This window comes from Filicampus tigris, chromosome 2 (genome assembly GCF_054856515.1).
Source record: "Filicampus tigris isolate MCC_2025a chromosome 2, RoL_Ftig_1.0, whole genome shotgun sequence".
NCBI lineage: Eukaryota > Metazoa > Chordata > Actinopteri > Syngnathiformes > Syngnathidae > Filicampus > Filicampus tigris.
Window position 1 is genome coordinate 15,551,013 of NC_141218.1, and position 121,519 is coordinate 15,672,531.

Here is a 121,519-nt window from a genome sequence, read left to right on the forward strand (position 1 = left end):
CTCTCCAATTCGATGTATATCTTGATAGATTTTAAAGTAGAACGATTGGGTTCAGGATTGGTTTTAACTCACATTAAGCACTTTGAGTTGCATTTTTTTTTGTACACTGAAATGTGCTACATAAATGGTTTGATTAATCATAAGGAAAACACGCAAACTTCACATTGGAAGGACGGAGCCAAGATTGAAATCCAGAAGATCTTGACTGATCTTGGCAAATGTACACTTTGCACACAATAAAGAGTCGAAAGTGGGATATATTCATCCTTTTGGTCACTTTATTAAATGTTATATTAAATACTTAACAAGAGAATAGCAGATTAGGTCATCATGGCAAATTGTGGTGTATTTTCTAACATAAAAACATTCTTAAGAGGGCAAAAAACGGTCTACACGTATATGAAATACACCTTGTGCAAACACAGGAGCCATGGAGAGACAACCGGCTTCTCTCGCCCCACAAACCCCCTCGTCAACGGCAATGCCAGTTTGGAGCAGAACGTGTCAAAGAACAAGCAGCACGTTGTCCGAAAAAGAGCCGCCAGGTGAAACTGAGGCGTCACAAAGCCAGCCTGAAGACACGCGCGCACACGCTCACTCACACACACGCAAACTTCCAAACTAGACTGGAGGGTCAGCTGGACCGGTTGTGCTTTGTGAGAGCCAGTCAGTCACCAGGCCACTGGGGGCATTGACCAACATGTGGAACATAAAATGACGAGGACGCACAGTGCTATGCTAGACATCACGCTAACAGTGAGAATGACAATGCAAAAAAAAAAAAAAAAATCAAATAAAAAATAAACAAATACAAAAAAAAAAAAAAAAATGGTCACAGGGACCAGCAGGCAGTTTTGAACAACACAAGCATTCCAATACCAGCTGTGTTAAGAGAAACATTTAAAGCCCAATAGGGAAAAAAGTTGGTTTTTCAGGCTCGTGTAAGGCCGCCACCATTTTTTTTTTTTTTTTTTTTTTAAACAGACACCATTTCATTTGATTGGTGGAGGAATCTACTGGTTGTCACCAACCACACTGGTCCCATTGGGGTTTTAAAAGTGTACCGGTATAAAAACGGTGTTTAAACATCAATGAAACCCTCTTTTAAGTGGGGGAAACAGTGCAACGCTTTCAAGCGCTGCCAAACAAACTATAACAGACTTGACTTTAAATACATGAAAATGAAGATATAGAACTTGAATAACATTAAGGCGGTATATACACTTTGTATTTCTGACGAGTTTCCCAAATAGACCCCTTCCAAACAGTCATTTTTACTTCGGGTTTAGCCGGAATCGCAACTCCAGCGGATAGCGGTCGAGCCTCCACCTTTGTCTCGGGCTCTCGTCTGACCCATAAAGATAGAGCGGCGCGGCTTGGGCTGGGCCCACTCGGTACCAGAGAGCTGGTGTGACCTACAGGCCCTTTGAGGGCCCGGGATTCTTGCCCATGGCGGCGTGGGGGTTCATTCCGTGCAGCTGCTGGTAAAGGCCCAGCAGGTCCATTTGGCTGAGCCGGTTTCCTCCCAGCATGCCGTTCTGCAGGGCCATGTTCAGGAGGCTGGTCTGGTTGGCCATGGCCAGCTGCTGCTCTTGGACCTTCCTGTTGTTTACCACCTTCTGGACGTACATCATCAGCTGACAAGAGAATAATATCAATATTAGTGATGGGGATTGAATAAATATGGGTAGTTTTGGAAAATGTGTATTTTTTCTGTCATGTGTCAACATTGCTTTTAGGTCACAGAAAAGCACTCACGATACCAATACTAAATATTCAAGTGTGACAGTCAGGTGCACCACCACATTTGAGCCCATTTTCTCAACAACCTTGCATTTTGCAAATCTGTAAATGCAATTTTCAGCTGTTTTGTTGTTCTTTTTAAAGCCAGTGGTCTGCAGTAAGGTTATTATAGTTAACAAAAAATAATGGAATTAACTCAAATCTTTTGTGGACTGATGTTGATTCCGATATTTGGCAGAAAACTGTTGCGTTGTCCTTTAGTATTTGTTCAACTTTACACCAGAGAAAAAAAATTGTAAATATCACTCAATTTTTAACATTTGTTTGAATGTAATTATCTTTGTGTTTAATGCGGGGGGGGGGGGGGAGACAAAAAAAAAGGTAAAAATCGGCCGATTTAAAAAGGGTTAATATTGGCCGATTAATCGGTCTGGCCCTTATGTGCGTTACTAAAACGGCATCAGTACGATGTTGTCAAAATGACACCATGGAAGCGGGACATCTTACCGTCTGCTGCATGGTGAGCGTTTCTCTGTAAACAGCTTCTCTGCGTTTGGCCTCCATTTCCACAGTGGCCATTCGGCCCATAGCCAAAGACTGGACCTGGTTCTCATGAAGAGTGGGGTTCTCTTGCCACTGTGGACGATGGAGAGGACAATTTACAGGTTGAGGTCAAAAACCATCCCCAACGTCAAAGTGCGGGTATCTAAAGCAAATGGAAAAAATGTCGGCACTTACAATTCGAGCGATAGTATCTTCTATTGAGTCTCGCTGTAAATTCTTCAATGCATTTGTTGCCTCCATGACCTTCAGTCGCCCTTGGTTGATAAGCTCCTGTCCGCAAACGAAGACGGAGGAACAGTTGAAACAAGGCCTTTATCTCATTAGCATCACGAGCAGTAGAGCAACCCCCCCCAGCCGCAGGACCGCTTCGAGTGTTGCATATCTGGGATTGTGCAAATAACATGGACTGAAATGATTAATGTCATCGAGCATTGTTTATAGCGACAAAACCACAGAGGATTATTGAGCTCTGAAGTTATTATGAGCTCATTCGGTTGTTACAGCCCACGAGATTTACTGTATCATCCACTCGCTGCACTTCCAGCAACAAGTCATTTAATTCACTGCACATTGTTGAAGTGTAACCGCTACGTGCCACAGAACATGAGGCAGTCGGCGGGTGCTTTTTTTTTTCTCTCTCTCTCTCTCTCTCTCTCTCTCTCTCTCTCGGAAACAACGCAAGATATCCTGAAAGTGATAGCTTGGACATTTGAACTATCAGAAAACATATTAATAAAATGGTATTATATAAAATCCACAACATTTACAACTGCCCCCTTGTCATTTGGTGTCATAGTTACACTTCTGATTGGCTGAAATGGCCCGACAAGAAGAAACTGTAGCGCAGCGGTTGCTGTGGCATGAAGCTAACAGCCCAAAAATGACTTTCGATGTCGGAGCAGTTTCTATATGGACAGTGTATAACAATCTAAATTCAAGATTCAATCATTCTATGAACACATTACCTCTAAAAACACGTTCACTTTCTAGTATCACCTTACACAATTAATACGGCACTCTTAAGCGTAGAACTCTTCCTTATTATTCACCATCATTATTATAAATTAAAAAAACAAAAAAAAAAAAAAAACATTTTTCAGACAACCATGGCAGGTTATTTAACCAATGAAAGTAGCAAATCAAACAGTATTTGAAGCCAGACAACCGGGATCAGACAGGATCGGACTAACAACTTTACAAACTGCAAGATACATTTCAGCCCATTTGTGTCAAACCTTTTCAGAATTATTTGTCACCCGGTAACGTTTGTAGCTCTTAGAAACATTCTTTGGTGGTTAAATTAACGGCCACAGTTGTCTGAAACAAATACCGTATAAAAACGTAATGGGTAAATATTGGACATAACCTCTCACGACATACCAAGAGAAACTGTGTCCAAACTTTTGACTGGTAGTGTACACAAGGACTGAGAGATTTCGAAAAAGAATCTTAAAATAATATTGCGATTTAATATGCTATCATAAAATACAAATATACTAATAAAGCCTACTTTTGTATCCTCCTTGTGTATATCCGAGCCATATATTCATGTCTGCTACTTTGTGAAAAACAAAAACTTACATTCAAACAATGTTAACATCGAAAGCATCAGATGATATATTTTGGTAGTTCATAGACGCTAGCATGTCCCCCCCCCCCCCCCCGTCTGTGACCACCGTGGCACAACGGCTCATAGCTGAAATATTACGGAGTTGATTTGTATGACTAAGAATCACAAAGTGCAGCATCCCCAACGGTTAATTGGTTTGGGAAGGCCTGGTCTAAAGGCTCAGCGCCGTGATTTCCGACAATCTTGCACGCGAGTACGCAAGTGTTTCCATGAAAACCACCAAATAATTGAACTGTTTTGATTCCACCTTCATGTAACAGGGACTACAAGAATCCTCACATGGGTGGAAGGAACTCCATGTGCCAAAGAGTTCACTTTAAGGAGGTGTTTGGAAGGAGACATGCGAGCTATACTGTGTTGATCACGTCATCAATGAGTGATCGTATCGCCCAGGAACTTTAGTTGTATATCGCACTATGATGGAAATAATTGAAACCAGCCTAAATATTTTTACCCATCTGCTCCGCTCACTGATCTTCGCCGCTACTTTAGTCAGATGTGCCAGCACGTATAAATATCCGCTGGCCCAGACATGAGACATTACGATGTGACAGGGGGGGTAGGGGGGGGGGGGGGGTTTGGGGCGGCCGAGGCGGGCTCGCCGGCTGCATGACTGTTGTCACAATTAGCGGCGGCGACTGAGGAATGTGGTGCGACATGCCGTGGGGAGAAAGGAGGAGGCCGGTGAGTGGGAGGCAGGAGTGGGGCATGTGGAGCTCATTACTTACCTCCAGCTGCTGGTTGGTCATGGTGGCCAAAGCCGCCATGTTGTAGTGGGAGAATATGGAGGAGGCGCCCATTTGGGGCTGTGCCTGGTAATTGGTCCTCATGGTCAGACCCTGAGAGAGCAAAGACGGCACGGTCCGTAACAAAAAAAAAAATAAAAAAAAATGGAGTGACACTGGTTCGCTTCAATATGACGGATGACTATTATCCTCTCTTTATTACTTGCGTGAAAAAAAAATTGACAACGTAAGTGTGTGTGAGGCATACAGTCGTGCTTCAGTGAAGGCCAGCAGGATACCAATGTCTGTGTGTAATTGAAACTCTGCTGCAGATGGTTTTCTTGCGCCCTGTAATCTGGCCATCCGGGGTGTGTGTGTGTGTGTGTGTTGGGGGTGGGAGGTTGAGTTGCGAGGGTTGTTATGGACCTGGTCAGAGACAGGTGTGCAAGCCTAAACACTACTAAACCATGCACACACACACACACACACACACACATGTCCATGCTTGCTGGGGCAACATTTTACATGACACAAACCTCCGAAAGCTTCAAACTAGCTTTGGGCATCAGATCACTTTCTCACGGTTTGATCTATTTTTTTTTTTCTTAGCTGCGCAGATGTAGGTTGTCTTAATGTCAGCTGTTTCTCCGATGAGAAAACTGTTAAAGGTCCTGTGAAGTGAATTGAGAGATTGGTTTCTAAAAACATTACACTCGAGCTGATCAAATAATTGATTTCAAATCGACATTGCAATGTAGAAGAATGCAATTTTCTTTTTTTAAATCACAAACGCTACATTTTGGGGGGATTAAAAAAAAAAAAATCGACTTCATTTCAGTCAGTCATTTAATTTATTGTTACCGTTGTTCTTCTTATTATTGTTGTTAATTTAGTTTTTGTTTGATGTTTACGCCCATAATTTGCACGACACACCACAAAGATGCAGAAGCGACTGAAAGACCGCCACTGGACCTCAGTGCCACCGTTTCCCCTGCGAGTTGGAAAACCCTGTGTTCTCCCGACAAGCTCAGGGAAAAGCCGCTTACGGCACACGGGGGGGGCAGAGGAGGGAGAGTGTGTTGGAAAAATAATCATTAGAGTGAATTAGAATCTAGGATTACATGAGGAGAGGGGAGACCTACTCCCGCTCGCTTGCACGATCAACCCTTCGCACACACACACATCTTCCAAATAAACACACTAATTGCCCTTTGATTCGACCTACAAAAAGACGGGACGGGGAGGAACAGGGGAGGAGGTGCAAGGACCGGCCACAGAAGGATAACGTGAACACGAGACAAGCCTCTTGTGGATGGACGCGGGCGTTGGCGCGTCATTTCGGAAAAGGCTTGAAAACATTCAGCTAAGGTGTCCCCCAACATGGCACTAAATTCAACCAAACGCTACTCATGCGTGCCGCATTCATTCCTTTCTGTGTGATGGGAGAACGACCGAAGATGTTAGGCTGCCTTCAATAGCGCGCCGGTGACTTGTACCAACTGCAGCTGATTGGAAATACATAGACCCTTGACAAATCCATAAGACAAGGCTACTTTGGACGACAGGTGAATGTTCTTAAACATATGATGCAGTGCACGTCACACCTTACCTTCTTCTCTGCTTCGTATTCAGCCCAGGCTGCTTTGCGATCCTCCTCGCTCAGGGCCTCCTCCTCCTTGTGGTCCAACAGGGAGTCGTGCTCATGATAGCACACAATCTGGTCCTTGTGGGTCTGCAGCAGCTCAGCCAGGAAGAGGTCCTACAGCGGCAAGTGTCAAAGGGGAGGACTTTGAAGTCATCATTACGTGCGCTGAGCACCCCAGTAATTAAAGGTCCAGTCGCTAGAAAGTTATGGATGATGCTATTCTACTCCAGTTCTGGAGATGGAGGTATCAACTGAGTGAGCCTTGGACCTATTTGGATCTACACGGGAATTTTTATGATCATCCATATCCATAGATACAAACGCAGGCAAAAAAAACAATCTCCTGCTTCGTGTTTTACGGAAGTAAACAATGTGATTTGTTGGCAGAGGTTAAAGGACTTCAGTTTCCATGACAACACTATTATTTAGCACAATACTTGAGTCAAATTAGGCAAGCAGCGCCAGACTCCTCTCCGACAAACATGGTCCAAATTACTCTTTGCTTTGCCGTGGCTTAGCTTTACATTAAAGTGGAATTTTGGAAAGTGGAGACGTCATACGACGGCTGCATCATTAACCTCCTTAGCCAGTTCACACAGGGGTTCCATCATGACCACCCCCCCCCCCATCCTCCCCATTGTCCAGCTACCTCTAAACTCTGACAATGAGTGTGAAGTCTGCAAAGCAAATTAATCATAGATGTCACTGGCGCAACGCAAGCGGGAATACAAAACAGACACACAGTAGGATGAAAGGAGACAGTGATTGCAAATCTGTACAGAATAAGGGAGAAAATAAACAGTGGGCCAGAGACGGTGAAACTGGATCTCTCAAATTAAGAGATGTAAGACAAGCAGACAAGCTTGTATACACACAGAATTCACGTGGTAAAACTACTCGGGCCACCAACCCGGGCAGACGAAGGCCTTGCCGGAGTAGCTAGCTTGAACGAGCGGCGTTTTTCGACATTTTCAAGGTAAATGGTCACCAGTGCTGGAGTTCAAATGACAATACAGATGCTCACCCTGGAACCAAGTGCACGCTGGTATTTCCCCTCCAGCGCCGGCTCTAGGGTGGTCCGGTCCGTCTCTTTCGCGCAAATGTGACCCGCTACTAATGATGGTCAGTAACCTGAGCCGGCCTACTGGCATTCTGATGGACCTGCATGGTAAAGCCTATCGCTTTACTGCAGGAGAGTTGGAAAAGTGAGAGCCGCTGGGTGTGCAGATGCTCGGACCGAAATGATGTAAGTGAACCCACTCAATGAGCATATGGGGCGTATGAGTGGGTACTTCTACGGGGTGGAACCTGGGATGGAGTTGTGGCGTCTGAAAATGTATATTTAAGGTTTGAGGTGACGGTCCAGAGAAATCTTCATATCTTAACCCATTAAAGCCCGAAGCCCCTCGTGAGACATGTCTCTAAAACCTACGGTCGTCTTTGGGGTCACCCTTGAAAAGCTGACATTTTCGCCACCTACAAAATCATATTTCAGCCCCTGTAGCGGATAGAAACAAAATTCCAAAAGAATTTGAGAGCTTAGACGAGTGGCTTTCACACAGGCATGAGTTTAGTGATATTTATGTTTCAATTGAAGATGCAAGTGAAGCACTATTTTTAATAAAAAAAATTTTAAAAAACGAGTAGTTGATTACCATGCTGTGTTGTCTTACAAAGACGTGGAAATCGTAAAATCGTGAAATCTTAACCGTGCATCACGTTTGGATGGTTTCACGGCTTTAAAGTCCGCGAGCGTGTCGTCGATATCACTGCCGTGACTTATCACTGCCGCGATCGACTGTGTGCCACCATTACTCCTCGAAAACATTCCGGATATGCTCTGACAACTCACGACACCGTCGCATGTGTATTGTGATGCATTTCATTGGCCAAGAGTGAGAGACTGAGAATTGGACTAAAAAAAGAAAATGACGTATACGCTCTCCCGGCTTTAAAGGCAAAAACACACAACAGCGCTCCCAGATTTAGTGGTAGAAAGGCGGTTATGCGCTCCTGTCCTTAATGGGTTAAATAAAACCCCAAACAAGACAGATACCGACCATAAAATTCATCAGCGTGTGCAACCTTTTAAAGAATCGAAGCTTTGTTTATATGCATGCTACGAAAATGTCTTACACGCCAGCATTGAAATGATGTAAAGCAGTTTTCGAACGCAGCGGCCTGCGCATGGAGAGATGAAAGATGAAGTGGACATAAACGAGCCTCATTTGGACTTTACTGGCAGAGGGCATCCATGCGTACTTTACCAATAGACTGCAATTAAACACCTGTCGGCATGAATAGCTTTAGATTCCAGGAAGGCAAGATTGCTGGCTTTGTTATGAGATACCTTCTGAAGTTGAGAACAAGTACCTTATTTCCAGCAGCTAAACTGTTATTCATTGCGATTTTAAGCTAGTCACTTCAGTGACATGTACTTTGACTGCCATGACAATAAACCTCATATAACATGCCATTTTCTACCTATCTATAACGGGTAGATGAAAAGTAAAGCACTTGGAACACACAAACAAAGTTGCAGACTACATACAGTACATCGTCTAAACCGGAACAAATAATTGAACCTACATCTCAAACACCACACAAAAACCAGCGTCGTGCACGGTCAGTATATTTCACGAGACGTCAGTATACAAGGTCTCCGTCGTGGCCGCTCACTATAATATCACTTAAGCATGCTGAAGTCTCCATCAATAAAAGAATGTACACCGCTGTGCTGTGTGCTGACAACTCCAACACATCATTTAAATTTCCACCATTTTCTTTTGGAAAGTCGTAATAAATCAAATGTCGATTGCCATCCCCAAATGAATTGTTTGACCTTTTCCACTATAGTTTAAGAGAGTTTGATGCGGCGGCTTTAAACGCGCAGGTGTGTTCGCAACAGGGGGTCGAAGGCAAGATCCCAAAAGCAGGAATGCAAGAGGCAGAGATATTTGTAATAGCTAAACACAGCCAGTCAAAACTCCCGCACCCACAGCTGCATACGAGTTAAACACACACGCACAACGCTAGCAGACAGTGCTAAACAAGTTTCTCGGCAGAAACGCACTTAAAACTTGGAGCTGTGCCTGACAGGAGGAGGCCAAGACCGCCCTGAGGACTACACGATCTGCACCACAAACGCATGCCAAAGTTGTTTTTGTGGCAATGAGGCAATTAAAAAGAGAAAATCACCTGCTCGACAAACCTTTAATTATAATCTATATTGGGGACACAATTCAGGAGACGCAAAGAAATATCAGTCAACACAAATGTAGCCCATCTTTTAAAACGCTAATAGATCTGGGGCCAATTCATAAAGCTTGAACTTGATGCGGTTTTATGGAAGCTTGGCTCACTCAGCTCTCCACGGACTTTTCTGCACACCATTTTGACCTTGGAGGAAAATACCATGACGTTTTTTTGTTATGGCTATGGTGCTCCAATGTTTAAGACAGCTGCGCGTACCAATGTCTGCGTTTTTGGATACCTTTGGTTATCTGGGGTTGTATTTCACGTTTTTCACATTGGAAGCAATTGAGCTATCACAACCTAAGGTGAAACAACTCTTAACAAAGATTGATGATGGAAATACTTTAGCGTGATCTCTGCAGACTTTTGGCGGTGCTAGCGCTGGCTTCCCTGTAGAGACAATCTGGAATAAGTAGAGTTTCGCATTTGGCTACCTGCAGTCAGCCACGGTGCGATTCGACCCAACCAGGCTTTGAGAGAAATGCTCGTCGCAAATTTCATCTACAACCTACCTGCATACTGCAACTTTCTCATCGATGGGCACGATGACTTGCGATTACGTGACATCGTTAAGCGCGTTTTTCAAAGCACGGCAGAAAGTCAAAGGTGGGGCACAATACAATCCTGACGCCAACTTGTTGGTACAATTAATATTGATTAATTGTGGCTTCAGCCATATTGCACCGAGCAGCCAGGACGGCGCTGAGTCACAAGTTTCATTCTTGTTAGTATGTTGTCCTCACACTCGCCCTCTTCGACATTAACAACAGTACCCAGAAAGCACAAAAGGTAAAACACACTTGTGGCGCTGATCCTTTTACACTCATTAATCCATCGATTGCCAAACAATGTGCCGTGAGAGATTATCAGGTGTGCCGCGGAAAATTATCCAATGGATATTGTACACATTGGAAACCAGCGGAGCTGTATAAAGTGTGTGTACAGCAAGCTGGGCTGGCTGACCGTTCTGCAAGTGGATGCTTGCTCCATGTTAGAGCGTGATGAGCAGGAAATAGGATGTGTCTGGAAGGCTGGGTGGGAAGTCAAACCCTCATGTCTGGGACCCACAACCTTCTTTGTCATTAAGGGGAAGCACGCCTGCCTCTTTTGTCTTCAATTAGTTTCTCTGAAGAGCACATAGACATCTTTAAAAGAAGGGTTTAAATAATGACCCTTCATCAGGCAGGGGGAGTCCAAGGGGAGGATAAGAAAAACAACTTTACTGGGCTCGCTTTGAACATGCAGCGGTAGAGAGGTGAGTCAGCATAACAGATGGCTGCGAAGATCATGGCGACAAGATGGCGTAGCTTAATGAAGAATGGGGCACATAATAGACGAGGCTCGGGGAAGTGAGAGCTAAAGACATAAGATCAGATGAGCAAATTGATGAAAAGGGCAACAGTCAGAGCGATCGGCGAGCACATTATTTGTAATAAAGTGTTGACGTCGCTCGAGTTTGCAGAGTGAAGATTCTAATGCCGTGACTTGACTTACTCCCCTGTCTGTGCAGAAGGCAGTTGGCTGAAAGCAAAGAGTCTTTCTGACTCATCTTCACATGAATCCAGACAGAATTCCTTCCATCTAACTCCCAGCTCTGTTGCCATCATCATCATCATCATCATCATCATCATCATCATCAGCAGCAGCAAGTTGCCCCAAACCGGCAGCTTGTCAATGACTTCAACGTCGGCCTGAATAATGTGTAAAATAAATGCTGATATTTTACTACATGTCATACACGTCTAAAGGAACGTGGCTCACCAAACACATCCGTACGATTCAAAACTTCAAACGTGACTGACTCTACAGTTGGAAGCTACAAGGGTTTGGAGACGCAATTTCAATTTCATGGTGAGTTGATTCGGGGTTCCTACCTGTCCATTAAACCATCGAGGGAACAGTGAAAGGTGATTTGGACTGTGTACTGTAAATGGACGACAGATGGCTCGGTGTAAAGGTTTGCAGAAGCGGTGTTTATTTTATCCGCCCTGTTTACAGATTTCTGCGAAGAAACCTTGGTCAAACCCAAACTAAGAGCATCTTAACACAACAACAAAGGTGAATCAACTCTGTGGACTAAAAAAGGGGGTGAAGGCAAGAGGAGAAATTAAGAGATCAACAACAAAGTAAATAATGGCAAGGAATGAGGAAAAAAGTGCAGGTTTATAGCAGCATCGCAAGGAGGAGACTATTTAGTAAATAGCAGTAAACAGATGCGTGCAGCTGCGCTATGCTGGATGGCTCATGTGAGTGCAGTGTGTTCTCATTAAAACCCAGGGGGCCTAAATAACAACGTAAAAGTGGGTGGGTGGGGGAACAATTCACAAAAGAATGCTGATTCACTTCTAAAAAAAAGGTCACAAAAATAATCATAGCTAGCAGAGTGAGCGTTGGAGAATTCCTGTGAGGGCAGTGCAACATCGCTGTGGAACCACAAACTTTGCTCAACCCATCAAATGTGACCAATTCTATAATAGTAGTCACACTTTTCAACCTACTAGAATTTGTCACATTGGAGTACAACCTGACAGGGCACATATTATAAACACAATAACTCCCTCTCACATTCATACTAGGGTGAATGATTAATTGCATTTGAAATACAATCTCTGATTTGAGATTTGTGTCGTCGATGACTTCGACTTAACCCGTCTTCAAAGTTTGAGCACACACGCAGAGACGATAGTGCGAACCAAAAGACAGACGAAAAGATGTTTAATATTGAGACGCCGCAGAGTGGAAATGCCCGATGCCGCTTAATATGATGCCATAAATAGGCATTATCTTACTTTTCCTATCGGGTGGCGTGTGTGATGTTATTAACTGGAGATGGGTTAAGCTTTAATTTTATGCATGTATGTTTTATTTGACCATCCATGTGTTGAGTGAAGTGAGTGAGTGATTTAAGAAGTGCAGTCCACATTTACCCGTACATATCACGTTTCATGAAACGAAGTGGCATGTAGGAAGTGGGAGAGCTACTGGATTATTGTTTATCGGGCTATACAAGAAGTTGAGTGATTAAGAACTGCAGCCTACGTTTACATTATGTTTCATGAAACAAAGTTATATGAGGGAAGTGGCAAAACTACAGGAAGTCCTCAAATTACGACGTATCGATTTTATGACACCGGTGCCTTTTCCGCCATTTTGTCCCGAGCGCCATAGTGACTACGTTTATATGCAGTTAATATTCGGGTTAAGGTCAAAATTCCGATTTCTGAAACATTTGGATTAACCCGTTTACATGAATGAAATAACCCACTGTGCACGGCGACAAGTTGCGAATCGCAACACATATCGCAATTGCAATTTCCGGGGAGGGAAAAAATAATAATAATAAAATCGCAATTAGATTATATTCCATAATCGTTCAGACCTAATTCACACCTATCATTTATTGAATTGATAATATAGAATGAACATAAATAAGATAAAGCATGAATAAATAGCTGGCCTACAGAGGAGCACTGAAAACACTGATAATGTATTACTCATGACTCTAAAGGATTGTTGGGTACTTAATAAAAAAAACTCCATAAAAGCCTAATTACACATCCGAGTTAGTGTAGATTTAATATATTAGTAGACTGGTCTGGCACACGAGCACAAGTGTGAAGTATAGGATTGGTATATCATTGATTTACCTTGGGGAGCATCGGTGTGGCTTTCTTGCTCTTCTTCTCTGATGGATCGTCCAGCATATCGGGCTCAAAAGTGTAGAGCTCCGCCAGCTCGTTCATAGTAAAGTGCCTTTCAATCTGCTGCTGGTCCACCACTCGGTATGACAAAGACTGTTTGGTAACCTGCCGGTCATAAATTTTTTCTTCCATTGTGCCCTGGGAGGAGAATATGAAACGAAAGAACGTGCAATAAATATAACTTGGAGGGTTCCAAAAAGTAAAAATACCGTGCCAGTTTTAACTCAACACTATGACTAAGCAAAGCTCACAGAGGTACAGATTCAATACAACTCCAGCAACAGATAAAGGTTCATTAATTCATGGACATGTGCATTTCTTGTGCTGCATCGGGTCTTTTTTTTTTTATTTCAGCTGCTGGTTACCATGTTTGGCTGGCACAGTTTTAGAATATCTGATTGTTGCTAAAGAGGCAATGACAAAAAAAAGACATCCTGCTAAGATCACCTGTGCCAAGAACCTGTAGACAAAGACCGTCTTCAGCTGGCCAAACCGATACACCCTGAATATACTCTGGATATCATATGAAGGATTCCAGGAGGCGTCAAAGATAATGACTCTGTTGGACGCCACCAGGTTGATGCCAAGGGAGCCAGCTCGTGTGGAAATGAGGAACAAACGACCCCTGGAATGGTTTGGGAAGCGAAAACGACTTACACAAATGATGTCTGAATTGTTTAATAATAGAGATTTAAAACAATAAATCACCTTGTGTTGTTTGGGTCATTAAACTCCTCAGCCCACTTCTTCCTTGTGGTGGCGTTGGTGGAGCCGTCCAGTCGATAGTAGTCAATGTTCCTGAACCACTTGCCCTCACCTTCACAGACACATGAGAGTGAAGAAACCTGCGATTCAATGTCATCATCAAGCTGCTCAAAAGCCTTCAACAACATGTCACTAGCAACTAGGCCGTTTCTTGTCAAAGAGGACCTGGTCTGGGTATGCGCTGATAGACGGTTATGGTGGATGGAGCCCCTCTGTATGTAACCTTCAAGATGGCCACCCCCTCGCTAGCCTTCATAAGCAGCAGTTCTGCATGTTTCCAATTAGAGTACTGTGATCTTTTCATTACAAATTACAAACCCTTGAGCAAACATTTTTGGTGGAATAAAAAGTCAAGGTCTAATCAATTTCAAAATGAAAGTAAAAACAGCTGCCCAAGTTTAATTAGGAGTTGTGACCTTACATTAATGGCGCTATGTTTGTATGAATGCACGCTTGAAGCTAAAACGTGTGGACAAAAATACGTGCTACATGTGGGCTTGCTTCAAGGAATGCATGGAAAATTATGACCCAAAAGGTAATATTAGCATTTTTGGGTATTAGCACAAGAAAAGAAAAAAAAGAGGACTTAATTTTGGAACACCCAATAAACCTCATGAAGCTCAACATAAAACAGTAGCTGGTTTCTCTTATTAAGAAAGGTACGTGGTTAGTTTAACACATCGTGACTAAGAGCAGCATTACAAAGCAAAACATTCAGTCGGAAGCTGATCACGGGCAAATACAGGAGAGGATCATTCAGTCAAGTAATTAACAGCCTCACAACAGAGCCAAATGAGATCTTCTGGAATAAAAGAACATGTTGGATGGAAGTATAAAGCCTACCTTTGTACGGTGAGATCTTGTCTTCATCTGCAGCTCTGCAAGACAGCTCCAGGAAATCCTCAATCAGGTCCAAAGAGATAAGAGACTGACTAAACACCAAGCTGTGGATGGGCACAAAGATTCCTTGGTGTCACTTTACGTTTCAAAACGCTATCCCATTACACTACAAAACAGAAACACAAACAGCACATTCCAGAGATGTGTGTAGATATCCTCAGAGCGCAGACATACTTACACTTTATCTTCCACTTCCTCTGCCATGCGCAGGATCTCAAAGAGGACCATAATTTTTCCAGAGTGATCCATGACTTCAGCATCGGCCTCGGTGACAAACTCCTTGTGCCAGTCAGCAGTTGGGCTCCCTGGTGCCGAGCCGGAGGTTTGAGCTTCTTTGCGACAAAGAAAGACAAATGAGTCCTAAGACTGTACACAAACCTCGCAACAACAATACGCCACCAAATTATGGATGTAATATGGATTAAATTATGTATGCCCTCATTTTATACACATCTGGCCGTGTGTGACCCCTCATTGTTTATCGTCACATTTTGTCCGCATTGGTTGTCAAGCTCAATTAGGTTCAACTAGAACATGCAAAGCTGTTCTCGAGACTCCAAACTTACGCTCCTCTACAGGCTCAGCCCTGTTTCGGCCCTCTCCATTCCTGCCCCGAGAACTGGTGTTCCACTCCTTGATGACTTCCACATCTTCGCTATCAGAGTCATCAGATCCCTTCTTTCTTCCTTTGCCTTTCTTCTTTTTCCTATTAAGGAGGGACAGTGGAAGACACGGGGTCAGCAAGAGTAACAGATGGAAGAAAAGGGGGAGTACAAATGTGCCTCTGGTTTTATAAATATCCAACACGGAGAACTGGAATCTTTACTTTTTTTGCTTTTCTTCCTCAGAACTCAGACTAAGGGACGACTCTTCGGACTCCGAGGCGATGAATTCCTCCATGCTGTCTTCGTCAAAGAAACCCTGAAAGAGAGAAGAGTGACTCAAATGTGTCGTAGTGTACCAAATACAGACAGCAGATGCTTTGAAGCTGCAAACGCGCATTTGTTTTTCAAAAAAGTGGATGATCATCACTCCCATAGTCCCAGTACACCACATAGCAAGGTTTCATTTCATCTTCCCATACCTACCCTGTTTTCTTTACTGATGTAATCCAGCTGAAGGCACCAGGGATGGGTCCAGATTCTGCTGAGCATCTGGAAATCCTGGAAGAGTTTGGTCCCTGCGCGGCCTCGGCCCCCCTCCAAAGCATTCCCCACACCTGCAACAGGAGGGAGAGGGTGAGATGCATGTGAACATGTCAGGCTGAAGGTTCGTCTCTCTTCGCAGAAAATGGTTGCGTAGAACATGTATATGGGTCTAAATTTATGCCTGATACTTGCGTAGCAATCGTCAAAACAAGGTGTACCGTCAGAGGGCATAATTCCCTCTGCACCAACTTTGTGGTGGCAGCACCAACATCAACTATTTTGGGTTACGGAAACAGCACTAATGGAAGAAATATTCGACCCTTCCAGACTGCCTGGTGGTCTGGGGATTGGGGTGGGTGCAAAGACACTACTGTGGAGGTCAGCAGTAAGAGTCACAACATCAGCACTGTACCCTGTGGACAACACTGCTGCTAATGAACCACAGCACATAGCAACAACCACCTCTGACCCTATTAGTCCTTCCTAACTGCCTACCCTCCACCACTTTGTTTTCATTTTTGGTGCAAAAATTCTGATATTCCCCTCAACCACCTCCATGTCTTTCCCTTTCCTGTATGCCCCCACATACCCCGCCCCTAACCCTCCCAGAGCTCTTCATTAGGGAGACGTGGGAAACCGTGCTTAAACCCTGCCAGCGGCTCTCTGCCAGCTGCCACACTTATATGCACACACACACACACTGAGGAAAGTCCACTAAACGACTTAGCAAAGAAGCACAGAAAAGTGAGAGGAGAAAGAACTCTGAAGTTAAAAAAAATAAAAAATAAAATGTCACCCAGTGAAGGTAGCACTTTGAAAGCAAAAAAAAAAATGGAAAAGGATTCAGGCTTGTCAGTATTTATGCACATTACTCGTACAAGTCTCTATATTAATTTATCTGCTTTAGTCTTTTCTTGGAGTGAGCTAAAATGTCATCTTAGCAGGCCCAACAAGTCATGCAAATAAGCCCCAACAGCATCAGTGCGTTGTGAAAATCAAGGGGACAAATTAAATCAAAACATTTCCATGCAGCATGCATCTCACCAGTAAAGTGCTCCAGGTAGTATCTGTAGATTGTACACTGGAGTGGAGTAACTCTGATGGACAACACATATTCGTGCTTGGGTGGCAGGAACTTAGTGAGTGCTGTGTAATCTTTCCTCTGGGAAAGCAAAAAGAAGACTTTTAGCATCAACCATGTGAGTACAGGCGGCAATCAGACGGGCGTGCGTGTTACCTGAACACATCCAGCCAACATCTCATACAAGATGTGAGCCCTCTTCTTCATGATGCGGACATCTTGCATTGTGGAGTCGGCACACTGTCCGTTCTGGATGGGATTGATGAAGCGATTGCGAAACTCTTTAACTGATCCGAGCAAATTCTCCTTAATGAAGTTCACCATGCAGTGGTCTGATAGGGAAACATGGGAGTCAGAAGATTGTCGTTTTGGGATCTAAATTCAACAACTGTCGGCAGGCTTACATTCAATGAGGTTATTTTGAAGAGGCGTTCCAGTCAGCACAACCCTCCTCCTTGTCCTGATGGAGTTCATGGCTTTGGACACAGCCGATGCTTCATTCTTCAAGATGTGACCTTCATCACATATCACCAAGTCGGGACCTGAAGGGAAAGTAAAGTGAAAAACAAAAAGGAAAATCTGGTTGTAAATGGGATCTATATTTCATTTAACTATTCTATACAACAATTTCTTTCATTTAAATGTTGTTGTTTTTTTTGTTTTTTTTAAATCAAACATACAATAAACTTTTTTAGATGAATGTTTTTGCACCAATTCTGAATCTTCCCTATTTTTTCCCCCTTGAATGTTTTAATAATAATCATAATAATACTGTTCAACTAATAATAACATAATAGTAATATATTCAGTAATATTTATGAATTAAAGGTTTTGTTCAGCAGCAGGTGGATTGTTTTTCCCGAAACATCATCGCTATAAACTACAACACATGGTAAAAATACATATTGCGCAAACATTTAAAGTCAAATTTAAAACTAAAAACTGGAAATCTTAAAAACTTGATGCGCTAGGAAAAAAAAGAAAGAAAAAAAAGAAGTAAAAACTATTTTTTTAAATCAGCGTTAAAAAAACATTTAGAGACACATAAAACCATTGCTGAATAACATTTTATATTGACCAGTGTTATGGTTTCCACATTTATACAATCGTTGTATTTGTATGAAAGCACTCACATCGTATATGTGCCGTAATACTGTATGACCATACCTGGGTCTACCAGAGTCTTCTGAAATGCCTCTTTCAGCTTCTTACTCTTGGTGTTCCTTCCCTGTGTCAGATTTCGGTACATCTCGTAGCCAATGATCATAACACCCCCCATATCTTGCCATTGCTGGAGGGCAACCGCTCGCTCCTGTGGCCTCTTTACTGTGGCCAGCTCCGTCACCTGTTGAATACACCACGGATCACCGGTTAATCCTCCAAAATCAAGGTTTGGTGGCGAACAGCTGCCAGAGCAAATTATTACCTCTAAACACTCATCGTCTTTCATTCCCTCTTGCCATTTCTCAAACTCGTTGACCCAATTAAGGACTGTGTTGAGGGGGCAAACCACCAGTGCTGTTGCGAAGTTGAGCTTCTCACAAAGAAGCAAAGTGTGAAGGAATGTCACCACCTACAGGGGGAAAGGCGAACTGCAGTTACCAAGTTCCAATGGCAACTCAATTGTGTAGGACAGTAATCTCCAATCTAGTTTAAAGGTAACATACAAAAGAAGATTAACACCACATTTACCATGAATTTTCCACTTAATGCGATCAACAACTGAAGCCATGCTGGAGCCGTGTAACCTGAGACACTCTGGGCCATATACTATTCACTACTTGTTAACAGATTCTCTCTTCTACTGACCTGAAGTGTTTTTCCCAGACCCATACAGTGGGCAAGGATGCAACCAGAGCCGGGTGACTTCTCAATCTTCTTCACAGATTCACAGCAACAATCCCACATGAACTGCACCCCTGGAAAAAGCGGACAAAGATGAACGGTCTTCTCAAATTATCACATCTTATTATACCTCATATTCTGTGACTATAATCATTTTCATTTGTTTACATTAATTTCATGACTTTTTTCAAGTGCCGCTGTATTTCAGAAGAAGTTAAATTAAAACAATTATCAACAATTAACCCTTGCCTTATTCTTTAGCAAAACAAAAGAAAAAACTGCAGGATGTAATGGCACATGAAAGCCTGACGTGGGCATCAATACATTGAAATGCACAGGCAAACTTTGAGTTTCTTCAGCAGGCCCTCAAGTTGGGTCTAAATGACCTCCACCGCTGATTCTCAAAGTGGGGTACAAATACCATTAGTGCTAAGCGACATGATCACTGCCCAAGTATTGTTCAGTTGTATTTAACTTTAAGTCTACTATGTTACTGCATTTTAATATTGGTCACGATGATGGTACTTGGAGAGCCAAGTACTTTTTAGGTGGAAAAGTTTGGAAACCAATGGTCTAATACGCTCTGCTGGTTACTGCCAAGTAGTGAAATCCATTAGGCCTTAACTTAAAATAAACATTTTAGTTTTTATTTTTCTTGGAAAACGCCTTGCCTATGTTGTTTCTACTGTCTGTTTAGCTCACCATTACAAATTGCAGACAGCACATTAAGCAAGTCACAGTACAAGTATTCGCTAAAATTCCTTGTGATAAACAACATTCATCAGCATTATTTAATACAAACAAAATAAAAAAAAACAGTATAATCGTCTTGTCCTTACCATCAACCTGGTGAGGTTTAAGCTTGGTGACGAGGTTCCTGTGCACCTGCACCTGTGGCTCCTTGGTCTCGTCATTTTCATCTAGAACCAGCTTGGTGGTGATGGGACACGTCACCTGGGAAGACTCTTCCACTACAATTGTCTGAACACAAAAACGGCACTATGTTATTCAACAAAAACATTGGTCAAAAGAAAATATATTTCAAGTGCAACCACACTAGCGTTGTTACGATACCAATATTTTGACTTTGATACTCTATACCTGCATCAAATACCTCAATACTGGCACTGAAATGGTACCGTGGAAAAAATATGAAAACATCAGAATAAAGCAGTGAAATAACAGCTGACAGCTAAACAACTTCATATACGGTAGTGGTGTAACGGTACACGTGGGTGTAGTAATACATTTCGGTATGGCATGTTTGGTTCGGTTCACCTTGCGTACCGTTTTTGATCAGTTTTTATTATTAACACGATCTTACGCACGGACGCTATTGACTGTTGCTCGCGGGAGAGGAGGGAGGCGGCACAAAAGAGAGAGGCAGAAAAGAGCCAGAGCTCGAAGGTCCCCGCGTACACTGCGGTCTCCTGTTTGGGAACATTCTGGCTTTCCTGTTCCCCATCGCCGTTGGGAAAGGTGTGTGGATAAGTCCGAAAGTTGTGTGCCGCCTTTGCTACATGAGATCGGCGGCTACGTTGCAGGTACCACGTCTAACATGTACGGCATCATCCAACTGTGAATGTTTCTTAGACGAGGAAGCAAGCAGTCTTTTTAGCCAAGAACATCAAACTTAAATAGCGAGATTTATCATATTGTAGCGTCTTTCAGGAACACACCGTCTCCCGTAGTTTAATTATCACGTTTTTATACATTCATGAACCTCGAAAACATCACAACTCAGCAACATACAAATCCGACCAGAACACAGATAACCCAATTCGTTACAATATACTGTTGAACATTCAAAGATTTCAATACCTAAAAAAGGTATACGATTTCATAAAGGCTTTTTTAAAGTTACTGTATTTTTTTTATTATAAAAATAGTTTTAATATAGCTAGCAATAGTTTAGTGTATGTATTTTTTTTCATCACAAAAAGTGAAAATATGTACTGCAATGACAACTTGTCTTTAACTTGAATACTGAGATGTGTCATAGGCTATTGCTGCTTAGTGTTTAAAGATTCCAGTGTCTTAATTTACAAAATTAAGAGACCTTTATTGTTAGTGTATTTTTTATTCTAGTGTAATTTCTTAGAATATCACCCGAATGGTTCGCTTTTATTTATTTTTTCTAAAAAATTTACCATTATTTGTGATCTTTTCAAAATAAACATAAAAAAAAAAATAATAATAAGTTTTTTGGTACCGGAAATATACTGAACCGAAGTTATTAAAAAACAAACCGAACTGAAATGTGATTTAGCGTACCGTTACACCCCTACTATACGGACACCAATTAGAATACTTTTTGATTAAATAAAAAATACATTTTGAAAAATGTAAACACTTATGAACAATTGAATATGAAACATTAAACTTCTTGAGAAAAAAATACTGATATTTTTCTATTCTGTCCCCAAGGTAGCAGTATTTGGAAATTTTGGTCATTTTTGACATTTTTACAAAATAAATCCAACATTTTAACAACATGGTTTGGACAAAAGCAGAAAATGATAAACAGTTTATTTCTATTTATGTAGAAAAAAAAGAAAATAGAAATAACCAAAAATAAAAATAAACACCCATTAAACATATTCTATTCAACAAAATACATGAAAAAAAGGTCTAAAATATCTGAAATCTGGGTAATATGATTCTGATAGTATTAACCAAGCCATTACGTGTGCTAAAATTCACGTCATCAAAGGAAAGTGACAATTTCAATACTTGGTTACCTCTCTGAGTTTCTTCCTCAGCTCCTCTCTTTCTGCTATACGTTTCCTCCTATCTTCCTCTTCTTTCAGAGCATCCCGCGTCTCTGTTCGCAGCTTGTCATCCTTGAGTATTTTGCGGATCTTTTTACGCCCTTTTTTTTCGTCACCATCTGGGTCGTCCCCGTCTTCATCTCCGCTCTGTGGAAAGGAACCTTAAATGAAGCTCTCAGATCTTCAGCCCTTCGGGGGGGGAATGGCTACCTTTGATCAGTAGCCTGCAAGCCCCTTGATTAATATGTGCCCTCCGTAATCCTGGTAACACACTCCAGGGATAAGTTAAAATGCATTTTGTGTTTCATGCTTGACTGCACTTGCTAAGGTTCAGAACTACAACTAGTACATTTGTCATTGGTCAACATAAGTGAGTGCATTCCATTTTGATTTATCAGGAAAGAATAACAATTTCTAACATTTGCAAGGTTCACTACTCACCTGTGGTTAAATTCTTCTTTTTTTGTTTTTGTTTAAAAGGTAAGAAAAAAATGTTGGCAACACGCATCGCAGAATTCACCATTTCATCCACAGGTACTTATGAATATGAACAAGGGGTGGGCGATACGGCAAAAATATCATATCACGATTTTTAAAAAATAAAATCACTATCATGATTCTTTTTTTACATAGTTTTTTTAAGACTAATTTGCACATTTCTGACCATGTTCCTCATGTTAAACATAAAACATACTTAAAATGTATATAAAACTGTAAAAGAAAACAAATCATTTTAAGAAAGCTAAGGTTTCTGAACAGGTTTTAATTTGAGTAGTGAAAATTTTTATCAAAATGTGCAGTGAATTTAAACATAAAATGAAACATTGCGTAAACATAAAAATCTTGTAACGCAGGTCTAGTACTTTGAAGAGTCTTTTAAAGCCCTCGTTTTCCACTGTTTCCATCATGTCTTCAGCAAGGTTAATAATAAAGTCACTGCCTCAGTTACTTCTTTACACTGCTTGCTTGTTTTTTCATATGGAGTGCCCTTGTTAAATGACTGTGTTACCGTGGGTTGCGTTAGCTTGGAGCTAGCGGCTGCCTCTGGCTATCGTGTGTCTGATCTCCGTTTGCTTTGGCTGTCGGCGCTGACGTCCGAACCGAGTCTCTGCAAACTTTGCAAATAACTGGTTTGCGCTTTCTCCTCCGAGGAAAAGCCAAACCAAATCGACACTGTGGATGTGGAGTTTCTTTTCGGGACCAACTCTGCTTCGTGGTGACTTTCCGCTATAGCTTCCTGCTATACAAACAAACAGGGAGGCGGGGAGTGTCACGTACGGTGCACTGTGCGTGCTGTGATTGGCTGGTCGGGTATACGCGTCAGCGGCTTTGCGCCACCATAGAGCTAAATTGTATAGAATGTGCCATGTAGACGATCAAACAATCTTTCAGCTTTATGAGATTGTGAACACGTTAAACCGCTTAACGATCTAATATCGTCATATCGCCCACCTCTAATATGAACATAGGTTAATTATTGTTGTAAAACAATATTTGTATATGTACAGCCTGGGGGGCGGCACGGCGACCGGCTCGGCTTCACTATTTTTATTTTTAATAATAATGATAATAATAATGCATCAGACTTATATAGCGTTTTTCTGGACACTCAAAGACACTTTACAATGGATACATGATTCATGTGCTGCACACATTCACACTCTGGTGGTGGTAAACTACGCATGTAGCCACAGCTGCCCTGGGGCAGGCTGATGGCAGCGTGGCTGCCAGTGTGCGCCTACGGCCCCTCCGACCACCACCAAACATTCAAACTCAGCCGTACACCAGTGTGAGTGGCACTGGAGGCAAGATGGGTGAAGTGTCCTGCCCAAGGAAACAACGAGACATGACTCAGACAGAGCGGGATTCGAACAGCCGACCCTTGGATTACAACTGCTCTACCTCCTGAGCCAAAGCATTTCTACATATCTAGAGGTACAACAATTAAAAGATTAAATTGAAAACTAACCGATTAGCAAATTAATCGACAACTATTTTGATATAATCGATAAATCATTTAGCGCCATTGTTTACCTTAAAATTGCCCAAACCCTCTGATTTCAAACTGTCAACAGTAAATGTTATCCAATTTTTGTAGTCCACTTAAATGGCAATGCAGTGTGCAAACCACCAATAACCTGCATTTTTAGCAGTATAGCAAGCCAAAGAAAATGACGATTCTCAAAGACAACTCTTGGCTTTCTAACAATTGCTGCAACTGCTGAGGTGCACTCATTTATGTTGAGCACTGTATATATTTCACCTTCTCATTGCTAGAGGAATCCTGTACTTTGATCCTGCGTCTCTTCTTCTTCTGTTTGTGACCTTTTTGCTTCTCATCATCCTTCCTTTTCGAAGATCTAAAGGTGCACAAGAGAATTAGTTTCTCAGCAAGGCTAAAAGCAAACAGAGAAATAGATTGTCGTGAGCGAACGCTTGGATTTCTCGCCTCGTCTTTCGACGCTTTCCATCGTTGTCCGACTCACTGAGTGCTTCGCTCATCACAGACTCTGCACTGGATTCTGACTTCCTGAAGTCAGAGTCCGCCGAATCATCACTGTCCACTACCAGACAGAAAACAGAAGTTACTCACTGTTCTCACGGAAAGCAAATACCGAGCTCAGGATTATTGACGAGCAACTGGAGTATGAACCTTTCTTCTTTTCTCTCTTCTTCTTGGCCTCCTTTTTAGTATTTTCTGCACTGTCTTCTTTGTCATCATCGGACTCTGCTTCACTGAGGGAGAGCTTGTGACGAAGCAACTTGTGCCGTCGACCACTCTTTTTCACCTCTACATCAGACCCGGAGTCATCTGAATTCTCAACTGCTGAATGAGAACACAATCCGTAACAGAGAAGAAGACATCAAAGACAGAAGTGTGTTCGATTACGTAAATTCACTCTACCTTGCTGTTCTTTGTTGTCATCTTCCTTTTTTACTTTTTGGGAGGGCTTCTTCTTCACGTCCTCAACTTCGTTATCTGAGGAGCTCTCAGTCCCGGAAGAAAAGTTTGACTTAATCTGGGCTAGAAGCATTTTCTTTGCGATTCTTTAAAACAAGGAAAAGAGGAATTATTAATATTTCAGACACATAGGTGCACACACAGAGACACACATCATACATACCGAGAGGATGCCAATTATCAACCCAGTAAAATGAAAAAAAAAAAAAAGATTTTAATTGGAGCTTAATTACTACACATTGGACTCTTGGAGCTGTAATTGAGAAGCTAAATAAGATGAGGAGGTTCATGAAAAAAACCTACTTTGCATAAATCTAGCTTCTAAGTTCATATTTTTCTCTTTCACACACACACACAAAAACAAAAAATGATTGTGTCATAAGAACCAAACTCCGGTTCTATTATGGCACCAACCAAAATGCTTAAAGGCGAAATCAACCCAAACATATTTTTTCCTATGAATATGTTCCCAGCAGGCCCACTAGTTCAAACACGGCATTCTAATTAATATTGCGTTTGTGGAATATGAGTTAAGCAGCAAAATCCGCCCCCATTTTAGCCATCTCAGGGGGCGGCCACTTTGTCACTTCTGTCAACTGAAAAGACATCACAACTGCTCAGGGCTCAAGTAACGACCAATCACGGCTCAGTTTCAGAAAACAGGTAAGCCGTTACAGGTGCAAATGTACTGTCAATGTCAACAATGGATGACATGAAATGCAGTCAAATAGGTCAAGAATGTGGCATGTAATTTAAAAACTTAAAGTGAGTAAGTATGTATACGTACATACAATAACATGTATACATTATGCTTATATTAACAAATAAATGCAGGCATTGATCTCATTATTTCAAAAAAATGTTATTCTTAAAATCAGAATTGGCTAATTATGTGTCCAAAAAGCATAGATGTTATGCAGCTGCATACCTGGCCATGAAAATGATCATAACCTGCTCAATACTGCATTACAGTAGATGTCACACTAATGGCTCTTTAAACCTCTGTGCACATTTTCTACTATTGACGTATAAATAAATTGAAACTGGTTTTCTTAAAGTTTCATTTACATGTAGTCTATAAAATATAAATCATCAAGGAGAGAAAGAAACAGTGTAATATCACTCTCCTTCATGTGTGCAAATGTTCATAAATATCTAAAAATGTTTCAAATGTTATTTTCTTATCGGGCATATCCTAATATTTTGAATAATATTTTAAATTAATAACACATTTAAAAAAAAATTGAAGCTCTTTTGTCAGTTATAAATTTGCTGCTTTCTGATTTTTGTCGCGGTACCATTTCAGTATGGTGGTACTTTATGCAGGTATAGTATCGAAGTCAAAATGTTAGTATCGTGACAACACTACCCACTTGTGTAAACAAAGTATTCTGATTGATATTCCGTTTGTGGAATATGAATCTAGCAGAAAATCCACCCGTCTTATCCATCTCAGCGTCTGTCATTTTGCGGTGAGCCACGATTGGTCGTTACCTGAGCCCTGAGCAACTGTTGCCCTATCCCAATACACACACTACACCTTATGGTCTTCGATGAAGTGTACACTTAGTAGAAGTGCATGTTACTGTATGTTCAAGAGCGCAGGTTACAAGTGTGCAAAAATTGCAGAAATGGGACAGTGAGTGACAGTGCATTTGTGGACTACTATGGTTAACTTCAGCTCATCGTGGAGCACCCACTAAATGGCGTAATACCGTGCAGCCACTTGACGAAAAGTGGACTAACCATCCGCCTCGCTCTGTGAAAGTGAAAAAGTAAATCAAGCTTACTTTATTTGATTTTTTATTTATTTATTTTTTGTCAATGTTGATGCTTTCGGTTGTTAGTATTCTGGCATCAACAGCCAACTCTGGCGACTATCGTCACGATGTGCTGGTACTTGTGTGGGCAGAGCCGAATAACTGATTACATAAACAAATCATTATTTTTCTGTCGCTTATTACTGTTAACTAATAAAATGTCAATTGTAGAATTGTTGTATAAATCCCTCGTGCCTATGATCGAATCACAGCAGTTATGATACACAGTATAGTCGACCCCGCATACTTGTGGTCTGGCACCTGTGCATTTGCAATTTTGGGGGTTTGAGGAAGAGGGAAAAATAAATCTTTTCTTACTGCAATGTAATTAGGAATATGCAACTTTTACACAGTCTCGTGGCAAATATTTTTCATTTCAGTTTCCAAATACAGCTTGCCTGAAGACTATGTATGAAATGAATTTAACGTTTGGGGGACAACACTAGTGGAATATTGTTGTCCTTTATTGTGAGTGTGTCATGTAGCATAGTGCGTATGATGCTGGCACCTGTTCTCGGGATCGTCGTCGTCATCGCCGTCGCGCATTTGAGGGGCTTCTTCTACGACAGGCATTTCATCAGCTTAACAACAATGTACCATCCAGTCAAGAACAAGCGAGTAATTCATTTGTGAATTTGTTTTGTTGAAAACGCTGCGAAGCGCACTTACCTCCCAGCACACCGTCTTCCATCAGAGGGTTGAACGTCTGCCGGTCACTGTCGTCTCCAGAACCCCCGTCAGCCTGCTGCTCTTCCTCATCCTCACTGGAGGACGACTCCAACTTGGAGACCGCTGTTGAGCTCCTTCCTTTGAGCTTCTTCTCATAAGATCTTTTCACAGCCACTACTTTCTTTTCGGGTTTGTCTTCCTCCTTGACTTTATCTTGTTTTGTCACGCGGCTCGAGCGTCTCTTTGCCGTTCTCGTTTTTTCTTGATCAGAGTCGGAAGAGTCAGAAACATTTTGTTTCTTCTTCTTTGATGCCTTCTTGCCTTTACTTTCCATATCTGACTCTGAGTCTTTTGACTTCCTCTTGCGCCTGGATTTTTTTTCTGTATCTGCTGAGGGTTTCTCTTTAAATAAGCGTTTTTTGGGACTCGGGATATCTTTCTCCTCGTCGCTACTGTTGCACTCTGCCACCTTTTCCAGCAATATGTCAGGAACAGTATCTGAGTCTGAGTCTCCTGTATCTTTCTCTGACAAGGAAGTTTTACTCTGCTTATTATCTTTTTTCTTAGTCTTACTCGATTTCTTGGAGGACTCAGACTTGTCACTCTTTTCCTTCTCTGACTCGGGCTCTGATTCGGAGGAGTCCTCAAGACTCTTCTTATCGGCTTGCTTCCTCAGGGGAGTGGTCTTCACTCTACTGGAGTGCCGATTGGGTCGGGGGCTGGCTGGTTCATCTCCTGTATCAGAACCACCATTTTCCTCATTTTGGTCTTTGTTTTTGGACCTGGAGGACTTTGACCTTCTTGTCCTCACAACCGGCACCGGAGTCAGTTTCACAATGAGGTTCTTCACTTTCTGTTGGGGGCGTCCGTTCTGTTTTGCATCCATGTCTGCGGCCGAAGTCGGAGCAGTCTGACCCAACATGTGGGGATCTGCGAGACTTTCCACCATCTGAAAAAGCTCCTCGGGAACTGAAGGAGGAACAGACATAATGTCATGATCAAGTGATATTTCGCCAGGTGACAGCAGCTCACCATCACACGCTTCTGTTTTAACTACATTTTTGGTTAACTCTTCTGTTTGGTTGCCTTTACCAACTGGTTCCTTTTCCAGGTTCCGAGTCTCGGCTTGCTCCTCCTCCGGCTCAACAGGGTGCTTTGCATCATGCTGGTCGGCATGCGCCTCTTGAGGCTTACTGTGCTCCACCGCTGGCTCCTCATCGTGCGCTTCATGCAGATCTTGCCCCGAATCAGAGTCCTCAGTTTCGGCCGCCTGCTCCACCTCATCATCCTTGTTAATCACAACAGGGTGCACCGCATTCCTGCTTTTTTGGACTTGCTGTTGCCCTTTGTCGCCATTCTGTAGTTCCATACTTCGCAACTCTGGCTCCAAGGCCTCCTCCAAAGCGGTGTGGGCTTTTTTCAAATCAGAAAGCACCGCCTTGAATGCTTTCAAATGCCTGTACCTGACAGACTTGTCATCGTGCTCTTCAGCAGCCTGCTGCACAAACTGGATGAATGTATTGTTCAAACCAGTTGTGGTTTCAACCAACTTTTTTGCTTTCTTTAAGAGTTCTTTGGGTATCGGCAGTTTTTTGTAAGAGAATGTTATGGTCCCTGAGCCGTCAGCGTGTTCCTTCCCGTTTACAACTGTTTTGTGCTCTTTGACTTCACTGCTTTTACATGTCTTGCTCTTGCGTTCCTCACCTTTGCTGGATTTGCGCTGCTTGTTTTTCTCTTTGTCAATCTTTGCCATGATGCCGTTACAGTTGGAGATCAATTCCTGGAGGGGTTCGGCCCTGCACACATAGCAGTGCCACTTGGAGTTCTCATCAGTAATGGCTGATAACTCCCTTCTGCCCAGGTTACGAAGGATGCACTTCTTGCAGAAGGCGTTGTTGCAGTAGTCACAGCAAATGAGTTTCCCCCCTTCAGCACACCATCTGGAAAATATCCAATTAGATAATTGTTGATTTACTCTAGTACTGGAACTACAACTACACTAAATGGCTCAGTTACATTGATACGTCTCACCTGCACTGCTCGTCCATTCCATCGGAGTCTCTACTGATGTCATCACTTGTGTAATACTTGTAACATGACTAGAGGAAAGACGAGATCATAGACAAGATTGGCGCATCAGAGCCTGATTGAAATGGTAGCAAAAAGGTATTTATACAACTACGTGAAAAACATTTATTTACCTTGCAAATAAGCACTTTAAGAGCAGGGTGCTGGAACACCGAGTTTCGCTGGAACTGGTTAACTTGCTTTCCACAGGCTGTGCAGTTCATCTTCCTTTGCAGGGTGTCATCTGTGGGCAAAACACTGTTATTTGCTTTTTTGTTTGAAACATTCAAAAAAAAAAACAACAACAACAAAATCAACCTACACAGTAGATTTAAAGTCGAAATTTACCTCAAAATACATTGTATAAAAAACGAAAATACATTAAAATAAAAAGCATAAGATGCTGTTCTTAGCATTACTGCTGAGAGGTGAACGGAGAAGGAGAGGAGGGCAAAAAGGCAAATATACTTCTGGCGCGCAAATACACGATCGAGACACTCTGCGCATGCTCAACCGCAAGGAATGCAGGTCTTTGTAGTACAGGAAGTGCTTGTATGCAGAAGTGCATTGTTTGGCGCGCAACCCACCTCAAATACGCAAGCAGAGGTAAACATGCTGAGAGACGCAGCACAAAATCACACTTTTGGACCGAGGAGGAAACTGGCTGCTTCATTCCTGCAGTGAGTGACTTGAATATCAAGTGTTTCATTGACAGTTGAAAATAACAAGTGGAAATGACATTCTTTGAGTCATGATGCCGTGCGTCGCCGTACGCGATAGGTTATTCAAATGCCGGAGTAACTCCGCTCAATCATGTAAACGGGTTACTCAGAATGTTTCAGAAATCGGAATTTTGACCTTAACTCGAATATTGACTGCATGTAAACGTAGTCACTATGGTGCTGGGGGCAAAATGGCGGAGGAGGCACGGGCGCCGTAAAGTCGAAACGTCGTAGGTTGCGTACGTCGTAATTCGAGGACTTCCTGTATACAAAAATACAAAATATCAACAGGTCTGGATTCAGGAGGCATGGAAGGAAGCTTGACATTCCGACAACGTGTCACTGAGCAACTCTATCTTAAATACTATAGAAATAACAGGCCAATCCCATATGACAAAATATCAGAGCTGGGCACTTGACCCTTTTTTGCCGGTCCGGCCTCCACACTTGACCTGGGCACCGTTCCGGCCGCGATCCCCCGCCCTTATTCATAAAAAAATGTCTTTATTTTCTACACTTCCAGTCCTTCACACTTCCAGGCCTTCAAAATAAAGACATACCAGCAAACCACTACACAGCAGATTTGCTACGGCGTATTCTCGGAAGTAGGGAAGACGCCAGACGAAGTCCATGAACTCCACCTTGATGTGCCAGCGTCATCCTTGAGTGCTGCACGCAGCTTGACTATACTCGTGGACACAAGTTGTTTTGAAACAGCTACGTTCCAAGTCGGGTGGCGTCGCTTCAAAAAGACAGCGACAACAATATCGTGCCTGCTGCAACCATAAAGGGACCGAGATGACTAGAAGATGCATCTAATTGTATTGCGAAAATGATCTGGAAGGGGGAACGTAGGTCAGGAGCTTCTTTACACACGCGTACGTGACATAACACCCACGCCGCTGCCAAACTAGTTGTCGCTCGCGCCGACGCAAAAGTAGAAAGAAGCCTGAAAACAAGCCTTTCACCGAGTAGGCTGAGATGAAATTTGGCCGCCTCGCGAGCACGTCACACACATGAGGGCCAATTAGTGGGCCGGACTAAAATCGACTTCCGGCCATGCTTAGTCCAGTCGTTTTTTAAAATTTGTCAGCTCCGCCAACCACCTTCGCAACAACAATGACCCAACCCAAAACGCAGTCACAACAGTAACTCTTCCCTCAACGGGCACCACCCGGTGCCCTACCCGGCCTGTGAGGTAACTCCTGGTAGAAGTCCCGGAGGAGGGAAAGGTTGAGGATGAGAGATCTTGAGAAACAGGAACGTTCCACGGGGCCAGTCAAAAGGAGGGGTGAGGGGGCTAGAGGAGACTTGCTTCAGGAGAGGGCGGTTGCAAGTCCTGTGCTGCCGGAGCAGGGTCGGATGGCTGCTGCAGGGCTTGCGGAGCGGGATCATGTAGCGGCCGCAGGGCTTGGTGGCAGTCGCAGGTCATGCACCACCGGAACAAGGACTTTGGATGCCGCAGGTCATGCGCTGCTGGAGCAGGAAGGGTTGGCGGCCGCAGGGCGTGTACTGCTGGAGCAGGAACGGGTGGTGGCAAACAATACTCACAGGCATATGCTCTTCCTACGCTGCCAAAAACCAAGTTGTAACTGTGAAACCCGATCGTGATCTTCTTCTACTCCTCAATGTAACAACACGTATCTCAATAAGAGGACCCATACTGCCCCCAAGTGACCACACACACACACAAACAGGGCAATGCATAAGGTATCGAAAGTATCGATACTTCATTCAACGCATCGATACTTGGTATCGGCACAAAAAGTATTGCGATACATCGCAAAATTCTATTTTTTCCCCAGCCTTAAAGGGGAAGTCAATGCAAACATTTTTTTGAAGAATATGTTCTATCCAAGCCCACGAGTTGAAACAGGGCATTCTGATAAATACTGCGTTTGTGGAATAAGTGTTAATCCACTCGCTTAACTCATATTCCACAAATGCTAAATTAATCAGAATGCCATGTTTCAACTAGTGGGCCTGCTGGGAACATACTCTTGAAAAAAATATGTTTGGATTGACTTCCGCTTTAACAAAAATACAAAGCAACAGCAGAGAGCAATGCTGGATGCAGAACGCAAAAATACAAAACTTAACAGTTTCCACCATATGTTTAGACTGTGCATATAAAAAAAAAACACACTTCAATTCCAAATGATTACCTGAAGTTTTCTGTTTGTAATCCACTCTGAACTTCACAGTGCCTTTATTTTCACTCCCTGTAGGCTGCAACACTAAAGTGCCTTGGATCACAAATAGAACAAGATCAGTTTCATCTTAATTGCGAGAACGAAAAAAAACACACGTTCATACCTCTGGATGTGCTGCCTGCATTACTGTCAGAAGTGCCCCCTTCATTGTCACTGTCATCTGATTTTCCAGAGTCATTCTCTCCAGTAACTTTAGCTACACTAGTGGACTTCCTATAATGTGGGAGCACAAAATATTAAGAGTGTGTAAGCAGTATGAGAACACTGTTGCGATCGGAAGGTATTCAAAGTGTTGCTCACCTCTTGTTACGGGAAGAAGAGAGAGTTGTTTCTGTGGAGCTACAAGGCTGCAAACATAAAAGGTCAAGAAAAAAAGGTTAGATTCAACTGGACAATGTTGCACAATTGTAGTCAGTAAGCAAATATGCTACCAAACTCTAGTAGACAACCAAAAGAGCACAATGGAAGAAGACCTACCTCCTCTGTATTTTCTGCCATTTGGTCTTGACTGGATTCGGGAATAGGCAGACTCATTTTACCTGAAGAAACAGATAATGTCTTTAATGGTAGGGTTTTTAAATGTTATTTGACATCTTATATATTTCAGGGAAATGTTGCAGGTGTTAGAATGATGCCTTTTTCAAAACTGAAAATTGCAAGAATGCTTTTCCATGTTTGTTTTTACTTACACCTACAATGTCAAAATGTCTTTCTTCACAGCACGTTTTTTTTTTTTTACAAGGTAGTTAGTCGTTTTGCATTTGACAGAGTCAAAATCCGAACACGCTCCAGGAATGAATTTGAATTACTGAATTTAACAGTGAACTCCTCAACCATACTTCGAAAGCTCAGCAAATCTGGATTTTGTCCTGCTTCGTCCTTCTCTGGGGATGCAAGAGTGGTGTCTTAGACTGATTTGAGTTGTTGCTTTAGCCTTGCAAATTCCAACATCTGCTGGTCTTTCATGTGTTCACTTGAGGACTGGAGAGAATGAAGTATCACAGGCATTTCACCTCGATTTAAGAACGCAGCATTCAGATTGAAGTCCTTTTCCGGGGAAATTGACGGAGATTCAGTTTCTGCTTCACCAAGGATTTCATTCAGAATTTTTACTTGAGGCAAAACATCGGTACTGCAGCTCTCCAACTGTGAAGAAAGTAGCTTTTGACTGTTCCGTTGTTGTCTTCCCCATACTAAAGTAGGAATATTGATATCGATATCGTTGTAGTCATGTTACGATAATAGCAGCAAATCTTGTTTTAATGCCCTAGCTGTTTTCCATTTGTGCAGTTCCAGTACCCTCTGGTGGTTTGTTTATTAGTGCAGTTTAATTTTTTGTGTAGACGTTTCCACGCAGATGCTCATGTTTATTTTATTTGTATTTCATGTTCTACAGAAACCATACACACACCCACACAACCAAATCAAACAGAAGTTAAATAGATTATTACTCCCATGAACAAAACTGTTGTAAAATGTAAATGTTGTAATGTAATGTTGTAACAAATAAAAGCTCCCATATATCAGTCATACCAGGAAATATTTTTCAACATCTGTTGGTCCGCTTCAGTCGAAGACAGCATTGTGAACTACATAGACCATGATACTTTGCACTGCTGAGCTAAGCCAATAGGAGCGTATGACTGGCCAAGCATATTTTTTGTGAATGCTGTCATTTTGTAAAAAAACTGAATATTGTGATGTTTTTTTTTAATTTCTTATACGAGCTCCCTCTTTAAATAAAACAATAACAACAAAAAACAATATTGTGGGCTTTTTATATAGCACCAACCTCTCCACAATATCATGATATTTGGATATCAAGACATCCCTACTGGAAATAGCTACTAAAGGGACCTTTGCATATCTTGAACCAGCAGGAATCCCTTGCCTTGTTTGGCTCGAATTAATCAACCAACCATAACTTGTTGAATTCTTTACCAATTTTGACATGGGATTTGTTTGTTAGAAACATCAGACATGCAGTTATGATACCATGTGTACAATTTTATATTTGGGGCTTTCATAACATATTACATTAATATTTACAGTCAAGTGCTTCTGAGGTATGAAGACACCATAGATACAGGGTCTTACACAACTTCAAGGTCTCGACTGTTCGTTGGTAATACAAATAGTCATTGAGGTTGTTCATTTTTCCCCAAATGAGAAATTAGCTAAATTCTCGCTAAGGGATTGAATTTATACCATGATATGAATTGTATACCATATCACTCAGCCCTCAGTCTTCATTTGAGGCAAAAATATGAAAAACAATTTACATATGACCTTACATTTCTGTACAATGAGCATAATAATTGCATGTATATCATATGTATGACACCAAGTAGTAGTTCTTGCTTGAGCGAACAGGTTTAAAAACCTTGAAAAAGGTCTGCCTCCCTCACACAGCCTCCTTAGTGCAAGTAGAACATGTCGTACAAGTAGAACATGTCGGGGTGCACACTGAATGTCCACTTGTGAAGTAAATATTCGCTCTACTAATTTTCACTCTTTTACTGATAAATGGGCAGAAGTTTGTCAGCAACAATTTCTTTTTTTAATCTGCAAATAGGATTGGTCGCACAGGCGCGTATAATTTAAATACTATAACTAATAACATTTTATAGCACTGTCTCAATTTTGAACAGCGAAATGCCATCATTTAGATGCAGTCTACCGAACGAACAAAGTAGGACAGATTTTGTTCCACTCCCAATTTGCAGCCATTGCAATTTGAAAACTGCATTTCACTACATAACGATGTCGATCTGAATTCGACTGTCCAGTCCGAGAGTGAAGGTCCCTGCATGTGCTCCTTTCTTCTCATTTCCGCCTTGACATGTTTACAAAACACACCAACTCTTGTCAGCGACACTCATACCAGCTCGCATTTACAGCAGCAGTAACCACCGCCACCGCCGTGCAAGCAGAGCTGGTTCTTTTTACCCTCCATCCCCATGTTGCCCTGGCAACCTTGCACTTCCCTCCCCCCTCCCAGTGGTGCATGCCAGCCCCAATGCATGGGCATGCACCGAAAAATGCAATGCTCGGGGCCTTGCTTCCCACTGACAATACTCCGGAACCGGAGTGCTAATGGCTGGCTGGCACTGCTGGTTACCTAGCAGCTACTACATTTAACCATTTTTTACGCTAAACAGACCGCGTCCACTTTACAAAGTCAGTTTAGAATATTGCGACGAAACCCGGCGACCATTCTGAGACACGCACGAGAAGAATGGAACTTGCAATTGTAATAAGTTGATCATTGCCGGTCAATAGAGGCTAGTTAGCCTAGCGTGCTAAATCCCAACAAGCACTAATGGCTCGGCGTACCGCTAGCAAAGCAATAGCTCACTCCAGCCTAATCAATGTACAGCACGCTTGTGTAAACACACGAAAAGGAGCCTCTCCTACCTACTGGTCGCGGTCGTCATTTCTCGATACACGAAGACGGGTTTTGTTCTCGTCGAGGACAGGTCAGATGGACCTAAAGTGGCGATGTTTGGCGGGAGGAAGGCGATACAAGTCCCCGAATAAGCGTCACAACTCCAGTCAGTTGAGACAAAGCGCGGAGACCATCTTGCCGGATGGCCGTGGACGCGCTAAAATGGCGCATGGAGCCCAAATCCTGCGAGGGCTCCCATTGGCTGACGGCTTCGGATGCCCAGCCCCTCTCAGTGGTCCACAGCGAGGTGGGCGCACCATGCAAGCTGGAGACACACGCAGGCAGACATTTCAACTGACTGCATGAATGTGCAGTGCGCGCGACTTGTCTCCTGTGAAGCTCTGGGACAAACTTGTATGCCACAGTGGAAACGGTCCAGGTCATTCCTTGATAAGGTTATTCTTTTAAGGTTATAAGCCACTTTTTCTAACACTTATAATAATAAAAGAAATAATAATAATAATTTTATTATTATTTTACTACTTAATTTTACTACTACAACCCCGGTGGAGGCAGTTTTAATTATTGCTCCAACAATAATAATAATAATATAATATGTATTATTATTATTAATAATATAATATAATATAATATACTACTGCTAATTAATAATATGATTAATAATAATAAGAAGAAGAAGAAGAAGAATTGATATACAGAATCGCGTTGCATTCACTTGGGAAAAACATTTTTGTTTTGGTCTACATTTGCGGGAGTTCAAAGTGTCTTAATAATTAAGGGGGGGAACTTCGAAACAATGGGGGGACAAGTACTCAGAAAAACATTTTTCTTAAAATTGAATGAAAAACAGACAAGAAATTGTACAGAAAACAGGGGGGATAATCTATAAAACTGAAACAAATTAAATTAAATTACTCCAATTGAATATTTTATTTAAAAAAATAGAAAACAGAAAAAAGTGAAGGCAATTTATTATTGTACTTTATAATAACCTATAATAATAACACAATTAAACAGAATATAAAGAATTAAACTGTTATTTTATTTTCACATAAACTTTGTTACAGCTTTTTGTGTGTGTGGGTTTTTTTTAATTAATTTTTTTTTGTGTGCTTTACAAATCATGTTGGGTTAAGAGAGTGCACGTCTTGGCCACCAGAGGGCAGTATAATTCCATATTTTCAACCAGGGTCCGCAGGGATTTTGGGCGATTTTTTATGTTCTACCCATTCCGGCATAGCTTGGGAGGTAGACCCTATATTAATCAAACATTAATTAAACAAAATATAGCATCAGTAATTTGAACAGGTGAATAATCAATTTATTTACTTTGTGTCCAAAATTATTTTAGAAATAGTAAATTCTGAGTCCCTGATAGTGTAGTGGTACACACGCCTGAGTTGTGTGCGGGCAGCGTGGGATCGATTCCCGCTCAGTGACAGTGTTTATGTGTGCCCTGCGACTGGCTGGCGACCAGTTCGGGGTGTAGTCTGCCTTCGCCCATTGACGGCTGGGATAGGCTCCAGCAACTCCCCACGACCCTGTATAGGATAAGCGGTTTGGAAGATGATGATGATGATGATGATGATGTAAATTCTGTTGCATCGCACATACGTGAAGCTAAGTATGGCGCCAGGCTTTGAAATAGGCATACCGCACGAAGATTTTATGATTAAAACAGGAGACGACAGTTGCTACTAAATTTGCAATAATATTAGTCGTTTTAAGGAAAATATTGGTACTGATGGGAATCTTGTGAAACTAAATGAATTGCACAATTGCTGCAACACACCCGATTCAAATGAACGGATCGTTATCAGCGTTCTGATGAGCTGATCATTTGAATTAGGTGTGTCTCAGCGGGGATGGAAACATGCAGGATAGGCGCCCTCAAGGAACCCTTGTATGCTCAGTTTTTATGTTTAATTGTTCAGAGTCGTTTCACAATACAGTGCATCTAAAAAAGTAATTAATATAATAGAAAAATCCAGTTATTTCACAAGTTCAATTCAAAAAGTAAAACTTACAGCATTACACAGACTAATTAAAAAATCCCATCCAATTTCTACATTAAAAAAAATGTAATATTGTGGTGAAGCCAAAATAGACTAAATTTGCACATATCTGATGCCCACTGAAATGCATGGGGAAAAATAATAACAAAAAAAAAATCTCCCGAAAATGCTAATGAACATTTAATACACAGAAAAAGGGGGTGGAGGGGAACCTGCCAGGGACCCGTCCCCGCTCCATATCCGGAAAAAAAAAACTAATTATTTAAAAATATCGGAGGGGAAATTGGTATAAAAAAATCCAACTGTATATACTGAGAACTCTTGGCTTATTAATGACGGCATGCAGCACAGAATGTTCCTGAGTGAGAGAGATTGTGTTTTCTGTAATGTCTTATTTTGCGGATCCAATCAATGACGTCATTGATCGATCTGCAAATTATGACAATGTAAACGATTACCGATTTTGCATAAAATGCAAAATATGTGATGATGCAATCCACTCGATGAGATCTGTGTAAATGGGTCTGTGTCTATTAATACCAAAGTGTGTCATTTTCCCCTCCTTCATGCATGGGGAAATTTCAATTTCTCAAAACCTTCTTGTGGCCTTCCTACGGAAGACGTTTTTTGGTGTGAGCTCGATTAACGCTGGCTCACAGTCTTCTTATCTGGTGTGAGAAGGGGGTCAGCAAGCATAGCCCTAAGCCGGATGTTGCTGCAATTAAGTCCTTAAACAAGACATGGTATGTTGCAAATGATGTGTAGAGTTGCGTCCATAACTATTTGCACATTTAGAGTTTTTATTTTTTATTTTTATGTTATTTTTTAATCCAAAGTCAACTTGTATCAGTGGGAGAGAGGAACAGCTCATGATCCAAGGTATACCACATCATATAGAGGCAGAGGTTATTATAGTTAACTAACAAAAGACTAAAATTAAATTGAAAAACATTTTTGTTGACAAACTAAAATAAAAAGGAAATACTTTTGTAAAAAAACGAGAAATTACTACCACTACAGCATATGTTTATGAAACTAAGTAAAATGATCTATAATTATAGTGAAAATCTTCATTTTCCTTTTTTCCCCAATTAAAATCATACATGATCTTTCGGGGTTAATTTTAAAAGAATGTTGTTGTTTTTTCGGTATTGCTGTATGTCCTTACAGTAGAAGGAAAGCCAAACTACTTTATTTTTACCTTTTTCTTTTATCTTGGCCCCTCAATTACTCCATATATTGCAAAAAAAAATTCAACTAACACTAAAATTAACAAGGAAAAAACAGCTCTAAAAACGAATTAAAACTGAACTTAAAAATACATACAAACGAACTATAATGAAAAATCCCAAACTACTATAACCCTGGTGGAGGCTGTTTTAATTATTGTTCATTAATGATGTGACTGCTGACAATACTGTAATAAGATGAATTATGAGCTGTGCTGTGCTACACAGTGCAGATGGATAAGACCTCTCGTTCCGAGAAAGCAAATCGACTTTTTGATGGCAAAGAAATGATAGTCAGCACTTCAATTACGGGACAGGTTTTCTTTAAATTCCAATGTGGCTAATTGATTAAAAGGAAGTCTGTCATTTTCCCAATGTGCTGCAAGCCCAATTCAAGCCTGATGAGAGCTATGCTGTGGATTTTTAAAATGTAATTTGAATGTCTTAAATTCAGTGGAGATTATGGCAACAGGTATGCGCCAGTTGAAAAATATGAAAAAATAGGAATCCATCCATCCATCATCTGTAAAGACCCCCCCCCCCCACTTTCCGTCAGAAACAAAAAAATTCACATTATTTGCCACATTTTGTCATAGGTACCGGAGACATGAAGTTTACTTTTAGATTCCCGTGGAGGACAATCTTCATATAGGCCATGCTTAGTCATTGGTGGTTGACCTAAATCACAAGTGTGCTATTGTTACCTTTCCACCAGTAAAAATGCTTCAACACATTTCTTGATACATGAAGTACTATACAATTCAGCAATGTAATGTAATGATTTTAAAATGGATCCATAAACTCTCCAAGTTAATTCAATTCAGAGAAACAACAAATCAATAGAAATGGGAAACCGATTTATATCAGGGGTACGTCTGTCATTAAGGGTGACTCGATACATATTTCGATACATGGGGTGTGACACAATTCAAGGATGCAACGATCATCAAATACGATCTTCCAATATGAATCAGTTATTGTTACACCACTAATATTTATCTATTTATTTATTCAATTTATGGAGGGGCCACTCAAAGTGTGGGCGCGGGCCACATACGCGGCCCATCTCTACCGTAAGTCCTTATATGGTGGTGCTTTCCTCTTATGTCTCAGCAACAACTGCATTTGTTGTTGATATAAAATGCAGGCATTTGAAAGTGGGGCAAATTCAGCGTTTTGCTCCACCTTGACAGCATCACCCTGAGCTTGCCTTCTAAATCATGAAGACATTTAGCATGGATGTAATATCCTTATTCGTGGCCTTCTTTTCAGCATCTCTTGTGCTTTCTGAAAACATCGATCTGATGGTTATCAAGGAAGCAGCAGAGGATGCATGTCTTCTCCCAGTAAGTATATACAAACAAAAATGATCAATAATATAAAATGTATTTAAAAAAAAATTGTTGATCTTTTTGACAGGTGCACCGTAGAATGGTGCAAAAGCCAAACACCAAAAGATGTCTGGTAGGTTTGGCACATTTTCAAATGACAGCGACGTAGGCTTTGTCACATCGTGTAGTTTACGTTATTAACAGTGGCCTTTCTTTACAGAAAAGTTTCTTTTGCGAAGCTGAGGAAACCTTGAAAAATAGTTTTTCAAAGTCACTCAGTCCAATGATGCAATGGGCAAACACCACCACATGTCCGGTAGGTTTGAGACATTTTCAAATGACAGCAGTGTAGGTTTTGTCAAGCGAACGTGTAGTTGACATGATTAACAGTGGCCTTTCTTTTCTACAGAAAAGTTCCTTTTGCAAAGCTCAGGAAGCCTTGAAAAATACAACCGGTAAAGAACTACAGATACTTGCCCGTAACCTGCATCAGTACAATAAGAAGGTACTCCATTATTAATATACATAGCCATTCATAAAAACTTTCATTCTTCAAGACTTGATTATTAATGAACCCATCCACGCGTTGTGTTCCAGATGAGAGTTGAGAAGTGTCACCTGAGCAACACAAAATATCCTCTATGCGCATTGTTGGCGGATATCGCAAAATGTGCACTGCAACGGATGTAATGATAAAAGTGATGATTGTTGATGTTTTCATTACAATAACTTATAGATTATTGTATCATATTATAAATGCTGGTATTTATTTTTGCACATTATTGAAGTGTTCATATTTATTTATCCCAAAATGTTAAGTAATTCCTGAAAGTAATGGCATTGTCAAGAAGTATTTGACTACATACAATGGATTTGAAATAAAGCAATCAATATGGCTGAAGTGTACATTTTTAACTTTTATCATTTATCAAATATACTGTAGGAAAGAGATTCATTATTTCATGTAAAGCGCCTCCATCTTAATAAGATCTAAAGTATTTGGTTGAAGCAAAAGGATATATGCATCCACTTTCTATAGCGCTTCTGCGCATTGGGGTCACGGATCTGCACCCAGCTGTAAGCTATCCCAGCTGATTTTGGCCAAGAGGCTCTGCACTAGTCGCCAGTCCATTACACGGGCAAACACAGCGGATATAAAGTCTCTACACACTCTAAAAACAATTGGGTCAGTTTAACCCTCTTTTCTTTTCATTTTTTCTTGCACAAAAACTGTTTCATCCAGAACAACATTAAAAAATAAGATTGTTTGATATTTTAAAAAATTGCTGTTTTATCCCTTTTTTAGCCAACTTTTATAATCTTTTTTTTTTTTTTTTTTTTTTAATTTAAAGTGGAAGTCAACACAAACATATTTTTGCAAGAATATGTTCTATGCAGGCCCACTATTTGAAACAAGGCATTCTGATAAATATTGCGTTTGAGGAATAAGAGTTAATCCACCCTTTTTTAGCCATCTCTGTGGGGGCGGCCATTTTGTCACTTCTGTTGACTGAAAATGACATCACAACTGCTCAGGGCTCAGGTAACGGCTGACCTGTTTTCTGAAGCTGAGCCTGCTGGGGCCAACTAGTGGGCAACATATTCTTGAAAAAAATATGTTTGGGTTGATTTCCCCTGTAAAGAAATCAGACCAACATATATAATTTCAAAACATTTCCACTTCTTCACCATTAATGACCTATGACCTGTAAAGATAATTTTAAAAAACTGATATGGTTGCAGAAGTGTGCACACCCTATAACTAGGGATGATGCTGTGTTCAGAAACAACCAATCACATTGAAACTCATGCTAAATGGGAGTCAGCGCTCATCTGTCACCATTTCAAGTGCCGTAAATAAAGTTCAGATGTTCAAGTAGGCGTTTGTTGACATGTTGGGAGTCACATCTTACAGAGAGCTTTCGCAGCACCAGAGAGATCAAATTGCTCAAAGGTATGTCAGGACCAGAATCCAAAATAATTTCCAAAACATCAAATATACCATAGAATTCAGTGAAGACTGTCATGATCGAGTGGACCAAGAGCCTCTCCAAAATTCATGAAAAGATGAGAAGAAAACTAGGTAGGGCGGCTTCCAACAAGCTGAAGGTCTTTCGGGCAAGTACATGTGACAATAATCTCCCACATTCTTTATATGTCTGGGCTATGGTGTAGGGTGGAAAGATGGAAGCCTTATCTTACAAAGAAAATCATCTGAGCACAGATGCAGGTTGCAAAAATTCACTTGAAATCTCCCAGACAGATATTAGGAAATTTGTTATGATCTGATAAAAAAAAAAAAAACAAGGTTGATTTTTTTTTAAGACATCATTTCAAAAGGGTTTTTTTGACACATGCTGTGGTACAACTTGGATGATGAGCCTAACTGTGCATGTATTTTATTAAATGGCCACCTCAAAGGTTTATGCTTCTATCTTTTTTTTTTTTCACCCACCCAAAGTCACTCCATAATAGATTCTAATCTCATAGGATTTCATATTTGGACTGGATCATAGTTGGCCAATGAACCTTTGTCCAAATACTTTTGATCCACTGGGAATGGAGTTACGCATCTCTGTTGGGTACACGTTTTTTGTGTACCCCCGAAACCTTTTGTCATACCATGAGTATCCCATCACTAATACATGTTGATGAACATTTAATTCTGACGCATGGTCTTCTCTTTAAATGCAAATGAAACATAGTTGCCTTGAAAATAGTGTAAATAAAAAAAAAATATCTGCCCCGCCCTCTCCCCCACAAAAAAAAAAAAAAAAAAAAAACGGAGCTCCTTTTACTCTCCTAAAAGGAGACGTCAACCCGAAATGTTCTTTACAATATGTTCTATGCACCTCCACTAGTCTAAACACGGCATTCTGATTAATATCATATTTGTATAATATTAGTTAAGCAGCAAAATCCATCTGTTTTTAGCCATCTCAGGCGGCGGACATTTTGTCACTTGCTGTCAACTGAAAAGGACATCATAGTTGCTCAGGGTTCAGGTAACGACCTATCATGGCTCAGCTTCAGAAAACAGCTGAGTCGGATTCATATACTTCCTGGTGGAACTGTCCAGCCCGGAAACCTTTTTTGTGAGTGAACACGAGCATGACGCAAACTACCAGGGTAAATACGGAAGTTCACGAATTTGTTCCTGCGGTGTGAAAGGGGCTAATAACAGCCAATCAGTGTCCACTTCAGGGTGTGACATTCATTGTTTTTTACACCCCCAACAACTCAAGCACAAGTCCCACGCATCAAAATGGATCTCATCATCATACAGAAACAGTAAAATCAGCGATTAAAAAATAGATTAATGCAATTAAAAAAAAATAGCTTTAACTCTAATTAATTGACTGCCAATGAATGCACTCATTCCACTTTTATTTTCTTTCTCATCAGTCATCTGAGTTTGAACAAGACACTTGCGTTGACACACGGTTGTTGAGATTGAAGTGCATCTGTGCCGCAGGTTATTAATCATGGAAATAAATTATTAAATGCTTCCGTGTACCCCTACCCTGGTTGGGAAGCCGACCCTGTTCTATATCATAAAGAGAAAGACAAAAAGCTCACAACAATATGAGGTAAACGTGTGTAAAATAATTTAATAAATAAAACATCCAGGGTGAATGTAAACATTCGACATATCATGATATAAAACAAAAGCTGGTTTGCCTCCACTATGAAACATGCACGTGAAATTAACATGACCTTCACAGAGCCTCATACAAGTGCATTATACTAAGGCATACAGTAAATATGGTGCATCTCAATAATACAGCTGTAACTTTTCAAAAAACAAAAGATAAAGTGGCACTAATGGAGAGCTGGCTGGCATGCACACTCCCAAAGTTTCTGACCCACGTCACATAGTAGAAAGCGCACTTTCACCTAAATATGTATGACTACTTAATCTCTCCTCAGAGGAGAGGCATTTGCCTTAATCTTCAATAATTGAATTTGACTTAAGGGTCTTTTATCACTGCAAATTACTGCATGAGTTTTCAGTTGACGTGTCTTCACAAATGTGTCAAAACTACCAAAGCATACAGACGCAGTTTATAGTTCATGTATTTTCACATCTTCTACTAGAAATATTGGGCTGAAGGAAGTTCTATGAACGGTTCTTTGTCAGGGACAGAGTCATTGTAGAGCAACTTGATATAAAAGGATATACGGCTAAACCAAAATGTCCCCCCCCCCCCCCCCATTTGTATTTGTTGCAATGGTACTGCTTAGCTGGAAATGACACAAAGTGGCAAAAGATAAGACATTATTATTGAACAATCGCAATTTCTAAAATTTGTAATATCCCTGACCGTTTCACCTTTGAAAACGTAGTCAATTTTAGTATACCCAGTTTTTTAATTTTTTTTTAATATCTGCATACATTTTTGTAATCATTGTTGTCGCCCTGAACACCACACATTGGAACTATCCTCCCAATTTTCAAGACTTCTTATAGACAGTCCAGTTTTACCTCAAAAGCTGTATTCTGGTATTAGCATCTCAGAGAGTTGAGGCTGGAGACTGATTTAAACATATTTGTCACGGACCTAGAAAATAAGAAAAAAAAAAGTCGCAATAAAATTTGCTATGACACAGATTTTAAATACGAACTACCGGAAGTTCACTTGTCTATATTCTAGGTCCCTTCTAAAATCCTCCTGTGGACAAGTGTTGAGAATTAGCATTTGTGCTAAAACACTGAATTAAATTACATTGTAATTACATATTATGTAACTATGAATAAATAAAATCTCACATGAGAATTGCGAGAAAACAAGGCCATTCAAAAAGATCCTGGTTGACAAGCATTATTGAGAGAATTTGGTCCAACCTTGTATTCAGACATGGTATGAACGATTTGGAATATGTATCTTTTCTCTGTCGAATTGTACAAAATAAAGGGATGAACAAAAATCTATTAAAGCCACGCATAACAGTCGTTTCCCTTTTTTGTGTGTCACTTCTAGTAAGACACCCATCCAACAAATTCAAATTAAATACACCTCAGAATTTGGCTGAAGTAAGAATCATTTTGGGGTTAACGGTATACCCTGTCAAAAATATTCAATTTGCATTTGGTATTATATAGCAATTGTATGAATTCAAAACTTCCTTTTCATTTGATTGATGTTGCTTCTATGTATATAACAAAGCAGCATGAAATGTTCAAGACAAAGAATAACGGTGAGTATTGTTGTACAATCACTCTGTTGCAGAAAAAGAACGACTGTTGCCAGTTTATAGCTGCGTCACATTTAAACCTGTGTCAGCTATACAGTGTACTCAGATCATCTTTTAAATAAGGATCATCAGTTAATTCGACGAGAGACTTCTTCACTTGACGCTGCCATGTCTTCATTGCAGAGGGGACTCGACGGCCGCCTCTGCTTTTGCAGACCTTTTCCTGTGAGCGGACGATACCAGATAAGTGTTAGCGCTCTATCAGGAAGGCTGCTTCTCAGAATGTGAGATTATATCCTGATCAGCACAAATGTACAAATTCACTGTATCAACTAGGGCTAAACAAATAACCAGATTCAAAAGCGACATCGCAATGTAGTAGAATGCAACGGACACCTGGTGTACATCTCTCGTTAAACACGATTCGGCTCAATACATGGGGTGTGGTGGTTTTATAACAAAAAAAAACCCCACTTCATTTCTGTCGGTTTAGACATGTATTTTTTATACATTTATATACAGTAGTGTCTAGATAAGTTCAGTGCTTAAGTGCAGTCCAGATTTACATATTCATGAAACATGAAATGTTGACGTGATAAAGAGATTTGTTTGCATTATTGTTGTAATCTAATGATTTAAACACTTATTTTTACGCAAGTCAAAGTTAACAACTAAATGGAGTGCATAAACTGTCTCTCATTAAATCATGGCTCATTTAACTTAATTTTAGCATAAGCCGAACTATAAAAACCAAAACATAACATGTAAAATAAAACTGATATTGTTTTAATGTAATACAGATTTATTGCTTGTATTTGTTAAAAAAAAAAAAAAAAACCACATTGGAAGAGGGCCTTGAAAAAAAAATGCATGTTAAATCGCAATCACAATTTGTTATTGTAGGAAAATAAAAACTAAATTTTATTTTTTTAACATACATGTTTAGTCCTAGTCTCAACTCAATGAATACAAAACCTTATCTACTTGCAGGATTAGACAAAATATTTGTGGTATCAAGTTTAATTTGCTATGAAAAATTAGTAGCCATCCATCTTCTACCACACATTTTATTCAATGCGAGCTGTAGTTTAACCCCCATTGACTGATTACATCAATGACTGGCAACCGACCTGCCTTCAAGGAAGTCAGGCAAGTGAACTGCAACACGATGACTGCCTCAATTGCTAGGCATTAATAACACCCCGCAAGAGTGTAAAGAGCATTGCAGAGATTTAGCATTCAGCTTTTGAGCAGCAAACCCAATTTGAAAATGTGCCTTCTAATCCAATTCGAGCAGCATGGGTTCAGCTCGCGACACAAAGGCACAAAAAGTGACTCAGGGATGTTGATGCACTAAACTCTAAAGACAAATTAATACTTACAAGGACAGCATATAACGGTGCCTTGAAATGAGTTTAATTCATTCTGTGACAATGTGCACATTCTTAAATGACTCTCAAATCACCTAAACCCATTGAAATGCTATTCATCCCTTTCCAAAAATGGAAAAAAAAAAAAAGCTATAAAGTGTATGCATTTATGCAAATACACATTTCAAGCACGCACACACAATGTTCATCCTTGGGGTAAATTGACAAAAAGCTTTGCATCAACATCTTAAGAAGACACCTGAGAACTGTTTTAAATGTAAAGAACAATGTAAAATACAGTGCATACAAAAAGGTGTACACACCCATGCTCAAATGCCAGGTTTTTGTGACTAAAAATAAAAAGTAATCATTTAAAACCTTTACCCACCATTAATGACATTTGCAATCCAATTGAAAAAAGGAAAAAAAAAACATTTGAGAAGGCAAGTAAAAGCGTGCACACCCACTTGTAACTTAAACTGTGGTTGTGTTCAGGATTAACCAATCACATTCAAGCTCATGTTAAATTGAGGTAGCAATCGCCTGCCACCATTTAAAGTGCCTCTGATTAACCCCAAATAAAGTTGTAGTCGCCTTTAAGTGTAATCTCTGTGACGTGATTACCTGCGACCAGTCTTGGGCCGGCCGCTCTTGCTACTTTTAGAGGTTTTGGGCCTCTCCAGTTTCATCAGTGACTGTTGCATGCTCTCCTCTGTGTAAGCCAAATACACATATGACAGGTCCACCTCAAAAGGCTGCAGGATGAAAGAGAGCCAAGCATAGCGTTGAGAAGAAAAGCCACGGATCTGAACATTTGTCAACCACACTCGAACAAGTAGTGACGAAAAGACTCACGTCTTTTTCTTTTTTGCCTGGAGCAGGTGTCTGTTTTCTCATATTGTTGCCAGTGAAGGCCACACATTTCTGACACGAGAAAGAAACAAATTACTGACAATGCGTATCTTCACACCCACTACCCATCAGGATTCGCTTCCACAAATGAAAACCCGGAGAGTCTAAGCTTCATATTAATGTGAACCAAAACATTACCAGCTGCCATTCTCCAATGTCTTCATTCCAGTGCACATAGTTCTCAATCATCTCCTACAAAGAGAAAAAAATGTCAAAGTTACACATACATAGTTATAGCTGAGATAGATTTTCACCACTGGAGTGGATTTACAATAGTGTAGGCATTTCACAGAGAGTGAAAGTGAAGTGTTCTTTACACTCACAGCAAGTAAAGAAAAAAGTGTTAGCAGTGCATTTTCTAGCTCGCTCGATAGAGAGCAGCTATGACATCAACGTACATTATTCCATTTAGTTTTAGCCTCTGGCTTTGTTTATACTTCTAACACAAAAAAGTACTGAGAAACAACTTGCAAGCTTAACTGACAACGCAAAGAGCATGTGTGCTGTGAGCATGTGATATACAGGCAGTGCTCATTTTACGAGTGAGGTCCATTCGTACACTGGCGATGTAACCTGAATTTCGTCATATGTCGATTTCACCGTTAGGGTCGAAATTTAAATCAAAATGCTTGGTAAAAAAAAAAAAATACATTAAAATAAAAACGTCATGTCATAATTTGAGGACTGCCTGTAGTCACATTATCATTGTCTCTCAATGACGAAAGTGCAGAAATGTCAAACAACAAGCTTCCAGCTTGTATAAACTAATGTAAGTGCAGACCTGGTATTCTTGAGGAATAAAGTTGTCTATGATCAGCATTTGGAGTCGCAGCTCCCGGCTCAGCTGGCGAATGTTCTCCAGGAGGCCCTCAATCTCTCGGTGATGCTCTTGTTGCAGATCTGCCAACTAAAGTACAAAACTCAAGAATGAAGTATGAAGAAGACGACAAGGCCTCAATGTGAACTGTCAAAGAGCATATCTCTATAAATTCCAGCATTTGTTAACACCGCAATTCTACTGATCCTCACAAAACATTGAGGGCAATGTGGCATCAAATAAGGAAGATTTGTGAAACTGACTGCACTCAAATTGCACTTTTCTGCCACCTACAGGACAAGTGTTCAACGGTCGACCTCGATGAAGGTCGACGCTATCCTTTAGCAGATGCTTTTCTTCAAAATCTAATTAACCTTATGATGAATATTCACCCCCGCCAGAGTCACTTACCTCTGATTTGGCAGCCATCAGCATGGTCCACACTTTTTTCAGTTTCTTGGTCTTCCCTTGGGCCTCCTCCTGAAGGCTTGTGTACTTCTCCTCAATGTCCAATCGCTCTTGCTGTTTTTAGACATGTATGCAAGCAGATACTACATAGATAAGGATAACATTTGTATGGGTACAGTGTACAGCAGGTAGGAAGAGAATGACAACGTATTTTACTATACAGTAAACCCCCTGCTATATCGCGGCTCAGTTTTTGCCATCCCGCTATATCGCAGATTTTTTCCTAAGCATTATTACAGTTGTTGCTATATCTTTTTGTGTTAACCATTGCTCTTGCACTTTCTCTTATGTGTTTATATGATTTTCAAATCTGGCTTAAAGACCTTTATGAAAAAATAAATACAAAAACTTCAATGCCTCAATCTAAATAAAAACATGGCAAGGGTGTATTTCTTTAATCGCGCATTTCACTTATTCACTTAAATTACACTGGGGAAAACAATTTTTGTTAAATCTGACAGCCGTTTCAACAAATTTGTGCATGTGGAATCTAAAACTGATCTCAATCATGTCAGGTTTTTGAGCAATAGGATCCCCATTATGAACGTAAATAAAACACTAGGATGGAATTGTTAAAAGCTTTGGGAAAAAAAAAAAAAGCATTAAAAAGGGAGAACTTAAACAATATGTCCATGGTTACAAGGTTAAGAGAAAAGCCAGGACTAATCCTCGTAATTCCTACTATGCTAGTAACTTTCTGGTCTCAGATATTTGTAGTACTAACATATTGGGAGCTACACACACCTCTCACCGCAGCTGTAAATGACTCCAAACGTAATCAGCTCTTCTTACTACAGATAATCAGTGCAATTTTGCTGATCTGAAGGGTAAGCTGTGAAGAAAAAAAACTGACTGCAATATTGGAATCAGCAGGCCAATTTTTGTTTAAACCAGAATACAAAAAAATATTTCGAAATTGTCCCCAGAGATATGACTTCACAGCTGAATGTTAAAAATATCAGCTCATCAATTCAAAAGAAAAAAAAAAATCATTAGAGCTTATTTCCCATGCTACACGTTTACCTCCTTCTCCTCCAGTTCCTTACGAAGGCGCTCTGCCCTCCGCCGGCGTTCTTCCAACTCGCTGTTTGACTCCTCCAGAAGCTTCTCCTGCTCCTCAGCCTTTGCCAGGAGGTCGACACCCCCCACGATTACCTTCTTCTCCAAGGCTGACAATTTCTCACGCAGAAGATGATGCTCCTGCCTATGGGTGATAAAAATGACAGGCTGACGTGATGTCGCACAACTAAATCAGACTAGAAACATAGGCTCCAACCGTAAGGTAACCTCAAACATTACAAGTATGTCTTGCAACGTGAAAGACACAAAAAGGTACAAACAAAACGTTTACGTGCATTAGTTGTGGCATCCTGCTTGAGTAAAATTCATTTAAAGTATGTAAAGAAGTGTTGTTATTCTTCCGGTGTCCTCACTGAGCTTTGAGAAGATCCTTCTCCCTCTTCTCCAGTTCTGCTTTTGCCTTGTTCCTCTCCTCCTCCTCCATGTCCAGCTTTGCCTCCAGAGCCTTTCGCTCCTCTTCAATCTTGGCCTGCATCTCCACCATCTTTTCGGGTGAAACCTTCTTCTTCCCTGAAATAACAATAAGGTTAACGTTAATGGGATAGTGCAATATCCAACATTTGAAATAGACAGCTACGGATGGAATTCAATCTTGGGTAGAAATATCAACAGTGGCTTATGAACAATACTTGAAAATAACCCCACAAACATACGCCTTCTACAAAAAGCTAAACATTTGCTACAGGACAGGGGGATCATGAATATAATCACACCGACCTCTTTCTCCTTGAAGGAAGAGGAGTTGTAAAGAAAGAAAATGGCAGAATAGGAAAAATAACATGATCGTTAGACACAAATACCACGACAGCAAAGACAAAGAAAATATGAACATGTAACACACGTTAATGAATAAAACATGAAGATGAAGGCCTGAAAGAGTTGAAGAATAAAGCCTAGCCATGAGCTGAATGTGGGCATTTAAAAATAGTCTAACATTTTTAACACATGTAATTACAAGCAGTAATAGGAGGATGAGGTGTATCGTACGCAAAATGCCACAAGTATCCTTTATAATACTCATTTCAACTATCATCTTTTGCCAAATAAATAACGAAGAACACATCTGGAGTTGTAGTGTAGAAGAAAAAATTCATTTGAAGAAAAACTACTGGCGTGTCAAAATGTCATCTTAAGGCATAAAGAAAACATTTCACAACGCTAAATGTCCCTGCTTGATGACAAAATGGATTCAATTTCCAGTAATTGCTACCTCTTCGTCTCCTGCGCCCTTGTCCAGTGTCCCCTCCTTCTTCGTCCCCTTCATCCAGCTCGTCTGACCCGCTGCCCTCCGAGCCAGAGATCTCTTCACCTAGGATGATCAAGGCATTATGGAAAAATATTATAACTTTACATGCTGAAGACTACAGCATAAGAGTGACCCTAATTATGTGCTAAGCTCAAGCAGGTGAAAAAAAAAAAAAAAAGGCTTATTACCTTCCTCAAGTTTCTTCTTCAGATCTTCAATTTCCTTCTGAAATTTGCGCAGTAGAGCATCCTTGGGATCCTCATTGATTCTGGCTTTGTTCTTGATGTTTTTGGCTCTGTTAGCATAGCGCAGGGTACTGATGGTCTCATCGTAGTTGTAGTCAGCGGGACCAATGTTTGCACACTGGTTGGCGACAAGCAAGAATGTCAGCATGCTGAAGCCTCACCAGTGCTTGGAAAGTGACAATTTTGAACTTACCATCAAAGTCTTCGAGTTCCCTCCGAGCGAATCCTGCAGCAGGCGGGTAAGTTTGGAGTTCCTGTAGGGCACATGGGTGCTCTTGCCATCCACTAGGGCGGAGATGACGTTACCCAAAGTGGAGAGCGACAGATTGATCTTTGTTGCTTCCTTCAGGCGCTGGCCTGTGGCCCCCGTTTTACCCTGCCTTTCTGAGCCCTGTGAAGGGGTTGGAGAGATGAAATAAATAGTAAGGCACGGGCCATGTCCTCCACATCATCACAATTTATTTTTAAATTTTGGGCATGGATGGTGAAGGCTAAAAATAACTTGTGTTCTAAGAGTTTTCTTTTCTACGATATTCTAAATAACTCTTCTTTACTCTTTTTGAGCTACACACATTTTCCTGCTTTGACAGTCTAGTAAATGCATTTTTACAAGCACTTAAACCAGTATTATAAATATATGTATATATATATATATATATATATAAAAATTAATATATAATGTAGATGTTTTACATACTGCGAGATCAACCAGATGAAGTTTTCCCATGCGCACATGCTGATTTCCATCCACACCCTTCTCGCTGCACTCAATGGTGATGGTGAAGATGGCATGTGATCTGGAGCTGTGCTCATTCATATTTGTTGCACCAACAGAGCCTATTGAGAGGGAAATACAAAAAAAAAAACAGGTAGTTCAGTCAAAACAATGATGAAGCAGCTACGCACAAAACAACTATTGTATGTGAATTAAGAGGCTACCCAGTGTTGGACAAAGTACACGCTTGTTATTAAAGCCGCTTTCCAGTCAGTTTGAGTTCTTTGTTATTCACAACGTGGTTTTGCCACATCACTTGAGAATCTTTGCCAACAGATTACCAATAATGTTGGAATATGTGGTTGTTAAGGCTCTTCTTACGGTTTTTGTTGCCCAAAGTCATGATCCTGTCCATGTCGTCAGCATTGTTCGCCACATACCCAGAAAGATCTTTGATATACACGCCAACATCTGGTCTTTCTTTAACCTATTATGGAAAAAAAGTACACTTTATGATGCGCAAGAATTATTCATTCCCTCTAATGCTTTTTGCCAGTTATCACAGATCTAATAATGACGCAGTGGCTTTGGCTGTTTTGTTTCACTGATTAATCACTGAATTAAAATGATCTTTGGTGATGAATTTGATACCTCCAGTCTCTGCGTCTGGTCCTTGGCCAACAAATCACGCACTTCTTCATTATAGATCTCCAGGTATGATACATGAACCAGAAACCTGTAGAAGTGTATGACATCAGCTAAGACTGTGTCATCAAAACATTTGACTTGTGCCATTATCATTTCAAATTCTACAAGCATCAGAATGTTCAGATGCAAGTTTAAAAAAAAAAGGTTGTATAAAATCCTACTTCCAAAAATGGCATAAATGTTTAGGCTGTAACCTTTACATTTTATATTGTATACATAATGTAAAGTTAAAATAAAAGAGACAATATTGATAATGTGGAAAATAAATGCCTTGAGTTAGTAATGTTTATGTACCTGGTGTCCCCCTCTGCTTTGGCAATGTGACCAAATATATGGGCAAAGGAATTGGGGATTATCCCTCGGAGCTCTGGCACTGCTCGTACACCTTCCATGGTGAAGGTCTTCCCGGTTCCTGTTTGTCCATAGGCAAAGATGGTACCTGAAATGGACAGAATTATAAAACCCCACTGAAATCTGAGATGGGTTGCAAAATACGATAAATAATCATCATTGATCTTGAAGTCTATGACCAAGTCTGAATGATGTATATGAAATGGGTTTCGCACTCAATGAAGCAGGATCTCTTTGTGGGAAGTGAGATTGCTCTCATGTAAAATATGCACCTTGGGTCAATGAAGATGGGGAAACACCGCCTTATGATTCATGAGAGGGCCAATGTATATATTGTATCAAAATCAAAACCGAATCACTGTGCAAGTATACCTATTTAAATGCATTAATTATGTTTGTGCATTTTCTGCACTGTCAATTTGAAATAATGTCCTCTTCTTGTATAATACATTGATGGAAATGTAGATGGAATGTTTTTGTCACGATTTGGATGGAGGGATTGATGCTTTTTTTATGCGGTTTTGATTTGTAGTTGTATCATGTTTTGTGTTGCTTTTCATGTCGTTTGTCTCGTTTGGGTTTTGTGTGGGGTTTTTCTCGTTTATCCTCATCAGCCCAATCCCTCGTGTCTTCCTATCAGCTCCCTCAGCCACTTGCGTCCTGTCCAGGTGTTCCGCATTGTCTCCTGAGTTTGTATTTAGTTCTGTGCTTCCTTTCAGTCTTTGTCGGATCATTGCTTCTGTTGACGTTCCTCTTTGAGAGTTTGCTACTTTTTGTCTAGTTTTTTTTTTTGTATTTTTTATTCCACACGCCTTGTTTGCCTTTTTGTTTTATTTTTTGGAAAAAGCATTTTGTCTTCCTGCACTTGGGTCCACACTTTTGCCACTGACAAAATCCGCAACCCGGTGACAGATAAAAAAAAAAAAAAAGATTAAATTAAAAATCAGATTCAGCAATAGAAAAAAAATTGACAGATTTATTCACTGCCATTGATAAGTATATTTGTCAATTACATTTTTTCATGGGGTATGAGAGAGGGAGTGTGTGTGATGCTCCTGCACCACTAAATTTCAAACTTGGGAACAACTTAACTGATGAACAGCCACGAGTAGATGACATTGATGCCCTATTTTAGATATGACAGCACAGTTTGTGAGTCCAATGGGAGAAACTGCTGCATTTTGTCCAACATACCTTTTTTCTATTGCTGATTATAAAAGAACAAAAAAAGGGCAGAATCAAGCTTTTTTTTTCCTGGTGGAACGGGAGAGATTCTTTCATTTGGTAGTTTGGTGTATATATAAATCATTGACAACAATTTCATGTGGGTCTCGCAAATACTAAAAGCCTCTAAAATGCCTGGCAGCGAATGAGTTTTAATTCATTACTAAAGTAATGAGCCGCTATAAAATTGACAAATCCATGTGATCGGTATCGGTCCACCTCACTCATGGGTGATTGGTACCGGCTGCATAACACCCTATTAGCAATGGTCACATTATACTATTACCATTGTACCCTGCCAGCACCGAGTCAACGATGGGCCGGGCAGTGAGGTTGTAGACATCAAGCTGTTTGCTTTCTGGTCCAAACACCGTGTCAAATGTGAAGGTTTTGGGGGGCTCCTGCTGGGTCTCCAGCTTGTTGACTGTGATGGTGCCGCGGATCTCGTCCACGGCGACGGCCTGCTTGTGGCACATCGAAGTCTCTTTCTGGTTGAGTGGACGACATCGCACCACCACCTTGACGTTATCGCTCACCTCCGGCTTTTCAAGTTTATTGCTCTGCAAGACATCAGGGTCGGTCATTGCGCGACATGTAACCACAGTAAAAACCCTACAGCGAAAAACTGACAGGGATGGCATTTAATCAGAACCCAATAATAAGACTCACGAGTAGGTTGGTTAATTAGCAGTAGTTTGTCAGTCGCGGCGCTTGGTTGCTAAGGATGACGAGACGCAAACATTACAGATAACATTGCGGGGGTAAAAAGTATTTCTAGTAACTATACGCACTCGTCAAAACATACAAAGCAACAACGCGTAAAGTGCACATATCCCCAGTACTCCGGTTACGGCGAATGAGCTAACAAGCTAACCGGTTAGCATCACATCATTGGAATCGGAGGGAGGAACCCTTGGCGAACAAAACACAGAATACAAACGGGCGGAGCGACTTACCGGCATAGTATAACAGCAGAGATGTAGTTAAAGTATGCAGCGACTGGTATTCGTATGGTTGTGTTCGTCGGACATCAGACTAGTTATTTAAACAATTTAAACGCAGTCGTAGAATCCATAACAGTCACGTTCGTAGCTTGCCTGACTGTCTGCGCAATGCGCATGCGTCACATGCAGTGAGGAGACGTAAATGGAAATTCCTCCCAGCTGGCAACATATGTTGATGTTTATAATGTCATTTAACTCAAAAAGTCGTTCTAAACCTACAAGCAATTCCATTTAAATTTGGTTTCAAATTGTATACGGTGTGCTTTGTATCGTTGAGTCAACGTTTGCAAGTAAAAAGACGAACCTTCACCTGCTTTATCATTCCCAATGTGAACTGTCTGAATCCAGGATTTTAAGCATCAAAGATCAAAAGAACATGCTTTAGTACTTTCAAGCAGTTTCAGTCTCCTTGGTTTTACACGTGAATAGCTCAAAGGATGACAACAAGCCTTGGTGCGTTTTCGCTACTATGACCACGGCAACGCACAGAAATTCAGTCAGTCAGTCAGTCAGTCAGTCAGTCAGAACATCACATGTCAAGTGCATCTTTAATCACATAATCTACAAATTTCAACTTCACTTCTTGTTTTTTAATTTATGATGCAAATGTCTGCTGACATTAACTATCTACTCTGATCCAAATTGATAAGTCTGGTGCAAAAGTTTCACAATAAACCACAAACAGATGCAGAGACCACACAACAGTTGGAATGTTCTGTAGAAGCAATTTGGTAAACTTATGTCATATTTATTGAAGTGGCTATATAGAATGTGTTACCTGTGAATGAATGTGCAATATTCAACATCAAGCCTTATTTTGTAGGGACCACATTCTCTATATAGTTTGAACTAGGAAAAATAACATTGTTTAGTCCCATCTTGATAATTGTATGACTCTCACGTTTATTTTCTTCCTTTTGGAGCAATAAAAAAATTGATTTATCCTTTTTTGTTGTTTGTGTTAGTTTGGCTCTTATTAATCACTCCCCTTAAGACATTAAATTAGTTGTCTTAGGTAGTTTATTGCCACACAAGAAGCATTGATATTTGACTTTACATAGTTAAACAGATTGTCTTTTTTTTGTGGGTTTTGACAAAGGCACTCACCTATGTACTGTTTGTAACAAGGGCAGGAACAGGGAGACAGCGGTTTGCTGGATTTGTGTGCAAATTCGCAGTACACGTGAGACATACAGTACATGCTCTTTACACTAAAGAAACACAAAATATATCTCTACACATTTTAATATGAACCTAGGGCAAAAATAAACTCCTTCATGGAAATCTATTTTGGCAATTTCAATCGCTGGGATCTTGACAAAGGGGATACAAAATATATGAATTCCACAAAGAGTCAAGTGAGCCTCTCCAGAGCATGAAGAATACTACTGTGGAACAGGCCCGTCTGGCCACTTGTCTCCTGAGTAACCAGGACACGGCCATCAGGTCGGGGTCTGTGGACCAGGACCAGCTCTCCTTGGAGCAGACTGAGCTCAGAGTCTGTCTGGGCTAGATGTGTTGAATTCACTCTGTGTCTGAGGGGGGAAAAACAAAAGTGAACTTTCCTGTGCACGAGTCATAAAACAATGACTCTTTTGTTAATGCTTGTTCCAATTCTCAAAGTACCTGGTGGGGCTGAACTGAGCTGACATAGCTGATAGCGACGGCTGCGATGACATTGTTTTTTGCGGATTCGAGTTTAGATCCGAGAGGACAGTTTCCATGCCTTTCCTGAGTGTTGGAGCTTTTCCGTCTTTGAGGATGATTCCAGGTCCGTCTCTTCCCAAGGTGAGTGATGGTGCCCATACTTCGAGTTGGGGAGGTGCTGGAGCAAAGTTGGACGGAACCTGGCTTCCTGAAGACCAGGAGGAGGTCCGAAGCCGTGGAGGTGGGGGGTCTTCATCTGTGAGGAAGCGCACTGATTTGGCAGGCTAGAAAAAAACAGGACATTAAAAAAAAATGTATGTTGGCAATGTAACCTGAATCAAAGAAGAAAAAGACTTTAAAGTGGAAAGTGTTAGTTACAATCAGCCGTTCACACAAACATAATCTGTGGGAGCAGGTCGTCCCATCAAAATGTTCCTTTCAGAAGTAGTTTTAGAGATGACAGCTGTGCATTTTTTTATATTGCTCAAGCTACCATACAGTACTATTTTGCTTTGACACAGACAAAAAAAAAAACCCTCTGGAAATTCTAAAGTAGACCAGCCAAAATGAGAAACCACTCTAGTGGATGAGCCTGGATGAGTGAGTACAATATAACTTAAGTTGAGCACTACTTTACCTTGTCTGCAGTGCTTTTATGCGAATCGGGTCTGACAAGAATTGAGTGAGGGCCACTGGTCTGATGCCGCTCATGCTGATAACCCCCTGCCTCATGTAAAGCGCCAAAGTCCCTGTCTTTCGACAGCTGGGCAGCAGAGAGCGCTGTTGGCTCACTCATCCAGCCGGCTGGTCTTCCAGAGCTGGCCAGAATTCCTTCGTTTTTCTTCCTCTGCAGGGCGGGCGAGTAGCCGGATGCCTGAACTTGAGCAAAGTGCTCCGAGTTGGGAGGTATATGCAAATTGGACGAATGGTTCAAAGGGTTGGATACTGGAAAATGTATTCAAAAAGGTTAAATTAGGAGACATTATATAGTCATTTTGAAATTAGGAGATGGACTGGCTGGCTGCATTCACCTCTGTGTGGGTTAAATAGTCGCCTAACTGTCTCCCAACCTGGCGTGCTTCCATAGAAGGATGATTTTCCAGCGCCTGTGGATGACATTGCGTGCTGCGCTCCATTTGGCACATGTGGCACCTGTCCTGCTGAGTACAGCGCTCCATCAGTATTTACCCTATCAGGAGCAAGGACCACAGCAGGATTCCTGGCGGCTGTGTGCTTCTTTGCCGCCGCTGCGTTGTGCTGTGACGACGCACTGGCCGCTTTGGTCTCCAGGAGTCTGGCTGACGTTCTACAGTGAGACACAGTAGGATAAAGTTAGCTCTCCACATTTTAAATGAAGCATTCTGCAGAATCCTTTATATAACGTTACACGTCTGATACATTTTGCATTCTACATTTTTAATGATTAACATATTCCTGCCCACACAAACTCGGCGCATCTGCATCCAAAGCGGGCCTTCGGCTGACGCATACTGCCGTCAGGGATCGTGGACTTTCACCTGAGCACAGGAGTGATGTAGTTGCTGGGCAGGATGCCCACTTTGCCCGTTCGGAGAGACAACCCACGCAGCCAGCCTTCTTTGAACTTGCCGTACACTCCCACCATCTCGCCTTTCCTCAGCTCCAGCTCCTCTGGGCGTTGCGGCTTATAGGAGTACAGCACAGCACACCTAAAAGGGGGGAGATAGCCCATGTTATTAGAACACCATAATGACGGAAAGCAGGCACGAGGTTCTAAATGTTATTAACTTGTTTAGACAGCGGAAAACCTCAAGTTGAATGCCCCCATGGTCGTTGAAATTCAACTAATGTTTTGGGGAAAAGCAAGTCTCACAAAACTTCAACTTCCTGTCAACCCATTAAGGCCGGGAGCGCATATCCGCGTTTCTACCACTAAAGCAAGGAGCGCTGTTTCGTGTTTCTACCTTTAAAGCCCGGACAGCGTATACCTCATTTTCTTTTTTTTAATCCAATTCTCAGTCTCCCAGCCAATAAGATGCATCGGAATATACACGTGATGGTGTCGTGACTCCTCGGCGGATGTAAGTAATGTCCGACAGTAATGGCGGACGCCGTCAAAGTGAAAAGCCGACTTCGAACCAGTGGAACCAATCGAATGTGATATATGGTTAAAATATATGTTTGTCGACAATGATGATATTGACGTCTTCGTAACAGAATGGAGGATGATAGTTACCATTTGAATATTTTTAAATAAAAAATAGTGCTTCTCTTGCACTGATAAAAAAAAAAAGTTATTTTTTTCATCTTCCATTGAAACGGTAACAATTAATAAACTCGAGCCAGTTTGAAAGCCACATGTCTAAGCTTTCAATTTATTTTGGAATTATGTTACTATCTGCTGTAAGGGCTGATATATTGAATATTTTCTAGGCGTTGAATTTCCGGGAAAACTTCAGGTTTTCAAGAGTGATTCCAAAGACGACCTTAGGTTTTAGAGAGATGTCAGGCGCTCTAGGCCTTAATTGGTTAATATGGTTAACCTGCTTTATACTTATATGATTATATGATGGGTGAACAATTGCCTGGTGAGCTGAGGCTTTTATACTGGTGACAGTTTGAACCTATGCGGTCATTCAGCGTCGCGGTCCACATTTTGATTGACTTCTGGAATACCACTGCAAGAGTTTTTATTGAAGGACTCACACACTGATTGAGAGCTGCTGCGTGTTGGAGATTTTGCTGTCTGCAGAAGCGGAAGAAATGTACGGGTTTGACAGAGCCATCGAGATGTTGGGTGGAGCCTCGTTGGCCATCTTCTCACTCTGTAACGAAATGGAGGCAAAATGATCATCAACTTGAATTTAAGGAGGATGGTTGAACTTTTAAACCACAGCACACTCAGTCCAAAATAGTCAGGGTGGTGTCGCGGAATTCCAACAGTTCACTCGAGGACACGACTCATAGCATACCAGAACATACACTCACAGGCCACATTCCGTACAGCTGCCCAATTTAATACAGTCAACGTAAAATTGCTTCTTGACACAATTAAAAGATGTGTTTCATTTAATTTTCATTATTGTGGTGGAAGTTGAAGCATCATACTGAGAGTCGTTTCTACTATTTGCCTTCTCGTTTGAAGCAATATAACGTGGGAAAAAAAAATAAAGCTCCTCTCTGTATTGTGTAACGTTACACCCCCGAATACCACAACAATAATAATAAATACATTGTTAAATAAATACCTACCTGACAGTGATGCAGCTCTTGTATTGGATCTCATTTAGATTGTGCCAATGTACCTAATGATAATTGATACGCTGCACAGTATACTTACTGTGGACTAGGTATAATCAAATTTAAAGGGTTTGTACATGTACACCTGTTCAACGTGTTATCAGTGAGTTAAGGTATTCACTGAGCTAAGGTATAAATTCATCATCCAAATGTCATGGCTTCATCCTTGGTATTTCATGTTACATTTGGTGACGCGATGTTTGCCTTCAGCAAATGACATGTATTAGAAACAGATAAAGCACTGTCTGACTCAGTCTTCTAAAGATACCAATGGGAAGGGCAGCGTATTGCGTCAGCCCAAAATCACCCCCAAGGTGTTTGATTGGATTGAGAAACTTGGACTGAAAAGACCACAAAATGATTCATTCACATCATCATCCACGATCATTTACACAGAGTGGCACCTGTGCCATGTTTTTTATGCTAGCAGACTAGCAATAGCCTTTTCTACGTCCGATGTGTTTAACCGAATGCTACGTCACACCATTATTATGTGTGTATTTTTGCCTCCAAAACCTACCTCTGTGACAGTCTGAATCAAAAGTGAACTTTATTATCTTTGAATTTCTGATCAAATGTTTGCAATAGACCCCATTAGACTGTGCAGGTATACATTATGTTGTGGCCAGGAAGTATATGATAAATCCCTTGATTCGTTTCATCTGCTCTTTACAAAACCAGTTGAAATTATGTTCCCTGCCATGGCCTCAGTGCAAGCTTGATGCTATTTAAAGCTCAACTAGTGCTTAAAGAATTAATAGTGGGCAGTGAAGCAAGAGGTACCCTTTATAGGAGGTGCCTGGATCCTGAGGCTCTGTGGCCATTAAGGCGGCATCGCATATACACTTGCATTCAACGCGAGCACGAAACATAAAGCAAGCTATAATTTACATCAACTCATTGCTCCTACCTACAAGTCACTTGTCAAATCCAGGGCTGTGCGCCGCACATGTAAAGAGGGGATGAAGTGCATTGAGTATGTCCTGCAGACATTCAAGCTTTCAGAGATGATGTAAATCTCAGCCATGGCATCTTTACCGGAAAGACGGTTAAATGTGAACAAACTCCTGACACCAAATGAGGGTAATGAATCATTTCTGCACGGCATTAACTCCTTGCAAGTAATACAGCAGGAGAAAAGCACGACACTGCATTCTTCATGTATTCAATTATTTAAGTCTTTTCACTTCTCTGTGTCCGTCTTCTATTCTTGGTCTGTTTTATCAGCCGTCTCACTCAAGCAGCAGTCACGCAATTGCCGCGTGCAATGACCCAGCAATGGCTACAGAGTATTTACAAGGGGAGAGGAACTATTGTCCAAATATGCAACTTCTAAATCACGGGCTGAGAGCCAATTTCAGCATGGAGAAAGCCTGCTGAGCGCCATACTAATTTTATCTTAAAAATATGATGCAACAAGCAAACATGTTTATTATGTATCGTGAGGATTTGTGGCCTTTGGTGCTCATTAAAAACAATAACAACAAAGTGTGGTTTTATTTTGTGTTAGAATTGCATAGCAGGATGGCTTACATGTTTTCACAGTTCATATTTGGCCCCAAGTTCTCCGCTACGAAAAAAAATAATTCAAAAAGCAATCTAGCTAAAGGCATTACAAGTTTAGAAAACACAAAAATGAAAAACATTTGATAAAGGTTATTTCTTGAGAGATTGTTTTAGGATTATTCAGAGAAAATACTCTACGATTTGCAATAACTTCCAATAATTTAAATACAGTACATCACATTCACCCGGAACTGTTCAAATCAAATACAGCTCCTATATCTGTGTGATTTGTTTCTAATAAGGCAATTGTTTGCCTTTATGAAGGCACTACGTATGTACACACACTGTGGAGTATTAATCGGTATTGTTGATCTATTACAACTTCTTTTGATTTAGGTTTAATGATTGTTTCAAATAGAATGTTTCAGAAACCATATCTTTGCCAGTTTTTGAGGTTGTGAAGGGAAAAAAAACCACTCTAGTATTAACCTCCCACACTAAGTTTATCTTCTGAATCAATGATTGTATTTTTGATTCAGCCCTTTAAATAATTTGCAATAATGAGGCTGTTTTAAATCTGTACCAGTAACTCATTTAGGTATAATTACAAACTGTGCGTTGCGTGAGTATAACCAGCGTTAAGCAATTCTATAATCCTAATCCTTTCATATTTTCATAGTTTCACCCTCCACAACAGATAAACTTAATTTATTGAGGAGTAAGACAAAGCTCTAAAAGTAAATATTATTCACCAAGATCCAATGCAGGTGGATAGATGAGACAAAATTATTATTAATAGAAATTCCACAAAAGGACACTGAAAAAAGTAGTTGAGCAGGGTTCTTCGCTGAAAAGTTAAGATGGCCCAGCTCAGTAAAACGTCTTCAGCAACGGCCCAGAACATCACATTGCATAGCAGTCCGAAGTATTTGGTGTCATTGTAAAACATAATATTATAATAATTGACATACTATACTCGGATATTCCCATCATCTCTTGGTGATTTTCAAAACTGTGTTTTAAAAAAGTTTGCATTTTAAGTTATCAGTGCTTCTGAACAAGGCGTACTAAAATGCATGAAAATGGAAACACCCAACAAATACAATAAATATTGAAGAAACAAAACAATAAAATGTTGTACAAATACTTCAGACATAAACGACCACAAGTACTAACCATCTTTAACACTTTTTCCTGCAATGAATGACTTTACTCAGTTTCAATTGCTTTCTTGGACTTCTCTCCTCACTGCTTGCCTGCCTCACACACACCCACTCGCTCCACTCACAGAGAGGCACTGAAGAAATGATTTGATTTGCTGAATCCAGAATCCCTGTCACATGGGAGGGAGTTACAACGCGTGCAAGGGGTCTATGTATGACTTGTGTGCATATATTTACTACATTAGAGCTGTATCAAAAAATTTTGCCTTAGCAAAAATATATGATGGTCGCAGCAGAATGAATGCTGGGGTCTACAAAACCATTTTTGGGGCAAATTCCAGAAAAATGCATCCAAATTAAACAGGAGAAGCATTTCAAATGAAGAATGCAACCGTCTGGTGAAGTCAATGGGCCAAATATCGAATGTTAATCGTAATAATGTCGGTTCCAATACTTTTGCTCAGTTGAAAAGTGTGTTGCTTCATACTTAAAGGTGCTCTGTCCTAACTTGGGTAACACGTCTAGATGTAAATACCATGAAATGAAAGCCGGAATTCTGTACTGGCTCATATTCATCTTTTGCACTGAAACCCAAATGTCTTCAGTATACAGCAAAAACAAAGGAATTGATCTTGTCGTTCCAATACTTTTGGAAGGGACTGCATAAATTGAACAAAATAGAAGTGAAATATACAAGTATATAGGGGACATAAAAAAAAAAACAGCAACTAAGTTATTGTGGTTGCACAAGTGTGCACACCCTCTTATAACTGGAAACTGAACTGAAAAACAATCACATTTAAATGGGAATCGGCACAAATACGCTGCATTTACGTTTCCATTCCCAGAGGAAACATGCGTGGCTGAGCTCAAATTAACTGAAGGCCTGTCCAAATTTGCCACGGGTGGTCCACAGAGGCTACATGAGGAGGAGCCTTCCAAGGACCCAGCCTGCTAAGGGTCCTTCGGAGGACACAGCCGACAAATTTGGGCACAGCCCATGACTGATATTTAAACTATTCATAATTCCCTCCATCTTAACTAAGACCCCAGTTGACCGCAGTTCCAGCTGAAGAAAAAACTTCCCAAAGTTCCTGCAGCTCCTTCAATGTTGCGGTTGGCCTCTTGGCAGCTTCCCTGACCAGTTTTCTTCTCATCAATTTTGGAGGGATGTCCAATTCTTGGTAACTTGATTATGAATGTCTTGACTGTGATTCATCGTATATTTAATGCCTTCAAATTATTTTGTACCCTTCTCCTGACTGATACGTTTGAACAATGAGATCGGACCATGATTTGTGCTGTAAGATGTGACTACAAAAATTTCAAGGAATGCCTCCTTAACATCTGAACTACAGTTGGGGTTAATCAAAGACATTAAATGGTGCCAACTCTCATTGAACATAAGTCCGAATGTGCTTGGTTAATTCTGAACACAGCCACATCCCCAGTTACAGTATACAAGGGTCTGCACACCTGTGTAACCAAAGTTGCTTACGTGTACTTATTATTATTATTTGAATTTTTTCTAATTAAGTGATACAGGTAATAGGTCACATTCATGGTGGAAAAAGTTCTGAAATGATTGCTTGGTGTCATTTTTTAAAAATATATCACAAAAACCTGGCATTTGATCGAAGGGTGTGTTTTTATACCAGCTGTACATTTCAACTTGGGAAATTTGTTTCATCCTCAGTTGGCTGAAACGTGATTCAAGAGAGCCCTTGGTTAGAGCATCATGTTTCAGGACAGACCTCCGCAAAGAAAGCAGGGCTTGTCTGTTATTACTGGCTCGCTGATGTGTGAGTGGACGTTACCTGCTTAGTGAAGAGGAAGGAGTTTTAAAGCAGTGGGGGGAGAGAGTTAGAAAAGAGCAAGAGATGGGGGTCTGTTATATAACAAATTTCACCAGTGACTCATCATCATCAGCATGAGAGAGATAAGCAGACGCACTGAGGGACTCTCCGAGCCTCCTACACGCTGAATCTACAGTATCTCATATTTTTCCTCATCTTCCCACTTACTTGCCTTCATACAGCTCAACATTTTGTTTTCGTTCTCTCTTCCCAGGCTCCTAATTTCTCAAATATCATCATAATCGCTCATATTTTTGACCTCACTTTCAGATCTACGTGAGGTGTGTGTGTGTGTGTGGGGGGGGGGTTTATGAGCTGACACGTCTAATTGCAGGGCAGAGAAGTGAAACTTCGACTGAATCAAAGGAAATCATTATCTCAGGAAGCAGGGCACTTTGGCGGAAAGTTAAACGTTGAAAAACCTTGCCGAGTCTTTCATGTTGGCACTGCATAACCTTACTGTGACTCTGTGTAGTTTCCTCATTAAAGTGTGTCACCACACCCTCAAAAAATAATGGAAATAAATGGTCAGCACATACGCAACATTCACATGTGTCCTTTTAAGGTTTTATGCTGAGGTGATCAGAACACAGCATATCCAAGCATGCATTTGACCTCGCCTTTGCCCATTCCACAATGCCCTTGTCTCATTCGGGATACAATCCAAATCTTAGCCACCGCAGCCATCCATCATTCTGACAAATGAATCTATTTTTGATCTATCAATGTTTTTATTAGCCCCGTGAAATGAAATGAAACAACGTACACTATATGAGGTACAAAAATGCAGTCTGATGTGAAAGCAGTAGTCCAAATTATGCCTTTACAAAGACAGCAATAACGGATTTTGATGTAGGAAGATGTTCTCTTGTGGGTGTTGGCATTTCTAATACTTTGCCCTTCCGATGAAGCCGAATGGTGCAGATGGGAATAGCCAAAATAGTTGTCAGTGTGATGAAAAGCAGTTCTACATCATTCCAAACTACAAAAATAAACAGTTTGAAAACGTTTTTTTTTTTTGGGGGCAGTTTTTTTTAACAGGTAGGTTTGTTGAATTTCCTCTGTTGAATTTCGGATTCCATTTGCGTGATTTTGACGTGTTAATCCAACTTTAATACAGTCGGTCAAAGTAAGATTAAGGTACTGTATGTATTTTAAAGGTTTGGTTTTAGTCGACTTAACGCAATTCTTATCTAGTGCACGTGAACCCAGCGTCAAACAATAAATCCAAAGAGAGGGAAAGTTATGGGATGTAACATTGACCTTTTTCATTTCGGCTTGCATTTTTCTCAAGTGCATTCTAATGTTTTGCCTCATAGAATAACAACATTCCTGTGACGATGTTGGCTGTGTTTTAGTTGGAAGCGGAAAACGACGCACATACCGTCACATTCACCTCTGAGAGGAAACTCTGGCTCAGGTCCCAGGACTGTTGATTACACATTTCTGAAGTTTCACTCCGCTCACCTTCAGCCCTCAATCTTTTAACCCAACAGTTTTCATTCTCAGCCCTTTTCACATGTGTTTTGTCTTAGTGGAAGACATGTAATCATATAAAGTCTCACATCGGGGCAACTCCCCTCTGTCTGTTTCCATTCCTTGGGTCTTACGGCAGTGGTCCCCACCCTGAACCCCTGAGGACAACTTGATCTTTTCAAATGAAAACATCCATCAGCTCACAGAAAACAACACCTTTGTCGGCCACATGTTTTTGATTCAGGTCAAGCACACCTGACCGCAACAAAATAGAAGACGGAAGACAGACGAGATGTTCGCGCAAAATCAAGGCATGTGACTCACCAGTAACAGGAGCCTGTGCGGGCCGTCAGAGTGCCGTCGAGCTCGCTGAGCGTTACCTCTCGAGGGATGCGCGTGTCCGCGGGCGGGGGGGCGCACGGAGGAGCGGTGTGACTGTCGCTGGAGGTTGAAGCCGCTGTTGTTCTCCTCTATAGCGAGTGCGCGGGAAAAGTTGCTGCTGATGTGTTTTGGCTGTTTGTGTGTGTTGGAGGGGACAGAAGCGCTGCTAAGAGGAGTCTTAGCGGGACCTTGCGTGACTCTCTGCTTTGCGGTCCTGTAGGATGCCTCTTGGGCCTTGTCTTTGCTCCTGCTTCCGGTCCGATGCTGAAATTCTGCTGAGTCACTCCTCCGCGGACTCTTTCCCTCCAGCAGTTTGGTTGCCACCGAGTTTAGCTGCGAACGACGGATGCAGAAAAGAAAAGTGATGTCAGCTCCTAACAGCCCGTCTTTAAACTAGGAAAGCCTCTCAAAGTCCACCTGTCACTCGCACCTGACAGGCCGAGTGCTGAGCAATGAAGCCGCTGTCTAAATACGGTTGCTCATCACTCCACTCACCCACTCCAACTTGTTGGACGGGCAGGCGGGAAGATAAGTAGCAGCCAGTAAGCCTGGAAGGATCGACTGGCGCTGAGAGCGGAGCGGGAGGCAAGGTGAAATATAGAGCGTCACAGACAGGCACGGCTGGGTTAATGCTTTCACTCACCACAGTGATGTGCTGTTATGCCATCCGAGCAGAGAAAGCATTACTGTGTCTTCACGCCTGGCTGCACAGCGCGGGCAAAGAGAAGAGGAGGATGAAAGAGTCCGGAGGTAGAAAAGATTGGAAGGCTGCTGAGGCGGAGCTTGAGGAAAACGATACGGAGAAGTAAGGACCGAAAAGGGGAGGGGAAGTGCTTGGGAAAGTAAGTGAGGAAAGATGTGAGATTTCAAATAATAAATAAAGGGAAAAAAAAGAAAAAGGGGAAGTGAGGGAACGCAGTCTGCAACACGTTAAAGAACCGGCAACGTGCCCCAGCGTGGAGCAGGTTTACACCCGCAGTTAGGGAGCTCAAAGGAAAACAAATGACAGTCAGCGAGCTAAGCAAGCGCCGCCAACCTGACTAATGAGCATCTGCACACACAGCAGGGCTTCAAAGATGACTTCCCTATCCTCAGCACTTTGCAGCCACACAGTGACACTTAGGGGATGAATCCGAAGATTTTGCGTGGAAGAGACAGAGGATCCTGCAAGTGCCCCGGAATTCATCGTATATACAGACGGCATGTGCGACCAGGAGAAAACTCACCTCGGTAAACTGAAGAGGGCAAATTCCGACCCTGTCACCCAGCTTGGCTTCAATCCAGTGTTCATCCACCCGTCTGATGACAGTGAGAATGTCTCCCTGCAGAGCACAAACACACCAGCGAGCAAACTTAAAGGGAGGCAAAAGTGACAAAGAGGCAAGAGGTGACACTGTTGGAAGTAAAAAGACAGCTTGTCAGTTTTTTTATGCTCATACTAAAGCCAGGACAATCATGAGGCATCGACTCCCTCTGTGTCTCTCCGAAGGCCCGTGCCTTTTCTGTGACCGGGCATGCCGCTATAAAAAACATGGCCATTAAAAAAAAAAAAAAAAAAGAAAAAAAAAAAAGAAAGAAAGGCAAGCCTCAAGTGTGCTTTAATGGAAAGCATACAGCAACGGGGCCCTTATATAACTGTCAGAAAAATCCTTGAGGGTAGCAACGCTGCAAAACAGTAAAAAGAACCAAATGAAAAATGTGACCATGCTATTAAGAATTAGCATCACAAGGAACTTCCTGTGCTTGGCAAGTTATACGAAGCCAAGAGAGACACCAAAACACTTGGTGAAAGCTCACGGGGAGCCCGTGAGCTCACTTACCTTTCAGAAAAAGCACATCGTGATACATCAAGTCAACGGCATCAAAATTATTTGCGATGCTTTTGAAAGTGCAAAACCTTGACACTGTGACTGCAAAAATCACAACTTGTATTTTTTGGGCTGAACCATAATTTAAATTGGAACAACTTAAAAATATAAATGATTAATTATTTTTATTATTGTTATCCATCCATCCATTCCTTATCCACTCCACTTATCCTCACAAGGGTCGCGGGCGTGCTGGAGCCTATCCCAGCTGTCTTCGAGCAGTAGAGTAGGCGGAATACACCCTGAACTGTTTGCCAGGCAATCGCAGGTCACACAGAGACAAATAATCATTCGCACTCACAATCACTTCTAGAGGCAATTTAGAGTATCCGATTAAGATAACCTATGCATGTTTTTGGAGTGTGGGAGGAAACCGGAGTACCCGGAGAAAACCCACGCAGGCACAGGGAGAACATGCAAATTCCACACAGGAAGGTCATGGCCGGATTAGAACCCACGCCATTATTATTATTATTATTATTATTTATGGGAACGTTAGTTAGCACAACAAAGATTAGAACCGACGCTATTATTATTATTGTTATTATTATTAATTATGGGATCAACGTTAGTTAGCACAACAAAGCAAGAATGCTGTTTGCTAGAAAACAATTTGCTGAGCTGTTTTTACTTATACCTTTAAGAGACAAGAGACAATTAGTTGCGTAAACTCGTATTTCTTCGTTGAAAATGTGGAAAAGCCAAACTTCACATTAGTAAAACTTGAAATATTTTATTGAATTGCCCAACCTAAAATTTTATCAAAGTATGTTGCCTAGAAATTTTGAGTTCATCCAACTATTTTTTTTTTTTCATTTTTTTTTTTTACGATGTAGAACAAAGGGCCCCGGGTTCAACTCCCTTGATGACATTTGTACAATAGCACTGGGTTTAAAGAATATTATTTTATTTCTATTTTATTACAGTGGTAATTTGTATGGTGGTTAAGAATGTAAAAATGTTACTTAACCCTTGTATCGTGTTTGTATTTTTGTTACTCAGCGAGTGCATGGGTCTTGTGGACCCAAGAGTTTGGGGTTTTCAAACCAACACGAATAATTTTCAGTTAAAATACTCAACAGATGTTTACTACATCCCAATTGCAAGTCATATGAACAGAAAACATTGTTAATATTTTCCCTTTACCTTTGTTGGATCACATTTATGAATTAATGTGCTACTGCTTTTTTGAAAATAAAATGTAATAAAAAAAATAAAAAAATAAAAATTACCACAACAGTGTGTTATCACCATGAGGAGAAGGTTTCTGATATGCCTTGGGTCATTTTTTTTAAATAAAAATTGAACGGGTCCCACAGACCCGCGAACACCATACAAGTGTTAAAAAGTCGCCCGCACAAACTTCCATTCATTTTCTACAGCGTTTGTTCTCATTTGGGTCACCCAAATGTTCTTTGGGTGAAAACCATCAGAACTAGACAAAGCACAAAACCCTTTAGTAAACATAGCTGTTCCACCACTTTGAATACAACGCAACACACAATTTAGTGCCCACTACATGAGATCTTGGAAACTCAAGCCCAGCGTGTATATTACTGATATTATAACTCTGAATTATCCGGGACATGGGATCCTCTGTAAATGTTCAGGTAGGATTGTGAGACACATACCTTCCGGAAACTAAGACAAGAATCGCTGCTCTCCACATTCATCTCTTTGGGACTAAAGTCACACAGTGTTCGGCAGAGAGCCAGCGACTGCTGGTGAGGGAGTGTTTGGGGCGTCTGGCTGGTGGCGTGCAGCGTGCCGGCGCTGACGCTGTTGTCGCTAATGTGTCTGTGGTGCCAGTCCTCACTCGGTGTCACTCTGTGTTTTGGCGTGGTGCCATTAACATGGTTGAGGAGCAACTCTCCTTCTGAATCTCCTTGTTGGCTGTACCTTGACATTCTTGAAGACACCTGGGGAAAAAAAAAAACATCACCCACAAATATTGCTGCTCGATTATGAAAAAAAATAGTTATTATTTTGGTAATAATTGAAATCACGATTAGTCAAATGATCATTGATTTTTTTTGGGTACAAAACAAGAAAATGTTAAATGTTAAAGTGTTAAAACAAAGACAAATAAATGTACCGGTAAGCTCCTTATGGACCAAACAAAATTCATAAAATTTGTTATTATAAAATTTGCTATTATAAAATTAAAAATACAATTTAATCAAATGTATAAATTCAACTATGATTTCCTTGTGTAAACAAACATCGCGCGTTGGATATAAATGAATATTCATCATCGTTTTTTACGATTATGCCAATTTTGTAATCGTGGGGTGTAATAATCGTAATTGAAAATGAATTTCGATGAATTGCACGGCCCTACCCACAAACTTATTTGCGTTAACATGGGTTACATAGTGCTTTTGTGTGCTACAGTACATTTTGACAGTAAGTCCACATCTAGTAGGTGAAAAATGCCCACTATGCAACACACTATATCTACTACATTTATAAAAAGGGTTCAAACTGAGATTAACATTTGTTGATAGAGGACAAATCCATCATATAATATGATTCTCAATCATGTGTTTTGTAGTGTCACACTTTTTTGATGATGCAAATAAGTAGAAGTTAAAAAAAACACATCATACACTGTAGTTAAGTCGTCTAAGACAACCCGAACAGTCCAGTTGCGACTGACTCAATGCCCTGAGAATGAAATGACTTGGAACAATGGGAATATTCACAGGCAATGCAATTTAGGAAATGCCTTTCTCGTATGACATTGTGACTACTGTATTACCATTCATGGAAACAAACCCATGGTCATACGGTTAAAGGTGTACTCCTCGAAACATTCACGTCATATGCAGAAAATTAAACATGTCATGAATAAGCATGATTAATACGGGTGGGGCTTTTTGGCTCATGTAGCACAGTTGTGAAATGTAGAATTGGAGAGAATTCTAAATTGTAAATGTGCACATACTTTGAATGTAGGAAGCACTTCTCAATTTACAGCGCTAAGTTATAAAACAAGAAAAGAGATTTTCAAAGAATCTTATATCCCCCAATTGAAAATGATAATTCGGTGGAACATCTAAAGTTAATACAATAAGTTCCGTGAAGCAACATTTTCTACATTAAACAGTGTTAGGTAAATTATTGCTGAATAGTCAGTGAGTCTTCTTACTTAGGCACAGAACTAATGGTTTGAAGATCACTTGAGAAGTGTTAGTCGCCCAAACAAATAGTACAGTACTAGAACAAATACTGGAGATGTGACGGACTGGGCAGGGCCAAAGCCTGCAGCAGCTATCATCATACATCTTCCACTTCATGAGATAATTTTCTGGTTATCTTATTAGGGTTAATGAGAGGAGTAAATATTAAAAACATTATCTAGCAAAGAAAGAATTGTGTGCCAGCGAATTAAATCATCAACAGACGACTTTTACAAAATAATACTGCAGACACCTTATTCTCCAGATGGGCCTTTTTTCCCACTTTAATGCAGCATTTGAAGACAACTTAATAGGAACTCAGCTGAATAAAGATACAAAGAGATCTGCTTCCTTCTTATCAGGCACAGTGGGCTTCTCACGGCCAGGTTGGTGTTATTTTAAGATCAACCACACTAAAATTACATTTTGCGAAGCTTGGTCCGATTGAGAGGATAAGTAGAATAGGTTATATAACGCTGCTCTGAACTGCAGCTTGTCTTGGGCGTCTAAATAGCACAATGATCACAAACTCCCCCATCCTGAACTGGGCCGAGCTTTTTGAACTTTCACTGAACCGAAGTTAAGGATTTACAAAAGAACTTGTGAACACTGAATGGTTTAAATTAGGCTTTACGCGATCAACATTTTTGGGGTCGATCAGCCGTCAGCGAGTTTGAACATCAGAACATGGAGCAAGACATCTATTTCAACAATTTGTATATTTACTCTACAGCCGACCCCCATAGAGAAAATGCATTGGAAAAAAATAATCATTTAAATCCCTAAATTAAAAAAAAAAAACACTGATAAACCTTAAACATAACATGTAATGTTTACATGTCCTTCTCTGATGAATGGGAACAAAATGCATGGCCAGGGCTTTTACTATCTTAGTTCAACAGCTGTAAACAGTCCACACACTTACTTACCAGCTACGCTAAGTAGCCTACGCCTGTTCCTATTTGGTTTGTATTGGAAACTGGCTGTGTTGTACAAGTCCCGGTGCCCACCGACCGCAATGATTATTTTGTCCTACATTGTATGTCCACTTTTTACCTGCATTTTACCTGGGACGTACTAAGCACATTCTCAAAGTGAAATGCAAAATATCAAGCGATTTCAATTCAGTCGATCAGATCGGTATAAAGTCTAATTTAAATGATATACAACTGGGAGGGCCTCTCTCTGTGTTTCTGAGCTTCTCAATGGAGACAAATATAGAGAATGATGACTTAACAGAGTTATTTTTTGACCCGGTGATGGAGTTCAGTTTTGTGCAGGTGGATTGAAAACAGGTTTCAATGCATTCGCTACAAAATGCACGACAACTAAGGTTGTACGATTTGGAATTTAACCAACATTTTCTGAAAAATTAAAGCTTTGGCATTCCAATAGCCGACAAGCAAGACATCACACAAGACTTTGGCATACCTCACAAGACCTCAGTTCAGCAAATATCAAATGAGTAACTATTTGCCGCCAAGCCTTTGGCTTTTTTTCTGCATTTGCCTTGAAAGGAGTGTTGTGTGTTAAGATGAAAAAGAATATGAACCAGATGTCAGGTGAGGAGGACACAATCAAAGTTGCAAGACTCCCTGCATCATTTATTATAAAAGTTACGTGCTATGGTTTCATTTTTCAATGAAACATGTCTAAGTTCTTTTTAAACTTGTGACAGTTAAGAATGTTAAAGGGATATGAGAAATGTGAGAAGCATCCGCATTACGACTCACATTTGCTTTCCCTCATTAAAAATAAAACTGATTGTTTTATTGTTTTGACATTAAAGAGTGAGTTTTCAACTGCCAGAAAGATATGAATGTACTTGTAGGCTCACTTCACTCACAAAAAATGTTTTCATTGTCTTGAGCGCTCGCTTGTTTTCCACACTCTGAGTTCAGCCTTTGCAAGTACAGTCAAGCAGCTGGCTACTGAAAGAAACTCTCGGCCAATAAAGGGTTAGTTAGGCTTAGGAGATATTGGTAGGAACACGCAAGTGAGATTTAGTCACTGGTTGTCAATTATAAATAAAGGTGGACTCGCCATTGACCCAGCAGTATGTGAAGCTGGATGAGGTCTGGTGTGCATAGGCCAAATCCGCCTCTAAAGTGAGGAATTTTTATAATGCTGTAAAAATGATTTGTGATTCTTGGGGTATTTTGACAAACGAATTTCCCAGCCATGTGATGACCACTAAATAAGGTAATGAAGGTCAATTTAGCAATGCTCTTCTGTTTTTTATAAGCCGATCTACCATCATCGTCATCATCATAATTTTGAAGCTGATAGTCAAACTGCTTAAAGGGATGGTTGGGCCGGGATGGACATGTTTTCACTAACAAGTTCATTTCATATATTTTTTGATCAGGAAAATGAAGTGTTGTCATTTTGTCTATTTTATCCATTCATTTTGGAGAAATTAGGAAATAAGTGACTCCGTGAATAACGCCCCTTGTTAATGAGGAGAATGGCCGCGCCCCCTACCGTTCTATCCCTGTTCGTTCTGAGTCACTGGAGGAACCAATTACAAACTCTCCATTGGAAATCACTGCACTTTCATTGCTTATAGCGTCCAAAAACCGTGATCAATTGGCACCATAATTTATGTGGACATCCCTACTAATGACCACTTCAACATATCAAAAGGATTAACCTTTGTGTGGCTGATTTATATGAGAATGAGGAAATTTGGAAGAGAGCAGAGCTACATAGATTTATGCTGGGACGAGCGCACACTGCTTTTTTGCTAAAAAAACAAAACAAAACAAAACACTGCTTCTTTGCTGATCACAGTTAGGACGGGCGAGGCATTTAACACCAGACTGAAGTGGGAACGAGTGGACGTGCACATTTATTTGGATGAGGAATGGCCCCAGTTTTTCAACCGACAACGCGCCGTCCAATGGAACGTAACAGCCGAAATGGCGCGTTCCAATGCAGCCACACTCGACTGTGGAGTCGGATGCGCACGTTCAAGACACCCCGGGTGTTCGATGAGGTCTTACCTCACTCTGACGCCGCTTCACTCGCAGCTGCAAGCGGTGTCGGACAACGCAAGCGAGTGCTTGGGAGGCAACCCCGCGACATGAAGACGCAGGCTCATGATCATCACCACACGCTGCGCAGACAGTAAGGAGCTAAGAGTAGTAATGTGCATTTGCATTTTGGTGGCGATAGGTCGCCGTTTTAGACAACAGAACTGACAAAGCGAGCAATATTACCACGCTTGCCTCCCTCCTGTGACGTAGACCGATGAGACTGAAAAAATAATAAGCCCAGCCCCAAAAAGGGGCGGGGCAGTTTGTCGTAAATCTAATCACAAAAAAAAGCCCTTAAATCACTACTTTTGGGTGGAGCATTTTAGTACTGATGTCATTTTTACCTGCAAACCTTTTATATAAGTGCCAATGTTAAGCTCATCCAAGTGTCTCTTTAATTGTTGTAGCTCAATTTGACAAAATAGCTTCTTCCGAAGTCAGCCTGTTTCAGAGGTCGAGGAAAAGTTCTCATTGTAGAAACTGGTTGAAAGAAACCTCAAATCCTGAGACCTGAGAAGCCCTTGAATTGCAATTCGCCTGAGGAAATAATTTGATAGTTCAGATCGCTTTTAGGCTGTGACGTTTTCGGTTAGCGTACTCATCTCCTCAGGCTTTCGCATGAATAAATCCACTTAGTAGTGAGAAAGCTCAGATTTAGACATTGTGTAAGAATATGCACCGTGAGGCAGCATTCATTAACAATTTGGCATCATACAGCATAGTCCCCTTTAATGGGCATTTAGCAAATGAGCATTATACTGAAAGATACTATTGGGTGTGTTGAGCGATTAGAATTTACCCGGAGAAAACCCATGCAGGCACGGGGAGAACATCCAAACTCCACACAGGGAGGCCGGGGCCGGGATCGAACCCGCGACCTCTGAACTGTGAGGCGGACGTGCTAACCAGTCGACCACCGTGTCGCCTAGGTTATTTTATTTTAACATAATACTTAACCTTTAAAGAGTGAAATAAAGTGGTCAATATAAAGATTAAATAAACTCAGTTTTAAACATAATGTGCTTAGTATTACTAAGGGCTGGGCGATACGTCTGAAAAACTGTCACAATCTAAGTATTTCATATCAGTGAATATTGATAATTAATGATTTTGTTTTAAACCTATTTAAAAAAAAATAGTTAACTGTTTTTGTGCACATCGTTATGTAGCGTAATGTGCAGTTTCTCCTCCACCAAATGCTTATTTGCATTAGGTGCTACCCCAAAGCAGTATTGTTGATACACATTAGCCTTCATTCTATGTTCATACAATGGAAGTGAACTAATACTCTCTTGCTGTGCATACATTATCATTGACCAACCGTCCTAGGACTACTTGATCTTTTTAGCGGACTCATTATTGCCATAGTCCATTCATATTTTACTTGCTTGATTTTAACTTGAGTGCAATGCCGGGGGTCGGAAATGGCTAACTGGTGCTAGCATGTCAAAGACAGGGAACTTTTTTACTTGTACACCACGCCACGGTGTTTAATCGGGTTATCATGCCTGATATTTTATTGTAAGAGTTGTACTGAGTCGACTGGTCATTTATTTGAACGAAGTTACGCCACTCACTCGCTCAACTCAAGAACAACGCACGGCCGCCTGGCTGCACACATTCTCCATTACAATACAATACAATTTTATCTATATAGCGCATTTCATAACAGCTAGAGCTCTAACAAAGCACTTTACAAAACAATAAACAACACTTAAGAGACTTTGGCTATGTTCACACTGCAGCTCAATTCAGATTTTTTTTTGCCCATGTAGGACACATATGTTTTTTTTCATGCAGTGTGAACAGTACAATTCTGATTTTTTTCATATCCGACCTGGGCCTCTTATTGTAGTGGATATCAGTCCGCACACAGCCGACCTGTACGTTATCAAAAGCCCAGTCTTTGCTCTGCGCGGGCGGGTGAGAGTGCTCGCGAGACTACTGACAATCGTCTGTGAATCTGCAAAGTAGTTTTGAGTAATTATAAAATAGTTGCTGTCTTTACACTTGTATTGAATTTAATCCGACTTGAAACACGAAGCATAAAGTGGACATTTGTAGTGATAGTAGTAATTCAGCCACCATATTTAGTAGATGTCGCCGTTAAATGAGGAGATCAAGAAGCGTTGTCTTGGCACCCTCATACCCTGAAAATATTTATAATATTTTGCTACTCTGCCGATATGAGATGTAAAATAAGCACCTACATGCGGGACCATATTTTCTACTGTAAACACTGCGCCACATGACGTATTTTTGTTTTTTTGTGCATGTCAATCAACGACGTGCTTTGCGTGCACATCACGGACGCGTTACGTTCGCATTAGAAGTCGCATTTGTTATTTGTAAAGCGAACCAGTACACAAAAAGATCGGACTTAACAAAACATCCGAATTGGGCATCACAGCCTTCAGTGTGAACGTAGCCTCTTATCACTGCCACCGGTGTGCAACACATTTACTGAATCACTGTGAAGTTGGGGTGCATCCAAATTTCCTCATTTTATATTTCATGTCTTTAGACAATGTCCCAGTTTTCTCTAATACAGCATTGATACAGAGAGATGCACACTGACCTCTTTGTGCCCTTGCTGCTCTCTGTAATGACCCTCTCTGACAGTCCCGCTGTTCCTGGTAAAGGGCACAGCGTAGTGCGAGTTCCGGCTAGGCCCCGCTGACCCCTGTAAACCCTCCAGGAGCCGCACCAATAGGATGTTCGCGGGCAGCTCCTCCACTGTCCGGGCCCTGACGGGAGCTCTGCACTCTGGGCAGAACAGTTGCGAGTGTGCCACCTCCTGCTTCTGCAAGCAGGCCTTACAGAAAGTGTGCTGGCAGGGCAGCACCTTGGCTGATGCATCCAGCTGCTCGGAACACAGAGGGCATTCCAGCAAGGTCATTATGGAGAGCGCCTTCATTTCCATTGTGTGGGGACTGTAGATTTTTGATCAGTTAATCCACCATGCTAAAAGACAAAAGGAGAGAGATATTAGTAGAGACTATCCCACTGGATATTTGTTTTGCTTTATTTACATTACTTTTTTTTCTCCACATTTTATTGTGTGGTCTATATAGAATAAGTATTTTATAAATAAATGGAGAAAAGAGTCTAGAAAATTGCCATTAATTTCATGTGATTTTAAGGAAAAATACTATATCGGGATATAAAATTGCCTGTATTGGATTTTCTGCACTGTGAATTTGAAATAAGGTCTTGTTTTTGTATAGTAAAGGGATGAAAATGTAGATGGAATGTGTGTGTGTGTTTTTTAAAGCAAAAGTTAAGAAAATGTGTTCTTTCCGACAATATGTTCTATGCAGTCCTATTAGTGTAAACACGGTATTCTGATTAATATTGCATTCGTGAAATTTGAATTAAGTTGCAAAAAGCCACCTGTTTTTATCCATTTCAGGGGGCGGCCATTTTGCCACTTGCTGTTCACTGAAATGACATCACAGTGCCTAAGGGGGTAAGGGAGGGCTTTAAATCTGATTCAACAATTAATCAAAACAATAATGGACACATTAATTAATTATTAAAATAATTGTTAGTGAGCAGCTCTAAAATTGAAAAATGTGTAGCTAATCCATGTTATCGGCATCACAATTAGTATCAGCTTTTGTCACGCTTAGATGATCGGTGTCGGAAATCCTTATCATAAAATACTAATCAGAACACCCTTAGTTGAGAAATAATGTCATTATCCCTTTTTACTCTAATTTGAAATTGTTTTTAAAGAGATTCTCCATAGGCGATAACGCTCCCCCAGAAAAACTCAATTTGATTATCATCTGATTTCTAAATTCTTGGTGAGCTGTATTCAATTTGAAGTGTCCATTAAAAAAATAACTTTTTGGGGAACTAAGGCCACATTGTTACTCTCAATTGAAATGTTCTGTAAAACAAAATATTAAACATTGTTCATTATGTAGTCTCTTGAATAATGAAGTCACATATATGACAGACAAACCAACCGAAGTTTCCACCTTCTTAAAGATGTAAACGTGTTGTTGCTGCCACCCGTAGAAACTAGTTAATAAGATAATTGTGTTTTAAATATGACATTGTACTTGAACGCGAACAATTTTCTGTCTGTTACATGCTGTTCCAAACTCGCATGGGCTACACTACAGCACCCACTGTCATCTCACCTGGCACAATGAAAGTGACTGCACGAGCTGTCGATTTTTGTTTGAACAACACGGACTGATAACATTTACAGTACAACTTACATGCTCGTCCGCAGGCTGCCAAACCTACTCCCAACTACAAGAAGTTCTTCTCCGGCGCCGCCGCCGCCGCCATGACGTCCTCCCGTTGCGCACGACACGTAGTCGGCTAATGGCGACCACGACGCACCTGAGAAGCGTGGAAACAATCGTTTACAAGCAACAGGTAATAAGCGCCCAAACATTGCGCACCCTCAACGGGGACTGTATCGAATTTCACTAGTGTCGTCATTAACCCTTAACAGGCTAACGTTGTCACTGACTAAACAAGGTAATTAGGCAGTGAGAGCGAGATGACATACTACTTTAATTATTTAGGATTTACTTACTAATGTTACTCCAAGTAATCCCATTTCCGCATTCTTCGAGCTGCGAGGCTGCAGGCGTCTTGTGAATATGATTTAATTCGAAGTTGCTTTTTAATTTTTGTTTAATTAATCTAAAATTTGCCGACGGGAACTTGCTGTAGTGTACTGCGTTCTGTCAGAATATCGATGAATGTAAAGGAGGTAGCATCGGTTTACAGACTTGTCATATGTCATGGTCTCCCTCTGCTGGTGCGTTTACTGACCATGCAGCGTCACCTCAAGTCTTTCCGTCATATTGCCGGTATACACAACGGTCACTTTTGTAACCTGATTGTCAACTGTTCAGTTTTGTTCAAAAGTTGGAAAACACATGTTTATCTTTTTTTTTTCCACATAATTACTAATGCATCAAAGGCATCAAAGTGCCTTCCAAAGCACCAAGATTGAGAATCCGAAGATGGACATTAAATGAAAAATCACAAATTCAATATCATAATTACTGAAAATAGCAGCACAGTGGATTAGCATGTCTGCCTCACAGTTCTGAGTTCAGGGTTCCAGTTTGCTTGTTCTCCCCATGGTTTTTCTCCAGGTACCTCCCTCCAGGTACAGTAATTCAGAAAATACACAATACAATACGTTGATCTTTTTACTGCGCTTAGTCCATTTATTTCAGCATAAATCCACAAAGAATGGGTTGAAAAAAATGTAAAGCTCATAAAATGCCAAATGGACAATATCCAGTTAGATTTCATACTGGAAAAAAATAAACATAACATGCAAAAAAGTAACTACACAGAAGTAATGTTTCATAAAATACTTAAATCATACAATATAAAGATTTGGAATATTAAATAATCATTGAAACGTATGAATATATGGGGCCAGTGCCGTTTCTGGCATGAACCATTGTGGTGGCCAAAAAAAAAAAAAAGGCTTAATGCAGTACTCTGCATCCTGTATGAACATGAGTGTTTTAATCCATTACAGCACCCATAAATGACCAACAAAACGTTTGGGGGAATATAGCATTAGAAAAATAGCACACTACAGTATTAGTATACTTCAATCAGATCAGTTATAACATAATTAAATAGAATGTCAAGAATTAAACAGTTTTTGCTACATGATTTCATGCATTGTTTTTGCAGCTCCTTCTCATGTATGCGCCCTGGCCAACAGGGAGCAATATAATACATAATATACAGATATACTGTATACAAAGAAGACAGTCGTAACAATAAAAACGAAAAAAAATAAAAACGAATCAAATCAAATCCAACTAATCCGACCTGAAAACGAATTAAAATTAACTGAATTTAAATAGCCGTCAAAACGAAATAAAAACTAGCTACAATGACAAACCCAAATCTATTGTAACCCAGACCTGAAAATTGGCAAATCCTCAATTAGATCGTTGATGTTGTGAGCAAATCGAAAGCAATTGTTGTTGGTCTTCTTCTCTTGTATTCATATCATTGTTTAGATTTGAAAAATTCCAAATCCCAAAGTCCCTGCTTGTCCAAAGAGAATAAATGATTTATCCATCTTGCCTACAAAAGTTCAGAACATCCTTTTGAATTTTTAAAAAATGACATGAAATTTTCATGTGGCTCTCCACGTCAGCAGAAATCAGGGAATTCTAAAAATGCATGTGGGGGGGGGGGGGGGGTAGAGATACACATGACTTATTTACATGGTCATATCAGTGTTGACACAGGCCCTTCCTCTCCAGGCTTTCTGAGTTTAATGGCACTGAGTGAAAGCGGGCTTAAACAGATCTGGATGTGAGTTCATGGATAATGTTCCTTGTTGTCAAAATTCCACTGAGTGATGACTGTAGCATTCCTGTGTGTGTATGTGATTGAGTGTCTGTCACCGTATATCAAGACTAAAGAGGAGGGAGGAAGCACATAAGTGTCCCAAAGGTCGACCTGGACTCTTCTGAGATGCCTCTGATATGGCGTGAGTGGCTCTGATATATAATGGGACCTCTAAATTGAAATGTAGAACTAATATATGGATATGTGTGGAGTCTGTGGACTGTAGAGTAGTGGGGAAATGGACTTTGTCTAGCATCTATTTTATGCTTACACATAAATACGTGTTTGAGCCATGAAAATATTTCCACGTAAAGCCTCCAGTGGCTGGAATATATCCCATCGGGTCGCAACAAAGAGTCGCTCTAAAGCAACCACATCAGCGAGCAAACTATCTGGAGCAATCGCAAGTTATTACACTGCTCACCAGCAAATTTTTATCAGAGATGGCGTTATGTGTCCATAAAGGTATTTTGGATTCTGATTTCAAAATGCCTTTAGTTTCTTTCTAGCACATCAGGTTTTGAGATATTTTCCTTGTTTGTTTGACCTATAAAGCTTGCGCCGTTTTACCATGCGTTTTAATTTATAGCTATAACGTTTCAGAAATAAAAATTCCACCTTGCTGAACCTAACCCTTAAATGGGGAAGTCAAGTAAAGAAATATTTGCAATAATATGTTCTCTGCCAGAACATGGCTAATGAGTGGGCCTGGTAAAATCAGGGTGGGCCTGAATATTTCTCTCACTGAGCACAATCCTCCTATCCCGACATATCGTATATTCAAATCAAATGACAAACTGAATAATATGAAGTTCAGAACTTCCTTAGGCAACCACAATTATGGCATTCTTAATGTTCAATACAAAAAAACACGACAAAACACAAATTCAAAAATTATTTAATAATTTATTAAAAATTTCAAAGTATCCATGTTTTTCAGGAATCTCACTGGGTGGGCAGTCTGTCAATCTGGGTGGGCCTGTGCACACCCAGACCCCCCCGTGGCTCCGCCCCTGGTCTAAACACGGCATTCTGACGAATACTGCATTTGTGGAATATGAAATAAGCAGCAAAATCCACCTGTTTTTATCCATCTCAGGGGGCGGCCATTTTGCCACTTGCTGTCGACTGAAATGACGACAGCAAGTTGTTCATGGCTCAGCGAGCGAAGGTCACATGACCAAACCCAGAAAACAGGTGAGCTGATTATTATTATGAATACCTGATGTGCTATTAAAAAAGCCAGGGCAGATTTGTAATCAAGACAAGAAATGAATCTAGAAAAGTTTTCTTGCGTCTCTTCAGAAGCGTGTAACAGCCAATGTGTATTTGCACTTGTATTACAGTTGGACCCTATAACAGACCTTTCTTTTTCAATTATTTTGTATGTGTACCGTAGTTCTTGAATTGAACAAATCAGGTTTCTGTACTCCCAAAAGACATTGTGGTCAACCGCCGCTCCTTCCACTTAGAGTCCACATGAGTCCTCCCAGGGGTCGCTCGGAGCTGGCTGTGCTGTCTCTCACAGTATCATGTTTTGTCACAAGTCACAGCATCCAGAGGAGCGCCTTCTTCTCCTACTTTCATGTTTTATTTAAAATAGCGCCATGCTCAGAGAGCGCTGCTAACTCACCGAATGTGATCTGTCGCAGCATCGCCTCTCCCCCGTTTCCCCCAACTTCCTAACACCCCCCTTTGTGTTTGATCATCTGTCTGCCGTTTGTGAAGATGTGCGTCAGAGGGTAGAGCCGTGTGTTTTTCGGGAGTTTAATTTGAATGTGACATCAGTCAAAATGTGTAATCCTCACACAGCAGTTTGACGCGGATTAATGACAAAGAAGGCAGCAGTTATAGGTGCATCAAAGCCCTGTGGTGAACTTTGTCAAGAGACGCGTTAAGGAGTTGCTGTTTGAGGGAAAACACAGCGCCCTTGCTAAACTGGCTCGACTGGAACGTCTGCAGTTTTGTTGCGTCTAAACAGGCAGACTCCTTTTATGCGGCCGAGGTGTCCACTCCCAGTGTCAGTCGACGACTCCACAGTGGCGCATAAGTAGCTCCCGGTGTGCTGACCTACTCAGTTCTAAATGCCTGAAAGCCCGGCCATGTAATTCAGCACAAAAACGTATGCAGAGCAGCAGGCAGCCTCTCCACCACATGCTTTTTTTAAACATCCACCCATAAAGCAACATTTGCTATTCTTCCACCCACAGTTTGCTCTGCCTGGTCGTCCTCTGCCAGTAGATTGAATGTTATAAATATTTTACATTTGATAAATAAATGAAACAACCTCTTTTCTTACTTCTGGGTAATGTTGCTCTCCTACCTACGTTTGCAGAAACTTCTCATGGCAACCTCAGATGAGGTTTGGGCTCAGAATGTTTCAAGACATTACACGGCCGTGGTTAAAACTAACTCAAATTGCGTGAAATAGCTAACCCAATGCTGGGTCCAATCGGGACTGAGCCAATGCTGGGTTATTTATACCCAGCACATCGGGCAGGGGCGGAGCCAGAATGTGGCTAATGGGTGCGCCTTGAAAAATCAGGGTGGGACTGAATATTTCTCTCACTGTCCCAACACATCGTATATTCAAGTAAAATGACAATCTGAATAATATGAAGTTCAGATCTTCCTCAGACAAGCACCATTATACCATTCTTAATATTCAACAAAATTAAAAAAAAATAAACACAACCAAAAACAAATTCAAAAATGATTTAATAACTGGCTAAAAATTTTAAAGTATATATTTTTTTCATGAGTCTCACTTGGTGGGCAGTCTGTCAATGCGGGTGGGCCTGTGCACATCCAGGTCCACACATTGACATTGGGTTGAGGATCTGACCCAGCACGTTGGGTCGACATTTTGAAAACTACCCACACTGATGTTAAAGCAGGCAAGAAAGGAGTTGCCATAAATAACAGTTAGTTTATTAGCAAAATGTCCTTAGCCGAAAAGCAACGTTCCCGTGTCAGGGGTTTCCACAGTGGATCACTTCCTGACACAAACTACCCTAAAAACAGTTGTGTGAAAAATAATCCAATTTAGGTCAAAAAGCGACCGACCCACTACTTGGGTCAATTTGACCCAACTTTCTAGGTTGTACAGTCCCTTTTTGACCCAAATTGGGTTATTTTTGACTCAACTGTTAACCATTACATTTTTGTATTAAAGGTAACCCAGTCCGTTCAAAATCCACAGCTACCTAATTCGTGGGTTAGGAAAACAACCCAGCATTTTTTTGTGTGTTTCACTCTATTAACAGTTAGGTCAAGAATAACCCAATTGGCGTCAAAAAAAGGGTCCGATCCACTACTTCGGTCGACCCCTTTTTGACCCAAATTGGGTTATTTTTGACCCAACTGTCTTGAGAGTGTATTACCTTGTAAGTGTTTCTTTAACCACAATATTGCCTCTTTCATCAGCAGTAAATTATTGGAGCCCCTTCCCGTCATGGTATTAACGACCTCCATGAATGACCCCTTCCGGCCTGTTGTGTCCCACTCACGTGCTCACATGGGACATAAGCTATTTCCTGCCGTCTTGTGCAGCTGCAGCACTCCGGGTCATGTGACGCTGCACCTCGCTGTCGTGCGGCTGCGCTTCGGTAACTCATGCTAACAAAAAACAACCGCAGGACTGAGAGGCGGGGCTTCATTCTCCTCTACGTCTAAACTACACCTGAGCCAGCGGAAGCCTCCCTGTTGCGTGTAATCCACTGCCGTTGTCTGCAGGAAACAACAACAGGACTCAAGTGTTTTGGTATGCAAATGCTCCAGCAGCTGTTTGAGTTGGAAGATGTGCATTAGGGAAACTAAAAATAGGACGCACACACACCTCTGAGACAGCTGCCTCGTCCCTGCATTTCGCATCTCTCTCTCTCTCTCTCTCTCTCTCCCTCGCTCGCCATCCCCACAACCTCTGTAAGTGCTTGTTGTTGCCACCCTCTCCTTTTCGCTCTCCCCAACTGGTCATAAGTCAGGTTGTGTGTGTGTCTAGCCAGTCTTCTCCTGACATAAAAGACTTGAAACACGATACCACTTCCCTTCATTGTGGTCCATTATTGAACCTGATGAGAGACCAGAGCACTCAAACAAAAAATGTGAAGTCTTGCCCCCACGGCCCCGAGATCAAATTATCAGAGAGGCCCAGCGAAGTTAGTATTGAACCCACAGAAATGTGATCTGTTTTAGGAGTTATCATGACTTACATGATAACAAATCTGAATTTAAAAAAAATTAATCTTTGGCAGGTGATCAAGCTTCCTCTTTTGAACAGGATTTGTGTCTCGTGTTTTTTTCCTCTCTCGATACCAAGAAACATGCTTACATTTTAAAACTGCCTTCTTTAAAACTTCACTTTTTACCTTTGACTATTTAGAGTTTTATTATTTGAGTATTACTGTTCACACCTTTTCCAGGGTGCAAGTCTCAAAGCATTTCACTACGCATCGTAGTTTATTCATACCCTGGCTAAATGATGATGTAGCATCTGCTCACATAATAAAAGGTGACCACAGAGAAGTCAGAGACTCCGAGTGAGCAATTATAACGTGGGAATAATCCATATGAAGCACAATAAAGTACAAATGTCACCGGGGCCTTGCAGGCTTTTATGTACTCACTAAAGGCTCTTTTCATCTGACACGTACACACACACACAAATGTTGTTTTCTGTTTCAGTAAAAGTTGTGCAGCACTGCACCATCCATTTCTAATTGCGAATACTGTACGTTATTCTCTTTCAAATCGGAGGAGATCAGAGCAATCGTCTGCTTCGTTATTTGTTCAGAGGTCCGCGTGATCCAGGTTATCCAGGTCACTTTGCGCGCTTCCTCCGACCTTAACTAGTCTTTCTTGGAATGCACATTTTGCAAGCCAGATGTTGATACGTCCTCCGGTAAGAAGGAATTGTTTGTGTGGCATTAAAACAAATGACAAGCAGAGAGGCTGAGCTATACGGAGATGAGAACAGATGGAATCAGCGTTACACGTGAGGCTAAGCTTTGCGCCCGCTTTATAAGAGGCTTGCGCATTCAAGGCAAAGAATCTCATGGCTGTGGATGATAATGGACCGCAGGCCCTGCCCATGATGTTGACTAATTACCAGCATCCTCATTGAGTCACTGTTTGGCAGCCAGCCAGTGATTTGACATCCAAATCAAACCCAATCACCCCAGCTTTTGGGGTCGGCAGGATTATTTTTTTTTAGTGTGTTGCCATGGCAATCAAGTCCATTCCAACCAGGCGTTTCCAGTTGTGGTGCAGGATTAGATGGGGATGTCAGACATCTGTGTCAAATCCTTCTCCAGCTCATTTCAGTCATTTGTTGTGTTCTTGGATGACTGATGAAGGCTTATACTTCCAAAAGAAGTCAGTCTCTACTTTCACACTCATATTAATTATTTCCCCCTCGCCTGGCTTCCTAGTTTGCTGCCTGAGGTGCTCTGGCCTTTGAGGTAAATACCATTTGCTTTATGGCTGAATGGTTGAATAATGGTGTGAAGTATGGGCTAAATGAGAGTCTGAGGCCAGAAATGGGAGTAATCTGGGCCCTCTTGCCGAGCGGTGACATGGGCCGATGGGGATTAATGAGCAGGCAAGCGAGTCAACACTTCGCTGTGGAAAGAGGGACAACATGTTTGATTTTATGTTGTTCTCGCCAGCAGCTGCTTTAGAGTCTCCTCATGCTAGGAAAGACACTCTGGGCCATGTCCACGGCTGTAAATGTAGACAACTGGAATATATTCAGAGTGGGCATCCTCCATTTTTTTTCCCCAATGGTATAAATTTATACGTACAATAAAACGATTAGGTTCCAATGAATCTGTTAAGAAAAAAAGTTTGATTGATATTTTTGGCTCATGTTGAGGTGTCAAGTTCAGGGTGTCCCTAAAGCCACTCTACACTTGCTTTTTTTCTATTTGATTTCAGTTATGTTTTGGACAGATGTGAGGCCATCAGTTTTTGACAGCCAGGCCTTGCAGTTTTTATAAGCATGTCATTCGCTTGCCCTTGGCTCGCCAATCGACGTTGGGACAGCGTTGTAAAATTGTCGCCTGGCAAGAAAATGTTGTCTGTCTCTGATTGTAGTTCAATGCAAGTTTGAGAAGCTTTATGGCTGTCACACTCCTCCAAGGTGGTACAATTTAGGCTATGCATGGCGAGTTTATTGAAACAGCATCTGTTTTGGACAAACCACCCATCGGACGGTTTCGATGAAAACACCAAACTCTTAGAGCAGGCGTTCAAAGGCTTCATGCGTAAGATCCTGCCTCAGCCTCAGCTCTTGGAAAACTTGTGGTTCAGCGACAAGTCTTCTTTCATCTCTCGAGTAATCCGGCACAACTGTGGAATTTGGGGAAAATCGAACCCTGCAGAAATCTTTGACTATGTGAGACTCTCTGGTGCCAGTGGTTATGTATGTCTAGCACTGGGCTGGGTGGACTGTTTTTCATCCACATTGCATCAGGTAACACAGCCACCAACACATTTAACAGACTTTTGATGTCTCTTCTCAAGCTACTGCTGCACTACAGATCGAAAAAAAAAACTTGTGCAATGCTGCAACAATGTCAAATGGTGCACTCTAAAAACACTTGGGTTTAAAATAACACAATTTAGGGTAAAAAAATCGACCGATCCATTACTTGGATGAATTTGAACCAATTTCGTTGGTTTGCTTTTGGAGAAAACAACCCCAAAAATGGGTAGCTTTCTTATACAAAACAACCCAAAAAATTGGACTGTTTTGTACAAAACAATGCACGAATGTGGGTCATATTGACCCAATTAGTGTATCGGTCCATTTTTGACCCAAAATTGTGTTATTTTTAACCCATCTGTTTTTAGAGTGTGAACCATGGGCAAGGGCAAAATGCTAACAAAAACTGTAAATTCTAAGATGTTGAATTCTGATGGCCTCACATCATACACAAAGGACATGCATGGGGACTTTTTGAACAACCTGTTCGGTTACAAACATACAATTTGAACATGAACATGATCCTTGCTGAAATCTAAGAATAAGAGAGTTTGTCCACTTGGTGAGGCTACATAGCAGGAAAACTACTATAGTCGCAGCAGTGATATGAATCACAAACACAAAAAAAAATGCAATTTCTGTCATCATCACATTATGCATCTTTATCATACAACTTACTAAACTTGATTTGATCTATACAACATTATAATCTTAGATTTTACACAATAGGAGACCCTGTCTGTCTTTCAATTGTACAATGAACATTACACAGTAATAACTATTGGACTCCTTGGTCATTTTTTTGTACCTTTTCCAGGGCGAGAAATGTAAATGTATGTTCCCAAAGTGATTGGACACTCTAAATTGCCCCTAGGTGTGATTGTGAGTGCGGATGTTTGTCTCTGTGTGCCCTGCGATTGGCTGGCAACCAATTCAGGGTGTGCCCCGCCTACTGCCCGAAGACAGCTGGGATAGGCTCCAGCATGCCCCGCGACCCTTGTGAGGATAAGCGGTGTAGATAATGGATGGATGGATGGATGGATGGATGTTCCCAAAGTATAAAAGTCAACACTGTATAGCAACAAGCCACTAAAGAAACAATTGTGTTAATATTTTCTGTGCTTGGGTAATAAAGATTTCTGGATATATTGGGCTTGCTTTGTAGTATTGAATATTCAAGTCAGAAGTACACATGAATTAATAAAGCCATCAAAAGTGGGAGTGGCCTGAGGTAAAACCACCACAGAGACACGAGGAATGTGATTTCAAGATAAATCAGGGCGATAACTCTAGATCCAGAGGGCATCTAGTGAGAGTGGCAGTGAACAGACACAACAGCACGAGAGAGGGCAGCACGGTTGTGACATATTTATTGTACTGTTGGTAATCACAGCAATGGGAACAGGTCAGCCGGTGTGGATCAAGCATGCACACCATCTGTGTGCAACATCTAATCTCTGGCATCTTTAATCTTGCATTCCATGGGCAATTTCAAGGGATTCTTACATGCTTACTACATCCCTTTTTTTTTTTTTTTTGGTGAGAAAGAATAACTAATGAAAATAAATTTCGATGTGCTACGCTTATTTGTACAAATGCATTTTTGAAATATGAAACAATTAGGGTCCAACCGATATGCAGAGGGGGGCATCTTACAAAATGTTGCTAGTTCATCATCCGTCAGGGTACCCGTCGGTCATTCGCCAGTCCGTCAGTTTTTATGACGAATTGAATTGTAAGCGTCAGTCTGTCAGTCAGTGCTTCAGTTAATTCTGTCAGTTAGTATGTCAGAAGTCCGTTGGTCTGAAGACTTTCCCCACCAAAAACAACAGAAAAACGGGCATCCGCCAGGGACGGACTAAGTAAGGTCCATCAGTGAGAGATTATGATTACACTGACGAATGGAAACCCACCTCCGTCATTCGTCAGTCCCTCATTTTTAAAGGGTGTCCCATCATCCGTCAATCTTCATCAAAACGGGCGTCCGTCAGTGATGGACTGACAGACTGGTCCATCACTCTGATGGAATGCCCACCTTTGCAGATATGGATATTGTGAGGCTGATGCCGATGTCGATAACTGGCAAAATGAAATTCCGATAGCCGATTATTTAGAAAGGGTGTCCCTTAAAGGTGAAGTCAACGCTAACATTTTTTTTTCAAGAGTATGTTCTACGCAAGCCCACAGTTGAAACAGGGCACTCTGATAAATATTGTGCTTGTGGAATAAGTGTTAATCTACTCATTTTTAGCCATCTCTGGGGCCTCTGTGGGCGGCCATTTTGTGACTTCTGACGACTGAAAATGACATCACAACTGCTCACAATGACCAATCTCGGCTCAGATTCAGAAAACAGGTCAGCCGTGATTGGTCGTTGTGAGCAGTTGTGATGTCATTTTCAGTCGACAGCAGACAAAATGGCTGCCCCCAGAGATGGCTAAAAACGAGTGCCTTTTGCTGCTTAACTTATATTCCACAAACGCAAAATTAATCAGAATGCCGTGTTTCAACTAGTGGGCCTGCTGGAAAAATGTTCTTGAAAAAAATACGTTTGCGCTTTAACTCTTACAACGATAAAGATATGAAGGCAGTACAATGGACTGTTTTACAGTACTTTGTCCATTAATATTTAACTTAACAACATAGAGAAAAATGGATAATTTTTTAAGGACGATGGGAATGTTTGAATCGCATTATCTTTGTTGTATGTTGTATAAAAACACTTTAGGATGTGAATATAACAAACTAATGCAAAACACTGCAAGTAGAATGTGTGATGCACAGTGCAGTTTGCCATTCATAACCTTGTAACGTCCCCTCCGTCCCTATAACCCTTTTAATGATGCCTAAGTTATTAACACAGTTTGCCTTACATATGTTGTGTAGTAATAATTCCACCGCCCCCTCATGTAAAAAAAAACAGATGCTGGCATTCAAAGAGAGAGAGAGAGAGAGAAAGAACCTTCCTCAGTGTCAGTGTGACTCTGATGTTCATATCACACATGGGCTGGGTGATCGAATTGCTGTAATTAAACCTGACCCCCACTCCTCCTTCTACCTGCCTTGGTTGCCTTTGAGTCAAATTAAACGCTAATTATTTAATACAGAGATTACCCACCCCATATGCAGGGATTGCGGTGTCATTGCATTTGGAGTCAGGTTTTCCCGGGGCTCTTGTTAAATAGCAAGATGTTAAAAGTGGGTCTTTATTTTGCTGCAACTCTTACAATGTTCCAAAAAAGGGAAAGAGCCTGAAGCTATTTGTGGAAGTTTTATCAACCAGTTGCGCCTAAAGTAGGATATGCATTTATAGGCCGCATTACATTGTAGATTATATAAGTAGCACACAGCTGAGTTTGGCGATAACTGTTGATTTTAAGAGTGACGTTAAATTCAAATCAAAGTTTGCATGTCCTTGCTCACCAATGACACCACAGCTGTTCATTTCGTTCATTGTTTGGTATCATTATGATTTTCCCAGTTTATGGCATAGTGTACGGCTATATTTTACCCCCTGCAATATACTCCTTTGATTTATAACAGCTGCTGTCCTGCTTGGAGAGATGCTCTTCGCACAGATCAGGAGCAGCCCTGAGAGTTGATTTATGACGAATGGGATTCCCGGTCAGAACAGCCTAATTGAGCGTCTGTATTCCCCAGAGCAGTCCTTGGGAGAAGGATAGGGTAATGAGGGGGAAAATGACAAGTCGAAGACACCTTGGTTGTATAGTAAACGAGCCTCGCTACAGCTGCAGAGTGGTGATATTAAAACAACAACAAAAAAAGTTCAGTACACCTGCTCAAATGCGGCAGAGCCTCAAGTTCACCCCTGTGGCATCGCAACATTTTTTTTCAACCCACTGTGGACTCTTTGTCTCACAGGAGTCTAGTGAGTGCAGTGAACTCTCCCCCAGTTGGGGCAATGGGACATTCTGTCTCATTAGGAGCCTTGTACTTGCCTTTACAACTACACACAGTCACAAATACTGGAAAGGTACAGTCCGTTATTGTCCCTATTATTGACGCTATTGTACCCACAGGGATCATAAGTGGACTCCAAAGTTAATGGTTTGTACTCTGTCTAGTTGTGGGGGGCATGCGCTTTTCTTTTAAAATGGGAAGTGAACGTTCCTCTTTCTGTCATGTACACAAAATTCATCACATCACAGTCAAGTCAAAAAAGTCAAGTCAAATTTATTTCTATAGCCCTTAATCACAAGAAAGTCTCAAAGGACTTCACATGCACACAAATATTAACGACATCCCCTGATCTTTTTTACCTTTTCACACCTCTTATCGTTCATGGACTTCTCTTCTACCGATATCTCTTTCTCTCTCTAATGTGACTTAATTTTATACTTAGCCACTGGGAATTTCATAGTTCCCATAATATATTCTAATGCTAATGAAGAAAAAAATGAACAAAAAAAAGAACAATATATACATAAAAATATATCCATACATTTTTTATTTATTTATTTATTTTTCAGAGGCGTGCATTCTGTCAGACTGACGAACGTGCGTTTTGCTGACGATTGACAAATGACGGGACACTTCAAAAAAACGACGGACTAAGGACAAACAGAAATGCATTTTTCCTCCGTCAGAGTCATCATCAATAACAAGTACTGACGGATGCCTCTTTTGCTGACGTCTTTTTCGGGGGGTGGGGTGGAGGGTTGGACTGACCGACCAACTGACAGACCGACCGACTTCTGACAGACTATGACTGACGGACTAACCAACTGACGATTACTATTTGGTCCGGCTTTGAAAAAATGACAGACGGGTACCCAGACCGCGGACGGCTGATAAATGACGGATTTAGTCAAATGCCCACCTCTGTATATATTTACTTGTAGTTTCACAGACCGCAGTGCAGAGGAAGGACTGCTGAGTAGATTCATGGTGGCTTCCAGGATGCTTACAGTGATAACTAACGGTGAATGCTGGTGTCTGAGCACTCTGAGGATGTCAATGAGTTTGTGTCGGTGGCAGTAACTCAGTGCTGGCGCCAGCGGAGCGAGCTGAGGGAGCACATCGGGCGCCAAATAAATGGACAAGACACTCTCCGCCGTGGACTGCTGAAGTCAGCACTATAGAGTGACACCTGTCAGTGTTTGTGCATGCAATAATGTGGGGAAATAATCACATCCAATATAAGAGTTGTATCAAAAATCCCACCTTTACAAATGCGGCGGTTTATTACTCTGCCTTCAAACTCATAAAGGTGAGCATTATTATCTTTGTAAAAGCAGCCTTTTGGGATACATTTCATCTATTGGGTCTTATGTGTCAGAAGCACTCACATTCTGTACTGAAGTAGAAGCTCAGATACTGTACATGTGTAAAATGACTCAGGTAAAAGTATAAATTCTATTCCACTTCTTCAGTTAAAAATAAAAAGAACCATCTCTGAAATGTATATAAGTACAAAATTAAAATGCACAAATTAGTTTTTGCTGTCAAATGTATCATCTTCGAAAGTTGGAAAAAGTAACAAACTTTTTTGACTAAGTGAGGAATAAGAAGTAGAGTACAGGTATGTGTTTTCAAATGTACCGAGTAAAAGTCAAAAGTATGACGAAGACGCATGAAAAATCTAAATAAGTACAACAAAGAAGTATTTGTACTTTTTTATTTCCAACCACCGATATAGACTGTTAATATAAAAAAGATAATAATTGAAGGCAGGTTACAATACAAGTGTATGACATTCGACCCAGACTGTTGTTTGTGCGTAAGAACTCAACCCTTACACTGTCAATAACATAAATCCCGTGCAAGGTCGGGTGCTGGGAGCGAGAGACTCGGTGTAAATATTGCTGAGGAGAATCTGACGCCAATTAGACTGCTCCTTTTCCCGCCGTTGCACACTGGCAGGAAGGCCTCATACAGGATTCGGCTCCCACTCGTCTGTCAGGGTTGATGCTGATGACATTTGTCACAATTTTTCGTCATTCCTTTCCCTGGGTTCATTTGTGAGTTCTTCCACTTGTGCTCCCACACAATGGACTTGGCAGAATCAGGCCGAAAGAAAAAATAAAATAAAGTCCTCAATGTACTGAGGCCTTAAATTACCTTCCAATGCACCGTGTCCCAGTTAAAAAGTATTGAATGTACAATGGAACGCCTAAGGTCAAACACAACCCGTTCCCGATCGACCTCCGATTCGTGTGAACTTTTTACCACAGGAAATAATAAGTGTTCCAGGGTCAAACCTTCGACGTCATAAAACTTTAACCCTTTGATGTTTAATGAGGTAACTCTTTCTTTTATTTTTCAAAATGCTTTACCGCGTAAAGTGAATTCAGAGATTTGTTTCCAAATACATTATACATAACACCGATATTAGCTCTTATAATTGTCAACAATCAGCTGTTTTTAAAAAAAGAAAGTATGCTGTTTCTTTTTGTTCTAATGTTAAATACTGAAGGATAAATTATTGTAAAACATTCAAATTTTCTGCCTGTAATTCATATCTTTATTGTTGCAAGCTTCTAGGGACCAAAAAAACAATACTATTTCATATATTTTTGAAAATTAATTGGACAATTAATCGGTTATCAGAATGTTATTCTACCAAATATCCGAATTGGCATCAGCCTACAAAAAAGTCCATATCAGTTAGGCCCTAATAAGAAGTTGAGCGCCTTCTTCTACATCAGCGCTTATCCGGCGCATTTACGACATGCAGTTAGCTAACTAGCTATGCCTAAACCTCGAAAATGTATCATCCCTTCAGTAACCACTGGTTTTAGAGCACCTCATTGTTGGCTTTATGTGCAAAAACCTTATGAAGAAAATAAGGAACAACAACAACTTGACAGCCAGCATGTGGACACGGGCTCAAACATGTAATTATGTGTGGTCAAGATGCAAGTAGCATCCATTTTTCCAGGTCGTAGACTTGATATTTGATTGACAGTTGACATTTGAGCATGGCGAGGTTTCATTGCATCCATCAGAAATGCTCACAGCATTTTAGTGCGGAAGAAGGAGGGTTTGATTTTAACAAGTCTGAAGCCTCATTTTATATATGTACTGGGCGATCATTCAGATTTGGCAGGGTTGTTAACAACATTCTTTTCTGTGGTGTGTCAAATTTACAAGACATTTATTTTCACTTTTGCAAGGACTTTGATTTATATTCCATGCAGCAATTTTTTCCAACCTTTACTGCGCCAAGGGACATTACAAAAGAAAAATGTCACAGCACAACATCAAACAACAACATAAGAAAGTATTTATACTGAAATATATACAGACGTAGTTTCAATTCACAGACAAATTTAGTTCAGCACAAAGCTGATATACTTGCAGAAATTGTTGCGCTGACAGGAGAATACACAGATTAATTGTACCTTGTGGCATTTCGTGAAAGAGCATTTAAGGGAAAGTCAACCCAAACATAGTTTTTTTTCAAGAATATGTTCTCTGCAGACCCACTAGTTGAAACAAGGCATTCTGATAAATATTGTGTTTGTGGAATAAGAGTGAATCAACACATTTTTAGCCATCTCTGTGAGCGGCCATTTTGTTACTTCTGTCGACTGAAAATGACATCAGAACTGCTTAGGGCTCAGGTAACGACCAATCACGGCTGACCTATTTTCTGAAGCCGGTCCATGATTGGTCGTTATTTGAGCCTGCGATGACGGACGCACTAACGGAAGCTTGTTTAAAATGATAGCCGGACCGACCGATAGGCGATTACTATTTGGTCGAGCCGCCAGGGGCGGAGCCAGAACGTGGCTGATCGGTGGGCCTTAATATTTCTCTCACTGAGGACAATTCTCGTGTCCCAACACATCGTATGTTCAGATAAAATGACTGAACTGAATAATATGAAGTTCAGATTATCATTAGACAACCACAATTATGTCATTTTTAATATTCAATAAAATTAAAAAAAACAATGAAACACAAATTCAAAAAATAATGTAACTCATTCACTGCCATTGGCGTATTTATTTGTCTTTTCACAGTCCAGCCATTCAATCCCAGGAATTTATTTATATTTTTTTCAAACTTTAGTGTAAAAGAGGGTCTGAAAATATCTGGCAGTGAATGAGTTAATAATAATTTACTAAAAATGTAAAAGTGTATATTTTTTGATGAATCTTACTGGGTGTGCCTCATGGCTCCGCCCCTGCCAGCCGCACAAAATGGCGGATAAATGGTCGGCGGAAGGGTACCCCGGCTGTAGGCGGAAGGTGATAAACGGACCGCCAATTTTTAATAAAATGCCCAGCTCTGGTGATTACAAAATGTGCAACTCACTAAGATGTCAGCCTGAGGTGGAAGACCATAGGTCTTGTCATTAGTCAGCCACATTTCCATTCACTTCCCTTGTGCTTATTCAACTCTGATATGTCACTCATCTAAATTTAGATGAGTGTGCAGTGGGAAAAAAACGTGGGATATTTATGGAGACCATGCTGCAAGCACCTCGTCTTTGACTTTGGATGTTTTTCCACATGAAAGCGAGAAGTTGAATATTTCATCTTTCTGTTGCAGCTCTGCAACTCTGAAATGATCCGGCGCCTTGATGTGCAAGTCGAGACTATACTGGCACTCCTCACAACCACAAAGACACAAAGAATTTTCTCATAATACACTTTAATCCCTTCATTCACTGTAAAACAAATACAATCCCGTTTGCATGGTTTTACATCATTATTCTTGTGAATGTGTGAACAACCATCTTGTCTGGTCGCCTATTTCTGATAAGCAGGCTAATTCTCACATGTTTGATTCCCCACAGCCTTTACAGTAATTTCCTATTACAAAGACTGTAATCATGCTGTCCGAGATGTCTTCTTGTACTAAAGGGAGACGTTGTGGGAAGTGCAAAGTCGGCTGGCAGCCCTGCTGGATAATTGCAGCCGGCTTTCAACGGCGGTGATGTTTTTGTGATTGAAGATTTAATGTAACTTTGCATCCAAGAAGAGGATGCTGGTTATCGACCCACCGTAAAGCTTGAGAGGCTGCAGGCTACAGGCCGGGGCCAGGATCTGAGCCTATTGATCCGGATGGAAAGGAAGCAGCGTGGCAACGGCCACACTCAGGTGCTTGTGTGGGATAGGCCTCCAAGGTCAGTTGGGCCCGGCCAGGTCACACCTTGACGAATATGCACAAATTCATGGCTTTCTTTTCTTTTTTAATAGCCTATTTCACAGCGAAGTCACCCTTGCTAAATAAAAGGAAAAATGCCATCGAAAGCAGATTAGGTTTTGATAAACTCGCCAAATGGCTTTGGAAGCGGATACTTTTGATATGTGGCGAGCCGTGCATTTGCGCCTTCAGTGGAGACTTACCTGACTAAATCCACCTTTTATACCACCATTATCATTATCATGTCACAATTGTAGAAACCATAAATTCTACATTTTAAAAAAATGCAATGCAATAGCACACAATTGTGCCACTATCATCATCTGGAGCAGTTTACAATCAATATTTATCTAATAACCTGACAAACGAAACATGAAAATAAAAAGTCAGAAGACTCACCAGAGATGCTGATTACACTGGCTCCCCACAAAAAAAAAAAAAAAAAAAAAATCAAGTGCCAAGGAAATGTCAATGGTTTCTGGGTAATTTGGGGCTGCTGAGTCTGTTTCTTTGAGTTGGCTGTAGTTTTTGAGATAACAATATTTTTGATGATTGTGTTTTGAAACTTTACGAAATATACTTTGATCATTACTAAATGTAGTGTTTGTACTTTGATGTCACCTGTTTTTGCATTTGTTGACTGCAAAAATTGCCTAATTTTCTGTTGTTGTTTTTTTGCTAGATTTTTACATGAAACTTGAATTGCATATAGAAGGTTCACTCCAATATAGATTGCCATCTGTCACGATGAAAGAATGAATGAAAGAATACCGTATGGACATGCTGCAAAAAAGACAGATCAGTTGTGGCATTAAGAGAATACCAATGTCATAGCTTGCATATACAGTAACAGCATTTTTTTACAAACAAAAATATGGAATATCTCAAAATCTACAGCCATTTAAAAAAAAAAAAAATGTCCTTTTTTATTTCAGTGACATCAAAATAACCTAAAACCGAAGAAGCTTTCTTGGCACCAAAATGTGTGTTGACCAAATGTATGAATCTAGACGTGGACAGAGATTAGATTGACATGACAACACATAGAGGCTGAAATCTGATTGGACGAAAAAAAAAAAGGGGCAAACATTCTCATACACTAATGGAAGCAGCGCAACCAATAGAAACGCTCAAACGGAAGACTATTGGGAATAAACACAAGTTCATGAAACAAATGTTAGAATTTAGCTTGTCAATGTAGGCCATTCATTTTGATAGTGTTTAGGCCTTGATGGCCTTGACGGCTCGCCGCTTGTTTTGATGCAGCATTTCAGAGTCTAAAAGCGAGTACAAATATTCTAACCTTGTAACTCATTTTATAAAGGTAAAAGATCCAACGCATGCATCTTGGGTGTTGATACTCGGGGGATCACTGAGGTTAGACTTGAGTGAGTGCCTGATTCACAATCTCCCGTTTGTTAGAGGTTGAGGTCAGGAATCTCAAGTTCTTCCACACCAAACACATTAAACCATGCCAAGAATAGAACAGTCCAAAATTTCTTGATAAGATTGCCGCTGCATGTCCACCGCACACAGTACCTTTTAATCGTCTGTACTTGCCAAATTTAGGGTTTTTAGATTTCCACTTCAGAATAGTACAAAATGGAACTGCAAAAAACTTGGCACATTGAACACCTCTGTGAGAGTCTCCTGTGCTCACTTTCACTTGGGTCGGAAGACAAATCTTATTCGAGAGGAGTTTGTGGGTACTAAGCATGGTCCAACCCTGACTGACTGATTAATCATTCATTACTGTAGTCCATATTTATGTAATGAGTTGTCATCCTTCATTACTGTCGACCAGTTAATGTAATGAATTCTGGTGAAGTGCGGCTGAGAATGATTGCGGCCATATTACGGCATTCTTCCAGGTCTTTTCAATTGTAATATTTGAATATTTTTATGTTACTGGGTATCAGCTAAGATAGCAAATTAATTCTGCTAGTTTACTTTGGATGGAAGTTTTTTTTTTAATCTCTCCGCCTGTTTTGATCAAGATGTTCAACTCTGTGAACAGAAGGGTTGTCGCAGCACAATTGTGTTTCTCTAAATGTGGATATTGTCATGTTTCTGCCTAATGCAGCCCTTCCAGCATTTTTCATAGTCATTGAGGACACTGGCTGTCCCAAGAGAGAATCTCTGCTTCATCTATCATCACGCAGGCTGTTTTAAGGATACCCAGCATGCAGTGTGATCCCCGGGCCACGCTCTTTTTGGATGCCACGAGGAAAAAAGCAACTGCAGAAGACTTTGCTAAAAATAGTACGGTACTCGAAATGTGATGCATAGTTACAGTCATCTGACATTTCATTAGGCATTGCTGAATAATCTAATGGTACCCAGTATCAAAGTGGTATCCGATATTCTGCTTTTTTATTGTCACTGTGGGAGGTGTTAATTTACAATACTGTATGTTTTATTATTGTAGCGGTGTTGAACTGCCCTGCATCAAACTGAGCGATGTTTCTAACTTTTTGGTTAGCCGAGAGAGGATAATTAATAAAACGAGTGCATCTTAATAATACCTTATTGGTTTTACCTTTTTAGTATTTTTATTTAATCTGGTTCCCCACAATTTTATGTTACCTTAATTTTCCCGATGGAGTTTTGATTGTGGGTTTTTGGATATGAGTCTGCTAAATTCCATCCATTTCCCATAGCGCTCGTCCTTGATTTAGTGCCTGCACCAAGAAGGTTCATTCAACACTTTTATTTGCTTTTATTCACACTTACAATCCAAGATTAGTCCAACTTGCGTTACATACACAGCATCATCATCAATCCAACACACAATGACATGAGACAAACTGTTTTACAATGGCAGACAGAACCAGGCAGTGCTTTCTCCATCCGACCACACCATCTTTTGTGATATTGCATAATTATGATAAGAGTGAAATGACATGCAGTGCCGTTGTCAAAGCCTACTACAGGTTTGTGTTATCCGTGGAGCATCGTGAACTCAAAGCACCATCCGTAAGTGAAAAGGGGACGAGAGCACATTGATAATATGGTAGCGTGACAAGATGTTGCCCCTGAGGTTGCTTTGTTGCTTCAAACCGCCTCCGACGTGAAGAGAGGTTAGTGATGTGAGCCCCCCGCAACAGGAGTAACCTGATTTACACGTGTGCTTATCATACACGGTGGTACACTTTTACAAATCAATGACTCACACCGCCTTGTACTTACTGTGTGCGACCCAGCACAATCTCGCTAAAAATAGTGCTCACTAGGAACTGTGCTTGGGATGCGCAGTTTCCATTGGGATCCTCTCGAGAGGTCGGCAGATACAATGAAATGTCTACAGGGACGGATCTGTTTCATTTCAGATCGGAGTTGTGCGCTTGTGTACGTGTAGTGGGGATGCACAACATCGTGGAGAAGTCATAAGCCTGAACGCGGAAAATTGTGAAATTCCAAGCTCCTCTTTTTGGTGGTCGTAGTCATTTTTAATGGTACAGTGCGTCATTGTGGGTGCTCACTATAACCTGGTGACATGATGCTGTTCTCCTCTCCACCTTCAGAGACGGTATTTTCTCAAGAGCTCCGATTGCCACATGTACTTCCGCTCCGGAAAGCGATCGGGAATCCTAATGCGACGGAAGTCCTGGATGCATTTCTCCAGCTCCTGCTCAGGTGTCATCTTCTCCTTGTTGGCTTTCCTCCTGGCAGCCTCTCGCTCGCGGACTCCGAAGGTCCTGCCCCGTAGCATGTCAGTCTTACGCCGCATCTCTGCCTGCTGCATCATGTGGGCGGGGCCTTTGTGCAGGGGTCGGTCCAGGGACTGGATGTTGGGGCGTCGACTCACGGGCCTGCGGATGACGGTCCCCTGAGGGGAGCTGGCCTCCGACTGGGTCTCGGAACAGGAAGTGGAAAGCTCGTTGAAGGACGTGCCGCTTTCGCCCTCGCGCTCACTTTTGTGGCTCTTGCAGCAGCAGTCGCAGTGTGAGGACGACCACCGTGAGGGCCCACCTACATGACACACACACAAAAAACTTTTTTTTTTAACAAACCCTCAAAAATTCTTCAAAAAACCCGGCTGACCAATAAATATATATTATCCACAAATAATGGGGGCAATGGGGAAAAAAAACAAAATATGAAAAGTTATTGAGAAAAAAGGGGGGCTATCCGCAAATGTGCAAATCCGCAGTGCTGAACTGTAGTTTTCAGTTGTAATATCACCAATAACCACTAGATGGCACATATGTCTTAGTTGCGTTTACACTGGGTCTTCTACTGAGCTGTACTACAACATAAGGCCTAATAATTTCTTGCGGATTTGGAATGATGATGATTTTGAGTGAGTTGATTTTTGTGGGGTGAAAAAATGTGTTCTTGCAATTAATGTTGGTTTCTTGTTCATCAGTCTTGTGCTGTCTTTGAATGATTTTTTTTTTTTTAATGCAAGAGAGCACTTTGTACTGGGGGAAGAAATTACAGTATGTGGTTATTTTGTTGTTTGCTTCAAACTTTTTGTTGTTGCATTAGGATTGTGGCTGTTTTATACATGCATTGAAAAGTGTACTTGCAAAAATGAAATATATTAAGAGCGCGTATTTTGCACGCTTAACTAGACTTGTCCTGGCACGAAAATGAAGATGCACCTGTTTTGATTTGTTGCTAAATATAGCGCGAAAGTGAAAAATGATTATGAGGCGTTGTACTGTTTTTATTCTTTATTTATTTTGACTGAACAACATCAGGGAGCTTTTATTAAGACGACCAAGAACTGCTTTAAATTGTGAAAATATGATTTGTTGTGGTTGTTTTGGGGGGAACAGAATTAGGAAAAAATGCTTCAGCAATACTATCACAAAACTACACCCTAATGCCAGGGGTGACTCATGTATATGCACCCCCTAACCCAGAAGGTCTTCAATCCTTTTCCTGGAGGGCCGCTGTCCTGTCTGTTTTCCATTTCTCCCTGCTGCAACACACCTGATTCAAATGATCAGATAATCAGCAAGTTCTGCAAAAGCCGGATAATGATCATTAGACAGCGGTCCTCAAGGAACAGGATTGAAGGCCCCTGCCCTAACCCGAGGACCTGGAGAATCCAATTTGACTCAATTCATTCAGTATTGAGCCGTTTTTTTTTTGTTTTTTTTAACCTTGAGGGCCACGGTTTCTGTCAATGGTGTTAAGCATTGCAGTAGTGATCCAAAGAAAGTCAGAGTTTATTGGAGGTACAGCACGTTTGTAATGTGCATAACTGCTTTCTACAAAACTGGAGTTAAAAAAAAATGTGAACGTGGTTTAGTGTATCATCTTGTGGTTCACCAGGGATTTGAAGACCTGCGTACAAAAAACATAACTTTGGGCCCCCACCATTTCAATGCTGCAATTTGAAAACTACAATTTTCTAGGGCCCCTGTCAGTCATGAACTCTTAGAATGGTCATCAGTTTTAGTCCACCCACGGCGGACCTGCGCGGCCTGGCAGAGGGATCGATTCCTACTCTCCTTAATCACCTAGTGATTGACTGGCAAGCAGTTCAGGTGTAGTGGGCATTTTTTCCCTAATTCAGCTGGGATAGGCTTCCAGTCATTGCTGTCATAAATTTGGGTATTTTGTGGGGGTTTTTTTAATCGTGGGTTTATACGAGTATGCCAATGTTATGGAAGTGGTTGACATATTCTACTGTGGTAAATTTGAATCCTGGACAGGAACTAAAATGAATCTAGTCCATGTCTGTTACATGCAGTATTACACCAACTGCTATGTAAAGAGCCAGGTATCAATATCTCCCATCACTGTACGGCCATGTTGAAGCTCTGTGCTTTACTGAGCACCGTTCTACTTATTTTACTTTATTCAGTCAAAATAATGCGTGGGAGTGTACCACGAGACGATAATTGGGCATAAATTTCATCTTCATAACTCTCAACTCTTCTTCCTTCAACACATCCTCCCACGTTGTCAATTACACAGAGGAAATACGGTTCTTTTACTGCCTTGTGACGATACGGTCTCACTTTCCGATGCACTCAGAGATAAGAAAGTACAGTTGTAGCGTCAACATCCGTTGATGAGAGATAGAATCATACACGCAAAACTAATCACCCCTTTTTCCAATGTGACGGTATGTCCTTAGTTGCTATGATATCACAAAGGGAGCAATAATTTGTCCATCAGCTCCTTGTGAACAGGGTTCAAGGGGGGATTTTAACCTCTCTCCGCTCACTGTAATAATGACCTGATCCTAGACGCAATGATTGTATTGAGATGATAGTTAGAATCACTAACAGCTTTTTAATGGCTTGTCCATGAGTAAAGAGGCCAATCAGCTCGCCAATTTCCCCCCACAGAAAATGAATCGAGCTGAGTCCAGCAGACGAGCAGCACTCCACAAATGGATGTAGGCGCTTTAGTGACCGGGATCCAGGGGGGGGGGGGGTGTTGTGAGTATTGCTTCTAAATGGATGGAGGCTAGAGTCCCGTGGGGGGAGGCAGCCACTTAAGGCAACACGCCAACTCCCAATAATAGTTGTTTGCAATTTTCAAGCCATGTAGGGGAATGAATTGTATAACTTGAAATCACTTGGGAGGTTCATTTCAACCATGGACCGTACAGTATGTGTGATGCCTGTTCAGTTCTACTGTAAAACCATTTAATGTACATCGTGTGTCAGAAAAACTCCAGAACAGTTGTCACAATGTTGGAAGTTTTCCCTTTCAAAGTAATCGGAATTACAGTATCCGCAGCTTTATCATCACGTCCATGTCTTCAAAACGGGTCCGCTTGATGGCCGTCTTGAGCAAGGGAAAGACAAAAACTAAAAAAAAAAAAAAAACAGTCAGGTCGGGTGAGTAGGGAGATTCTTGGCCAGTCTGATTCTCAAAGCATTTTGAGCAATTGCGTTGTCATGGTGAAGCAGCTAAAATTGTACTGCCACAAATCTCACCTCTTCTCCCGCTTTGAATGAAGCAAATGCTGCATGATCTCTTTATTACTGGAGGTAAAACAATTGTACTTTCAATTTGAAATATGTCTTTTCGTGACACCAGTCCTGGACCCTTTCTGACACCTGTTGTGTACTCATCTAAGTATTACATAATTGCTGATGCAGTTGATGTTGTTGTTTATTTTACCAATACTTACCAATAAACTGAAATCAGATGTCAAGAAAAGGTAGTTGCAAGCACGCTCAACACTATTGACAAAAGGATTAATGCTTTTAATATATTGTTTCATCAAATAAAAGTAAGTTAACGGGTGAGGAAAAATATAGTTGCCGCAGGGATATTATCTGTGGGAATTAAACTACAGTTGGACTACTACTACTAGTAGCGTGCAGATGTTAACTAGTGCCTCACTACATCAGTAACATGCAATTGCTCTCTAGTATGCCACGGTTGGCCTACTATGGACAACGAGCATACTAGTACATGGACCTTAACCCAAAGTCAACCCAAACTTTTATTTTTTTTCAAGAATATGTTCTATGCAGGCCCACTAGTTGAAACAGGACATTCTGATTAATATTGCATTTCTGGAAAATAGTAAAATCCACTAGTTTTTATCCATCTCAGGGGGTGGCCGAAGCTCACCTGTTTTCTGAAGCTGAGCCATGATTGGTCGGTATTTGAGCCCTGAGCAACTGTAATGTCATCTTCAGCCGACAGGAGTGACAAAATGGCTGCCCCCTGAGATGGATAAAAACGGGTGGATTTTGCTGCTCAACTCATATTCCACAAACACAATATTCATCAGAATGCCTTATTTCAACTAATGAGCCTGCATAGAACATATTTGGGTTGACTTCCCTTTAAGCCGGATATCAATGATATTGACTAAGTCAACTAAACATAAAAAGTCGTATGAGCATTTATCGAACATCCTTGATAAAGAGCCTACTACAGTAGCATGTGACACATGCGTACTATTTGGGTCAAGTTGTGTTACTTGCGCAGCACAGTGGTTTTAGTAGTAAGGTTTAATGGCGTACTCGGAGTCCAAAAGTAGCACTAGTAATGGAAAACAAATTACTAGTAAAACAGTCATTCAACAAGTGTGCTGAATTGTCTTACTAGAGAATACAAAGAATGTACCAAAACATTGACTTTAAGATGCATATTAAGGGCCGCAAATTCACCCTTCCATACTTGCATCTTGACACTATGCCTATTTGTTTATAAAAAAATTCTCTGCGTCCATTAGCCACAAGGTCCAATACTATATTTTCTCTAGTGTTCTTGAGCTTGAAGTTCATACACCTCATATACAGTTCAATGTCTCCTTAAACGTTGCGATGGCGTTCAGTTTAAAAGTGGCTATAAGACGAGGTTAAAAGCCACGAAAGAGTGATCCCAGGATACACATGCAGTCAAGTTATACATGTGGGTATGTTGAACCATGTGGCCGCGCATCCTCTGGAACCTTTTCAGGGAAGCCATTGATCGCTGTCTTTGTTCTCAGATCCATACAGCCTCTCTTAAGAGATCCAGTTACCGCCACATTGCTGGTGTACAGAGCAGACTCTGCTTCCGCATTTCTCAACAATGCTAAGCTACATTCTATCTTTAATGAGAGCAGGAAAACTTGTCCTGACAGGAGGGGGTCTCATTTTACGGAAATTTACCAGCTTGGATGCTCATTAAAATGACACTTCTTAGCTGGTAAATTGTCCTAAATGGCAGAAGAAGTAGGACATGACGTGGACTGAAGGCAGGGGGCTCCGACAAATGCAAATGTCACTGGGTTTGTTTGCTTTCCTCTAAATTAACACACTCTCTGCATATACTCTGTCATCGGGAAAGCAGTTCTGGGGCTTGGCCTGAAAGGTTAAACACAAGAATATTCCGTTCTGAATTTGCCTTTGAAAAATATGTCTCTAAAGTCATACATCACCGTTTGAACCGCTGTACCGACATACGATGTGTCACGAGCCTTTACGAGAGCTCAATACAGTGAATATCCAAAAATTATACATGTCTATTTTGCTTTTTCTTTCATTTTTTGCAGCACATAATCTAAAAGTAGGAACAGCCTTAATAAAGGGTTTTAAGAAAAGAAGAATATATACCGGACATTATGGACTAAAATAGGAAATTGGAAACTGCAGGTGCCCTCAGGCGAGACACTGAACCCACACGACTTGTCATGCAGTGCTAGTTTTTGGACTTGTTTGTTCCTTTTTCACTTGATTTAACTGCCGAATAACTTTGCAATGAGCTCGACTGCATTATCTTGTCCTGTTTGTGCAAGTGAGCATTTCTGCCCTCTAATGTGTGCAACTTGTAGCCTCAAGGGACTAATAAAGCATTCCTCATCTTTTTGATTAAAAGCATTTTTGCAAAGGGAGAAATGTGATTGGGGGTGGCATTAATATCCATTGAAAATGGTTGCACTGAATCTGACAAAATTATGCTTCTTAGTAGGCATAGGCTTGGTAGGCACTCGGACCCCAAGGATGGCGTGGAATATTATTGCAATAGTCGTATTTTTGTAAATGTACTTTTCCACCATTACTCGATCCGTAGCATTAGGAGCAGTAATACATTTATATTTAAAAACAGTAGGACAGAGGGGTACTTGCAAGGTATTTTTTTAAACATTTTGGATGATTTAAAAATGGATCTGTATGCAAACTCTAAAGGAATCTGTCTTTAGTAGAAAACATTTGATTCTAATAGTCAGTGTGACTATTTACTTTCAGACCATAGCGAACAAACTACATGACAATTGTGACTACTTCCCAAAAACAGCTATGTGTTGTAGTAAGACTGACCTGTGAGAGTCAACATTGTGCCACAAGGCATCCAGACTGCTATAAAATACAAAGAAGAAAGTGTAGTAGTAGAAGAAGCAATGCTAAATGTTAGCTTATCAGGTAACGAGCTACATTCCAGACACAAACTCTTTTCTTTGTCCTTTCCACTGTGGTGAGTGACTTTGGAGACACTTATACAAACACTCAATAATACCGCTTGCTACTCTATTAAGGTTGCAAAAGGGTGGGAAATGTCTGCAAAATCATTTTCAAGTATAAATGTAAACATCTTGTTTTGTCTTAAGCAGATATCCATGCAAAATCTATTTAGTTTTGCTGGAACATTTCTGGGCCTCGAATTTTGGCGCACAACTAAATCTTGCAGCCCTACTCCTCAGTGGCAAAAACTTAAGGTGGCTTTCTAATTGGCTATTATTCTATTTACCGTCACAATCATGGAGCCCATGGCTGAGCAGAATTCATGTTGACCATAAATTCATATTGTTGTTAGCCCCGTCTGTTTTCCGGCCAGATCGCGGAAGAAAAATCTCTCTTAACATACCCCACACCACTGTATAATCTTTTAGAGGAATAGGAAAATCAGGCCTTTGCTGCCTTTTATCGGAAATGGCCGAAAAATTATCAAAGTCGGGCCCGATTGCTAAGTGTGTACCCACTCCATGACGCAACATCTTTGAGTGTTACATCAACAGGTCATTTTTAGTTTGTTGAAATAATTCTGTTTTCAAGGCAACTTGATTACAAAGCTGTCGCTGTCTTGTGTCATCTTCTCTCATATCCACTCAAGTACATTTTAGCCTAGCTAGCACAGCCTCAGGAGGAGTGTAGTTTACATGCTTGTTAGCTTACGAATTAGGTCAGTGTGCCCTTGCAGCAGCGGGGGGAAAAAGCTTGTCTTGCAAAGCGACCGTCCTTATAGCAGGAAAGAAATCCGTTTGACCACGATGGTCCTATTTGCTGCACAAGCATCTCTGCAGCAGCTTAACTGATCGTCAGCGCACGCAGCGTCTTGTCATATTTGCATATATTTGAATGTGTCAATATAAAGTGCTTACTCTCAACCAGCCAATGGTGCTGAAACCTAGACAGTGACAAATAGTGAGGACTGAAGAGTATTCCAGGGTTACACGTAGGAGCCCCTCTAGGCTTTAAAGTACTTAACCAATAATCTGCAAATATCTCTCGCTACTTTATGGCCTGAACCCGAAATGTTTTTTATTCCTTTTTTATAAGAAACTGACTTCTTCTCCAGCTGATTGCTTCTGACAAGTGTGCCATCCTCCTTCAAAATGAAGGTGGCTGCTGCTGCCAAACGGATGAACCAACAATGCTGAACCAACAAGTTATATATAGTGAAACTCTGCGATATTGCAGATTTTTAACATACAGGCAAGTCTGAAACAGAGCAGAGAGAATATAAGTCTGGCAGTCTTGTTGTATGCTCTGGTTGAATGTGCTGTTGCTCTATGTGTTCCATTAGCCCCTCTATAGTGTTGTTATTTGTTAGGTCTGAAGATAGCTGTCTTAAATATTATATGTGTCACTTTGACAACAAACTGTAAACAGCTGGTTGTGTTGAGTGTTTGTTAAATATTTCTCACAAGACAATATTTCACATACAAGAGTTTGCAATTGCAAAGTAGTTATCAGATAAGCTAACAGTCAGCCTAGCATCTTCTTCTTCTGAATGCTGCTCTTTCTTTTTCTTTTTACTTTCTTGCAGTCTAGTTGTCCTGTGGCACCATGCTGAATCTTACAGTTCAGTCTTGGTCCTCTGACAGACATCTGGTTTTGGAGAGGATACCTGAGATTGTCAGTGGAGATATATGTAGCCTATGCGGTGTGCTGTGTTGGTTATCTGGAGTACACTGCACACTATAGGAGTAGTAAGAACACACATGACAATTTTTCTACATCATGCGGGGTGTCAGTTTAAGATCGGCAAGTTAAAATCAAATCAATGTTTATTAATATTAAGCCACTTGGCTACTTTGACAAAATGTAATGACTTCAAGGCTCCTCAGTGTCACAGAGAGAGAGTAAAAAGTCCCTTCCTTCCCTTTTTACAGGAAACTTGCATCTCCTGTCCACAATACACCATCCAAATAGCAGTGAAAGGCCTCCCTGGAGGGATCATTAAGGAGTTGGATGTCAGACAGCAACGACACATGCAAAGGCTTGTTTCACTTTTTTAAACATTGTTTGAAAGGACTAATTGACCCGAATGGTCAGCGGCTACACTGGGGAACTTATAAAATACTCCAATGTGGCAAGTGAAAGATGGTGTCCAGCTCAGCCCTTGTCTCAATTGTTAGCATCACCATGACAAACTATATTTGCTATCAAACCTTTACAAATAAGCATCTTTATACAGTACCAATCTATACTTTTAGGTACACCTGTACAAAGAACTGTATCAAAAATTATCTTTGATTTCCACTTCAAAGTAATACTGCTGTGAAAAGCACATCAGATGCACAACCACATACCTGTAGTGACATGTGAAAAAAAATCACTGTATAAAATAGAAATTAAAAAATACACAGAAAGCAAGAAATACAACTCAAGCTTTATGCAGCACTTTAACAACAACCGCAGGTGTAGCAAAGTGCTGTAAATAAAACATAAAAGAGAATAGATAAGAGAATCATAATCAGAGCTGGGCATTCCGCCTATCCGACGGACCGATCCTTCTATCCGCCTATGACAGACGCCTATTTTGTAGGCGATAAATGATAGACGGGAAACTTAAAAAAAAATAGACGAACTAAGCATAGTCAGAAGCGCGTTGGTCGGAGTTGGTAAACGGAAACAGTAACGGGAGCCCATTTAAAATGATGACCGGCCTATAGGCGATTACTATTTGGTCCGGCTTGACAAAAAGGCTGATAGACAGATGGCGGAAGGGTACCGAGGCTGAAGACGGGAGCCGATAAACGGACTAGGAAACTTTGGTAGAACACCCAGCTCGAATCATAATAATACAATACAATAAATTACTAAATCAAATATTTTCAAATTAAAATATACTACGGCTCCCTTTACATTGGGTTTTCGCATACAGAAGGTGCATAGTTGTTTTCCAATAAAATAGCCTACATATAGTCAGACATCCATCCATTATCTATACCACTCTATCCTCATGAGGTTTCGCGGGGGTGCTGGAGCCTATCCCAGCTGTCTTCGGGCAGTAGACGGTGTTCACCTTGAATTGGTTGCCAGCCAATCGCAGGGCACACAGAGACAAACAAACATACACACTCACAATCACATCTAACGACAATTTAGAGTGATCAATCAACCTACCACGCATGTTTTTGGAATGTTGGAGGAAACCGGAGTGCCCGGAGAAAACCTATGCGGGCACGGGGAGAAAATGCAAATTCCACACAGGAAGGCCGAGGCCGGAATCGAACCTGCGGCCTCTGAGGCGGACATGCTAACCAGTCGACCACCATGCCGCCCTATAGACATATGGATAGAAATATATTATCAACCGATGCCAAGAAAATGAACAGAAATACTAATCAGAATACAGTTACAGATTGGTTGTATTTAACTTTTAAGTAAAATACATTTATATTTCATCTTTTAATAACTGTTTGTTTTTAAACATTTATTTAGGCAGATTTTTTATTTCACTTATGTGCAACACAATTTAATTGTATAAATAAATAATTGTATATAATTGTATGAAGTGCAGGTTTTCTTTGGGTAATGTTACAGTGGCTTACAATATTAAATGTACTTTTTAAGAATAAAACCTCCGCATCATTTTTGATGAACACTTAGGCCTACTAAATTACTTTATTTTAATGGTTTTTTTTAATGTCAGTATAGTGGTACTAGGAGAGCTAAGTATTTTTTGAAGTGGTATTTGGTGTAGAAAGTTTGAGAACTACTGACATAAACAATGGAGAATGAGGGTTTGTTGTATTTACATTTCAGCATGTGGCTGTTGACAACTTTAAAGAGAGCAATGTTATTCAAGAGGAGACTGAGGGCAGCAAGAAAACATTCTGCTGCAGCAAAGTGGAGACTGTGGAGCACAACACTGCATAATTGTCCAGATTATCAAAATGTCACCCAGCTAAAGACCGGCTTGTAAGATTTAAACTATACATTTATACAAAGTTGGCAACTGTAATTATTAAAGTTTCTTATCATAAATGTTTAATTTTTAACATTCCAATTATATTTCAAAAAGCCATGCTGAATGTTTGTTTTATGTTTACTTTGGCCTCCTAAAAGTGAGTCTTAAAGTTCGAAGTTAGATGAGCGAGAATCATTAGTTGTGAAATGCATAATGCTGTAAAATACAGTACAAATGATCAGCTTCTAATGATTGATCCAAATGTGTATGTTTTCCAGTTGAGTCTGCACATTTCCGATCGAAGCTCCCATTTGCTGCCAAGGTGAGGCTGCACGTCTACTTGAAGTGATGTAGTGCAAAATGGCAGCGGCACGCAGCCGTGACTTACTTCAGACCATTTCTCCGCACAAGTGCTCCATCAGAAGTGGATGAGTTATTCATGGCTGGCACCATCCATCTATTGTAGGCATTGCCAATCCATTCTGACTCCAAACAGGCTGGGCCCAATCTCTGCCTCCATTCCAGCCTGGGAATGGATTACTTTCCTCCAGAGGTGAGGGACTGGAGTCACATGACTTGGACTCGAGTCGAGTTAAGTCGCTTATTTTATGACTTGCGACTTGCTTGGTAAAAACATCTGCAACCCTCACGACAGTCTGCTTGATTTAGTCATTCTGTTTACATTTAAAAATCTCTTTTTTTTTTCAATGTAATGTGCCTTTTGTTTTTGAAGTATTATTATATTGCAAGTGCTGAGGCTGACTCGAGCAAGTATCACCAAAGACGAATACATTTGGAAATCAAGGATTATCATTTTGATGAAAACGGGAAAAAGACAATAGAAACATGCAAGGTTTGAAATTTGAAGATAAGAGACGTAACCTCTTCGATGTTTACTTTTATCCGTCACACGCAGGTTAGCTGTGTGAACTGTGGAGCTGAGGTAGCTAGGTTAGGTCAACAATTAGCTCGCCAATAGCTGGTACAATATTATGGTAGTTAGACTTTGTGCCTAGGGCTGCTCGATTAAGCGATTTTGAGCTGTAACCAAAGTTTCTGGATGAAACGATGTTAAAAACGTTCAAATCGGCACGTTTGATTTTGTTATTTTTGGTGTATCTAAGCCACCGTAGTTTCCCCTGCATTTCCGCTTCCTCCCACGAGCGCGCATACCGGAAAAACTACAAAACCATCCATGGCTACCGGCGATTCTGCTATTTGCTCAGGCAAGTGAGCGTTTAGTTAATAAATCAGGCAAAAATAGATCTGTAGTGTGTGCCCCGCATGTACAAGACAACCCGTGAGCAAGTAACTCAACGTCTTAAAGGCGTCCCTTTTTTTTCTCCTCTACAACGGACCTCTGGTCCAGCCGAACTATGCATCCGTACTTAAGCTTGACAGTGCATTGTATTATTGAGTGACAGTTATGCACTAATCATTGATTTATGTTTAAGTAAGACCAGGGAGAAAGGTGAAAGGCTAGTCACTAGCTGGTTGGCAAAATGACTTGCTGACAGACTGTTTGGTTTACAAAATTGACTGTCTACCTTCTCTCATGTTGATGATTCGTTTCAGATGGTATATGCACTTTCTTCTTTCATTATTGGTTTAATTAAGAACAGATCTGAAATCTATTGTGGAAGTAAAATGATGTTAATCCCAATGGTTCGTTCTGTGTGTATTAAGTTAAATTGACTGGCATTTTGAGTTCAAAGAAAGAAAAATTAAGTTTAAAGCAAAGACATTCAAATTTCTTCATTTTTAATTATTTTTTTATTTTACAAAGAAATCGGAATCGTAAAATTGGGGTTGAGAGAAAATAATCGGGCTTTTCTTATTAGGCAAAATCAAACAGCCCTATATGTGCCTGTTATGCATTTAATTGAAAATATAATAAAATGATGGATAAGACACCACGGAGAATGTAATGTTGAAATGCTACAATTTAAAAAAAGTGATTCTTATTTAAGCATAAACATCTGTGCATGGACGCCACTTTGAGTACTTTTCAGTCATATTTGATGTGGCAGGCCCCCTATAAACTAGTAATCCACATCAACTTAACTGAACTTCATAAAGTGACACCCTACAAGGTGCACAGAGTTAATGGCTCTCATTCACTCATTTACACACACTAATAGATTTGGGAAACAGATCGGCACCATGTCATTTTTAAATCTGATGATTATGCACACTCTCACGTTCAGGAAATTTCAATATTTATCATTGCATCAACTAAAAAAGTTACGTTTATTGAAAAATAACATGCATTCTTCTTAATAAATAATTTCAGCCTAAGAAATTATTTCATGCTCTTGAGTTTTTGTCTGCTTAAATTTTAGAGTTGTAAATGTTCCTTTAATTTTTAGAGCTAGTGTATTTTTTTTTTCCAAAGTCATGGAACTTGCTCGAGACTTGACGGTTACGATTTGACTTACTTGCGACTTACACGTATGTGACTTCCGCCCTGCTCTGCTTTCCTCCTCTCTCTATGTCACGTTGTAGCTATTGACCATGTGCCATGACAGTCCAACAACATACAATCTCACTAGCTCTTGTGAAGTGGAACCTCTGATGTCAGGAGGGTTGCAATGATAGACTTTCTATTCACTGCCAATCCCCACTAAGAGATAGGGAGAAACCAAGAGCAGAAAAAAAAAACGCAAATATAGGTGAGAAGAACAGGTTCGACAGAAAAAAAAAAACTGAACAGGTGAATTCGTGAAAAGCGTCATGGCGAATATGCAGGAGTTCGCTGTATTCTTTTTCTCTGGCCGGTAATGTGTGACTTGATTAAGCAGCCCTTAAACTAGGTTACCCTTCATCTTCACAAAATGTGTCTCCAGTGGATGGTTGGAGACAGGGAAATATTTTAGGATCCTAGATTGCTTTTTAATCAGCCAACACCCTTCACTTTCCCCAGAGATAATTAGTGGTAATAAGACTGTCCTCAAAAGCCAGCTGGGAGTTTGGAATTGTTAGTCCTAACAGGAATAATATCACCACTGCCAATGTCCTTATTGTGCGGGATGACCTACTTCTTTTGTGATAAATAACCCTTTCCGCAATCCCACTGGATGCTGTCAAGATGCTGCTACCAGAGGATCTTTATTTGACTTCACAGGCATTACACTGCAAGTATGCCTATTTAATGCTTATATCGGACTATTTCGGTGAACTACAGCGTATTCGGTGCCACTGCGCTTGAATTTACAAAGTCCCTGAAACAACACAAACGCGCGGACACCCAAAACACAAACAACAACAGATAATGAGGCAGAAGTGACAACTTTTGGTAGCAATAATAACGTAGTACTGTAAAACAAATATTGCATTGATCTCATTAATTTCGTGTGGGCTGATTGATTTCCCCAGAACCTATACACACACACAAACATATATATATATATATATATATATATATATATATATATATATATATATATATATATATATATATATGAGTACCGTATATCGGATTTGCACCACTTTAAGTGTCAAATCACATTCACTCCTATCTATTCATTCAGCCATCAATTTTTCTACCACTTATCCTGTTCAGGGTCGCAGGTCAGTTGGAGCTGTTCCCAGCTGACTGCGTGCAAATGGCAGACTCCCGGATTGGTCGGCAGTACGTCGCAGGGCAAAGAACTAACCTCACGTTCACAGATACAGTCAGTGAGAGAGAATCGATCCTACACTGGCTTGCAGTGGAAAGTTTGCCGTGTACGCTACCAGTGACTGCTGATAACTACTTATGACATATTTGTTTAATAGTTTATTTAAAATCACCCCACGGGGACAGATGAATGTTTGAAAGGATGCGCAAATTGCACTTGCTCAAATGTGGATTTAATCACTATCAGCTTCAAAAAACACTTTTTTGATAAAAGCCTTGATCTCCCCAGGACAGAATCTGCCGATGGAATCATTTAATTTAGTCAGCGGGGGACTATGTACTGTATATAAAAGAAATGGGAGTTGAGCATCTTAACTGGTCCCTTGACTAATGGCACAGTTGCACAATACTGTACTAATTTGCTGTAATGGCGTGAACTGATAACTGCTTGAATTGAGACAGAGCAGCTTGCAGAAAACGGCACAAAGGATGTCCTTAATGATTTCGAGGAAAGAGTCTTGTGGAGTTTACACTATTGATTTGCCCTTTTCACTCTGAGTAAACCCAAACACCAAGCTATACCAGGGAAACACTGACTTACAAGGGAGGCACGTAACGATGAGACTATTGTAGTTGTGCCCTCCTTTGAAAAATCCACCTAATGATCCTGGAAAGTAAATTCTGACATTTGTATCTAAATACATCATGTTTAAGGATAACTGCTTAAAACATGTGCAAAGACTGAGTACTATGTAGAGCTCGATTGTGGTGATAGCGTTCAAAGGTTTTAAATCATTTCAGTTTTCCTGATTGGGGAGCGTGGCTAAAATGGGGCACACACACGTGATGCAAAAGAATGTGCCATTTACTGTTGATAAACATCCACCGTCATCTTTCCATGACGGATGACCCTTTGAATGGTTTGATGCCCCTTCATAAACAGTCATCAACGTTGAACATTTATTAGTGTTAATCTAAACACTAGATAGTGTCACTATTATTGCACTGTCAATGCTACATTATGTTACTGTATAGCACATAAATGGTTAGTGAATATTTAACACTTCATTAAATGTTACTTTAACACCAGTTAGTGTGCATTTATATAGACACTTTAACGGTGTTAAAATTAACACCTTAGCTCTAGAATTACCACCAGCAGATTTCTAGTGTAGGCGCTTTATTGTGCCTCGTTGTCCGCCATGAGTGTGTGCATTTTTCACAATTTAGAAGCCTCATATTTTTTTTTTTTTTTTTTTTTTTATCATTTAAGTTGGCAGGGTTTTAAACAACACTGTTCTCTGTGGTATGGCAAATTTAGGAATACTTTTATGTTCACTTTACAAGGACTTTAAGCATTACAGTACACATTGCTGTACACATGCAATTATCAATTGGGAGTGCCCGCCCGAGGTCAACCGCTGTTCCACATTTGGAATCATGTTACAGCATCAGAAAGTGGATGCTGAGCACTGTGCTGCAGTCTAAATATGACAACTCTGTCCTGACCAGGTCGCTGTGTCCTATCGTGCATCACAATGTGCGTTGTCTATCCCAGTGCACCACCAACAAGATGGGATGTTGCCTTTCTACTCCCCCAAGACCCCATGAACTTTGCTGTCATATACTTACTTCAATCAGTGTTTTTTCTTTCAGCTCCCTCTGCCTTTTTTTTCTGCCTCGCTTCTCTCTCCCCCTTGGCCAAGCCTCATGCAACTTTTACTTCCTCATCCCTCCTGCTCATCCGCTCCGGCCTCCATCTGCTCGCCTTCCTCTTCCCTTCCAGCCCGAGCCCTAAAATTATCTGTCCCTTTCTTTTCTTCTTAAAATTCATTATTTTCTTCGAGCCGCTCTATAAAATTCCCTCGCTCCCTTTCAGCTTTCCAGGATGGTCCATGTACAGAAAGTGGGGTTAACCTGTACCTGGAGCTGCTCCTTCATGTTGAATGACTCATTCACTGTAGTGAAGTTCAGCTCAGGCTGCATCCTTCAGATGTAGTCTATAGTAACAACATTAGAGAAAAATCTCACTCACTCACTTCCCTGCACTTCCAACCTGAACACGCCAACTGGGTTTTTTCTTCCTGAATTCCAATGGGAAGCATTCTGAACAATGAACAAAGTGATTTTTAATTGGCCATATGGTCCTACTCTTGCCTGCAAATAAGCCATATTTGAAGCTAAATCTGGCTTTTGCTGATGAAGAACTCCAAGTAAAAAGCTGATATGAGAGAAAGCGGCATTGACAGTCAGATTGTATTTTTTTTTAGTGCTTTCAAAAGATTAATCACGATTAATCGCATTTTTCAACTACATTTTTTACGAAGCTTTGAACCGTTATTTATTTGAGTAAAATCTAGGAATTCATGTGGAAAAAAAGTATATTTCCATTCAAAGACTGTTCTAATAGCTTTCTTTGATCCTTGATACACCAAAGATGTGCAACAACTATGGTATTTGAATATGGCTATGCAAAGTGTGCAAATTATTTTGGATTTCTCTAATGAGCCGTCAAATAACTTTTTAAGTAAAACGACGTAAAAGTCCGTATTTGCGATTAATCGCAATTAATCTTTTGACAGCCCTAATTTTTTTCTCTTTTCTGCTGCCTACTGGTGCTATATAATTCATAGGCACGGGCAGTAAGATGTTCTGTCCATACATGACATATGCAGCGGGATTGTGACTCAGTCCTCCCCTGTATTAGTTCAGAGTGAACTGCTGAGCCCTTTTTCAAACTCATTGGGCTATTACGCTTTTTCATCCATTTTTTAAATACCACCTATCCCGGCTGACTTTAGGCAATAGGCGGGGTCGTCCCTGGACTGGTTGCCAGCCAATCGTTGCATTACCAAGCATTCACACTTTCATGTACACTTATGAATACTATAGCATCTTAAATTAACCTATCATGCATCTTTCAGTTGTGACGAATGGGACAACTTTCTTTGGGCCCCAAGCAGGATGGGGGCCCTTTCTTATCCAGTTAGAGGTTGTATTTTATACATATTTTTTGTTTGGTACATTGGCTGAAAATAAAACCTGTGCTGTCTGCATGAAAGGGCAGCAGCATGCACCACTATATACCACTAGTGCAATAAAATTGGTTGACCATTGTCCTGGAACAGATTGTGTTTGACTTTAGAGATTTTGACATACTTTTATGGTCCTTGTTCTCATGTCAGTGCAGTCGCCAGCCGGTGACAGCGTTTGGGCCACATGACCTAACCTGCATGTTTTTGGAATGTGGGAAACCCCGCACAAGCACATGGGCGAACATGCAAACTAAGCACATGGGCGAACATGCAAACTCAAAGCCCGGATTCGAACCCCAGAACTGTGAGGCTATTATAATAATACCCTCTAAAATCAGTTGGGTCTAAAATATTAAAAGATAAAATATATAGGCCTACTGTATATATATATATATATATATATATATATATATATATATATATATATATATATATATATATATATATATATATATATATATATATATATATATATATTAGTGAAAAGGTTATGACCCAAGATATTCAATTATTGATTGGTTATTGATGTAACCCAAAACGTTTGGCTAAAATGAATAATCTACAACAAAAAAAAAAAAAAAATGGATAGAGTTGTGGGTTCTTTTGACCCAACCTTTTGGGGTAGATGAATAACCCAAAAGTTTGGATCGTCCATTTACAGAAAGTTGGGTAAAATTGCCCCAAGTAGCGGGTTGGTTCCTTTTTGACCAAAATCAGGTTATTTTTGACCCAACTGTTTTAGAATGCATATTGGATTATTTTCTAATTAATTGTTTTATTAGAGTGTAATAATTCTCGGGGTTGTTTTGCACAAAATTACCCCATTTTTTTAGGTTGTTTTGTGCAAAACAACCCAGAAAGTTGGATCAAATTGACTCAAGTGGATCGGTCCTTTTTGACCAAATTCTTTTTTAGAATGCACAATGGGTTATTTCTTTGCTCAACTGTTTTTAGAGTGTAGTAGGAAAATACAAAGTAAAAAAAAAAAAACATGTGAAATGAGTGGTTATGGCAAAATGTGTGCGGTGACCGATGAGTCGGTGTGTGCGCTCGACTCACGATAGAAGATGTACTGCGCGTAATTGGACCAGAGCCTGTCGTCCGCGTAATGAGCGACAGAGGAGGCGGTCAGGGAGGAGTTGCAGGCCACGATGTGAAAGCCGCTCTCTGACAGCATGTCAAACGCCCTTTCCGGGTGCTTGAACTTGAGGTAAAACCTGCACGTGTAGCGGTCCGGGGGTCGGTCCGCATCTCTGTTCTCGTTGAGCGCGTCTCCGAAGACCTCCTTGGCCAAAGCGATCCTGCTGCTAATGAAGATCCTCGGCAACTTTCTACTCTTGGAGTCGGGCTCGCTCTCTTTGCCCCCCGCCGCTCCTTTCAGGGCCACCGTGATGTAGCCGTACCTCCTGTCTAGAGAGTAAGACGGGTAAAACCTGTGCTCACTGCCAACGGACGCATCGTCCAAATCGCTGTAGTCGTCCGGGAAGAGTTTGGACTCCTCAGACGATAAAAGTTTGGCTAAATCTGGAAGCTGGAAGTATTCCGCCTCCCGCTTCAACCTCCCCCTCTCGGGGAAGTGGTCCGGCAGCACGACTTGCTTGTCCCGCAGGTAATCCAAAACGTACCGAAATAAAAAGCCGTCTCTGTCGATGAAGTAACGTCCTCTAAAGTCGCGGGACAGGTCGTTGGATGAGCCCTTCTTGTTGGAGAACAGCTTCCCGAGTAGGGAATTTGGGAAGGCGGTCAATGTGGCGTGGCGGGTGTAGTACACCTGCCCACCCACGTTCAGCTCGATGACATCCGATGGAGGGCTCTGCGCCGAGCCGGGCTCTTTGGCGGATTTGCAGTTGTCGCTCATTTCCCCCTTCTCCTCTTAATCTTGTCTTGGAATGTGAGAGAATATATTGCGTCGAGTTCAGGGCGCGCGGTGCAGATGCATGCTGGAAAAGGACTCACAAACCGAAGCCTAGGTCATTACAAACCAAGGTGTGTCCCACGTTTAAATCCTTCGAGTCCGTGCGTAAGCGTGTGCATTGTTTTTTTAACGCAATCGATCATCATAAGATCATCGTGTTACAAGCATCCATTGCAATGCCTATAGAGGAACATAATATCCACTCTGTAACTCACCACCGTCAATAAAGTAGAAATCCCTTTTTTTAAAAGCGTCTTGTTTAGTCACGGTCCAAGACTAGTGCGTAAAAGTCACAATTCCACTCTGGCTGGACTCTGGAAGCAGCTCGGAGAGGTGATGGATGCAAATGGGACTCCGGTGCGCACTTACGTCGCTCCAAAGTGCTGAGTGCGGCCAGCAGACGGTTTAAGATCATGTTGAGCCAAGCTGTGAACGGGAGAGAGAGAGTGAGTGAGAGAGAGTGAGTGAGTGAGAGTGAGAGAGAGAGAGAGAGAGAGAGAGAGAGAGAGAGAGAGAGAGTGGGGTCCAATAATGTCTTACATCATCTTAAAGACAAATGACATTTGCATAGCGAAAGACGTGATGTGTGTGGGTTAAAAAAAAAAAAAAAAAAAAAACATCCATAAACATGGCGACGTGCAGGAAGGCGACTAATGCAGTTTTATCATCCAGCCTTTGCACATTTTAATCCTGTTACAGGCTGTCCCATATTTACATGTGCGCTCATAACCAGAGAGAGAGAGGCGGTGGGGGTGGGAGGGCCTCTCGCGCTCATCACCAGTGACAGCTACGCGGGACCACATGCAGCCCGGGTCTCGCTGCTGTCATCAAACATCTGACTTATATATTTGAAATGAAGTCAACCCTGTCCCTGTTTCCAAGAACAGATCCATGGAAATTTATAAATTATATACATTACAATACATTCATTAATTTCCTAATCTTTAAGATTCAAATTGACTTTAATGCGCATTCACATGGCTCTATACCAGGGATGGACAATTTATTGAGGTGCCACAATATTTCATCAGTGCTACTGGCGGGCCACATACAGGACCATGCACTTCCAAACCAGAAGTATGACAAAAATGCTATTTTAGATATGGACAAAATACGTGCATATAACTGTGTGCAAAATACTGTACATGCTTTTAATATATTACATTTTTGATATTACATTTTTCAACAAAGGGTTTGAAGCAAAAACACAAAATAATCACTTAATGTATTTTTTTTCCCCAGTGCAAAGGGCACTCTTGCATTAAAATTACAATTCAAAGATAGCACAAAACTGCTGAACAAGAAACCAACATTAATTGCAAAAACTAATTTTGTAAATTTTTCCACAAATATTAACTCACTCAAAATAATCCATATGCGCAAAAAATATATATTTGGCTTACTCACGTTGTAATATAGGGCAGTATAATAGTGGTGATTCGTGATATGACAACTTAAAACTACAGTCGACCTCGCAATTCAGCACCCACGGATTCACATATTTTCACATTTTTTCCAGCTTTTTTTTAATATTTGTATTTCCCCCCCTACTTTTCCCTCCATTTACCTCCATGGAAAACGTATATTGAATGTCTAACAGTGTTTTTTGAAGGTTTTGGGGGGTTTCCCAAAAAAATACTCATTTTTTGGGGGGGGATAATCAAGAGGCCACCCGGAGTGTGGGGGCCACCAGTTACCCCTGTTTTACACAGTTTCAGCACTATCAATGTGGTCCAATACAAAAGCCAATCAAACATTCTATCCCTTTTAATTGACAGCGGTGGAGAGGCTTTTCTCAACAATACAGTTTTATCGTTGTTCATCGTTCGCACCCAGCGATATCTCAGACTTTTTAAACCGACATTGTTTTATGGATTTTTACGGTAAACAGGTGAGCGCTTTGAGTTGTGTGGCGTCAGTGTTAGTACCACCTTATGCCACAACATGCCAGGCAGCACTGAGGACTGCTAGAAGAGAAGCAGCGTAATTAAAAACAAGAAGAAGAGGCAGAGAAGGCCCGAAATGACCTCCATGCCTGGACGTCAATTTCTGTTAACAGTAGGGAGCAGTCCTGCATAAAATGTCAGCCTCCTTGAATGGCTGAAAACGGGTGGAGTATTCTGATCAATTCTTATTACATGAACACAATATTAACCAGAATACCGTGCTTAGACTAGAGGGGGCACATGGAACATATTATTGCAAAGAAAATATTTA

General features: G+C 40.8%; 5 protein-coding genes across 10 annotated transcripts; 1 reads left to right on the plus strand and 4 right to left on the minus strand.

Annotated features, from left to right (window-relative positions):
• Positions 1–260: 260 nt before the first annotated feature.
• On the minus strand, positions 261–35,848 carry atrx (ATRX chromatin remodeler). Of its 5 annotated transcripts, XM_086017861.1 has the most exons (35): positions 35,644–35,848; positions 32,704–32,765; positions 32,527–32,573; positions 32,330–32,439; positions 32,179–32,259; positions 29,426–29,535; positions 29,256–29,323; positions 28,317–29,164; positions 27,225–28,193; positions 27,064–27,136; positions 24,679–24,821; positions 24,427–24,600; positions 24,223–24,337; positions 24,037–24,133; positions 21,744–21,920; positions 19,842–19,983; positions 18,967–19,076; positions 18,584–18,730; positions 18,325–18,502; positions 17,562–17,699; positions 17,314–17,489; positions 17,121–17,238; positions 16,017–16,147; positions 15,755–15,849; positions 15,495–15,634; positions 15,107–15,260; positions 14,872–14,972; positions 13,972–14,080; positions 13,711–13,888; positions 13,210–13,401; positions 6,272–6,421; positions 4,666–4,776; positions 2,482–2,577; positions 2,251–2,379; positions 261–1,637 (listed from the first exon to the last, which is right to left on the minus strand). In XM_086017861.1, the coding sequence occupies exons 2-35, from the start codon at positions 32,758–32,760 to the stop codon at positions 1,416–1,418; spliced, it is 5,886 nt and encodes a 1,961-aa protein (XP_085873987.1). In that variant the 5' UTR covers positions 32,761–32,765; positions 35,644–35,848; the 3' UTR covers positions 261–1,415. The 5 variants fall into 5 exon arrangements, with proteins under 5 accessions (XP_085873987.1, XP_085873986.1, XP_085873984.1 ...); XM_086017860.1 differs by having other exon boundaries at positions 27,064–27,115; positions 27,225–29,164; XM_086017858.1 differs by having other exon boundaries at positions 24,427–24,597; positions 27,225–29,164.
• LOC147151565 (uncharacterized) lies at positions 35,747–40,982 on the plus strand. Its single transcript, XM_086017863.1, has 6 exons — positions 35,747–35,921; positions 40,152–40,225; positions 40,299–40,343; positions 40,431–40,526; positions 40,620–40,715; positions 40,808–40,982. Exons 1-6 carry the CDS (start codon positions 35,837–35,839, stop codon positions 40,898–40,900), a joined length of 489 nt encoding a protein of 162 aa, XP_085873989.1. The 5' UTR covers positions 35,747–35,836; the 3' UTR covers positions 40,901–40,982.
• Positions 40,983–43,796: 2,814 nt separating this feature from the next.
• Positions 43,797–55,692, minus strand: kif3a (kinesin family member 3A). Its single transcript, XM_086057002.1, has 17 exons — positions 55,499–55,692; positions 54,829–55,102; positions 53,262–53,406; positions 52,911–52,995; positions 52,641–52,746; positions 52,242–52,381; positions 51,738–51,935; positions 51,488–51,662; positions 51,264–51,362; positions 50,407–50,563; positions 49,997–50,177; positions 48,917–49,027; positions 48,470–48,595; positions 47,827–47,880; positions 47,632–47,700; positions 47,401–47,531; positions 43,797–45,629 (listed from the first exon to the last, which is right to left on the minus strand). The coding sequence occupies exons 1-17, from the start codon at positions 55,502–55,504 to the stop codon at positions 45,581–45,583; spliced, it is 2,106 nt and encodes a 701-aa protein (XP_085913128.1). The 5' UTR covers positions 55,505–55,692; the 3' UTR covers positions 43,797–45,580.
• An 856-nt stretch (positions 55,693–56,548) lies between these two features.
• Positions 56,549–79,731, minus strand: sh3rf2 (SH3 domain containing ring finger 2). Of its 2 annotated transcripts, XM_086056969.1 has the most exons (13): positions 79,501–79,731; positions 79,175–79,301; positions 77,521–77,906; positions 70,354–70,641; positions 68,082–68,176; positions 67,285–67,372; positions 66,798–67,187; positions 59,879–59,997; positions 58,711–58,881; positions 58,225–58,499; positions 57,831–58,138; positions 57,173–57,477; positions 56,549–57,081 (listed from the first exon to the last, which is right to left on the minus strand). In XM_086056969.1, exons 3-13 carry the CDS (start codon positions 77,863–77,865, stop codon positions 56,901–56,903), a joined length of 2,565 nt encoding a protein of 854 aa, XP_085913095.1. In that variant the 5' UTR covers positions 77,866–77,906; positions 79,175–79,301; positions 79,501–79,731; the 3' UTR covers positions 56,549–56,900. The 2 variants fall into 2 exon arrangements, with proteins under 2 accessions (XP_085913095.1, XP_085913086.1); XM_086056960.1 differs by lacking the exon at positions 67,285–67,372 and having other exon boundaries at positions 68,081–68,176; positions 79,501–79,729.
• A 19,867-nt stretch (positions 79,732–99,598) lies between these two features.
• On the minus strand, positions 99,599–119,907 carry kctd16a (potassium channel tetramerization domain containing 16a). Its single transcript, XM_086057016.1, has 3 exons — positions 119,843–119,907; positions 118,447–119,728; positions 99,599–100,875 (listed from the first exon to the last, which is right to left on the minus strand). Exons 2-3 carry the CDS (start codon positions 119,243–119,245, stop codon positions 100,424–100,426), a joined length of 1,251 nt encoding a protein of 416 aa, XP_085913142.1. The 5' UTR covers positions 119,246–119,728; positions 119,843–119,907; the 3' UTR covers positions 99,599–100,423.
• Positions 119,908–121,519: the final 1,612 nt, after the last annotated feature.

Excerpts from the sequence above, each read along its gene's own strand:
- atrx (XM_086017857.1), bottom strand. The coding sequence starts at position 32,760 with ATGAGTCTGCCTATTCCCGAATCCAGTCAAGACCAAATGGCAGAAAAT. Across the intron at positions 19,984-21,743 it reads TGAGGAAGAAACTCAGAGAG|ACAATTGTAGTGGAAGAGTC; the intron begins GTAACCAAGTAT and ends TTTTGTGTTCAG. Across the intron at positions 14,973-15,106 it reads GAGGAAGTGGAAGATAAAGT|CTTGGTGTTTAGTCAGTCTC; the intron begins GTAAGTATGTCT and ends GCCCATCCACAG.
- LOC147151565 (XM_086017863.1), top strand. The coding sequence starts at position 35,837 with ATGGCGCATGGAGCCCAAATCCTGCGAGGGCTCCCATTGGCTGACGGC. Across the intron at positions 35,922-40,151 it reads TCTCAGTGGTCCACAGCGAG|CATCTCTTGTGCTTTCTGAA; the intron begins GTGGGCGCACCA and ends CCTTCTTTTCAG. Across the intron at positions 40,716-40,807 it reads TGCATCAGTACAATAAGAAG|ATGAGAGTTGAGAAGTGTCA; the intron begins GTACTCCATTAT and ends GTTGTGTTCCAG.
- kif3a (XM_086057002.1), bottom strand. Across the intron at positions 52,747-52,910 it reads ACCAGACGCAGAGACTGGAG|GTTAAAGAAAGACCAGATGT; the intron begins GTATCAAATTCA and ends TTTCCATAATAG. Across the intron at positions 47,881-48,469 it reads TTATTCCTCAAGAATACCAG|GAGATGATTGAGAACTATGT; the intron begins GTCTGCACTTAC and ends TTCTCTTTGTAG.
- sh3rf2 (XM_086056969.1), bottom strand. The coding sequence starts at position 77,865 with ATGGAAATGAAGGCGCTCTCCATAATGACCTTGCTGGAATGCCCTCTG. Across the intron at positions 67,188-67,284 it reads CTCAGCACTCGGCCTGTCAG|CTAAACTCGGTGGCAACCAA; the intron begins GTGCGAGTGACA and ends CGTCGTTCGCAG. Across the intron at positions 59,998-66,797 it reads CGCACAGGCTCCTGTTACTG|AGTGAGAAGATGGCCAACGA; the intron begins GTGAGTCACATG and ends ATTTCGTTACAG.
- kctd16a (XM_086057016.1), bottom strand. The coding sequence starts at position 119,245 with ATGAGCGACAACTGCAAATCCGCCAAAGAGCCCGGCTCGGCGCAGAGC. Across the intron at positions 100,876-118,446 it reads CGCGCAGTACATCTTCTATC|GTGGGCCCTCACGGTGGTCG; the intron begins GTGAGTCGAGCG and ends TGTGTCATGTAG.